This window comes from Schistocerca nitens, chromosome 3, assembly GCF_023898315.1.
Source record: "Schistocerca nitens isolate TAMUIC-IGC-003100 chromosome 3, iqSchNite1.1, whole genome shotgun sequence".
NCBI lineage: Eukaryota > Metazoa > Arthropoda > Insecta > Orthoptera > Acrididae > Schistocerca > Schistocerca nitens.
In genome coordinates this window covers 294,054,734-294,198,912 of record NC_064616.1, presented here as the reverse complement: position 1 = coordinate 294,198,912, position 144,179 = coordinate 294,054,734, and the positions used below count along the sequence as shown (strand labels likewise).

The 144,179-nt window shown below is 42.0% G+C and overlaps 1 long non-coding RNA gene across 1 annotated transcript; it reads right to left on the bottom strand.

Annotated features, from left to right (window-relative positions):
- Positions 1-41,464: 41,464 nt before the first annotated feature.
- LOC126249575 (uncharacterized) lies at positions 41,465-109,960 on the bottom strand. The gene is made up of 3 exons (XR_007545615.1): positions 109,802-109,960; positions 41,717-41,819; positions 41,465-41,617 (listed from the first exon to the last, which is right to left on the bottom strand). It is a non-coding gene; the product is annotated as an uncharacterized LOC126249575 (long non-coding RNA).
- Positions 109,961-144,179: the final 34,219 nt, after the last annotated feature.

Below are 144,179 nucleotides of genomic sequence, written 5' to 3'. Positions count from 1 at the left end.
ATCGTTCAACGTGACAGAAGTGCAAAGCTTCCGCAAATTGCTGCAGATTTCAGTGCTGGTCCTTCAGTAAGTGTCAGTGTGATAACCATTCAACGGAACATGATCGATATGGGCTTTCGGAGCCGAAGGCCCACTCGTGTGTCCTTGATGACTGCATTACAAAAAGCTTTACGCCTCGTCTGGGCCGGTCAACACCGACATTGGACTTTTGATGATTGGAAACATGCTATCTGGTCGGACGAGTCTCGTTCCAAATTGTATCGAGCGGATGGACGTGTACGGGTTTGGGGTCAACTTCATGAATCCATGGATCTTGGCCGCATGTGTGACCGACCGGTTCTAGGCGCTTCAGTCCGGAACCGCGCTGCTGCTACGGTCGCAGGTTCGAATCGTGCCTCAGGCATGGATGTGTGTCATGTCCTTAGGTTAGTTAGGTTTAAGTAGTTCTAAGTCTAGGGGACTGATTACCTCAGATGTTAAGTCCCATAGTGCTTAGAGCCATTGAGCCATGGATCTTGCCGGCCCGGGTGGCCAAGAGGTTAAAAGCGCTACAGTCTGGAACCGCGTGACCGCTACGGTCGCAGGTTCGAATCCTGCCTCAGGCATGGATGTGTGTGATGTCCTTAAGTTAGTTAGGTTTAAGTAGTTCTAAGTTCTAGGGGACTGATGACCTTAGAATTTAAGTCCCATAGTGCTCAGAGCCATTGGAACCATGGATCTTGAATGTCAGCAGGGGACTGTTCAAGCTGGTCGAGACTCTGTAATGGTGCGGGGCGTGTGCCGTTGGATTGGTATGGAACCCCTGATACGTCTAGATACGACTCTGGCCGGTGACACGTACATAAGCATGCATCCATTCATGTCCATTGTATGTTCCAACGGGTTTGGGCAATTCCGACAGGACAACGTGTTATTTAGAAGAGATCTCCACCCCCTCGTACTCTTACGGATTTATGGACAGCCGTGCAGGATTCATGGTATCAGTTCCCTCCAGCACTACTTCAGACATTAGTCGAGTCCATGTCACGGCGTGTTGCTGCATTTCTGCGTGCTCACTGAAGCCCTACACGGTATTAAGCAGGTGTACCAGTTTCTTTGGCTCCTCAGTGTATATCGGGATGCAAGTGTACATCACTCCGAGGAGTTTGCAAGGGTAGCCGAAGTGGTCAAGGTGACCGCTCGCAGTAAGTGGAAACGTGGTATCGAATCCCAGTCCGGTAGAAAGTTTAATATTGGGTGGTAAATCTACATCTAATACAGCTGATGTCAAGGATATCGAGTTCAGCGAATTAATTTAGAAGTACTTCGTACAACTGTGGGTTGTCAACAGTGTAAGTTCCTTCAGACACATATGTAAGTAAAAAGAAGTTGACTCAAATGAAGAGTCGGCCGAGGTGACCGAGCGGTTCTAGGCGCTACAGTCTGGACCCGCGCGACCGCTACGGTCGCAGGTTCGAATCCTGCCTCGGGCATAGATGTGTGTGATGTCGTTAGGTTAGTTAGGTTTAAGTAGTTCTAAGCTCTAGGGGACTGATGACTTCAGAAGTTAAGTCCCATAGCGCTCAGAGCCATTTGAACCATTTTGAACTGAAATGAAGATAGTTACAAGAAAGGCAACCATGTTGGTTCTATCTCCCTGGTAGCTAAACATTTGCTACGTGTAGTTTGAAAGTACTGCAGTGCTGTAATACATGTACTCACATCGTAAACTAGAAAACATACTACAATTAGTGTTCTGCTAATTTACGTTCTCCATGGAGCAGTAGAATTTCTACCATCTCTTCCCTACAAGGGGCATTCAAATGAAACCCGGTCACTTGTGTAAAGTAACGGTAGCGATTTTATTAACTCATAAATGTAGTTATAGACAGTACACATACTCAAAAATAGTCGCCAGAACTATTGGCACATTTATTCCATTGCGACATTAGCCGGCCGATTCCATCCTCTAAGAAGCTTGTAGGCTGCTGTTGGATCCAGGCCAGGACACAGTCATACACTTCGTCGTCCGTTGCGAATCGGTGTCCGCGAATAGCTTGTTTTAGGAGGTGATTCTGTGGTTGTCCAAGACTAAAGCATTCACTTCCGCAACCATTACCGGTGTGACAACACAATGAGCCTGTCCAGGACGAGCATCGTCTTTCAGTGACTAGTGCCCCTCAAGGAATCGTTTGCGCCATTCTGCAACACTTAGACGATTTAGACTGTACACACCCCGTACACAGCCTTCATCCGTCGATTCATTTCACGGCCTCCAACTTCCTCGACCGCCAAAACTCGAATCACTCTTCGTTGTTCCTGCTTACTCGCCTGCGTGTTCGGTAGTGGGCGACAACTTGTGTGGCCACCTTCTCTTCGGCGTGAAACCACACTGGCGCTTTGCAACATCAAACGGTGTGCGCGCGTCAGCCTCTCTACCAATAGATGGCGCCACCGTATCCGCAGTTACGTGGTGCCACCTTACGTGTAAGGCAAAGATGGACGCACTGACCAGGTTTCACTTGAGTGAACCTCATACATTGCACACATACAAACTTTCAACTGAGGACGGTTGACCGAATGACCAATATGCGTTTTCTTTGTGTTTGCGTCTGGTTACTGTCAACTGCAGCAAGTGGACGACATACGGTACCAAGGAATTTGCATTGTGTTCTCGTACGGGAGTCACAGTTTTGTATTATGGTTTTAAAAACGTCATATTTAGGTCAGTGGTAAACTATGATACGTTTCTGAACGGGGCTTGAAGTGAGGAAGTTGATTACCGAATAAAAGTATAGGTCTCTATTTAAAAAAAGGCGTATTGCTGTTTACATGTTGGAACACGTGAGGCAATACTGACCTTACGACTTATCTTAGAAGAAAGATTAAGGAAAGGCAAACCTACGTTTTCTAGCATTTGTAGACTTAGAGAAAGCTTTTGACAATGTTGACTAGAATACTCTCTTTCAAATTCTGAAGGTGGCAGGGGTAAAATACAGGGAGCGAAAGGCTATTTACAATTTGTACAGAAACCAGATGGCAGTTATAAGAGTGGAGGGCCATGAAAGGGAAGCAGTGGTTGGGAAAGGAGTGAGACAGGGTTGTAGCCTCTCCCCGATGTTATTCAATCTGTATATTGAGCAAGCAGTAAAGGAAACAAAAGAAAAATTCGGAGTAGGTATTAAAATTCATGGAGAAGAAGTAAAAACCTTGAGGTTCGCCGATGACATTGTAATTCTGTCAGAGACAGCAAAGGACTTGGAAGAGCAGTTGAACGGAATGGACAGTGTCTTGAAAGAAGGGTATAAGATGAACATCAACAAAATCAAAACGAGGATAATGGAATGTAGTCCAATTAAGTCGGGTGATGCTGAGGGAATTAGTTTAGGAAATGAGACACTTAAAGTAGTAAAGGAGTTTTGCTATTTAGGGAGTAAAATAACTGATGATGGTCGAAGTAGAGAGGATATAAAATGTAGACTGGCAATGGCAAGGATATCGTTTCTGAAGAAGAGAAATTTGTTAACATCGAGTATAGATTTAAGTGTCAGGAAGTCGTTTCTGAAAGTATTTGTATGGAGTGTAGCCATGTATGGAAGTGAAACATGGACGATAACCAGTTTGGACAAGAAGAGAATAGAAGCTTTCGAAATGTGGTGCTACAGAAGAATGCTGAAGATAAGGTGGGTAGATCACGTAACTAATGAGGAGGTATTGAATAGGATTGGGGAGAAGAGAAGTTTGTGGCACAACTTGACTAGAAGAAGGGATCGGTTGGTAGGACATGTTTTGAGGCATCAAGGGATCACAAATTTAGCATTGGAGGGCAGCGTGGAGGGTAAAAATCGTAGAGGGAGACCAAGAGATGAATACACTAAGCAGATTCAGAAGGATGTAGGTTGCAGTAGGTACTGGGAGATGAAGAAGCTTGCACAGGAAAGAGTAGCATGGGGAGGTGCATCAAACCAGTCTCGGGACTGAAGACCACAACAACAACATGTCCGAAGGTGTAAAAATTCTCACTCGCACTCATTTGGTGTATATGATTTTGAGCATCGCTGAGAGGCGTGTCAGATGTTTCTCTAATTACTTTTTTAAAAATTTCGTGCTTTTAGGAAAATCACTTCACGAAAATCTCACCGTTTTTCAATTTTTTATATTCATATCTTGCTTCGAAAGAAATGAAGGAAAATGTAAACTTGTATTCCTAATGTCTGCTGTTGTCGAAATGTTCTAAATTTAGTACCTGATTCAAAGGAGGCCATTTTAAAAATCAAGTATCACACCAACGCAACTTTTTGTGTGCAAAATAGTTACGTTTTACAGAGATGAACTTTCTGACACTTCATTTACATAGCTAGCACCAGCTGTTCGTGACATGTTTCAATTCCTCCCCTCCCTCCCCCCCCCCCCCCAAATCACCAAACATATGACCAATGAAAGAGAAATGGTGAAAAGATGGAAGAATACTGTAAGAAAAGAGAAGCCAGTGGGAAGGAACTGATACTGCCACGTGCTGCCTTGTTGATCGTAACCAGAAAAAGCCAAATCATATCTATGTGTGTACTGCGCTAGTCACTGTATGGTGTGAGGCGGAGCGTACTTCGTTCCCGGGTTCGATTCCCGGCGGGGTCAGGGATTTTCTCTGCCTCGTGATGGCTGGGTGTTGTGTGCTGTCCTTAGGTTAGTTAGGTTTAAGTAGTTCTAAGTTCTAGGGGACTTATGACCACAGCAGTTGAGTCCCATAGTGCTCAGAGCCATTTGAACCATTTTTTTGAGCGTACTTCCCCTTCCCTTCCCAGTCCCATTCACGAATGGCGTGTGGGAAGAACGATTGTTATTAGATTTCCATACGAGCTCTACTTTATCTGATTTTGTTCTGTAGTAATATTTGGAGCGATTGTGAGGCCCCTGCGATATTTGGCATTGTGGCTTATCAATGCGCGCTGACCTAGATTTCAATGCCGGCAGTGCGAGGGTGTCCGCTCATGCGCGCCCACGCCTCACCTTCGCAGCGACGCGATGCAATGCGATGCTGCTGCTGCTGACGTGGGAGTGACTTCCTCACACACAAAGCGTCTGCCGACCCCGCTAAACATTAACATTTATCGCGTTGTGAGTGACCGAAAACAGCGCCGACTCAATAGGAAAAATTCAAGCTCGTGCTGTTTCGTATTGTGTTAAAATATATTACACGTGCCCTATACTAATACCGTAGTGGCACTGAACATTAACATGCACCTTCTATACATCCGAGATACACCAAATTTTAGATGTCAGTTTAGTAGCAAGGCAATCCAGACAGATTTACACAGTTGGGTCTAAACAAAAAGTCCGAGCTGGAAGTGCATTGTAGATCGTAAGACTATTCCAAGGTGCACATTCAGGCTGCCAGAAGTAGCGTCTATATTCAATGGAGAACTTACTGTGACTTTAGAGCGACTTGAATATGAAAAAAAAAGTTCAGGAACAAACAATCATTATTTTATCAGACTCACGCGAAGCACTGCTGCTGTTAGAATGCTGCGATGTCAAGAACACAAAAGGTTATCCCGTACACAACATTACAGAAACATTTCAAGAGAGTTCTCGCCTAAATAAGAATACCATTATGTTCTGGGAGAAGGTACACAGAGGAATGAAGAGAAATAAAGAACTAGACACTCTGGCCAAGAAATCTGTGTACATTGGTGTAGTGAAATACGATAAAGTTCCGCCTGGCGGTCTCCTACATACTATAAAAACTAGAACCAGGTCACAATGGCACTATAACCTGAACTGGTATTATGAAATTAAAGGGAGACATTATGCTACAGTGGTGCCTAATCTCCCATCAAGTCCTTGATGCCAAAATTTCAAATAAAGTAAACATTTTGTAGTGACAATGGTAAGCCTTCGATTTAATCACAGGAGATTCCGGCAGTAACTCTACCACCTCACCATGATCCCATCTTCTTCGTCTGAATACGGCGGTGAGGAAAATGCTAATCACACTTTCTCCGGACGCGACAGAAGAAACAGGAGAATGTCAATTTCCTTCAGAAATGCATTACTAACGAACATTCAGACTGATTTAGCGACAGAAGATCAAAAATTGAATAAAATCCTATAAGTTTTTATAGCGGAAGTACAAATAATGTTATAGAAAACGCGTTTTTTACATTTTAATGAGTAAGTATGCTTTTTGCTAATAACCATCTTTTTATATTAATGAATTTATTTTAAAATTCTTCGATGATGGACCTAATTTCAGGTAAAATGCAAGTAGTTGTTAATTGTCCTATGTTTCATTTCAAGGGTTTCAGGCTGTTACACAGTTAAATCATTCATAGGCTGGCTTCATGGCTAATGTCCAAAAGCCATTAATAAATAAACAATAAAATAAATTGTGGTAAGGAGACTCCATCATAAAGTCACAAGAAGCTACAGAAACACTCCAAAGAATATCTAATATGGATGACATAATCTAGTTGTAGCATGTAGCTCTATTTTTTATTTAGTCTCATTATTTTGTATACGGGTCGGGGTGATGTCTAAATACTTATATTACCTTTATATCTGTATTATGTTTGAAAATGTTATGGAATGAAAGCCTTACATACATACGTACATACATTAATACTTGTTCTATAGATCATGAATACGACATTTCACAATGATGTGGAACGTGTCACTGTAACGTAAGTTTTCTTTACACAAAATAATTAATTAATAATTTTTTTTGCAGTTACTATTTCATATCTAAAAATTCACCTATTGAGTAGAAGGAATTGTCATTCAGAAATTCTTTTAGTTTGCTTTTAAATGTTGATTGGCAATCTGTCAGACTTTTAATGCTATTTGACAAATGACCAAAGATTTTTGGGGCAATATTATTCTTAAAAATAAGAGTTTTTTCACCTTAAGAGGCAACAGTGATTGAATATGTATGTAGACAGCCATGGAGTAAATAGAGAAAAGACGTGTAGTTGACGACTGAGCGGACAAACAGCATCATACGTGTCGGTACTTCAGACATCATGAGCTATTAAAAAACGATCAACCGTATTTTTGGGTAAGGAGATTAACATTGGACAAAAGCATGGAAAATCCGTGGGAAACGTATACGCTATATGAAAGTACTAGCTACTAATTATTCTGCGACAACCTGTTTGAAATAATCAATGTAGTCACTTATACGAGGGGTAGTTTCAATTATAACCTCGAAAAAATTAACCTGCAGGCTGAAACATGGTGTTGGTGGTAGTCCTTCTCTACATATTCATCCTTCAATGCGACATATTTTTTCAGAGATGGATGGTCCAGACGGAAACCTTGGTCTAAAAACCTGAATTTTATCTGATCAGGTAACGTTACACCTCGAAAATCATTTCGTTGTAATTCCGGAAATGTCTGCCGTGGAATAGTTTCGTTATCCGAGGAAAGAGGAAGAATACACAGGGTGCCAAGTCAGAACATGGACGCTCTGATAGGCCAAAGAAGCAGCGTGTGTGAATGCACCTGGGCAGAATGAGCTGGGGCATTGTTGTGGAGGAAAAAACTTTCCTTAGACTTCCTGCAACATATCGTCTTGGTAGCCTGTCGTTATCTCGACTGGAGATTCAGGTTATAAACTCCTGTAATGGTCTGCCTATAAAGAGTGTAATCTGTTAGCGCATCACCATGGCAGTTCCAAAATATTCAGTTTTAGCTCGCTCAATAATGGTTGGATCATCGCCTTTCTCCAGCGGTGATGAAACCACATGTTTCTGCTCCTTGCTTTGTTTCTTTGCCGTAAGGTGATAGTGATACAAGCAGCTCTCGTCGATGCCAGTTAAGTGGCTATATAAGGCATTTTGATTTGCTTGGCACAGCTGCAACATTTCCGCTACTACCTGGGGCTTTTTGAATGGGTGTGAGCAGTCGTGGAACACAAAATGTTATGCAACATGTGGAAACGTGTTCAATGGCAGATTTTCACTTTTCCACTATAGCCTAAATTTTGATAGGCCGGTTTTCGGTTTCTAGGGGTCCACTTCACCTGCGATTCCCGGTTCCTCAACATCCTGACTTCTTTGACTACAGCAGAAGAGTCTGCGCCACCTAACCACTATGTCATATGGTAGTGCACAGTTGGTGTTATTTTCTGCCAACACAGTGAAGTGTTGCAGTGATGTTCCCCTTCAAATGCAGACACCGAGATACCGCGCGACACTCCATCAGTGGGAGGCGCCTTTTTGTTTTGCGCCCTCTAGTGGCATGCTAAGGTAGTGTTACTCGGAGTTTTCAATGTCTTCCTCTACATACATGTATACCTGTATGCACGTGCCTACAAAAAGTTAATTACGTAACTTTATTTTGAAGATGACAGTGAAAACTCTGACTACCTCTCGCGTGCACGTAGAACTTAGATTTCAGCATGCAAACAGTTAATTGCTTCTTTTATCCCATCTTTTGTTGCGTGGTGATCAGAGTTTGGCATACGCCACATTTTAGCCGTCTACGTTCACAGTCAAATAAAATTTTTCTCCATTGTAATTTTATACAATGGCGCTAACTTTCCCTTTCAGATTAATAATAACAACAAAGTAACAGTATTTGATGAAATAAAGAAAAAGTGTGAACACACACACCCACACACCCACACACCCACCCACACACACACGCACACACACACACACACACACACACACACACACACACACACACACACACACACAACAGTGCAAATGGGCTATGAGTTGGTTAAGTTCTTGGATTTTATTAACATCTATTACATACATTTTGGATCTTTGGAGCCGAAACAAAGCTCTGATACTAGCAGTTCCTCATTATTCTGTGTTATCAACATACAAAAAAGTAAAAAAATGAGTGTCACCTCTGTCATATGGTCATGGAGCGAAATTTTGTGGGAAATCAGTAATCATAAAGTTGTATTTAAGATAGCTTAAGTCGATACTTTAGTCTACGATAAGTTAACATTGTGATGAACTAAACCTCCACTTGAGTCCATGTGTTTTAGTGTACATCCGGGCTGGACGTTGGCAGTTAGCACTGTTTGTTTACAGACTTTTTCTGGGTTGACATTTTGGAGGTAGAAGAAGAAGCAGTCTTGCAAGCACTTCGTGGACAATCTGCCTGTGTGGAGGAACCTGAGTCACTGCTGGATCCTAAACAAACCAAGCCACCCTAGGTAGAATAATGAACAAGAACACAATTATTTCATTACTGCATATACTTTTCCGCAAGCAAAATATGGAAAAAATGTCGATAAAAATTGGGAATACAAGATATCTGCATTTACAGTAAAAACTAATGAAATGTGGTTATATATCAGTGTACTTCTGGAACAATAATGGGTTCAAACGTGCATACTATATCAAACTGTAATCAAATAAAATCTGTTTATAAACTTCCATTCCTATCTGAACATGTTTAAGAAAACAGTGATTATATTGTATCAGTGTGTGGTACATTTTACGTTAAGTGTCTTGTTATTCCAGAAGTCTTAAGGGGAGTCGGATGTTTGTGTCGTTCAAAATTTTTTATTTTTATTTTTTGCACCTTTTTTGTTACGCATATATTTGGGTTTAAATTGATACCAAATTTATTAATTTATGTTGAGTGGTTTCCGTTTTACAAGCGTATTAGTAAAACCCTGCAACGCACACTTTTCATGAACTCAACCTTCTTTTTACTCGCTAGTGACTACTTGTTATAGTACAGCTGTTTGAAAGCTTAGTTGGTAACACTGATGAAATACTGTTGGCAACAATGATGAAAATAACTGCTAGTTTACTTTGTTGTTTTCAGTTCTTTGTTTGTGGTAATTGAAAGTGAAATTTGTTTACGATATTCGTATTTCAGTGTTTAGATCTCAGCAAATAAGTTTATGTTATGTAAAAAAGCCTCGAATAGAAAACAAGAAAAGAAAACATGAGTTCAGTGGGGGGAGATATAACCAAAAACAGTTTTTGTATCGTGGTGAATCTGAAGTGGAAGTTCATTGTGAAGGTGAGCCTAGGCCTAGTACTAGTACTGAAGCTGCTTGTGTTTCTAAAACAAGCTCTTCTTCTAAGAAGCTTACCCGTAACTTGGCTAAATATGAGATATATGGAAAAGAAGAAGGTTGCTATGATATTGTTAATATCAACAGTTTAGGTAGCCTAGTTAGCCAAATTGCGGTGTGCGTAAAATGTAAAGGATCCCTTACCGTCTCTACTGGAACCAGGCTAGGCTTAAAAGTACCGATAGTAATAAAGTGCAGTGACTGTTCTTTTGAAGTGTCCACTACAAATTCTCCATGCTCACCCGACTCTAAACAATCAGAAGTGAATGTTCGATTAGCCTACGCATTCCGATGTATTGGAAAAGGTGAAGAAGCGGCGAAAACTTTCTGCGGTGTAATGAACTTGCCGACTCCGCCAGCTTTCAAATATTACAATAAGATGCTTCGAGACGCTGCAAAAGAGGTCTGTGAAGAGAGTATGAAGGCTGCTGTTGCAGAAAGTGTCGGTGAAAATGATGGTAATAGAGATTTGACACCAATATTTGACGGATCGTGGCAACGTAGGGGCCACACTTCACTCAATGGAATTGTAACTGCAATAGCAGAAAACACAGGCAAGGTAATTGATGTTAAAATTTTATCCAAGTATTGCAGATGCGAAAATAGAATGACCAACAATCATGATGCTGATTGCCTAGCTAACTACTCTGGAGTAAGTGGAGGAAAGGAGGTAAAAGGAGTTGTGGCGCTGCCGAAATACGGAGTGCGGTACAAGTATTATTTAGGAGACGGGGACAGTGCTTCTTACCCTAAGGTTTGTGAGGCCAAACCTTATGGTCCCGACTTCTCAATTGAGAAATTGGAATGTTGCGGTCACGTCCAGAAGCGGATGGGTAGTCGCCTCAGGAAATTGAAACAGAAACTTGGGAAAACAAAACTTCCCGACAGCAAAACGATCGGGGGTCGTGGCCGCCTTACTGGTGGGGCTATAAATCAAATACAACTATATTATGGCCTAGCTATAAGAAGGAAAGCTACAAAAACTCTAAAGGACATGAAGGCACCGATCTGGGCAGAATTTTTTAATTTGACGGCTACCAACGAAGACACATCTGGACACGGACTATGCCCCAAAGGTGAGATAATCTGGAGCAAATTCCGAAAAGCCCAAGAGAAAAATGAGCCTTATGACCAGAATGACCACACTCATCTTACTTTCGCTGTCACAGAACAAATGAAACCCATATTTGGAGACTTGGCCCATGCTGACCTCTTGCGTAAGTGCCTACATGGTGGTACGCAAAAACCGTCAGATCGTTCAACAATGTTGTATGGTCGCGGCTACCAAAAGCAACTTTTACTTTGATGACTACATTTCAGTTGGGAGTGTACGAAGCTATTACAAGCTTCAATGAAGGAAATTTAGCAAAGTGTAAAATTTTGAATCATCCAGGAATATCTCCAGGCAAGAACTGCGTCAAGTTTTTGAAAAATGACGACGAATTTCGGATTAAAAAAGCGACAAAGCTGTCCCAGAAATTGAGAAAAAGTGTCGCCAGGCAACACAGCAAGCAAAAATGGTTCAAATGGCTCTGAGCACTATGGGACTCAACTGCTGTGGTCATCAGTCCCCTAGAACTTAGAACTACTTAAATCTAACTAACCTAAGGACATCACACACATCCATGCCCGAGGCAGGATTCGAACCTGCGACCGTAGCAGTCGCACGGTTCCTGACTGCGCGCCTAGAACCGCGAGACCACCGCGGCCGGCAACACAGCAAGCAAGAGGAAAGATTGAGGACCAGTTTGAAGAACTAGAAGATCCAGATAGACCTTCATATGAAGCTGGAATGTACTAAAGTAAGAATAAAATCATTGTTTAATAGTCTTATATTTATTTGCGCTTCCCCGACAACTGTGTTTTTCAATAGTTAGGAACATTTTTCTTGGCTACTATTAATGTTATCAACATTATTTTTTAAAAATTGTTCCTTATTGGTTAGTTGTTGATTTAAACTGAGGAAATATGAATATCTTTTAAAGATCTGTGGTATAAATTTAATTAAAGTAAGAAAATTGCAGTTTTTATGGCTACTTTAAAAAATACTTTTTAAATATAAGTTTTTATTATTTTTAAGACTTATCAGTTGAAAATGAAGGTAAAGATATAAGGGACACAACAAAAAATAATCATGATAATATGCCAATTGGTTAAAAACGTTTCCTAAAGTCATATAATTTAACATGACCGAGATAGAACCATCCGACTCCCCTTAAGAAAAAAGTAGCATAAACTGTTACTGTTCTCACAAATAACGTTATTTCAAAAGTCTTAGGAAAAAGAAGCAATGTATCAATCCCTATTAAAGGAATTACTCGTTGTAGCTGTTTCCTGTTGATGTGAGTCATTGCATATGAACCGACTATATTGGGATAGATAGTACCTATACAAGTCAACCGTTAATAATATTACCTCGTGATCTTTACACTTCCTTAAAAAAACTGGCCAACATAAAAGAACCATGATTTTAGCGCCAAAATGTAGAATTGTCAGACAAGAGTCTGCACAGTACCACCATTTGTTGATGTAGATAGCCTTCCACAGTGTTAGGAAGTATTATTTTGCTCACTGAGGAATGCTGTTGTTAAACATATCAGAAAGAGCCAATCCAGTAATGACTCAAGGTATTAGTGGGATGTATAGCTTTGAGAACATCTGATTCAGATATCACGCAAACGCTCCATAACATAACAATTGCAAATTTGTTGTCCATATGTCAGAATACTTTACAATTCAGTAATATTACATTGATTTATAGATACTTGTAGAAAAATCAGCAGAAGTAATCAGATTTTGCAACAGAAACAATAGATATAGGAGTGAGATAACCCATATGCGTTTAGCATCATACATGTTACATTCAAAGTTCTACATAAAATTACATAGTACATGGTACAGATGAACGATGTAAGCACAAGATGTCAAATATGATTGCACTAAAATATAAGAGGAAGATGACTTCGCATATCTATACTTTAATAGAGGAAGCATTCTAAGTTACACATAAAGTTACATACTGCATGGGGCGAATAAAATGACCTAAGGACAAGTTGTTCAATAGGGTTATGGTATAATATAACTTGGAGGTGACAGCACATATGTGTACTTTAATACTGAAAACCTTCTAGAGATACAGTGTAAAGACGAAACTACCATTTCTCCTACATGGGAATGAGAGTGTGATAGCAAGAAGAATACTGGAAAAAATCGGTAAAGAAACATTGCAAACCATTTCGAGGAAATAAGAAAAACCCTGTGGGTATACCATACAAAGTGAAATTGGCATATGTTTAAATCGATGTTCTAATAAACAAACTGCCTTGGCTAGAGAAAAGCTTCATTTAGACGACTGTTACCTTATGGACATGGATATAACAGAAGATTCTGCTTGGATTTTCTATTAAAGTTGAGATTTGTGACTACCTAACATCAAACTACAACTTCTATATGCAAGACGAAGATTGCCAAAGAAACAGTAATGTTACTGTTAGCAATGATAAGTCATTAAACACACATTTTCCTGTAGTTGCAGAGGCGGAATTAAAATATTCTCAAGAACGATACGTGTTTAACATAGACGAGCTCCTGTTGTAGAAAAAAGATATAAAATAAATTTGTGTGTTACGTCACAAGCTAAGGAGTGAGTAGAGTTATCGGTATCCATTTATCGATGTTACGAAGTACCCTCACATGAGACTACAAGAAACGTTTACGTCTTCCTCGGATAAAGAACACGGTAGTACCAGACTAGAAGCTACGATTTGTACGAGGGTCATTCAATAATTAAAGAGAAAAATTGGTCTGGTTAAAAAAGCGTTTATTTTTACAAAACAATACTTTTAACAATACTTTTTCTACCTTTCAACACAATCCCCTTAAACACTTATGAACTTGTTCCAACGGGCTACAAGCTTTTTTATTTGGACTGAAAAGAACTCTTTATCTTGATGTTTGAACCAATTTCACACAAACTTTTTCACGTCCTCTTTGTCCTGGAACCTCTTCCCACAGGATGCCTCCTTCAATGCACCAAACAAATGGAAATCATTAGGTGCTAAATCAGGGCTGTCAGGGGAATGAGACAGTACTTCCCAGCCCATTTTGTCGATGGCTTCACGGGTTAGTTGAGCAATATGAGGACGTGCGTGGTCTTGCTGGAGAATCACACCTCTCCTCTGAGATCCATGAAGTCGCTTTCCCATGGCTGGCTTCACCTTGTTTAAAAGCAAATCCGAGTAGTATTGGGAGTTTATTGCACGCTGCTCTTCGAGATAATCACACAAAACTGGGCCTTCAGCATCTCAAAACACCGCCAACGTGACTTTTCCTGTGGTGCTTGGGTTTTGAATTTTTTATTGACAAGTGATTTGGTGTGCTTCCACTCCATGCTTTGTCTTTTTGATTCTGGCTCATAATAGTGAACCCAAGTTTCATCACAAGCTAAAATTTTGTTGAGGAAGTGCTCACCTTCTCTTTCATAACGTTCCTATAGCTTTGTGCACACTCTCAATCTTGTTTCCTTGTGTCGCTGCGTCAACTCCTTTGGGACCCATCTTGCACATCTTTTACGTTACGTCAGCTTGTTACAGATAATATTATGAACTGTATCAGTACTAACTTGAACCTTATCTGCTATCACCTCCACAGTCACACGGCGGTCGGCATGAATAACGTCACCAATGCGACTTTCAAGTGAGGGAGTTGAAACTGCAACTGGTCGGCCAGAACGATGTTCGTCAGTCACTGAGTCGCGACCATTTTTGAACTGCTCTCCCCACTTGTAAAAATTTGCACAATTCATACAACCTTCAACATAAACTTTAGACATTCTAAGGTATATATTCACTTGTTTCTCGCCTTCAGCAAGTAAAAAACGAATAACAGAACGTTGTTCAACTAATACGGACGATTCCCGTCGGGGTCAGGGATTTTCTCTGCCTCGTGATGGCTGGGTGTTGTGTGCTGTCCTTAGGTTACTTAGGTTTAAGTAGTTCTAAGTTCTAGGGGACTGATGACCATAGATGTTAAGTCCCATAGTGCTCAGAGCCATTTTTTTTTTAATACGGACGTTTCAAGCGGACTCGCCATCTTGAAATGTATTTTTGAGGTTATAAACAAAACAATGTTGATACATCAGCTGATCAGTGTTCACTTCAGTGATGTCAACTTAAAGCCATAAAAGTACCAAACTTGCTCTACAAACAGTTTTTTCCCCAGACCAATTTGTCTCTTTAATTACTGAATGACCCTCGTAACTATGCAATGGATGATGTGGGTGAGCCTGTGAAAGATTGTTTAATTGTATTAAATGCAAACAAACAGTAAACAATACTCTCCTCTATGCAAATCACTTACATGTCGTCTAAATTATCAGATAGCTTACTAAACAGCTGCCGTGTTGTACACTCTAAGAGAAAAAAACGATGCTCCATGAAGGAGTTATGAAAATTATTCACAAACTGATAGACATACAGGTATCGACAGAAATTGCAAAATTGTAAACTTTGGCAGCCAATGCATGGCTTTGTGACACTGTAGCGCAACTTCACAGCACAGCTTGCAAGGATGATAAAGGGGGACATATCGATACCAGAGCTTCGTGAATTTCATTCCATGTACTCAGTCGGACAGTAACGATGCCACTATTCGACAATGTTGGCAGGAATGGGTGAACCATGGTCGAATACAGCATCAAGAACGAAACGGTCGAGCTAGAGGGACAACAGAAATTGAGCATCGACCAATCGTCAAAGAGGCAGTGAGAGCACCAGATTCGTCATTATTATCGATCTCATGTGTAGCTGGTGCTTCAGTGATCACACGGACCGTTAGTAGGCGGCTCACAGAAACGGGGTTGACTCACAGCGTCCCTTGTGCCGACGACCATTGATCTCTGTACACTAACGATCCCGTTTGTAGTGGCGTTGGGCGCATTTGACCTGGAACTCATTAACTGGGAAAAATTGTGTTCAGTGATGAGTTCCGCTTCGGACTGAGAGCCAATGACCAGCGAAGACGTACCTGGAGATGCTCTGGAGAGCGGTGGGATACCAACCTGACTGTCACCTGCCATACAGCTCAACAACCAGGAGTGATGGTGTGGGGTGCCATTTCATTTCATGGCAGGACCCCTTTGGCTGTCATCCACGACATCCTTACAGCAACAATGGTACGTCGACGATATTCTACATCCCGTTTTGTTGCCCTTCTGGGCTTACAATTCACGAAGTTAATGCCCACATGCACACGGTGCGAATTTTTGCTACTTATCTTCATGCTTACTAGACCCTACCTTGGCCAGCAAGGTCGCTGTATCTCTCCTCAATTGAGAACGTTTGGAGCAATATGGGCAGGATCTTCCGACGAGCTCGGGGTTTGATGATCTAACGGGCCGATTGGACAGAATTTGGAACAGTATGCCTCAGGAGGACATCCAGCAACTCTAGCAATCAATTCTAAGCCAAATAACGGCTTGCATAAGCGCCAAAGGTGTAACAATGCGCCGGCCGAGGTGGCCGAGCGGTTCTAGGCGCTACAGTCTGGGACCGCGCGACCGCTACGGTCGCAGGTTCGAATCCTGCCTCGGGCATGGATGTGTGTGATGTCCTTAGGTTAGTTAGGTTTAAGTGGTTCTAAGTTATAGGGGACTGATGACCTCAGAAGTTAAGTCCCATGGTGCTCAAAGCCATTTGAACCATTTTTTGTACCAATGCGTTAGTGACTTGCTCAATTTCTGTAGCTTCTTCTCTTTAATAAGTCATACAATTTTTCTGAAACTAATCATTTGTTTGTCTCTACACGTTCGTCACATCTACCGATTTCCATCCCATACGGATAATTTTTTATTGCTGCGTCGTTTTTTGTGTTGGAATATATTTAACAATGTTCTGCAGTTTGTCTACTGGGGTAATAAGAATACGCATATGTTGACTGCTGTACAAATAAAACGTCCAGACAGTTAAGAAAGAGAAGCGATTATGAAGTATGTTCTGTCTGCCTATAGTTTCAATTATCTGTCTATAAACTACACGGAAATCATGTAAATTGAAGGTGGAGGGGGAAGAATGGAAAGGGAAGGGAAGGAAGTATTGACGTCAGCTGCATCAAGACTTTATGCAGAATCAGCGGCGATGGGTGAAAATGTGTGCCGGACCAGGATCTGAACCCGGGCTTTCCCACTCACTAGGCAGTTGTGTTAACCACTGCACCATCGAGACACAGTGTTTATCACAGTTATGAGGACTAGCTCGGTACACCTCTCGGACGAACCACACTCCCACCTAGTGCTACCTATTCGCAGTCTCGTCCATGTCCTCCATGCTCGCTACTTTGAGGGTCCCACAAAAGATCGAACATAATTGTTCATCCATAGCGACGGTGGGTGATTCATTGTCCCTCTAGGCAAATCAGTTATATGAATGCGTTGTGTCTTTCTTTCGGGTCCGCAGCTCGCGGTGTACTGGTTAGCGTTGCTGCCTCTGGATCTGGGGTCCCGGATTCGATTCCCGGCCGGGTCGGAGATTTTCTCTGTCTGGTTGAGGGTGTTTGTGTTGTCCTCATCCTTTCATCATCATCATTCGGGAACAGTGGGGTGAATGGACTGTGAAAAGATTGGGAATTTGTATAGGCACGCAGTTGAGCGCCCCATAAACCAAATACCACCGTCATCATCATCATCATCATGTCAAAAGACCAGACACCACGCGAAATCTGTAGCTGTGAAACATATTACATAAATTGAAGGTGGAACGGAGAGAAAGAAAAGGAAAGGTAATGAACTATTGATGTCAGCTGCATCAGGACTTTATGCGGAATCAGCAGTGATGAGAGAATATGTGTGCTGCACCAGGATCCAATCTCGGGATCTCCCGCTTACTAGGCAATTGCATTAACTACTGCGGTATCCAGACAGAATTTATTGCAATTTCACGGAATACCTTGGCATGCCTCTCAGCCGAACCACTTTGTTTGTTCTTTCAGACATGTCCAAAAGAACAGGTACCACAACACATTCATATACACAGAAATTGTTAATACAGATTACAACAATGTATTGTATAGAAGTGTTAAGTTAAGGCAGAAGCATATTTTTTTCCTCAATAAAGGATATTATTCTCCACAATACCATAAAATATAGCAATTACCGAATTAGGATTTGTTCCCAAAAGTAATGTTATTCCACAAGTCTTAACAAAAAGAGCCTATGTGTCAATGGACTTAATCAATTCCCTATAAAAGAAATTACTTCTTTAAGTGCAGTAAATGTGTTATGACTAAGCAAAAAAAACTTTAATTGGAACAGAGCAAAGTCAGAACACGAAAACTGGTGCATATGGCGAAAACACTGCGGCGATGGAGGGATACAAACTGCTACTGGGAAAATATCAGGCCATTACGGATGTGCAAGCAAGGTTTACAAAATTACTTTAAACACAATAATATACGGAAAAATCTGGATACACGAGGGGAACACAAAATATGAGCATTTACTGTAAATAGCAACGGAAAGTGATACTATTCTGGAGTTTCTTCAGTAAGCAGGTGTTTTGGTGTATAGGCTATCACTATCAATACAGAAAAAAGATCCATGGTGTTTGTCATAATACGCCTCTATGCTTATAGAACTGTGATCATGAACGATCCAAAAATTAAAACTATACGTGTTAATTATCAAAATACATAATATTTCGAGTATAATACACACAAGTAGCACTCCTGTTGTGATTTAATTGTTGTATAGCAGTAAGAAATTATACTTAGCTCACATATTGGCAGTACTGGGGCAACAGGTGACAGTATGCATTCAATAGTAAGCATGGAGCTTTTAATTTTATTTATTTATACGTGTCCAGAACACAACATATATTAAATATATTGTTAAAAATATATATAACGGTTACAAAATATATATATCTGATTATATTCCACGTGGTGCCCGGAATTCTCCTGTACGAACTGCCTTATCATTGGGACAAGCAGATCGTACATCGAGACAGGTTCTGCCAGTTAGCTGCAGTTGAGTAGGTGCTGGCGGTGTTCAGGTTTACCCCACTCAGATAGCTCGGCCTCTGAGATGTATCCCCATGTCTTCATTTTTACTTTACACCGAGACACTCCAGTTCTCATTCTATTGAGGACCTTCCATGTCTCGTATGGGAAGTGGTGACCTCCAGCAAGTTCTTCTGTGGGATCATCAAAATATTCATCCGATGATGAACTACGCCAGAGTTGTATTCTATGCATTGAAGGTGGTGTCGGAATTGGTTGTGTTGTCTACAGGAAACTTTTCCTCGATTTCAGTCTTGGTGACTGATGTTCATGTCCAAACACCACCAGAACATAAAATCTGATTATAAATAAAAAAGGCGTTTTTCAGAAGCAGTTCTTACAGTAATTTCCAGAGCTTTTAATGTAAATACTGGATATAAGAGGCAGGTTACACCAAGTGTCTACGCTTTAATAATATACAACACTTTCTTCATACTCTGTAAAAGTTTGGGGTAGGACTTGACATATCCAGACTATAAAGCTGATCCAGAAGTGCCATTTGAACATTAAAAAAGACTAGAAATTTTTTCATTTGTATTTTATCACAGAAAAATCTACACACCTTAAACTGCTTTCCGACTTTTTTATCATGCAAATTAAGATACGTCTCCATATTGGCACTTCATAGCATTGGGTCATTTGTAATGAGAACCTGCTTAAGAGTTTACCTTGATCTAATCATCTCTTGCCAAGTGCTGGCCAGCAAGAAAATTGTTGATCAAGAAACAAATGCAAATGGGATAGAGCTAGGTCCGGACAGTAGGACGGTGAGAGAATTGTTCCCAGTGAAATGAATCAAGTAGTGTTGTTATGCATGCAGTATGTAGTTGCGGGTTGTCACGCTTGAATATAATACTGCAAGTCATTAGCCCAGGCGTTTTCTTTTGTATCACACGTCGTAACTTCTTTAGTGTCTCACAGTAAGCTGTAGCGTTCCATCGTATCCAATAACAAAATTCCGTGACAATCCCATAAAACCTTGCTCATGATTTTTCTTAAAGAAAGAAAGGCTTTGCTTTCTTGGCTTTGAGGGAACCAGTATGCCGCAATTCCAGTGACAGTCGTTTCGTTTCACATGTCTTGCAACAAATCCATGTATCATCGACTGTGATAGTCTTTTTCAAAAAAATCATTATCTTCTGTCACATTACACTGCAAAGAAACCAAGGCTGATCCCATGTATGGTTTCGAATGTCAGTCAGTGTTTCCGGTACCCATCACACACACATATTTTTGTGGTGCAAATGCTCAGTCACGATTTCGTGTAATAAAGATCGCGAAGTGTTTTGAAAATGCGCTGAAAAATAAATCGTTACTCGCCTTTGGGAATGAACTTGCATGGCAAAGCAACATACCGGTTCTTTAGTGATTAACAACGGGCGCCCAATGTGCTCCTCGTCGTGGACATTTCGCCATACTTTATAAAACATCCTAATCCAGTTTTGCACCATATCTTCTGTAATATCCACGACACTATGTTCTAGCCACAAGATGTTAAAATCAACTAAGTGTACAAACTACAACAAATATTATCGATACTACGTATAAAAAGGCTGTATCGTGCAAAAATGACGATAATTATTTCATTATGACTGTAATAATTTAATTTCTGTGTGAATTAAAACTATTATCAGACAACTACATTCATAGACAACTACAATTATTTATATATTTGTTATCTGTGATAATTGTGGTTCAGTTGTTATTCCTGTGCTAACCGATGAAGTGTTCGGACGTGAGACGTGTGGGGTCGGTAAACAGAAAACCTGTAACTATATGTAACTACACTCCTGGAAATGGAAAAAAGAACACATTGACACCGGTGTGTCAGACCCACCATACTTGCTCCGGACACTGCGAGAGGGCTGTACAAGCAATGATCACACGCACGGCACAGCGGACACACCAGGAACCGCGGTGTTGGCCGTCGAATGGCGCTAGCTGCGCAGCATTTGTGCACCACCGCCGTCAGTGTCAGCCAGTTTGCCGTGGCATACGGAGCTCCATCGCAGTCTTTAACACTGGTAGCATGCCGCGACAGCGTGGACGTGAACCGTATGTGCAGTTGACGGACTTTGAGCGAGGGCGTATAGTGGGCATGCAGGAGGCCGGGTGGACGTACCGCCGAGTTGCTCAACACGTGGGGCGTGAGGTCTCCACAGTACATCGATGTTGTCGCCAGTGGTCGGCGGAAGGTGCACGTGCCCGTCGACCTGGGACCGGACCGCAGCGACGCACGGATGCACGCCAAGACCGTAGGATCCTACGCAGTGCCGTAGGGGACCGCACCGCCACTTCCCAGCAAATTAGGGACACTGTTGCTCCTGGGGTATCGGCGAGGACCATTCGCAACCGTCTCCATGAAGCTGGGCTACGGTCCCGCACACCGTTAGGCCGTCTTCCGCTCACGCCCCAACATCGCGCAGCCCGCCTCCAGTGGTGTCGCGACAGGCGTGAATGGAGGGACGAATGGAGACGTGTCGTCTTCATCGATGAGAGTCGCTTCTGCCTTGGTGCCAATGATGGTCGTATGCGTGTTTGGCGCCGTGCAGGTGAGCGCCACAATCAGGACTGCATACGACCGAGGCACACAGGGCCAACACCCGGCATCATGGTGTGGGGAGCGATCTCCTACACTGGCCGTACACCACTGGTGATCGTCGAGGGGACACTGAATAGTGCACGGTACATCCAAACCGTCATCTAACCCATCGTTCTACCATTCCTAGACCGGCAAGGGAACTTGCTGTTCCAACAGGACAATGCACGTCCGCATGTATCCCGTGCCACCCAACGTGCTCTAGAAGGTGTAAGTCAACTACCCTGGCCAGCAAGATCTCCGGATCTGTCCCCCATTGAGCATGTTTGGGACTGGATGAAGCGTCGTCTCACGCGGTCTGCACGTCCAGCACGAACGCTGGTCCAACTGAGGCGCCAGGTGGAAATGACATGGCAAGCCGTTCCACAGGACTACATCCAGCATCTCTACGATCGTCTCCATGGGAGAATAGCAGCCTGCATTGCTGCGAAAGGTGGATATACACTGTACTAGTGCCGACATTGTGCATGCTCTGTTGCCTGTGTCTATGTGCCTGTGGTTCTGTCAGTGTGATCATGTGATGTATCTGACCACAGGAATGTGTCAATAAAGTTTCCCCTTCCTGGGACAATGAATTCACGGTGTTCTTATTTCAATTTCCAGGAGTGTATATTCTTAATTATTATTTGAAATATAGAGTCGCTATTGTCTACACGTCGATTGGAATTTATTTCAATTGTATCCCAATCTAATTAATGTTTTTAAGTGTTAATTTTTCAGCTCTGCAATTAGGAGCGCAGCCATTGGCGCTAGTAACTTACAGCGGAGTTTACTAGTAGCTGGGCCGGCCGCGGTGGTCTAGCGGTTCTGGCGCTGCAGTCCGGAACCGCGGGACTGCTACGGTCGCAGGTTCGAATCCTGCCTCGGGCATGGGTGTGTGTGATGTCCTTAGGTTAGTTAGGTTTAAGTAGTTCTAAGTTCTAGGGGACTTATGACCTAAGATGTTGAGTCCCATAGTGCTCAGAGCCATTTGAACCATTTTTTTACTAGTAGCTGGTATAAAAAATATGAAAAATTTTTCATTGGGAATAATTTTAAATGCTAAAGAATAGAGAACAAAAGGCTTAAATACTTTTAGCTGAATGTATTAACTTGATATAAAAGGAATCGAGAATAACAATCGACAAATTGACTATCGTCTTTCTGCCGCCATCTTAGCAAAAATATCTCCGCAGCAGTTCTTAATCGAGAATTTTAACAAACATAAATGTTGTTAGATATAAATGAATGCAAATAAATGTGCACCGGTGGTCCCGAATCTACTTTAAAAGTGTAAGTAGGCTGTTTAGGTTTTTTTATTGGTAACGCCACCTCTGTATGAAAATCACTGGCTGTGCTGTGTGCAGTCTGTGGCTGCTTTGCATTGTTGTCTGCCATTGTAGTGTTGGGCAGCGGCAGCTGGATGTGAACAGCGTGTAGCGTTGCGCAGTTGGAGGTGAGCCGCCAGCAGTGGTGGATGTGGGGAGAGAGATGGCGGAGTTTTGAAACTTTTAAAATTGGATGTCATGAAGTGATATGTATATTGTGAGTTTTCAGCATTATTAAGGTAAATACATTGTTTGTTCTCTATTAATATCTTTCATTTGCTAACTATCCCTATCAGTAATTACTGCCTTCCATAGTTTGAATCTTTTATTTAGCTGGCAGTAGTGGCGCTTGCTGTATTGCAGTAGCTTGAGTAGCGAAGATTTTTGTGAGGTAAGTGATTTGTGAAAGGTATAGTTTAATGTTAGTCAGGGCCCATTCTTTTGTAGGGATTATTGAAAGTCAGATTGCGTTGCGCTAACAAAATATTGTGTGTCAGTTTAAGCACAGTCGTGTATAATTGTTCAAAAGGGGACGTTTCATATGTCGACCCTTAGCCTAGGATACCTCACTGGAATCTTCAGATTTTTTTCTTGTAGTTTGTGTAATTAGTGTAGCTATTGTTTATTGCTAGCGCATAATTGTAGAGAGAATCTCCTTTGTAGTTGCAGTCTTTCATTGTTGTACAGTAAAACAGTTGTGACATGCATGTAGATTTGCACCAAGTATTTAAGTAGACATTATTTCCATTTCTATGTTAATGTGTTATCTTATTTTGCTCTTCAAATTGTGCTTTTCTGTGTTATCGTGTGAGATATTGTGACAATAATGGCGTGTGAAAAACGTAACACTAGGCTCCAAAGTAAACTGAGAAATAATAGTGACGACGAGCGTAGCTTATCAGCGCCGCCGAGTAATGAATTTACTAATGTTCAAAGTAGTAATTTGGTAACTGTGCATAGGGAAATGGAGCGGGCGTCAAATAATGGTGTAGACAGTGAAACAGGTAGTGAACAGGGAAGCATTATCGATCGATCGGTCGGCAACAGCTCGCCTCAGGAATCGGGAATGACAGAACACAATATTGCAAATACTGTAGACTCGGGTTTTGGGTTCTCACCGTTTTCTCAAATGAGTCAAGACACATTTTCCGCTTGTCAAAATGTGAATGTTGCCGGTGCAAATTCACTGCCGAAAAGCACTGAGGAACATGTTTCAGACACCAATGCATTGTTATTACAATTAATACAACAAATGGGACAAACACAGCAAAAGCTTCAAAAGTTAGACACGATGGAACAAAATCAGAGACAAACACAGCAACAGCTTCAAAAGTTAGACACCACGCTTGAACAAACACGTGAAGATTTAACTACTGAATTACATAACATCGAATCGAAATGTCAAAAAGTCTGTAATGACGTAAAAACACAAATTTGTGAGCATTTCCAACCTATTTTTTCGCGTCATGAAAATGCATTACAGAATCACGAAGCAGCCATAAAAGAACTGCAGACTATTGTTCATGAAAATCACGACACCTTGCAAGCTAAAATTGACTCAGTTGCATCTACCGATTCGGTTACGCAACTTGCAAAAACTCAAGAAAACTTAAAGGACACAGTAGATACGATTTCAACACAAATGGACACTCTGAAACTTGGTTCAGAAAAACACACAGAGGAAATAATTTCACTATCGGATAAAGTAGCCGAACTTTCAGATCAGTTCACTAACTTATCTACAAAGGTAGATGATGATCTGAATGACACAAGACCTGTAGCCATCACTGACACAGAAGAGTATGAACAAATTAAGAAATTCAAACAAAATCAGAATCAAATCAATACGCAATACAAAAGAGAAATCCGGGAAATACAAGATCAGTTGGCACAAGTAATACAAAAATTTCATATTTCAGAGGACACTCGCGCTCCAACACGGGAAGAGGAACTTAGAAATACGGAAAAGCCACAAAATAATAACACAGGGCATTTCGGAAATTATGAAAGAAATTGGCAAGGAGCACCGAATTTTGAGATGGAACCGCCGACACGACGTAACAATGACCGATATGCGACTCGCCGACACGATGATTTTGACTATAAGCTGTTCATTACTACACGTAAATTCAAAACATTTAAGAATTCTGGCAACGACATTCATCCACAAGCATGGCTCCATCAATTCTCTCATTGTTTTCCTCCCAACTGGTCATTGCAGCACAGATTAGAATTTATGTGTGGCTATTTGGAGAATGAACCAGCTGTAAGAATGCGATCGGTCATTCACGATTGTCACAGTGAAGGAGAATTTTACCATGCCTTCCTCTCAGCATATTGGTCTCAAGCTACACAAGACCGAGTAAAACATAGCATCATAATGATGAAACATTTCGAACAATCTGAATTCTCCAGTCTTGTGAAATATTTTGAAGACATGTTGCACAAGAATCAGTATCTTTCAAACCCATACAGCCCCTCAGAACTCATCCGCATTTGCTTACTCAAATTGCCTGAACATTTACGACATATTATTTTAGCAGGACGTTGCAAGGACGACATTGAAGCTTTTCAGGGACTCCTACAAGAATTAGAAATTGACACAGACAGTCGCCGGATGCGAAAACAGGAAAACAATCACTACAGGTCACATACGTCACAATTCCGTGACGACAGAAACAATAACTGGACACGACAAGGCTATTCTTACAACGCAAATCGTGACCAAAACAGACACCACCCATATGACAACCACTGGCAGAGTAATAATAGTTACAGAGAAAGATCGCATTTCCGTAGTAATGAATATGACATAAATAACCACAGAAACAGACAATATGGGAACCAAAATAATTATTATCAAGGGAGACAGAATAACTTTAGATGCAATGGTCCAGCGCGCAGTTATGATTCAGGGAGAAATTCTCCACCACATGACCGACAAGAAAGAAACTACAGGAACTACCGACATGACGACAGACGATATAATCATAACGACAGACGTGAATTTCATCAGAACTGGCGGGATTCTAACAGAGCTGGGCCCTCTCGGCAAGGCGAATTTGTAGAAGTTCGGTCTCCTAATTCCAATAACGACGCGCGCCAACAAAGAGACAGACAATGACTCGCACCGCAGGCAGCTGCGTGCGCCGGCTGGCTCAGAGAAAAATAACATAGACGCTAACCTTGAGAAAAATTCCAGTATTCTTTAACGACGTATACCACATGATAACTGCATTCAAGTTCAAACTCTGCGTACTAGGAAGAGCAAAGGGTTACACCATATTTCACATGTAAAACCATTTATTGAAAAATAACCTGTTTTTTAACTTTGTCTTTGCCAGAAAACTTTTCACTTCACATTTCTAGTATGCTTTGTCAGACTTAAGAAACTGTTAACATGCAACAATGTTTGAAGTTAAATATCCAGTCAAGAACCAAGAGAACATATTTAAACAGAAATTACGAATGCATTGTTATGGTGAACAGACGACACAGTGTTATTGTGTGTGTACATTCTTGCTTGTTAGTTGCACGATTACGTAACGTCTATAAGGCTCACATACTTAGAACATTTACCAGTACTGTTAATGAGATTTTAATGCAACATTTTGGTTTATTTGAAAATACATTCTGAAATTAAAGTGCTTTCTGAGAGATACCAGATGACACAGAGGTTAGTTTATGTGACAGCTACACGATTTTATCACGATGCTACTAATGAGTGACAATTTACAATGTTGCTTTTGCTGTGTATCTGTTTTATATCTGCACAGTTTTCTGTTTTATTCTGGAAAGTAAAACATGTTTTAGTAGTAACTTTTGTGGTATAGCTACAATGAGACAGCCTTTTCCGTAGCACAACAATACGTTACAGCACAGTACTTTCCTCATCATGGCAATAAGCGTAATAACTAAGATATCTATACGCAAAGCATATCACTTTTGTTTATCATGAGGTAAGTACATTGACTTCTGCAGAACTTAGCTTTCGGATGACGATAACTACGAGACTTCCACAGAGATTATCTTACAGCATGACGCACAGTTTAGCGCTACAGTACACGTATTTGAGTGATTGATTTCGCACTTAAAACATTTATTTTTTTTAAGATATTTGAAGTGCAATGATACAAGGGTTTTCCGTGATGCATTTCATTCCATTGCTGTAGTCTGTAACACCTGAGGTTATAATTGCATTGATCCTCAGGGGGGTACACACTTACTTTGTGTACCATGTGTTTGGTAAGCACAAGGAGCCCTAGCTAATATGGTATTTGCTTATACAACTTTACACATCGGTACCATATTTCTCTAACACATAAATTACACAGCTACCTGATCATTTAACAGAGAAAGAAACATTTTTTTTACTACGTCAGTGACAGATGTTTACGTAATTACACAGTTGGATAACTTCACACTTACGAAATTGTATGTTGTTTGTACTTTGTGAACTGTTCATATTTTTTTGGAACCATTGTGATACTATGAGAGCTTTGAATGATATATTTGGTATGGGATCACGATTTTTAAAGTACGATTGAGGCAGATGACACTTTTGACATGAGCAGAGAATTTTTTTTAGGTTTTGAAATTATTGGAGGAAGCTACGACGATTTTGAGAGTTGACTGAGGTGTTATGATATTATTACGATGACTATGTGTATTATGCTGTTGCGGTATGTTTATGATCAATAAGCTGATGCTATATGAGTTATTTGAGTATGCTACGTATCTGTTATCATAAAATATTGAAGAAGTGTCGACGAATAAGGTAAGGAATAATGAGTAGTGGTTAGGGACTCACTCTGGTTTGTGAAACAGGTTGTTGGAAACCAAGAATCGTACTTTAAGAGTTATGAAATGTATGTAAATGCGTGAATGTATTACAATGCCGACGAAAACTTTTTGGACACTGTTATATCAATAGGATTTTGTTTCTACAGATTTGTAACGCAAATTCTTGAGCTGTGAAATATTTTTATACGAGACTGCCACTGTAGCGGAAACTGTTGTCGTAAATATTTCGGTAAGAAAGGTAAGTGACCTTGACGTAATGCGTCTTGAGCGGCCACCTGTGCCAGCCACCTGGAGAAACAGCCATTAGGTGACAAAAAAAAAGAGGCCATTAACCTCGCTATTGACATTCCTTTGTAGAAAGCATCGCAAAAACGACACGGTCGAACTTGAAAACATATGATTATACTGTGGAGCTCTTAATTTATGATATTTACTAAAATGCCTAATGAAACGATGAGAAACATTTCACGGCTATTGTCGTGCTAGTTGAGAGAAATGCCATATGGCTTGCTTTATGTATTTATTAACTCATTTTGTTTAATATCTAGTTTCTAGCTGCACTTCAGCGTTGGTTAAAATAAAATTTTACAGATGTACTAATACAAATATTTTCTGTCTACAGATCGAGTAAATAATAATTTTTTTCAAAAAATGAGGGAGCACAAAAAGACATTTACCTTCACAGGAACTGCATACATAATTTTCTTTTCAACTTCTTGGTAATTTTTTGGTAGAGTAAGTTATCGTGATGCATCACTCTAGTGTTAAGATGTGACATAGGTATTCGACATGGCCATTTTTAGTGTAATATTTTTTCTGCTTGAGCTTTGTCATGTTTAGATATAAGCTGCTGTTTGCCAGGCATAGTGTTACTGAATTTGACTTTGTGTTACTCTGCTAAGCCAGTTTACTACTGATTTATTTTTCTTGTTTGCTGCTCATTGCCTTATATTATTCGTAATATTGCAATTGATTTGCCAATGTCCATTTTTTTGTCATTGCTGTTTGTGTTAATTGTTTTGTGCTGCTGCATTGCCTCGTCCCTTACTTTAGGATGTGAGCTCAGTTGATTTAAGTTAGCTTAAGAGGGGCTAGACTATATAAGAAACTAACTATGATGAATTGGAAGAAATGCATTGAGAAGATATAAGAAAATGGTTTGGCCAAAAAAAAAAAAACTATTTTGAAAGAGGATGTGAACAGAATACAGAAAGCCGGCTTAGATAGTACTTTTGGGAATAATGATGAACAAAGGGAGATCTCCATGCAAAATACTGCAGTAAAACAAACCCTGTCCTTTCCTTTTGTGTTATCCCACTATGTGTTTATGTACCCTTGTGTATTTGTCTTTTTCCTGTCTTTATGTGTTTAGCTAATAAGAGTTATGTTGTAGAATTTTTCTGATAATATGTTATTTTCTTTGTAAAGATGTTTAGACATTATTTATTCTGTTTTTTTTTTAATGCTCATGTGTGAAGTTGATGTTTCGAAAGTTATTCTGATCTTTTATGTATGTACTCATGTCATAATTCCTGTAACACTGACGTATATGTTAATTCGATTCTTTTGTAAAGCCTGTACTACAAATGTTATCAGTATTGTTATGTTCTTTAATGATGTTTTCTGTATCTTTGTAATTGTATTCTCATGTTATAAAATTGTAATTGACACCAGTTCATCATATTATTAACTTGAAAGTTACATTTCACTGCACACGTTTATGTTGGTCATAGTATATGGACAATATGTGAGAAGTAGGGACTGTTAGTGTTTGCACATGTGTCAATAATTCAGCAAGGGACTGGATAACAGCATTGCAGGTTCTAAGGACAATTCCAAAAACTTTGTGAGTGCACAAGTGGTGGTTATGGACTTGCTATATTATCCGCAAGACTCTTCAATGGTGATTGTGCACCTGCACATTCACAACAGATGGCTGCTGGCCATCTCTACAAGGACTGCAGTGGGTCTGCACCTCTGGTGGCCCACCAGTACCGTAATCTCTACAAGGATTACAGTGGGTCTGCGTCTTTGATGACCCACCAGTACCATTATCTCTACAACTCTACAAGGACTACAGTGGGTCTGCGTCTTTGCTGACTCACCAGTACCATTATTTCTACAAGGACTGCAGTGGGTCTGCGCCTCTGGTGGCCCACCAGTACTGTAATCTCTACAAGGACTACAGTGGGTCTGCATCTTTGATGACCCACCATTACCATTATCTCTACAAGGACTACAGTGGGTCTGCGTCTTTGCTGACTCACCAGTACCATTATTTCTACAAGGACTGCAGTGGGTCTGCGCCTCTGGTGGCCCACCAATACCGTAATCTCTACCAGGACTACAGTGGGTCTGCTCTGTGATGACATACCAAACGATATTCTTCAAAACTTCGATTGACTCCGCTGTGGGTTTGCTCTGTTGTGGCCCATTACCTGTCAGCATGTCAAGAGTCAGCACTGTCTTTCCGTTGGAAGGACAACACTACTTCTTCAAGACTTCATGGAAATCCACTACTTCCATGTGCAATTTCTTTTACTAATGAGACTTTGTGAAAAAAAACTGTAATTACTATTATGATGAATGATCAGAACTATCTTTATGGACTGTGAGAAAATTTTAGCTTTTGTCCAACATTGTATCAATAACTGTGTGCATTTGATTTCTTTGTTATTGTAATTACGATTATGAAAAATTTTAACAAATATGTATTGCCCAGTGCCCAAAACAATTTGTAAAATTTTTTGTGGGGAGCATGGGTGCTATGTAAGTAGGCTGTTTAGGTTTTTTTATTGGTAACGCCACCTCTGTATGAAAATCACTGGCTGTGCTGTGTGCAGTCTGTGGCTGCTTTGCATTGTTGTCTGCCATTGTAGTGTTGGGCAGCGGCAGCTGGATGTGAACAGCGTGTAGCGTTGCGCAGTTGGAGGTGAGCCGCCAGCAGTGGTGGATGTGGGGAGAGAGATGGCGGAGTTTTGAAACTTTTAAAATTGGATGTCATGAACGGATATGTATATTGTGAGTTTTCAACATTATTAAGGTAAATACATTGTTTGTTCTCTATTAATATCTTTCATTTGCTAACTATCCCTATCAGTAGTTAGTGCCTTCCATAGTTTGAATCTTTTATTTAGCTGGCAGTAGTGGCGCTTGCTGTATTGCAGTAGCTTGAGTAGCGAAGATTTTTGTGAGGTAAGTGATTTGTGAAAGGTATAGTTTAATGTTAGTCAGGGCCCATTCTTTTGTAGGGATTATTGAAAGTCAGATTGCGTTGCGCTAACAAAATATTGTGTGTCAGTTTAAGCACAGTCGTGTATAATTGTTCAAAAGGGGACGTTTCAAAAGGTAGAATTCAACTCAGATTGAATCTTTAAAAATAGTGCTCACAGCACGTTACGTAATATCAATTTCTTATTTGCTGATGTATGAAGCCTAATTATTTCGGACGATTTACATGAAACATTTTAATAGGAGACATACGTTAGTGTTGTGCGCGGGTAGTACTTCGTGACTAAATGTTCCTTTTGCTAGAGAAAAGTGCTTCCATCTTAAGTAACAGTTGTGTAAAATCTGATAAATGATATGCAATTTAGTGCCACTCACACGACTTTACAGACAACGTTTTTACAGAACGTCAAGTGGAAATTTCTTGACCAGAATGACAAATATTAGCCGGGATAATCATTTTTGAAATCAAACGAATTGTTACGCTGACAATAGGTAACTGGTTTTATATTTTTTTGGATCTACCTGAAATAGATGTAATTAAAGTCACGAGATGGTACACTAATGGCCATTAAAATTTCTACACCAAGAAGAAATGCACATGGTAAACGGGTATTCATTGGACAAATATATTATACTAGAACTGACATATGACTACATTTTCACGCAATTTGGGTGCATAGATCCTGAGAAATCAGTACCCAGAACAACCACCTCTGGCCGTAATAACAGCCTTGATACGCCTGGGCATTGAGTCAAACAGAGCTTGGATGGCGTGTACAGGTACAGCTGCCCATGCAGCTTCAACACGATACCGCAGTTCATCAAGAGTAGTGATTGGCGTATTGTGACGAGCCAGTTGCTCGGCCACCATTGACCGGACGTTTTCAGTTGGTGAGAGATCTGGAGAATGTGCTGGCCAGGGCAGCAGTCGAACATTTTCTATATCCAGAAAGGCCCGCACAGGACCTGCAACAACCGGTCGTGCATTATCCTGCTGAAATATAGGGTTTCGCAGAGATCGAATGAAGGGTAGACCCACGGGAAGTAACACATCTGAAATGTAACGTCCACTGTTCAAAGTGCCGTCAATGCGAACAACAGGTGACCCAGACGTGTAATCAATGGAACCCCATACCATCACGCCGGGTGATACGCCAGTATGGCGATGACGAATACACGCTTCCAATGTACGTTCACAGAGATATCGCCAAAGACGGATGCGACCATCATGATGCTGTAAACAGAACCTGGATTCATCCGACAAAATGACGTTTTGCCATTCGTGCACCCAGGTTCGTCGTTGAGTACACCATCGCACGCGCTCCTGTCTGTGATGCAGCGTCAAGGGTAACCGCAGCCATGGTCTCCGAGCTGATATTCCATGCTGCTGCAAACGTCGTCGTGCAGATGGTTGTTGTCTTGAAAACGTCCCCATCTGTTGACTCAGGGATCGAGACGTGGCTGCACGATCCGTTACAGCCATGCGGATAAGATACCTGTCATCTCGACTGCTAGTGATACGAGGCTGTTGGGATCCAGTACGGCGTTCCGTATTACCCTACTGAACCCACCGATTCCATATCCTGCTAACAGGCATTGGATCTCGACCAACGCGAGCAGCAATGTCGCGATACGATAAACCGCAATCGCGATAGGCTACACCCCGACCTTTATCAAAGTCGGAAACGTGATGGTACGCATTTCTCCTCCTTACACGAGGCATCACAACAACATTTCACCAGGCAACGCCGGTCACGTGCTGTTTGTGTATGAGGAATCGGTTGGAAACTTTCGTCATGACAGCACGTTGTAGGTGTCGCCACTGGCGCCACCCTTGTGTGAATGCTCTGAAAAGCTAATCATTTGCATATCACAGCATCTTCTTCCTGTCGGTTAAATTTCGCGTCTGTAGAACGTCATCTTCGTGCTGTAGCAATTTTAATGATCAGTAGTGTAATTTAAACTGGGAGTATTCCTGGTTGTAGCTGCAGTGTATATAGTAGGAGACACTGAATGGTCTATGCAAATGTACACCTGGATGAATAGGAACCAGAGTCTACACTACGACTGCAACCAGCGACTGCTTCCAGTGTGCATTCCCTGTCTACATAAATCACGAAGGTAGTTTTATTTTATTACTAAATTTTGTAAACCACACAAATTCGTTTTTGCCAGTAGGCATTATACTGGTTACTGGTTTAAACTGAACACATTCAACAAAATGTGCATCTAATCCTTCCTGGGAATAAAAATAAAACAGGCATCATTAACATATTACAAAGATGAGAAGGAATAATGCTACATCAAGTAGGCCTTGACAAGTTTTGTATGTAACAGAAATGACATACTTCTGTATAACCAGCGACCAGTAACGTTGACAGATTCACATGTGTCTAAAGATGGTACTCTGTAATATGCAGTTGTACAAGTCTAATTTCCTTGTCACCCCTCTTATCTTTTAAAGTCATCCATTCATAATCCGAATACTGTTTGCCAACGAAGTTGACAGAGGCGTTTTGATTCTGTCTTTCGAAAAGGTGTGCAAGTTAGAGCGCTGTTAGTGAATGGTGTGTTGGTAAAGTTTAATTGGTTTTCATACCACTGATATTTAGTGCCACGTTGTGCATCCTTATTTATTCGATACAATCCTGCTAGAATTGACCGTTTGAAACATACATAATTCTTTGACTCGATGTTTATTACTGCATATTAGTATCTATTACCTTAGGATGCTTCATGTGTACTCTTGCACGGAATCTCTTATTTTCATTAATGTGCAACTGAATTATTTCCTCCAGTGCCAAGCCACAATCGCGAGCTTGGAAAATTTGCAGTCGATGTGTGACATTGCTTGAGTACCATTCACTGATATTAGCAGCAGTCAGCGATAGAGCAACATGCATTGTATTGAAATATATCTGCTCTTTATGAACTGTCTTCGGCAAGAGAAAGTTGCAGACTAGCAAACAATTAATCTTAATTTGTTGGTTAAATTTAGAAACTCGACTCTCGAAAATGGGGAAACAGGCATCCAAGACGTATGTGAGGTCCTTAAAGCCTAGCCTATTATCTGTAACACCTGTAAATATTATTCTTGGAAATGCAGACTCGGCATCATGGCATGGAGATCATCTAATTCAATATGGTTTGCTGCTGGTTCAGCCTTTATAATAACAGTATTATTCGGTTAGTCGATGAAAGGTGAGCGTTACAATGTGATGATCTTTTTCTGCAGGTTCTCTGTTACCGCTGCTTGTTGCTAATTATTTTCTCCTTAGTGGCTCGATGGGACCGCCTCCCAGTCAGGAGGACTGCAAATTCGAACAAGAAGACTGCAGCTTCTGTAACATGAAATGAAGAAAAATACCATATATTCACAGATATTCCAAACAATTTTTGAATGGTAGTGTGCATAAGGAGAAGGTGATACCTACATTTTTTGTTGAATTTCCTATTTCCAACTGCTTTTTTAGTGCAGATAAAACTCTAATGCTTCTTTTTTCAGATAGTTTATTTTGCAGTTGCTTCAGGAGCTCAAAACAGTCGTTTACAGCTTCAAGGACAACGGAGGAATTACTACTGCTAGATGAAGCTGGGCATTTCATTCCGCTCATATTTTTCCGAATACTTCTTGCTTCTAAGACAGCATTCATATCTCAAGTGCTCAGTGAGAATGACTGCAGATTCCATAACATTAAATAAGGAAAAACAAAAGTGTTTTAATGACAGACGGGATAAGCAGAAACATACTTACATTTTTTTCTTGTCTAATTTACCGACTCTGCTCTCTCAATTCGCAACTGATTCCACAGTATTGACTGTCCGGCATTTCAGAATCAACAGATAGCTATTGAACGAGCCTTCCTGGTTTTATACCCAAACCACCCTGCTGAGTCAGGAGAGATGCATTATATCGTTTGTTGATTCAAGGCTTACGTAGCCATATCCCCAGGAAACACAAGTTTCCCACAAACATCAAGCGTGAGGAAGCAGATAGACCTAAGCAACCTGAGCTATTAGTTTTTCCTCTATTCAAGAAACAGGCGAGCTGAGACTTGTTCCCACACGTTTTTATTAGGGTTTCTCTCCCGATTGTAGAAACCTCCAGCCTCCCTCTCTGTCTAGAAGCGGGAGTTGTGTTCTCCATTAAATTAAAAAGAATATTTGCATATAAAAATCACAATGAAATCTAATGCCCACGCAAAAAATTCCAGACGGAGAATGACTGCATCAAGGTGATGTACCAAATGTGTTGCATGACATCACATCACAAAATTTCCTATCTCTTGTTGTTGCTTCCCTAAGATTAAAAAATTCCAATCTTTTAACACGCATTATAATTCAAACAGTAGCGCTTGTCTCTTGTAAGCAATGGTAATGTGAGCCTTCAGCACTGAGTGCAGCTTTTCGAAAAAGAAAAGGTAGCTCGTACTTCACCTTGAAGTCATCTGACCTCTGTCATATGCACACCAGACAAATCATTGCTTTTTGCAAGATGTCTCGCAAACTTTTTAGTCTCTAGATATTATTGCTCATCACTTTCGTTTGGTTCATGTTATAGCGACCTTGTAAAATTACATTGTGCAGAAATTTCTGCTCGACAATTTGCAGGTATGAAAAGTAGAGCTTAATCTGACAAAAAGTCGTTTCTCTTTCAACCTCAGAGCTGTTATTTAACGAAAATACTGTTTTCATTGATCTTAACAGACTAAATGCCGTCTTCTACAATCCAGTAAAGATTGGAATGCTGATTTTTGATATTTCAAATATTGTTCTTTTTTTTCGACTACGTGTTTTAGACCTCCATGAATGAAAGACTTTAATTAGTGAAGAAGATTACAGATTTTCCACTATGTAATAGTTGTACTGATAATAATTCTTGGGGCACTTTAGACTGGACATTACATACCCAAAAGAACTAGATTGTATTGGAAGGGAGAGGGTCTTTTTACCTTCATTCCCATATTGAAGATTCTAACACGCATGAGGTAATACCACCACACTCTGAGGGAGTTGTGGGTTAAAGCACATATGCTCTCCAATACATTAATGATACATACGTCTGGTGCGAGAGTTCCAGCACACATGTCGCGTTTTTCATGCATGATGTCTTGCAAAAAATAATAAGTTGATTCTGTTGCCCTAGTTTTCGTTAAAAAAATTTTGAAGATACGATTTGCCCCAAGATTATTTGAAAGATGAGTGCACATAAATTTCTTTTAGAAAAACTGTAAAATCGTTCTAGTATCACCACGATAGGAGACTGTATCACTTACATTTGCAATCAGTTTCAGGAAACACCTCCCCACCCATTCCCTTTGCGTAGTGCAAAGGGTGTCTGACATGTAATTACGAAGTGGAAGAGAGTAATGCAACAGTCAGTGGTCTCTCTTGCAGTAACAGAATGCGTCGGTGAGTTTTATATGAAGAATGTTTTGGTAAATAACACCTTCATGATGAAAAGCAGTAATTCATTTCTTTGTCCTTGGAGTTAGTTTTTTATGTTACTCCAGATGTACGTATGTGCACACAGTTTTGCATGTATGAAGTTAGGTATCATGCGTTATTCCTTAACGTTACCCATTAAGCATCAGGTGTTTCTGGATCTTTATGTTAAATTGGACTTGTCTGGAGACATAATGCAATATGTGTTACTCATCAAGTATTACTGGGTCTTACATTATATTCTAACACCAGGTGAATGACAGTTGCTGGAGGAATGGGAACTGTAGTCCACCTGTAATACATTATAATGTTGCCTGGAGGCATTATGCATAGCTGTTAGGCTGTAATTAAAATTGTAGGCAGAAAGAGCACAGTTTATAACCTTTCCAGAGACATGATTGGAAGGTACACCAGTCAACATTTGTGTGTTACTACAAAATGACAACAGTGATGATGGGCATATGATGATGGGCATATGATGATGGGGAGGAGGGAGGAGGGGGTGGGGAAAAGGATTTTTAATTGCCCAGACTATTTTCAAATACTACACTCTGAGTCGTTGGAAAGATGACTGGGAGAAGGGTATTAAAATGATTTATGAGAATGGTATCAGATATGTATTAAAATTTTCATAACCTCCACTTAAAAGTCAAAGAGATTCATTAATTCTGTCATAAAAATGGTGTTAAGTTACATTATTTACATGCAGATCAATTGTGTACATTATAACCATACTAACCTCCTGTTTCCAACACTGTATTACAAAATCCAAGTAGATGGAAATAGACCAACTGTGTGTTTTATACTCCACGCCCCCTCTAGCAAATGTTAAGTGATAAACGCTATTGCAGTATACAGATACAAGTACAGATCTGTTCGCGAATTTACAATGCTTAAAATGTGGGCGTCAAGTGAAATTATTTCTGTGAGAGTCATAGATGGTTGGCATAGGCATACCGCCGACATACTACACTCCTGAAAATTGAAATAAGAACACCGTGAATTCATTGTCCCAGGAAGGGGAAACTTTATTGACACATTCCTGGGGTCAGATACATCACATGATCACACTGACAGAACCACAGGCACATAGACACAGGCAACAGAGCATGCACAATGTCGGCACTAGTACAGTGTATATCCACCTTTCGCAGCAATGCAGGCTGCTATTCTCCCATGGAGACGATCGTAGAGATGCTGGATGTAGTCCTGTGGAACGGCTTGCCATGCCATTTCCACCTGGCGCCTCAGTTGGACCAGCGTTCGTGCTGGACGTGCAGACCGCGTGAGACGACGCTTCATCCAGTCCCAAACATGCTCAATGGGGGACAGATCCGGAGATCTTGCTGGCCAGGGTAGTTGACTTACACCTTCTAGAGCACGTTGGGTGGCACGGGATACATGCGGACGTGCATTGTCCTGTTGGAACAGCAAGTTCCCTTGCCGGTCTAGGAATGGTAGAACGATGGTTTCGATGACGGTTTGGATGTACAGTGCACTATTCAGTGTCCCCTCGACGATCACATGTGGTGTACGGCCAGTGTAGGAGATCGCTCCCCACACCATGATGCCGGGTGTTGGCCCTGTGTGCCTCGGTCGTATGCAGTCCTGATTGTGGCGCTCACCTGCACGGCGTCAAACACGCATACGACCATCATTGGCACCAAGGCAGAAGCGACTCTCATCGCTGAAGACGACACGTCTCCATTCGTCCCTCCATTCACGCCTGTCGCGACACCACTGGAGGCGGGCTGCACGATGTTGGGGCGTGAGCGGAAGACGGCCTAACGGTGTGCGGGACCGTAGCCCAGCTTCATGGAGACGGTTGCGAATGGTCCTCGCCGATACCCCAGGAGCAACAGTGTCCCTAATTTGCTGGGAAGTGGCGGTGCGGTCCCCTACGGCACTGCGTAGGATCCTACGGTCTTGGCGTGCATCCGTGCGTCGCTGCGGTCCGGTCCCAAGTCGACGGGCACGTGCACCTTCCGCCGACCACTGGCGACAACATCGATGTACTGTGGAGACCTCACGCCCCACGTGTTGAGCAATTCGGCGGTACGTCCACCCGGCCTCCCGCATGCCCACTATACGCCCTCACTCAAAGTCCGTCAACTGCACATACGGTTCACGTCCACGCTGTCGCGGCATGCTACCAGTGTTAAAGACTGCGATGGAGCTCCGTATGCCACGGCAAACTGGCTGACACTGACGGCGGCGGTGCACAAATGCTGCGCAGCTAGCGCCATTCGACGGCCAACACCGCGTTTCCTGGTGTGTCCGCTGTGCCGTGCGTGTGATCATTGCTTGTACAGCCCTCTCGCAGTGTCCGGAGCAAGTATGGTGGGTCTGACACACCGGTGTCAATGTGTTCTTTTTTCCATTTCCAGGAGTGTATTTAAAAAAATGGTTCTAAGGTCAAAATGTTACACATGTCCTGCACCAAAACTACTTTACACACACCGTTGTTGTCTAATAATTTTTTGTCTCACACACAACTATATCAAAATTAAATTACTATTTTAATATGTTACTAAGTAATAATAGTAAAAACAGTATATAAAAATAATAATTTTATTATAAAAGTTTCACAGGGAACTTTCACAGTTTATACTGTGGATATATACGAATTTAAAGCACATTTACACCGTCCTCTACACTTTTTCCAACATTTTCTATTATAGACAGGTTTTTTTTTCAATTTGAGCAGATATTTGAAACAGCTCCATTAGACAACCATGATTCCAGTGCTGTATCTGCCTTAAGGAAATAGAAACGGCGCTGAATAGCATTTTGCGAGCAAACTGTATACTTTATGAATGAAATGCCTGTAATGTAGCTATCTACGAGCTTTTTATACTGGGACAGTAACAGTTCTGTGTTGTAAATACACTCACAACTATCATATACCAGAATGAGATTTTCACTCTGCAGCCGAGTGTGCGCTGATATGAAACTTCATGGAAGATTAAAACTGTGTGCCGGACCAAGACTCGAACTCGGGCCTTTGCCTTTCGCGATCAAGTGCTCTACCATCTGAGCTACCCAAGCATGACTCACGCCCCGTCCTCACAGCTTTACTTCCGCCAGTACCTCGTCTCCTACTTTCCAAACTTCACAGAAGCTCTCCTGCGAACCTTGCAGAACTAGCACTCCTGGAAGAAAGGATATTGCAGAGACATGGCTTAGCCATAGCCTGGGGCTCCGGCACACAGTTTTAATCTGCCAGGAAGTTTCGTTACCTATCATCATCATCAGTTATCTGCTATATTAGCAGGTCCTTTGCCTCTCCATTTTCTGCGATCCATTGCTTCCTTCTTAAGGCTGCTGTATGTTGTACCGTCCATCATATCCGGTATCTGGAATTTCTTCCTTCCTCGCTTCCTTTTCCCTTCTACATAACCTTCTAAAACTGTTTTTATCAGTCCGTCATTCTTTCTTAATATATGCCCAATCCAATTTCTTTTTCTTCTCTTTATTACATCTAGTAACTGTCTTTTCTCTCCCACTCTTCTCAGTACCTCTTCATTTCTTACTCTGTCCATCCAACTTATTCTTTCCATCTGCCGCCATGTCCAGATCTCAAAAGCCTCCAGCCTTTCTCTGTCTTTTTTCCTCATAGTCCATGTTTTAGCGCCATATAGAAGAACACTCCATACAAGACATTTTATGAGTCTCTTTCTGAGTTCTCTGTCCAGACCGCTGCAGAAGATTCTCCTTTTCTTATAAAACGCATCTTTTGCCATTGCTATCCTTGTTTTAATTTCTGTGGTGCACTTCCAAAAATCGTTCAAATGGCTCTGAGCGCTATGGGACTCAACTGCTGAGGTCATTAGTCCCCTAGAACTTAGAACTAGTTAAACCTAACTAACCTGAGGACATCACACACATCCATGCCCGAGGCAGGATTCGAACCTGCGACCGCAGCGGTCTCGCGGTTCCAGACTGCAGCGCCTAGAACCGCACGCCCACGTCGGCCGGCGGTGCACTTCCAGTCGGTGTCTATTCTGCTTCCAAGATACTTAAAATTTTGCACCTGTTCTAGTGTTTCTCCATTCAGCACAATTTTTATTTCCTTATTTCCTCCTGTTGCCAATATTTTTGTTTTATTTGTGTAAATTACATTCCATATTTTTTTCCGTTAGTTGCAATGGTGTCCACCAAATCCTGTAATTCTTTTTCCCCTGTGGCTAGAAGGACCATGTCATCAGCAAATCTCAAACACCCTACTCTTCTTCCTCCAATTTCTACTCCTTTGTCGTCTAATGAGCATTGGTCAATCATATTTTCCAAGTACAGGTTGAAAAGAGTAGGTGATAAACAGCATCCTTGTCTTACTCCTTTCCCTAGTCTGATCCAGTTTGTACTTTCTCCTCTCACTTTAAATGAAACTTTTTGATTAAGGTATAATGAGTTTATAAGTCTTCTGGTTTTCCAGTCCACTCTCTTTTCCCTCATAATAGTCGCCAGCTTGTCCCAAACCACATTGTCAAATGCCTTTTCTAAATCGATGAAGCACATATATAGGTCTCTTCCTTTTTCAATAAACCTTTCTCCCAAGATTCGTAGGAGCCTTATTGCATCTCTGGTGCCCGTATTCCGTCTAAAGCCAAACTGCTGCTTGCCGAGATTCTCCTCTATTACTTTTTCAAGTCTTTTATTAATTATTCTTAACATCACTTTGGCTGCATGTTACCTATTACGTACTTCAGAACAACATAGTGTTCATAATCAGTAAAGCATTCTCTCTGAAGCGATTGTATTATGCACTCATTGACTTCTGTAAAAGCTTATAGTCACCAGTGACTTTTAACGTGAGAGCTAAACACTCTTGAGTCTTGCAAATAAAACAAGTCTTTTTTATACTTTTAATATTAACATCTATTATTCTTCCACTGCAAGGTATTTTGTGAACAGAAACTAACTTTTTTATATATTCCAACAATTACGTATTAATTTCAAACTTGACTGTCTCTGTATTTTTCTCTCTTCACAATATATTGCACATACGTTAATCTTGCAGTCTTTCAGATGAACCAGCACCGTTGTTCCAAATTTGATGATGACGTGTTATGTGCTTAAATCGGATGACAACGCTCCTTTTTCCAATGCCGACAGGCTTACAGTACGTACTGTGGTCCCCAGGCTCTTCAAATTCTGTAACATGGAATCTCTGCTTTGATTTATTACATACAGCAAGTAACTGATAAGCAAAATGTGTATATTGTTGTTAGTAGTAGTACCCGTTATACTTACATCTTTTGCAAAGACATAGACAGTGACGTTGAGTCTCCGAAGGTTCAGCATCAACTGATAGCTTCCTAACGAGTTTTTTCAGCTCTTATAGTACGCTTCTCTGCTGAAACAGCAGATAAAAATATAATTTGTAGGCGTTAGAAAGTTTATCATTATCTTGTTTACAACACACATTTCCCAAGGAAAGAGGACCCCATCTCGAGATATTCTCGGAAACACAATCTCTCCCTCTTTGCGGATGTGTGTGTGTGTGTGTGTGTGTGTGTGTGTGTGTGTGTGTTGGAGAGGACAACAGATAGACCTCGCTCCTCCACAACACAAGATTGCGTTAAAAAAAGAAATTGTGGTATAAAATACTTTTAACGAGTGTGCCGTGATAATTGTGGCAGTAGTGTGCTTGTGTTAGGCGCAATGGTAATGGAAGCCGTCTCAACATTGGCCGTGGCCTTCCAACACATAAGGCTACAGCGTTATCTCTTGCAGACTATTAACTGTGTTTGCTCGCTCATCTCGTGTTAAGCGCTGTTGATGTAAAATTGGCCCAATTATTTGGGTAATATTTTCAATCCTTTTGTGGAAGCGAAGACAATCCCCTTCCATCTGTTCCCATAACGTAGTGAATGCTGTTCGATCCAAATCAATAAATATATGAACTGTTTCCAAACCTACGAAATTGACTTCTTGCAGACGTCTCTCAGCTGATGGAATGTCTCCACACGCAGTCTCCCAGTTCTTCGCTCTAATATGTTTGACAGCCATCGTCAACATCAGACAATAATCAAAACATGTTAGCATGGTACCTATTTATTTGCACTCCTTAATTTCATTCACAGTGAACTAAAAGATATTTTAAAAAATTCAGCTGTCTTATTTATCGATTAACCTGCAGGAACAACTTTTTTCATCTTTTCCAATTCTTCTACAGCCCATTTTCTACCCATCTGTAACATAATGAAAATGGATAAGATTAGTTTCTACAAGTCGACCAATACGTGGTTTTATTTAATAAGTATGTGGTGCAAAAGTAGAGCTGACCTTCGGATTCGTTTCATTTCCACTCTTAAATCTGTATTTCTGACTGATATGAGGTATTTTAAAAGTTTTAGCTGCCTTTACAATCGATAAACCTGCACAAATTGCTTGTTTTGCCTTTCACAAATCCTTTACAGTCCATCTTCTACATAAAGAAAATGCGACAATTGATTTCAACAACTATATGGTGCAAAAAAGTAATAGTAACTTAGATGTTGTGTATAATCAATAGTAAGAGACAACTGATATGTGCTAGCAATGTTACTCGCTCGACATTCAAACAACAGATAGAGGTAGTTTACGGAATACCTCTTAAATACAGAAGACCACTGCTGTCATCGCTATCATGAATGATATTGTGGACACCATTATTTTCTCAAATGTGGTAGTAGCATACAAAATCGATGCTATTAAGGTCATGATGAGCTGAATGTCATTACCCAGAATGCAAAGTTTCATTCAACAACTATTATTACATGTTGCAAAGAATAGGGCTAACCTTAATACTATGTATAATTAGTAGTATGAGACAATTAACCCTATTACACTCTTACTCGCTCAATATTCTTATAGCTGATAAAGGGAGTTCACACTTTCCTCTTACATATAGTTGCACTGACCATCATGAACAAAAATATTTTTTCGAATACGGTGTTTTTCATGATGGAGTCATTGTCTGACTCGGATTTCGTGAGATGTGCAAATAAAAATTGAAGGTTTGCCACGTTTATTTTTTTAAAGAATGTGCATGTCCAGCCTCTGATTCACAATAAATTTTGGGGAACCCCTCCAGACTTTTCCTTAGAATCCTGGCCTCTGTTTTGCAAGAAATTTCTTGGCGCGAAATCACCTCCACATTTTTGTGTTCTGAGTAAGCATCGCCATGCTCGCATCAATACAGATAAATATTAATTTTTAAAAAACTGTTCAATCGGTAATTTAAAAAAAAATGTGACAAAGCATATCACCTCTGCTTGGAGAGAGAGAGAGAGAGAGAGAGAGAGAGAGAGAAAGAGTGAGAGGTAGAGAGTCAGCAGGTTTCTGCAGGTAGGAGGTCCCCTGTTTCCTGCCTCTCACAAAAACAAATGTCTCAGGTTGTTTAAGTCTATCTGTTTTTTCTCACTAGCAGTAGGGAAAAGCCAGTGTGGCCTCACTCTGCATTATTGCCAAATTTATTCAAGATGGCTGCCACAGATGTGGCACTGACATCATGGGGGAAATTCGAATTTTGGTGGGAAAATAGATCAACTGAGCTACTTCCACTAACATACCTCCACCCCCTTCCCTCCCCCCTACCCCCTCCCTCTCTCTCCCTCTCCACCACTCCCCTCCCATCACCCAGAAGGAAACTGGCAGGAAAAGGACCAGTCTGTGCTAGGGCTGCTGGATAGGATAGATGTAAGTCTTTATTTAGTATGAATGGCGATATATTGTTTACTTAAACAATTTGAGTTGTCATAGACAGTAGCTCCATCTAGTGTGTTCTCCTTGAAGGCCAGAGTCAAAGTGACCTAGTTCACAACACCATCTCCAGAGGGTACTGTTGTCCCTCCCACCTCCATTACCCCTCCCCTCCTGTGATGTAACCCAAGATGACGGTCTGGGGAAAAATGGAGGGAAATTAGCTCAATCTGTGTCTAGCTAATGGACTGGGAGGATCTCACGATGGTAGGCTAATAAAGCGTGCACAAGGCATTGTTTAAATAATTTGCTTAAGAATATTGTCTGTTTATTTCATAAATCGCATTACACCACGTAATTGATGCTGGTGTTTTAAACAATTTAGACCATGTTAAACAATTGCAACGATTTTTTCATTCCCATCGCATAAGGAACCGCGAAGTTTCACTGACACAGATCACTTCAACGTATCTGGAAAACTTTCTTGCATCTCGACACCCCGTATAGGCTGCCCGGAGTTGGGATGCGCCAGAAGGACTTAGAACAGCCGGTGTACATGCCGGCTGCTGGAATAAGCCATGAGGCAGGCTCACAGCACCGGCACGCGGTAGTTGCAGGGTTGCTGCACACTAAGTACTTCCTGTCGCAGTGGAAATACCCGCAGCCTTCTCCTTCTCGTTCCTGGCTCATGGATGCCCCTTGGCGTTGAATAGAAACTGCTTCAGGAGTTATTAAATCTGGTGTTTAAGCAATGTGCAGAACATTATCACATACGTTTCTTGAGAATGTCACAGGAGTTAAATGTACCACTGCACGAAGAGAGAGACTGCTTTGCAGATGACGCAAGAATATTTAAGCAATTTGCAATGTAATTACATGTTTTATTCCGAGGAATACCACCAACACTTGACTCTAGACTCTAAAAACAGATCGCGGCACAGTTGTGAAACCTCCCACTCTTGCCGCGCGAGGTAGCCGCACAGTCTAGGGCGCCTTGTCACAGTTAGAGCGGCTGCCCCCCGTCGGAGGTTTGAGTCCTCCCTCGGGCATGTGTGTGTGTGTGTGTGTGTGTGTGTGTTAGTGTGTGTGTGTGTTCTTAGTGTAGTGTAGTTTAAGTTAGATTAAGTAGTGCGTAAGGTTAGGGACCGATGACCTCAGTGGTTTGGTCCCATAGGAACTTACCACAAATTTCCAATTTTCCACCCAGTCTTGCTCCCTGATTCACTTTGCACGCTTTTGTCGGAAATAGATCCCGAAACCGATATCAGCTGCAATATCCGACGCAATGCGACGATATTTGGCAGTCGAAATAAATATCTCGGTAATTCTAAACAGGGCGCTCTCTACTTTTCGAGTTTTGGCTGGTTGTTTGAAGGCACCACCAAAGGTAGTAAAATTTCTGAGTACTACAGCTGCTGCTTTCATTACTTTTCTGAAAACACTTAGTAGTCTAAGTTTATATTTGCTGCTGGAGTAAGGGATGTTAAGGCTCTTGTTCTCTGTTTTTGTCAGTTCTCGAAGCACACTGGTTTAAGCAAAGATGAGAAAATCAGAACAATTATATATGCAAAAGTTATTGACATATTTCGAATCCCACAAAAATCGTGAAAAAAAAAACAGAAATGAGAAACATGGCTGGAATTTTGGCGAATGTTTGATGTCCTACAACTGCTGGTCTGGAGATACTCCAAACCCACAATGATAGGTGAGGGACAGCATCCCCACTGTCCGAGCCAGAGGAGGCTGGTAGCTTGCACCTGTTTTGCTCGAACCAGACTGTAGAGGCTCCTATGCCTCGCACAAAGGATGTCTTGTGATTCTCTGACATCATGGAACTTCCTGTGAATGGAGCATTCTGATTGGTTACTATTGAGTTTACCCGCCAAACTGCTGCTGCTGCCGGTGTGAGAGCACTGTCTGCCACTTTCTGCAGACAGGCAAAATACTAAAATTTCAGTGGAAAACTATTTCTTACAGATTGAAAAGCGTACAGCAGTCATATTGCACTCACAGTTAGACCCTGCATAAGTGATCTACAGATCATGAAATACGGAAACTATCGACAAAGACACTTCATTAATTACACTGCTCTTCTACCGTCGAGGAAAGCTTGAATTTTCAGCATGAAACCGATCTCCAACGAGGCTATATCACCACACAAACGATTGTAGCACCATACCATATTGATGTAGTAAAACACAGTTCATATACTGTTCCATACAAAACCATCACTTCCGCATCCTGCATATAGCTATCGACCACCAGACACTCGAACATATAGCGCGAAGTCAAAAAAATGTTCAAATATGTGTGAAATCTTATGGGACTTAACTGCCAAGGTCATCAGTCCCTAAGCTTACACACTACGTAACCTAAATTATCCTAAGGACAAACACACACACCCATACCCGAGGGAGGATTCGAACCTCCGCCGGGACCAGCCTCACAGTCCATGACTGCAGCGCCTGAGACCGCTCGGCTAATCCCGCGCGGCAGCGCGAAGTCAGACAGATCTCAAAAACACAAGCACATGCACCGTATATAGTCGCTGCACCAGATATTTCCCGCAAAATCAGTTGGTCATGCACCACTGGCAACGCTCACGAGGCAATTACCTTCGCACATGCTGGTTTTCTGCACGATGAGAGCGCCTTCTTCGGACTGCAGCCACTCTCAGAACTGGTGTGCAAAGGTCGGTCTGGTTCCCATGGCACAAATGCATTACTGTTTCCGATGTGGCCTGCTTGCTTGCTGCCATGGTTTCTACAGGCATTTCCACACTCTGGGATTACAAGAACATTTGTATTTTTACATGACTTCCCAGAACATTACACTATTTATGCGGTAGTTCTCGATATAAAGCAGATAGCAGTATGCTACCGATCGCTTGCACAGTATAATTCTGAAGATAAAGAGTGGAAATTATATATATCTAGAAACCCAAAACTTTAGCGAGATCATTATGTGGGATGTGCTGCGAACCGCTGAGTGACTAGAAACTTATGTCCTCTGTGAAGAGCTTTACGTGAAAATTCGAAAAAATAGAGGAAACTGATAGTTCCACTCGTGAATGCCGACGTCGGTGATATAACTGATTCAAAATCATCCTTCTAATTTACAGAGTCCACTAAGGTGTTTGTCATGTCCAGAGAAGCAGCAAACGTATCTTCCGCCCGTCTTTCACCTGCTAGATGCACACAACACAAACTGCAATCGATGTTCTCTCAACAAAATAAGGACGGGAAATGCGCAGCAGCAGTCAACCGGATTATTTACATGGGAGGGAGTAACTGTCCAGCACAAACACATGTCCATATTGAGTCTTGTCAAATTTCCACAGAGAAAGCATGCTATCACGAAGGCTGCCCAACGCATACTGAGTATAAGTCCGCTATTCAGCCGTCTAAACGGTGACACAATCACATTAGCTACATTCCTGTACCCCAGACGGCCTCTCAATTTGGACGACTCCCGCCGTAACCCAGAAACGTCAATCTTTCCCGCCACAGCCCTCAGCCGCCTTGCTACCCGCCCTCTAGACAGAATCGTCGTAGGAAACGAGCCACATATATCTCATTACAGTACTTACAGTTAAATAATACGATTGCAGCCTCAATCGGACGACATTCGAACATGAGCGAAGTACCAGAAATACCCCATCCTGACAGCTATGGTTCTGGACATATCAAAATCTGTGCCATTCTTATGACTGGACATAATTTTCCACGTAAAAAAATCTTTCATTGCCTTACAGCGATCGATGCCTTGAAATCATAATTCTCCACGTCAAATGTATACCTTATTCATGACAGGACAAAGCCGTTTTCTTTGCACATGTCGTAAAATGACCACAGTAACTTTACACCTCAACACATACTTTATAAGCCGGCTGATCACAGTGGATCTATCACGCATCCCGTACTAAGTGCAATACTTCGCCAGTCACTGAATGCTGGAGATACCAAACAATACTGAGTGAAAATCCGCGATTTGTTTTTCTTGCGAGTGGTACCAGTGTGTCTTACGAAGATAGACATAATCGTTTTATAAGCGACCAGCAATTAAAAACACGATTGAAACGATGTATGTTACTGTCACCCTGCATAAAAGGCCCACACAAGTATCACTAACGATATCCATGTTAAAAACTACATAATCTTTGTAAATTTCTTCCTTCGCTAACGCCATAGTCCCGCAGTGATCGCAGGGTCAGCGTGGTTACAATAGAGTTGGCAGTGTTAGTGTTAGGGATGGCCGGATGCCCTTCCTGCCACCACCCCGTACCCCCCAGGACAGAATCAGTGTACCCCAACTGTCTACATCTAGTGTAACTCGTGAAATGTTGCGGACGTGATTCAAATGTCTGCGCCGCGTGTAACTGAGGTGGAACGTGGGGACCAGCCTGGTATTCACCTAGCGGGATGTGGAAAACCGCCTAAAAAAGAAAAGAAACACATCCAGGCTGGCCGGCACACCGGCCCTCGTCGTTAATCCGCCAGGCGGATTCGATCCGGGGCCGGTGGGCCTACCCGAGTCCAGGAAGCAGCGCGTTAGCGCGCTTTTTTTTTTTTTCTTTTTTTTTTCTTTTTTTTTAAAATCTCATTTTGTTCTCCTTTGTTCGTTGCATCTGCTCGGGGCGGGCGTCGTAAGACATCAGTTTAAGTTCATTGTTGATCGATTAGCTCAGTTTTTTTATTCCAGAGGGCTGGTAACCCTCTGACCGAACACGCTCAGCTACCATGCCGGCATCGCGCTCGGCTACCCTGGCGGGTATGTAAGCTTTGTAAATCGAGATATAATATTGCTTGTGAATGGTCTTCCACACAAATACCGCAACACTGAATATAGACAGTGATCACTGGGGTGTGTACTAACAGACCGAAAGCGCAGGTGCACGTCGCTGGTGGTGTAACCCGTAATAAAATCACCATTCCAACCGAATTTAGAAAGTGATTCCGCTAAGGAACGTAGTATTAAGCTGATATTTGCAACTCCTTCATGGCACCGCTAGGTAATTCTCACGCTAACAAACAATATTTGTAACGTATTCTATCTCAGTGCCATGTCAGAGGTTCTGCGATAATTCTACCAGATTATAGGCGATGGAGAATGATGGTTGATTGAGGATGATCACATACAATAGATGTTGTGCTATGTGAGGAATCACTTTAAAAAATGCAATGCTAGATTGAGGCCATAAGAAATGTACAAAATCCTATGACCACTACACAAGCTGCCGGCCTGAGTGGCGGAGCGGTTCTAGGCGCTACAGTCTGGAACCGCGCGACCGCTACGGTCGCAGGTTCGAATACTGCCTTGGGCATGGATGTGTGTGATGTCCTTAGGTTAGTTAGGTTTAAGTAGTTCTAAGTTCTAGGGGACTGATGACATCAGATGTTAAGTCCCATAGTGCTCAGAGCCATTTGAGCCAACCCGTTATTACTGCCAGAGATGGTTGTTCTGGGTACTGATTTCTCAGGATCTATGCGCCCAAATTGCGTGAAAATGTAATCACATGCCAGTTCTAGTACAATATATTTGTCCAATGAATACCCATTTATCATCTGCATTTCTGCTTGGTGTAGCAATTTTAATGGCCAGTAGTGTATTTTGTACCATCCAACGGTGGAAAACTATGAACTATAAAAACTCCACTAATGTCGCCCAGTAGAGAGCTCTATAAGATATTACCACATCCCTGTCTTCTGATATATCAGTAAATAAAATGATCAAATGTGATGATACCATTAAATATATCATGTTTTGGGCCTTTGGAGCAGATGATCAGTGATCGAAGTCGCTTCCACAAACTAGTGTAAAGTTTAATTACCTGTACAGTAGGAGGTGCATATCCCACAGACGGTCACTAGGAGGGTGCCTGTGTTATTGTTTGATACACTGGTTTTTTTTCTGCTGTAACACATCGAAGCAGTCTATGACTGCAAGCTTTGTACTGCACCACACATTTTGTTTGTCCAACACGACTTCGAGGTCTGTACCTAACCAAACATTAACACATTTTGATCCATTGGCTCTCACAGGAAACTGGACACCACATGATGTTAACTAAGCTGCTGCTCCCACAACACACACAAGATGATTGAAACAGGAGACAGAGGCAGTGTTTCTTTTTGACAAAAATACAGAAGGCCTCACAACATATGGAAACTGGAAGATTCTGCGGCATTTTGGGGCATTGTGAAACAGCTGCCCAAAAGGTGATCACCTCTACATTTAATCTCATTTCTGAAGGGGCAGCACGTGTGGCGGTGTTCTATGTCGATTGACTTCTCAATTTACAGTCATGTATGCGATCGCTATTTTGGTTCTGGCCAGTCCTGGAAGATGTTACTCCCATCAACATTCTCTCTCCAACTCAAACAAGTGATGTCAGTCAGTCATTATAAGGTAATCAACTGATCACCTGCTTACCAGTGGACGGATGGGATGGAAAAGACACTGTCGATGTACTGTGATAAGCACCACAGTTGATAGGATGATCAATTCTTAGAAACTTCCTGGCAGATTAAAACCGTGTGCCCGACCGAGACTCGAACTCGGGACCTTTGCCTTTCGCGGGCAAGTGCTCTACCATCTGAGCTCCCTAAGCACGACTCACACCTGGTACTCACAGCTTTACTTCTGCCAGTATCTCATCTCCTACCTTCCAAACTTTACAGAAGCTCTTCTGCGAGCCTTGCAGAACTAGCACTCCTGAAAGAAAGGATATAGCGGAGACATGGCTTAGCCACAGCCTGGGGGATGTTTCCAGAATGAGATTTTCACTCTGCAGCGGAGTGTGCGCTGATATGAAACTTCCTGGCAGTTTTAATTTGTAATGGTGTAGTATTTCCCACAAAAGCACATGAAGTGTCTCAGTTATGGTTTCACAAGGGTGACACGATCTTTTTTTAGATTCTGTATTGTGGTTGTGGTATTCCTCGGAATAAAACTTGTAATTAGATGACAAGTTGTTTAAGTATTCTTGCATCATATGCAAAGCTCTCTCACTCTCTTTGTGCAGTGGTACTTTTAGTTCCTGTGACATCTTCAAGACATGTATGTGACAATATTCTGCACATTACTTAAACACAACATTTAATAACTCCTGAAGCAGTTTCTGTTCAACAATAAGGGGCATCTGTCCGCCAAGGATGAGAAGGATTGTGCAGGGAGTGCTTAGTGTATGGCTACTCTGTGGCTACCATGTGCTGGCGCTGCAAGCCCAGAGCATGGCTTCTTCCAGTGCCGGTATGGACATTAGCAGTTCGAAGTCCCTCCGGCACACCCTGACTCTGGGCAGCCTGTGGCTGGTGGCGAGGTGTGAGAAGGTTTTGCAAATATGTTTAAGAGATCTGTGACAGCATAACTACATGGTTCCTTACACGATTGGAATGAAAAAGCGCCGCAGTTGTTTAACGTCACCTAAATTATTTAAAACACCAGTATCAATTTCGAGGTGTATTACGATTTCTGAAATAAATAAACAATATTCTTAAACAAATTGTTCAAAAAATGCCTTTTGTACGCTGTATTAGCCTACCGTCGTGTGATCCTCCCAGTCTGGCAGCTAGACACAGAATGAGCAAATTACCTGCCATTTTTCCCCAGACTACCATCTTGGATTACATCACAGGAGGGGAGGGGAAGGGAAGAGGGAGCGCCAACAGCATCCTCTGGTGGTGGTGTTGTGAACTAGATCAGTTGGACTCCAAGCCTGACCGTGAACACACTGGATGTAACTATTGTCTATGCCAATTCAAATTAAGTAAACAATATACTGCAATGAACACTGTTATCCAGCTGCCCAGCACAGACTGAGTCCTTTTCCCACCGATTTCCTCTTTGGCTGGGAAGGGCGGAGAGGGGCTGAGGCGAGGGAGAAGGGGAGGGGGAGTTAGGTTAGTGGAGGTAGCTGAATTGACCTGTTTTCCTGCCGAAATTTGAATTTCCCCATGACGTCAGTGCGACATTGCCACCACTATGGGCGCCATCTTGGATTCGCCACCTTAAATAAATTTGGCAACAATGCAGGGGAGTCTACACTGGCTTTACCCTACTACTCACATTTCGTGTTTGTGGGGAAACCGGCGTTTTCAGGAATGTCACTGTGCAGTCGCTGATTCAGTGCACGATATAATCAGAGTCTGCTGACTCAGTAGTGAAGTTTGAGCATAAAAGCAGGAAGACTCTTTTAGTAGTTGTTAGCTAATGCTGAATGAGGAATAGTGAACACTGTGGCATCAGTTGTGAGTTGAGAGGGCTGAGCTGGAAATTCGACATATAATATAGTCTGAGTATTCTTCTGCTTATCCAGTCTGTCATTCAAACATTTTCTTCGTGATATCTATGAACACTATTTGTTTGTCTAATTCATGAACACATTTTGTTTGGCATATCCATGAATACATGTTTTTTTCTCATTTTTAATGTCGCAGAATCTGTGGTCCAGTAGCAGAAACGTTCTCTCGGCAGTACTCAGAGGTATAAAGAGCAGACATTCCAACTTGCAGAATTCATACCTGTTTTAGGTCCTAAGAAATATGTGCAAAAAAACAAACAGTGGAGTTTTCCTGCACTAAAACAATCGTTAGCAATTGGATATTCGATAAAAATGTAAATATTATTGCTATTGCACGTACTATTATTGAAACATTCTGTTTGCCATATATATGAATACATGTTTCTTTTCTCATTTAATGTTACAGAACCTGCAGTCTGGTACTGAATCTGTGGAGTTTCCACACTACACTCAAGCTCTGATTTGCCAAAGAAATTTCTGGGGGAGTCGCCTTGACAATATTTTGCAGGGTATAGAAAGCCCAGCTTCACCTCACAGAGTCATACATGCTTTATCCTTGGATATGTAAACAGCTGTTGTGAGTTCTGGAGCAGTGGGAAACTAAGAAAATCTGCAAACAGAAGTAGTAATGCTTTTTCTGCACTAAAAAAAGTAGATGGAGTCGGAAATTCAAGAAAAAACGTAAATATTGTTCTTCTTCTTATGCACACTATCATTAAAATATTCTGTTTGTCATATATATTAATAGATATTTTTTTCTTCTTTCATGTTACAGAACCTGTAGTCTTCCTGATCGAACAGCGAAGACAATCTGTGGTCAACCTGATTGGGCAGTAGTCTGATTGAGCAGTTGAGATGAAAATAATCGGCAAGAAGCAGCCGCAACAGATAACCTGCAGAAGATCATCATCATATTGGTATGCAGAACTTCCATCGACTAACCTAATAACACTATTATTAAAAGGCTGAACCAGCAACAAACTGTATTAAATTAGATGTTCTCGAATGGCTTGATGACGAGTCTGCATTTAAAATAAGAATATTTACTTATGTTATAGACAATAGGCTTGGATTTAAGGACCCCACATACTTCTTGGATGCCTGTTTTCCCTTCTTCGAGAGTCGAGTTTCTCAAATTAACCAACCTATTAAGATTAATTGTTCACTAGTCTTCAACGTTTTCTTGCTGAAGACAGATCAGGAAGAGTAGATGAATCTTATTACAATGAATACGTCTCTATTGCTGACTGCTGCTGACATCAACGAATGGTACTCAACCAATGTCACAGACGACTTTTGAAGAACACTGGAAACTTTCCAAGCTCGCGATTGTGGCTATACAATTAAGGAAATAATTCCATTACACGTTCACGTTAATGAAAGCATGGATTCCCAAGCAGGAGTGCACATGAAAACGTGAGAGGTGGCAGAAGCCCCCTCTCATATTTCTATCTTACTCTGAGTAATTCGATTTTCCTCTCTAATTGCATGCGGTGAAAAGTTGCTATTCCTTCACACGCGGACTTCCCACGCAGCGTCTCTCATCACCCGGGTGGTCCGGTGACAGGCGAGTTCCGCTGAGCTTGAAAGGGTTAAGCTGACGGATGTGAGGGAGTTGAGTGGATGCTTTCCAAAAACCGACATTGTCATAAGAGCGGTACGACACTCCCAGATGCGCCGGAAGGGGCGGCTGGGCTAGAGATTCCGTTACTTCGCAGAAACTTAGTGAAAACCGTTTCTGGCGGGCTACCAGCGAGGCGTGGGAATGACTTATGTTCCCAGGCAGTCTTGGCGGGCAAATTCCCACGTTTTCTGCAAAATCGTAACTGTGATTGGCTTGCTCAGGGCATAGCTCCGTGACGTAGCAAAATCGGCGCAGAAATTGGCGCCAAGAATCTCCATTGGTGGAACGGTAGTGCTTCGGCAATAGAGTGGAATTTTCCGCCGGTTTTCGAGTAGCTGACTGGAATGTTTAACCACGTCCACTGTCGTGGGGACGGGAATGCCCTGTGTTCGGCTTGTACAGGTGCTCTTGAGGGAATCGGCTCTCGCCTTTCGGTCGAAGTGGGTTACAAGACTGAGCTCTCGCTGCTCTGGACAGCCTGCCTTCCGTTGGCTGTCTAATATACTTTTATTTGATTGTAACTGTTTGACGAAGTTGCTGAAGTTTCGACTTCAACGTAACTTTCCCAGTACAGTTGGCAATTGAGCATTCTGCGTACAAGCGGCCTATGTTGTCTGTCTTGAGCAGTTTTGGCTAAAGTTGACTGTATCGGAGTTACTGTGTGACTTCGCTTGTTAAAATCAATCACTGTACCGTCAGTGATTGTGTGACAAGCCTTCTTCGTCTCCCTCAGAGGCGCATTTGTATTGATAGGAAGTCTTTAGTCTCGAACAACCAGACCAGGATAATTTGTTTCGGGCTATACTCGCGACATTATCATCACCACGACGGGACATCGAAGCAACCAGCCATCGCTTCCGGTATGGCAGATCGTGTCATTGCAGTTAAGAAGGCAGCTAGGTAATGTATGTCCGCAGCATCAGCAGATTAGGGAATTTGTTCTGTGATAATCAGAGCTCAGCAGAGCGCGCCTGTTCCCGTCTTTTCTTACGTGGTTCTGTCTTGGATGTTCATTGTCTGAGTTCTCACTACTGTAGCAACAATTAATGTAGGGTTGGCTGGGTGTTTCTCTTAAGATTTGAGTTGCAAGGGATTGGCTCCACATACCACTTCGTCATAAATGTCACAATATAGTTTATGGACAACTTCACCTTCACAGCATTTATTTGAGTATCCAATTTGATGTATTGTAAATGTTTCATGTGTTTTGTTTATGATTTTGAGTTTAGTCATAATAAATCAAATTGTTATTTTGGACAGAACTTTCATTCTTTTAATCAGTAGAGCAACCCTTTCATTTCTCACTACGTGACTGAAACTTTCCTTTATTTAATTAATGTCTATCAAATTAAATTATTGCAAGTGCCAAACTCTTTTCTACTCCACTTGCAGGGTCGATTACAGTCAGTTCGCGTTTCTTCTTAATCCATGTGCAACAGCAGAAGTAGGAGTTAGAAAAGGGGGGGCTTAGAGCATCATTTCCATATGAAGGTTCGAGAAGATTTTAGTGTTAAATACACTGCTAGCCCCGGCACCTCGTAAACGTCGAGTCAAAGAATAATGCATATTTTAAATGGTCAATTATAGCAGGACTGTATCCAGTAAATAAGGATGCACAACGTAAGAATAAATATCACTGTTATGAAAACCAATTAAACTTTAGCAACACACCATCCACTACAGAGTTCAAACGTGTACACTTTTCCGAAAAACGGAATCAAAACGCCTCTGTAAACTTTTTTAGCATCCAGTATTCAGTTTATGAATGAATGAATGTAGAAGATAGTGGAAAGACAAAGAGATTAGAGCTGTACCAAGGAATATCACAAAACACCTTCATTACAGACACGTGAAAGTGTTAATGTTTCAGGTTGTTGATAATACAGAAATATGTTAAGGCCTGCATGGTGTAGCATTACTCATTCTCTTCAGTATAGTGTAATATGTTGATGATGCCTGTTTTATTTTTATTCCGAGGAAGGATTAGATGCACATTTTGTTGACTGTGTCTAGTTTAAACCAGTCATCAGTATAACAACTACTGGCAAAATCGAATTTGTGGAATTTACAAAACTTAGTAATAAACTGAAACTACCTTCGTGATTTATGTTGATACAGAATACATATTGGAAGCAGTCGCTGGATGCAGGCGTAGTGCAGACTTCGGTTCCTATTCGTCCGGGTACATTTGCATAGACCATTCAGTGTTGCCTACTATATATACTGCAGCTGTAACAAGGAATACTCCCTGTTTAAATTATATAGAGGCAGAGATTGAATGGAATGCTTTACACAACAATTCTAAGCAATCATCGAGACTGTGAATGGCATTTTATTATAAAATAAGCCGATAACAGTTAGCGCTACTCTGAAAATGTCTGTCATATTTATGAGAAACCCTTTGAGGAATACGATGTGAACCACTTGGACCACTGTCATTTCACAGGTGCGTACCAAGGTGCAGCACATCCTGGCTGCAGTGTGATTCACAGGCATCACTATGCTGTGCCCGTCGTTTTTCATAATATGAGCAATTACGACCGCCGTTTCTTGATCACGAACCTATGTAAAAAAAGACAATAGCTGGAGATGAAGGAATTACGTTAAATCCAGGTCGTGTTTCTACTACACCATCGAATATTGAAAAGCACAAATCTTTCACAAAGCGTATTCCAGTAATACATCAGGAATGGGAGGCGATGTAACATAAATTTTCGATTAATTGAGTCATTAAATTTTCTGACATGTTCCCTAAAAAGTGTGCATCTTACCTGAAACAAGTTAGAGCTCAAAATAATGAGAACATATTTTCCCGATGATCATGAGTTTAATTTAATTAACCACAAGGAAATCTTACCATATGATTACGTCACCAATAAATCGATTCTTCTGGATAATAGCCTGCTCTCAGTCGAAAAGTTTAATAAGAGCTTGCTGAAACAATAACTGAGGCTGAGTACCAAAGAGCGTGCAGCGTATGGAACGTATTCAGTTGTAAGACACTGGGAGGATACACTGATTTCTATTCGGAATTTGATGTGTTGCTCCTTGCTGATGTGTTTAAAAACTTTTGTGGTCTTTGCCTTAAGACATATGACCTGGACCCTGGACATCACATTACTGCACTTTGCCGTGGCACACTCTACTGAAAATTACCTAAGAGGAGTTGCAGCTAATAAGCAATATCGAACAATTACAGTCCTTAGAACGAGGCATCAGAGGTGGAACTGTTCATTGTTCTTGCAGACATGCAGTTTCCAACATCAGATTCATGTCCAATTACAATGAAAAAATCGTTAAAATCGTTGTCCGAATACGGCGACAAACATATTGGGAGATGTTGCAACATCTTCCTGTATATACGTATTTCCTTCAGAAGGCATAAAAAATTTTGATTTGGAAAAGATACCAGACAGATCGAACACAGAGTACATAACTGAAGTAGAACTTGGATACCCCAAAAGTATTCATAATTTACATTTAGATTTACCCTTGTGTCCGGAAAAAATGGCACCACGGTCAGACAGCAGAAAACCAAATAAGCTTTTCGACCTTGAATGATAAGAAAATTTATGTCATTCATTGTGTAAATTTGAAACAATGCGTGAAAAAGATTCATCGAATCTTATCATTTAGGCAAGCTCCCTGGATGAAGCCATACAATGCACAAAACCGCAGGAGTGAACAGAATGAGTTTGGGAAGAATTTCTTCTAACTCATGAATAATGCCGTATTCGGCAAAACCATGCAAAATGTGCGGAAAATACGGGACACTACACTTGCAATATCTTGGGAGAGGTCTGGAGCAGCTGCAATAATCGCAGAAACTTAATTTTGAAAGGTGCGTCATTTTTAATGTAAATCTTGTCGCCAATGAACTTCGCCCTTTAAATGTCGTATTCGAAAAACCAGTCGCCGCTGGAATGGCGATTTTAGATATTTCTAAAAGTCTCCTTTTTGATTTCCGTTACTGATATGAACTGAAATAATTCCCGCCAGATTGTGTAACACTGTAGCCTCACATGACACATCAAGACGACCAGTGTCTATGATCATCTAAGGAGTGATGTGCATACAAGGTTCGATACTTCGGGATTCACAGAGAATAGCCAATACACTATTCAGTGGCGAATAAAAATCTGGTTGGTTTGATAAAACACAAAGTGAATGGTGAGCCTGCACACAAAAATGAATGCACTTGAGACCGAGTCGGTGCGCATAATGAATGCACAGAGCAAAAGGTGTAAATCACTCGCTGGCCGTTGTGACAGAGCGGTTCTAGGCGCTTCAGTCCGGAACCGCGCTGCTGCTACGGTCGCAGGTTCGAAACCTCCCTCGGGCATGGATGTGTGTGATGGCCTTAGGTTAGTTAGGTTTAAGTAGTTCTAAGTCTAGGGGACTGATGACTTCAGATGTCAAGTCCCATAGTGCTCAGAGACATTTGAACCATTTGTAAATCAGTCGTCTGCAAATAGGCTCCTTCTTGAGGATTACAAACAGTGCATCCTGGATACGGAAGTGGAAACAACGGAGCAGTTCGGTATTCACCCGAAATATGTTGTTTCGACTACTAAACGACTGAGACGGACTTTATCTACCGAGGATCACAAACGATGTATACTTCCTGATGAGATAAATATACTGTCCTTGTGAAATACACTGGCCTGGGGACTTCACTGCATCAAAAATTAGATGATTATTGTAAGTAATTAACTGATGATTATTATTAAACTGTAAGTACTTGGCATGAATGGTGATTGTATATAATGTAAAGTATCTAATTTCTTTGTACAGAATTTAAATACTTGAAATAATGACGCTTCTATAGAATGATTGATTTTTATTGTAATAATGTAAATACTTGAAAAATATACAAATAATTCAAATACTAAAAAAATCATCAGTATCTTACTGGTTTTTATTATGGAAATGCAAATACTACAAGTAATTCCAATATTATAATAATGTAAATAATAAAGTATGTGGAAGACATTGTATGAAAAAACAATTAGCTTTATAACAAATTTTATATGTACTTTTTTTTGTTTGAGTTTTCTCCCTCCAAAGTTTGTTTCCACACAGAATTATATATATATATATATATATATATATATATATATATATATATATATATATATATATATACTCCTGGAAATGGAAAAAAGAACACATTGACACCGGTGTGTCAGACCCACCATACTTGCTCCGGACTCTGCGAGAGGGCTGTACAAGCAATGATCACACGCACGGCACAGCGAACACACCAGGAACCGCGGTGTTGGCCGTCGAATGGCGCTAGCTGCGCAGCATTTGTGCACCGCCGCCGTCAGTGTCAGCCAGTTTGCCGTGGCATACGGAGCTCCATCGCAGTCTTTAACACTGGTAGCATGCCGCGACAGCGTGGACGTGAACCGTATGTGCAGTTGACGGACTTTGAGTGAGGGCGTATAGTGGGCATGCGGGAGGCCGGGTGGACGTACCGCCGAATTGCTCAACACGTGGGGCGTGAGGTCTCCACAGTACATCGATGTTGTCGCCAGTGGTCGGCAGAAGGTGCACGTGCCCGTCGACCTGGGACCGGACCGCAGCGACGCACGGATGCACGGCAAGACCGTAGGATCCTACGCAGTGCCGTAGGGGACCGCACCGCCACTTCCCAGCAAATTAGGGACACTGTTGCTCCTGGGGTATCGGCGAGGACCATTCGCAACCGTCTCCATGAAGCTGGGCTACGGTCCCGCACACCGTTAGGCCGTCTTCCGCTCACGCCCCAACATCGTGCAGCCCGCCTCCAATGGTGTCGCGACAGGCGTGAATGGAGGGACGAATGGAGACGTGTCGTCTTCAGCGATGAGAGTCGCTTCTGCCTTGGTGCCAATGATGGTCGTATGCGTGTTTGGCGCCGTGCAGGTGGGCGCCACAATCAGGACTGCATACGACCGAGGCACACAGGGCCAACACCCGGCATCATGGTGTGGGGAGCGATCTCCTACACTGGCCGTACACCACTGGTGATCGTCGAGGGGACACTGAATAGTGCACTGTACATCCAAACCGTCATCGAACCCATCGTTCTACCATTCCTAGACCGGCAAGGGAACTTGCTGTTCCAACAGGACAATGCACGTCTGCATGTATCCCGTGCCACCCAACGTGCTCTAGAAGGTGTAAGTCAACTACCCTGGCCAGCAAGATCTCCGGATCTGTCCCCCATTGAGCATGTTTGGGACTGGATGAAGCGTCGTCTCACGCGGTCTGCTCGCCCAGCACGAACGCTGGTCCAACTGAGGCGCCAGGTGGAAATGGCATGGCAAGCCGTTCCACAGGACTACATCCAGCATCTCTACGATCGTCTCCATGGGAGAATAGCAGCCTGCATTGCTGCGAAAGGTGGATATACACTCTACTAGTGCCGACATTGTGCATGCTCTGTTGCCTGTGTCTATGTGCCTGTGGTTCTGTCAGTGTGATCATGTGATGTATCTGACCCCAGGAATGTGTCAATAAAGTTTCCCCTTCCTGGGACAATGAATTCACGGTGTTCTTATTTCAATTTCCAGGAGTATATATATATATATATATATATATATATATATATATATATATATATATATATCCACTGGATTTATTCACTGTATCGGTGACTGACGAAAAAAGCTTGAGAGTTCCGGATATTTATACATTTATGTAAAAAGTTATTGAGGATGACATTTAATAATGAGACATAGGTGGACAGATTTGCGCAAATACATATGTGAAATGAGATTAAACGAGGAATTTAAGTGACGAGGCGGTCCAGAGTGAGTGAAGAGGATTGAGGGAGGAAGGGAGGGAGAGGTATAGAGAAAAATAGAGAGAGAGAAGTTCTAAAAAACTATATAGTATTGGCTGTAAGAAATGCAGAAGAATCTCAAATTCATCGGGAGCACAGAAATTGACAAAGAGAGATGACATTTTGCTTACATAATGCACACCTTCGAATTTAATGTAAATGTATGTAGCAATATGTACATAATCATCTTCGACTTCCATAGAAAATATTGTACATTGACATCATTTTTTATTATTCATGATAATATTATTACGCCAGAGGTATGTAAATATCTTCTGGAAATAATGATTACCTTTCAAGGTATCTAACGCAATACTCTGACTTTAAAGTTGAGGTTGTGGGATTTTTTACGGCACCTAGCACATCATTTTAATGTTGTGCTCTTACTGGATCGCAAATGAAGTAAGTAGACACCACATTTACACTATGTCCTGACTAGCTGGAGACAGGGAAGAGGCGACGTGGGGTATCAAACACAATACGTTTGTTTCTATCACCTTGGCTCTTTCTAATACTGCACTGGAAAGAGGAGGGGTATTATAAAGCACAAATGGGTCTATACATAAATAATATCACTGGACACCATTTTTCCACTACGCTCAGGTTGGCTGGAAAGAGGCGTGGGACTGGTGTATGAAGCACACACAATTGGTTTGTTTTCATGATCCTGATTGGGTGGAGATAAAGAAGGGAAGGGGTGTAACTTGACATGTACATAAAAAATAATATAATTTGACATCATTTTAATATTAGGCTATAACTGGTCTGAAAGAGGAGGAGGAGAGGGGGAAATAATGCACTTTGACAACATTTTTAGACTACAAAAGATTGCTTGGAGATAGGGAGCAGAGTGAGCGTGAGGTACATAGGATAGTTGGTTTGTTCTCATCATCTTTGATGTTTGATACCGCGCTTTGACTGACTGGAGATAGTGAAGTAGTTTGTCATTAATGCAGTAGGACTATTTTCTAATACTACACACTTATTGGTTGGAAAAAGGAAGGAAGGGGTGGGGGGTATAAAGCACACAATTGGTCTGCTTCTGTCACCTTGGCTATTTAATACTGCACTGTGACTGGCTGGAGACAAGTAGTGCTGCAATGTTTGATTGGCTGGAGATAGACGGGTGGGGACACTATTTCTGTCACCTCGGATTTTTAATACTGCACTGCGACTGGCGGGAGACGTAGTACTGCAATTGTTTGATTGGCTGGAGAAGGGGGGGGAGGGGTTTTAATTTTTCCAATTGGAATATTTCCGCAATCTTGGATGTTTTCAATACTGTGCTGTGATTAGTTCGATAGAAGGAGGGGGCATGGCGTATCACTCATAACGATGTCACTGATGATGTCATCAGTCAAGGTCATCGATGACGTCATGCATGACCTTGAGAAAAGGCAATGACAGAGTTCAATATCAGTTAGTGTATCTGTAAGGATTCTAGCTCCGCTAAAGAGTTTATAGGCATACTACTCATGCGCTGTTACATTCACTATCAAGGAAAGAGGTGGAGCATTCATTGGTATTCAGTTTATCCGACGAACGTTTTTAAAAATGGGTCACAAGAATTATTACTTACAAAGGGATGGCAAGGCTGGTAAGTACAAAAGAGATATGGTGTGTGGGGTATTTTAATACTACACTCTCCAGCGGTGGAAAATTATCATTTCACAGCTGGATTAACGTGATTACAGCTTAACATGTCTTTGAGGCTATCGATAAACTCTAATCTACTTGTGGTTTTATGTATCTTGCGAGGACAGACAAGAGATGCTAAATAGACAGTGATGATGCCACGTTATAGAAGTACTGTTCATAAATTTTGCAGAAAGCGATTGCTATTAATTCAAAAGCTTGTAATTTTCGCCAAGATGGCGTTTTCCCCTGTAAGGGAGCCCTTCGCGCTAAGTTTGAAAGATCCTTTGCGCATGGATACACCAGAGAGGCGCCAGATAAACGATCCTGACCGTTAAGCGACGGGAGTGCTTGCCAACCTAATTTAACTCTGTAGCGTGACCCAAACTGTGCAAATGAGCACAGTTACGATGGCTATGAAAAGTAGAGCCCTGCACGCAGTCGGAAGTTTTCCCCGAAACTCGAGGTGTTAAATAGCCCCTACAGCAAGAGCTCTGCCTCTCTCGGATCAGATTTCCTTTGCAGTCAAGACGTGTTTCGTGGCTGGTACAGACAGTTTGCAGACCACCGTTTAAGTGGCATGTGAAAATAGCGATACTGAGGCTTAAAGGTACTAGGAGGTCGATCCGATACTGACGTTTACTCGGAGAATCCGTACATGGTTTAGTTGCCCGCTAGTTGTCACACGGGACCATCCGAAATTGTGACGGTTATTCTTAATTACGGCCGCAAGCGGCCTCCGCGTCACCTCTAGTGTAATCTGCTTCGTATATTGCTGTTTGCCACCATTATCATTAGACCATATCTCTGCCCATCCCCCTCAGCTAAGTGTTTTTTCTCCTTTTGCACGTATTCTCTAATACATTTGTTTTTAGAGATGGCCCGCCTTGAGCAAAACACGATTTTTACTTTTCTTTTTATTTCCCAGACACGTTTCGCTGAAGTTTCAGCATCATCAGTGGGTTCTTTGTTATTTTCTATAAAACAGGGAAAATGCTATTTACTACTTGTACATATATAAATTTCAGGTTTTAAGACAGTATTTACATACGTAAATAACGGACAAAATTGTGTATATGTACAGTCGTGGACAAAACGAGCGAGACCCCTCGCCTTTTGCTGATCCGTACAGCTTTAAAGTCTGCTACACAGCATAACAGGCAAGGCGACGAAGTGCTACCAACATACTACGCAAAGGCATGAAATTGAAAATCATCCGAACTTTGTCAGACTGTTTTCAATCATGTGTAAGACTATATTAATGCTGATTAGTGTTTTAAACACAACACGTAAATATAAAAGATAAATGAAAGAAGAAACACTAATTAGTATGAACCGTACTAATAAAAATGAATTTCAGCTTGTCGAGATAACATAACTGTTTTAGTAAGACAAAGTACCCCAGATCATAAGGAAATAGTAAAATATTATGCGCATTCGGCCGCGAAACGGGCTGTGTAAACGCTCAGACCAGTGATCCTGGATTACCGTTGCTGACCTACCATGTAAGTGTGCAAATGTAGCAACGCGTGAAGATTCAAAACGAAATTCAGTTAAAAATCATTCAGTGCCACACTTAAGTCAATTCAATTATTGACAGATCGGAAAAAGTAGGCAGTTCAAATGGTTCAAATGGCTCTGAGCACTATGTGACTTAACTTCTGAGGTCATCAGTCCCCTCAGTCCCCTAGAACTTAGAACTACTTAAACCTAACTACCCTAAGGACATCACACACATCCATCCCCGAGGCAGGATTCGAACCTGCGACAGTAGCGGTAGTGCGGTTCCAGACTGTAGCGCCTAGAACCGCTCGGCTACTCCGGCAGGCTAAAGTTGGCAGTAACAAGTATGAACTTCTACAAGAGTTTCATCTTGACATCCACAGAGCGCCGTTTCAGAATAAAGGTACCAACAAAACGTATTGGGGGCGCGAGAATATCTTAAAATTGCATTACTGATAGTGTATCTGCCTCCATCGAGATTAGAACCGAAAACAAACCAGACCCCCCTTGCAGTTGCAAATACCTTTCACTACGCTAACAGACAACCCAGGCGAACAGCCCTCTATTATTACCTCAGACATGAATAAGCCGGCAATTTCGCTATGAAAATGGCAAAATTATCTGCAGTTTTTGTTGCATAGAGCTTTCTATCTCAAAACCATGAATTTTCTACCTTTATGTCACCGCTTATGTGACAGTCATTCGGGATGTTTATCGAAATAACAAAATACTGTTATTAGCAAGTAGGATAATTCTGCACCGCCCGAGGAAATAAACGGCGACATAACTGCCAAACGTATTCTACAATGTTTCGAATTCTCCATTAGACTCGCCACAGCCAGAAAACGTTCATTATCCGAAGTGTTTCTTAAGCTAGCTAGCAATGGGAATGCTCGCACTTCTAAAACGCGTTGGCATTAATACTAGGATCTGAATTTCCACGTGATAAACTGTATTCGCCAGCAACTCATATCGTTTGATCACGGAACTTTTACGAAGATACATTCAAATTTTGTTCGAAGTCGTATGCGATATCCACTTCTGAGGACGCTGGCAGGTACTGCAGTATCATAATAAGTAGTTAAGAATTTATTGTTATTGGGCCATGCTTGACACTTTATTTCCGTATCAATTTAACGCACCTAGGTGTTTGCCTATGGCTGAAAATATTGAACAAAAAATAAATAAACAGCAAGCAACTTCGATGTTCAAATCAAGTGTAACTCACATGTCGCAATTACAAAATAATTTTGTTGTTACATATACATGACTACATCTACGGGATTTCTTTGCAATTCAGACTTACGTGCCTGGCAGAGGGTCATCGAACCACCTTCGAACTACTTCTCTACCGTCCCATTCCTTAACAGCGTGCGGGAAAAGGGACCACTTAAATCTTTCCTTACGAGCACTGTATTACATTATCACTATGGTCATTTCTTCCTGTATAAGAATTCAAGAATTCGTAACGATCTGGGGTATATTGTCTTACTCAAACACTTATGTTATCTCGATAAGCTGAAATTCATTTTTATTAGTACAGTTCATACTAATTAGCGCTTCTTCTTTCAGTTATATCTTATATTTACGTGTTGTGTTTAACACATTAATCAGCATTAATATAGTCTTACACATGACTGAAAACAGTCTAACAAAGTTCGGATGGTTTTCAGTTTCACACCTGTGCATATTATGTTGGTAGCACTTCGTCGCCTTGACTGTTATGCTGTGTAGCAGACTTTAAAGCTGTGCGGATCAGCTTAACGAAAAGGCGAGGGGTCTCGCTCGTTTTGTCCACGACTGTACTTTGTGACCACATGCTGTAGATTTCGTGGATTTATGTAATTTAATGCAGTTCTTTTGTTTCACAGTTTTTCATCTGCTACCATATAGGACTTACTGTAGAAGAGTTACATACTATACAGTTCCACTCTTTCACAATCTTCTCTAGATCATAATAGGTTTTCAAACCTTGGCGAGGCCCGAACTGAATTTCGACTGCCTGACGGGAAGTAAATTAATGAGATTTCCTGCTAAACTGACGGCTTTTTTCACTGCTCCTTCGCTTAGGAAGGAACAGGAAACAAGTTACTGTCCATTGGTCCATCCTTCTGAGCAGCTACTATAAAACTGAAATTGTGGCGGCAATCGTTATTCTTGCAAACTTCCAAAATCACTCGTAGGATGTATCTTTATTTACTGTCAATGTCGAACAAGAGATGACTGGTGAGGATGCTGTCGGCAGAACATCAAGAGATGGTGCTGAATGCTGTAGCCCATCTCAGGTTGTTAGGACCTTACACGGGAACTCGAGGGATGACGAGACGATGGTCAACCGATTGAGACCCGCATGGCCCACTGGAACCGTTGAGGATTGCTACATCGCGGATCCATCTGTTTGTCGGATAGAGCGGGCACCGCACCAGCAGACACTTGGCACTCAGGAGCGAGTGAACGCCACGGGAAGAGATACTGCACAGCCCTCCTGCCCCTGTCCAACGCATATCACCCCACCGCGCCGGCGCTGAATCTGGATCTCTCCACGGGAGCTAACCACTGAACTACCACGGAGCATTCTATGACCCACCAAATGCAGTTGACTGGTCCCAAGTAGGGAAAGAGTCACATTGCAGATTTACTGTCGGTGTTAATGGGGATAAACGTTGTTGTTGTTGTGGTCTTCAGTCCTGAGACTGGTTTGATACAGCTCTCCATGCTACTCTATCCTGTGCAAGCTTCATCTCCCAGTACCTACTGCAACCTACATCCTCCTGAATCTGCTTAGTGTATTCATCTCTTGGTCTCCCTCTACGACTTTTACCCTCCACGCTGCCCTACAGTACTAAATTGGTGATCTCTTGGTGCCTCAGAACATGTCCTACCAACTGATTCCTTCTTCTAGTCACGTTGTGCCACAAACTCCTCTTCTCCCCAATCCTATTCAATACCTCCTCATTAGCTATCTGATCTACCCATCTAATCTTCAGCATTCTTCTGTAGCAGCACATTTCGAAAGCTTCTATTCTCGTCTTGTCTAAACTATTTATCGTCCATGTTTCACTTCCATACATGGCCACACTCCATACAAATACTTTAAAGCCGGCCGAAGTGGCCGCGCGGTTCTGGCGCTGCAGTCTGGAACCGCGAGACCACTACGGTCGCAGGTTCGAATCCTGCCTCGGGCATGGATGTGTGTGATGTCCTTAGGTTAGTTAGGTTTAACTAGTTCTAAGTTCTAGGGGACTAATGACCTCAGCAGTTGAGTCCCATAGTGCTCAGAGCCATTTGAACCAAATACTTTAAGAAACGACTTCCTGACGCTTAAATTAATACCCGATGTTAACAAATTTCTCTTCTTCAGAAACGCTTTCCTTGCCATTGTCAGTCTACATTTTATATCCTCTCTACTTCGACAATCATCAGTTATTTTGCTCCCCAAATAGCAAAACTCCTTTACTACTTTAAGTGTCTCATTTCCTAATCTAATTCCCTCAGCATCACCCGACTTAATTCAACTACATTCCATTATCCTCGTTTTGCTTTTGTTGATGTTCATATTATACCCTCCTTTCAAGACACTGTCCATTCCGTTCAACTGCTCTTCCAAGTACTTTGCTGTCTCTTACAGAATTACAATGTCATCGGCGAACCTCAAAGTTTTAATTTCTTCTTCATGGATTTTAATGCCTACTCCGAACTTTTCTTTTGTTTCCTTTACTGCTTGCTCAATATACAGATTGAATAACATCGGCGAGGGGCTATAACCCTGTCTCACTCCCTTCCCAACCATTGCTTCCCTTTCATGTCCCTGGACTCTTATAACTGACATCTGCTTTCTGTACAAATTGTAAATAGCCTTTCGATCCCTGTATTTTACCCCTGCCACCTTCAGAATTTGAAAGAGAGTATTCCAGTCAACATTGTCAAAAGCTTTCTCTAAGTCTACAAATTGGACAAATAGGCTGAAGAAAGCCTGCGAGGTGCCGGGGCTATCAGTGTATTTATCACTAAATTCTACTAGAATCCACATATGTAAATCATGCTCTAAGCCCCCCCCTATTCTAACTCCGACTTTTGCTGTTGCACAAGGATAAAAAAATACGCGAACTGACTCTAATCAACCCTGCCAGTGGAGTAGAAGAGAGTTTGGCACCTGCAATAATTTAATTTTATAAATAAGTTAAATAAACAAAGGTTTCATTTGCATAGTGAGGAATGATAGGGTTGCTCTATCGATTAACAGAATGAAAGTTCTGTCCAAAATAACAATATGATTTATTAAGACTAAACACTGAATAGTAAAAGAAACACAGGAAATATAATACATCAAATTGGCTCAAATTTGGAGATTCATACAAACACTGTAAAGGTGAAGTTGTCCCTAAACTAGATCGTGAGGTTTAAGACGAGGTGGTATGTGGAGCCAATTCCTTTCCACTCAAATCTCAAGAGAGACACACAGCTAACCCAACAGTAATTGCTGCTACTCGAAACAGAACAAAGTTAGAAAAGGATGAACAGGCGCGCTCTGCTGAGCTCTGATTGTCACCTAGGAAAATCCCTATCTGCCGGTGCTGCGGACGTACATTACCAAACGGTCTTCTTATCTCCCAGAACACGATCTGGCGTACCGCAGGCGAGGGCTGGTTGCTTCGACGTCCTCGACCGAAAGGCGACTGCCGACCCCCACAAGAGCACCCGTACAGGCCGAACACAGAACATTTCCGCCCCCACGACAGTGGCCGAGGTTAAACGTTCCAATCAGCAACTCGAAAACCGGCGGAAATTCCACTCCATTGCCGGAGCACTACCATTCCACCAATGGAGATTCTTGGCGCCAATTTCTGTGCTGATTTTGCTACGTCACGGCGCTATGCCCTGAGCAAACCAATCACCGTTACTATTTTGCAGAAAGTGCGGGAATTTTCCCGCCACAACTGCCAGGGTACACAAGTCATTCCCACGCCTCGCTGGTAGCCCGCCAGAAAGTGTTTTCGCTAAGTTTCTCCGAAGTAACGGAACCTCTAGCCCAGCCGCTACTTCACACCCCAGCGGGCGTGTCTCTTGACAATGTCGGCGTCTGCAAAGCATTCACTCGACTGCCTCACACACGTCGGCTTAACCCGCCTGTCACCGGAACACCCGGGTGACGAGAGACGCTGCGTGGGAAGTCCGCGTGTGAAGGAATAGCAGCCCTCCACCGCATGCAAATAGAGAGGAGAGTCGTAAGATAGAAATATGAGAGGGGGCTCATGCCACCTCTCATAGCCCCTACGCCATTTTAGATTGTAATTGGTGAGCGGTTGGCTCACTTAGGAGCAAGGTAGTGAGTCAATCGCCCAAGAACAATCTCGCAACTGGCTCCACATGCCGCACTCTATAAAGAAAATCACTGCAACTGAAAAATGCAGCTCATAGAGGGAGGATTATTTATGATGTAGCCAACTTCACCTTCTTAATATGGAACACTAACACTCACATCACACATCCATACCCAGGGAGCCCCTTCCAAACACCGATTCACGCAGACATTCACGCTCTAAATATGGCCCGGGCATCTGAGCCAAATATGGAGCAGTTTATTCTTTACAATCAGAGTTGGAGTGCTCCGCAATTAAATGCCCAAGATGTTACAACAATTTTAATCATTAAACTAACCTGAACTCACTCACACATGATACTATTTAAGTTAACAATCTCTTTGTGAGCTTTCAGAATCTAATTACAACCTCCGATTCATTCTGTCTCCCTGCAGCAAGAATAACTTTTACAAAATGTTCCCTGAACTGATGGTCCATTCACAATGACAGTGGTGGTATCTGCTTCAGTTTATGGGGACTTCAGGCACACTGTTCGCATACACACAACAATAAATACAAAATACAAAAAAAAACATGGTGTGGAGAACAATACAGTAATTTGTAATAAGAATTACAGTGTAAAACACAAACACATACAAGGTATAACATACATTACAAAACCAACACTAGAGAAAGAAATTTAAGAAAGAAAAAAAAAAAAGGTTCATGGGGCATCAAATTGTGCATGCACATTGCACAAAGTTCACGACTGTGCTGAGAATGAGGCACTAAATCACATTGTTAGAAATATCCGTAGCACTTCACTAATTACACAGTACTGACATCACATAAGGCTAAACGTCGGGTGTTGTTGCTACGTTGTGGCAACAGCAATAGGGAGTTCTGGAGTGTCTGCAGTACACTGTTGAGATTGTAGTCAGACCCACGCATATGATCACGGCAGTACGGTAGGAAGACACAGTGATAGGCTCTCCTCACGTCGATTAATTGTCTCTGAGGTCTACTCGTTGGGATACATCACTAGTCTAGGTCTCTTCTCTCGCTGGACAGAACTTTACGTTTCCCAATATTGCAGTTCGACGAGGGATGATGGCACGTGGAGTGACTCCACAAGTGTGTGAGGTCATCCATACAGGATCGAACTAGGAGCGACTATTGTTAAAACTGCTCTCTAATAGAGAGGAGGAGTAAGAAATGAGACCATACATTTGTTAGTGTGGCACGATACTGCTTTGTGTATGCAGATCGGCCAATGCTAGTGAGTTGTAAAAACCCAAACAGGTGAGTATAGAGCGTCCCTTTCTGTCCTGAGGCACATGAGGCGCAGGTTCTGACACGATATGTGATCTTCTTCGTGTACTCACGACAACGTGGTCTGCCGCAGGGAATCCCTCCAAACGGCTGCCGCGTCTGGAGAGCTAGCAGGCCGTCACGTGTGGGTCGCGTGTCAGTGTCAACGGCCAGCCTCACTTTCGCTTGTGGCCTGGCGAGGGTCCCGCGTAATCCCTCAGGTATGCGGCCGGGTGACTGTCAGCCTGTGGACCGGATGTTCTCGCCCTTCACGTCAGGTGGGGTGCAGACGCTCTTTTCTTGCAGGTAGCCGTAGACCTCTTGTTCCCGCTCCGGCCGGCCTCCGCATTGCCACGATCCTCGTCATCTGCACAATTCTTACAAAAATCTTATGCCTAACTTTTTTTTTTCATGACCTTCTATGTTATAATAAATTTACATAATGAAACATTGATGGTCTGTCATTTCAGACACTCTTATTTTACTTTTATAGTTATTAATCTATGGCAATCATTATAACATCTAATCTAGACATGGAAATAATTTATTTTGATATATGTGTAGAGACCGATCTCAGTATTGTACATGGTGTGTGATAACTGATGCTTTGTAATGGATGAACAACTAAATGTGCGGGCCCGCACTAATATTACTATTAATTATATAGATCGACAGTAGACATGCTCAAGAATTAACTACCATATGCCAACGACCTACATTCTATGTCTTCTAAATAAATTATATTATTATGCAGGCTGAAGTTTTACTGAGGTATAAAGAACATGCAACTATTGTACGTTCGAACATGCAACTATTGTACGTTCGCTCGCCGGTCATCCCTCCATCTCGGGTCTGTGGTTTCATGATCTGAAAAATAACATCCCAACAGTCGCGCGCCAAACACAACACTTGTGGTAGAAAACCCCCACAATATTAATCTAGTTATTGTAAAAATCCTAAAGTTTAATTTATCCTAGAATATGGTACTCTATTATTATTATTATTACCTTTTTTTTTTTTTTTTTTTTTTTTTTTTTTACAATACTCTCACATAATTCCTGTTACGTTGAGATGTCTCGCTGCTCGCCGCTATTGACGACAGTGATGTGCGCGCCGTACGACATGGCCTCCGAGTTCTCACTACGCCTCACTGAAACTCCAGAGACTGGGTTAGCCATGGCTATACACGACAATAAATTTATAGTTGCAACTTCCTTCTCTATCTGATGCGTTTTTCGGGATCAAAGCACACCTTTCCAGAAGCAATGTAATATGACCAAGCCAGGGGTGGTTCCTGTTGAGGATTCAGTCGCCCAACACACGCCAGCTACACAGTATGTCACGAATATCCAAGTATAAGTCCCTGGTTATTCATCTGTGACAGTCACGAGCAGCACGCTAAATCCCCAACCAGCACATTGGCATGGTAGGCTTTATGCTCGCATTTCTCTCGTCTAGGGCACCATTGGAGTCAAACGCTCACAGGATCACCCCGACTTGCAAGACAACGATGCTGGCGCAGCTCTGCAAAAAAAACTATACTGCCCATATTCATCCTCGAAATCACGCAATATACCACAATCTTGCAGTGCACTGACGCGTGCCTGCAAGCATTGGTATGAACGACTCACGAACTGGTTGTGGCCGCTATGGAGCGTATCACGACTTCTCAGAACGCTTCTAAGAGCACGTTCTTGTATGCGCCCGTTTGTGCGACGTCTCGTCACTCATCTTTATCCCTTACCATGGACACCAGATAGGAAAGGACAAAAACATTGCTCATGGAAAGGTAGTGTCTCTTATCGCAACGACAGAGGAGATCCCGAACATAGACGAAAAAAGTTAACAGCAGAAAATTCTTATGCGAGAAAACGCAGCGTGTTAATACTTTAACAATCTTACTCTATTAATGCAACGATTATTGTTCCCCGAAGAAAGGTTCATATATTTGCCTATTCTACTATGTACACCACTTAAACTACTATTATTCCACGAACTTCTTTGTGTGAGAGATGTGGTGGAGTCCTATGGACTAGCGCCAATCCCTTGTCAGACTCCCCCTCCTCTGACGTGCCTTAGGATTTGCAGGTCTAATTTCAATCTCCTGGTTCTCCTGTGGTCCTTGATTTCGCTCTCTCCAGTTACGGTCGCTTCGCCGTTCGTTATTCCTCCTGTCCCAGATTCCTTGTCTAGATTGACCCTGTTCCCTGACGTTCTGGTTTCCGTGTCTCTGGTTTCCATAATCTTGAATTGCGTAACCTTGATTTCCGTAACCCTGGTTTCCTAACTGACGAGCGCGATTATGCGATCTGTTGTCGTCTGCCCTTGCTGGCCCGTGGTATTTGTTATTTTGCGCCTTCTTCCTGTCCTTTGCGTCTTGTTTATCGAAGACTACTTCGAGTTCGCGCAATAGACTCTTGAATGCTTCGATGTCAGATCCACACTTGCCGACAAGTGTCTGTTGATACCTAACAGGCAATTTGGAAAAACAAAATTTGATGATTTCTCCCTTGCTATATGAACTATCTAAAAACTGATTCTTCTTGAGTAAATCATCAAAAAATTTGGTTGCGCTCTTATGCCCGGACACTTCCAGTTCAGGACAAAATATTATTTCGTCTTTAATCCTGTCTTGCGTTTCCTTTGACCAGTAGATCCCCAGGAACGCATCAACAAATTCCTGATAAGTCTGACACGTCGCTGCCACACCCCGCATCTTTTCCGCGGCTTGGCCTTCGATGTGTCCACACATGAATTCTAATTTTGCCAGGGTTGGCCATGATGACGGTAATGAATTTGAAAACTGCATCACCCAGCTCTTGGGATGCATCGACCCTCCATTATCTCTGAACTTTTGGAATTTTAGTATCGACAGTAAGTGATTGTGATCAAAATCCTGTCCGATCCTCGCACTGGTGTTGTCACTCGTTTCCGATACTTGCACGTCTGCTGAGTGTCCTGATCTATCTTGCTGATAACTGTGATGTGCTACCTCCGTATCACAGTGGCAGTGGCACTCAGAATTCACTTTCCTAAGTGGGCTACAATTATTGGAGCTATTACTAGGTGTTTCTGCGTGTGCATTGTTCGTTCCGCACGCTGTCACTGGGCTAGAGCACGGCGGGCTTTTCCTCGGAGACACAATCCTGTGTACTCCATCATTGGTATCCGAACGCGCAGTGCTCGTGTGCCCGTTTCGCTCTAGTTTCGCTATCCGACTCTCTACTTCTTTCATTCGTTTCGTGATGTTCGTAACCGCAATATTACCTTGAGTCTTTAAGGCCGCTAGGGATTTTGAGTGGACTTGTGTCGCACGTCGGAAGCGCTCTGCGAGTTGAGAAGTTACTCTTGCGATTTTCATTGCCCCTGTTGCTGCAGTTTTGGCTAGGCCTGCTACTTTTTGTGCTACCATTGACATTTGTTTTGCTTCTCCACATTCTTTCTTTATTGTTAATAATTCCCCACGAATTTCCCCTATATGCGAAATTATTGCCTCCGTGTCCTTCTTACGCTGTTCGTCAGCTTCTTTTTTCTCCTTCTTACGTTGTTTCTCAGCTTCTTCCTTCTCCTTCTTACGTTGTTTCTCATCTTCTTCCTTCTCCTTCTTACGTTGTTTCTCATCTTCTTCCTTCTCCTTCTTACGTTGTTTCTCATCTTCTTCCTTCTCCTTCTTACGTTGTTCGTCAGCTTCTTCTTTCTCCTTCTTGCATTGTTCGTCAGCTTCTTCTTTCTCCTTCTTACGCTGTTCGTCAGCTTCTTCTTTCATTGATCGTAGGAAGCTCAGTATTGGGTTAATGTCATCAATTTGATCCTCGTCACACATGGGTGATGTAACTCTGGACACCTGGGCGCTAGAGCTCTGACGTGGCCGAGCTGGCCCCTGTCTGCTCTTATTCGTTTGATTATAAACTTCTGCTACCGTCTCGACCTGTGTGACTGTCTCTGTTTCATCCTCTACCTCACTATCATAATCACGGCCGCAACGCTGCTCTAAGATCGCGTCCAAATCACCTTCCTCATCAATGACCCTGGCGTCCTGTCTTGCTAAAAATGTGCCCATCTCATCTCCGAACCTATTCCCGTCAGTAAACTGCCCCTTATCCATTATTCTATCCTCTTTTGTTTTAGCTTCGATCGATAATAGTCGTGCCTTACTCCTCGTTATCATTCATGAAAAACAAATTTATCTAGAATGCACAATTAAATTGATCTACTCCATATATTTTTACACATAGACATAAAATTTCAACAACGCTGTTCCAACGCTGTAATCACAAACACAATTTGATGTGGTACAGAAACCGCACACAAATCCGACAAAGTGCGATGTGGTACGGACACCACATCAACGAAACACAAAAAACAATGAACAAAAAAAAATATATACACTGAAAACAAAAACTGTAATCATGCGCCGCTACTTAAAACTAAACGCGGAACTACCAGAAAAAAACTTGGGTATTAATCAATAAAAAAAATTAGAGAAAAAAAATTTGAATGTTCGTACTAAGAATACTGTTTGTTAATCAGTGATTCTCAGGAAAGATCCGAGGCTAAGGGTCGCCATATTATGCGAGGTGCCGGGGCTATCAGTGTATTTATCACTAAATTCTACTAGAATCCACATATGTAAATCATGCTCTAAGCCCCCCCTATTCTAACTCCGACTTTTGCTGTTGCACAAGGATAAAAAAATACGCGAACTGACTCTAATCAACCCTGCCAGTGGAGTAGAAGAGAGTTTGGCACCTGCAATAATTTAATTTTATAAATAAGTTAAATAAACAAAGGTTTCATTTGCATAGTGAGGAATGATAGGGTTGCTCTATCGATTAACAGAATGAAAGTTCTGTCCAAAATAACAATATGATTTATTAAGACTAAACACTGAATAGTAAAAGAAACACAGGAAATATAGTACATCAAATTGGCTCAAATTTGGAGATTCATACAAACACTGTAAAGGTGAAGTTGTCCCTAAACTAGATCGTGAGGTTTAAGACGAGGTGGTATGTGGAGCCAATTCCTTTCCACTCAAATCTCAAGAGAGACACACAGCTAACCCAACAGTAATTGCTGCTACTCGAAACAGAACAAAGTTAGAAAAGGATGAACAGGCGCGCTCTGCTGAGCTCTGATTGTCACCTAGGAAAATCCCTATCTGCCGGTGCTGCGGACGTACATTACCAAACGGTCTTCTTATCTCCCAGAACACGATCTGGCGTACCGCAGGCGAGGGCTGGTTGCTTCGACGTCCTCGACCGAAAGGCGACTGCCGACCCCCACAAGAGCACCCGTACAGGCCGAACACAGAACATTTCCGCCCCCACGACAGTGGCCGAGGTTAAACGTTCCAATCAGCAACTCGAAAACCGGCGGAAATTCCACTCCATTGCCGGAGCACTACCATTCCACCAATGGAGATTCTTGGCGCCAATTTCTGTGCTGATTTTGCTACGTCACGGCGCTATGCCCTGAGCAAACCAATCACCGTTACTATTTTGCAGAAAGTGCGGGAATTTTCCCGCCACAACTGCCAGGGTACACAAGTCATTCCCACGCCTCGCTGGTAGCCCGCCAGAAAGTGTTTTCGCTAAGTTTCTCCGAAGTAACAGAACCTCTAGCCCAGCCGCTACTTCACACCCCAGCGGGCGTGTCTCTTGACAATGTCGGCGTCTGCAAAGCATTCACTCGACTGCCTCACACACGTCGGCTTAACCCGCCTGTCACCGGACCACCCGGGTGACGAGAGACGCTGCGTGGGAAGTCCGCGTGTGAAGGAATAGCAGCCCTCCACCGCATGCAAATAGAGAGGAGAGTCGTAAGATAGAAATATGAGAGGGGGCTCATGCCACCTCTCAAGCCAACAAACAGAGTGGGGAAATTAGAAATCGTTTTAAGGGACAATCTTATGGTTTCAACAAACAATTTCATATGGCAGACAGTATATTAGATCAACAGCCCAGAAAAAAATGCTAGCTTTAACACGCGGATTGATCAGCTGCAGGATGTCTTTACTTTGCTGGCCAAACGATTGGGCGATGTCCATCGCCAAGTTATTGAACAAGAAGAAAAACTGAAGTCATTCGGAACTGAATTAGCTTTTCTAATCAGTAACGTCGGTAGGGAACTCGCCTCATAGGAAGTAGACACTAAGAAGCCTATTAACCCTTTAATTGCTCTGGACATGTTAACGTGTGCGCCTTTGTACCTGCCCCTGTATGCTCTGGACCCTTTTACGCGCGCCACCAGTCCTTCTACCTAGTACTCTGAACGTGTCTCATTAATTTACTTCCGCCTCCTTAGACAGTCGGATTTCTGCGTTTGGTGTTGATCTCAGAGGAGAAGTTATTGTGTCACGTTTGCAAAGGCTGGAGGACACTTCAAGCAGCATCACTGGTTCAAGTTTTAGTATTTCATACATCTTCTAGAAATTATCCCTAGCTTTGTTAACTTGTACTGGACGTCAGACCTACATCTTATTCGTGGTGACATAAAAATTTTGTGAGGGGTAGCTTCCATGAACTAATCCTGCAAAGCCTGATATGAGAGCACCGCTCAGCTTAATTTAACTTCTTTAGAATAAGATTTTGAAGCAATTAAGATATTTCAGTTGAACCCGATGCCAAAACGCCTCGATTCCGATATCTAAATTTACTTAAAGGACAACATTTTAAAAGCTATTAATTAATAAAACATCGTTAAAGGTATATCTGCAAATTTTGTAATTCTTTGCCTAGACAAAATCCGGCTTAATTTTTGTAATCCTCTTATTAACAGATGGTTTGATATAATGGGTGATTATACTCGTAATGGAAGTGCAGCGACTCACGGAGGTTGTAACGTTTACAAAAATAGAACAATGGCGACGGTTTATTATTATTATGTTCACCTGCCTATCCATTAAACGGTGGGTTTTTAAAATGCCCTACCCACCTTCGAGAAATACCAGTTTCTATCAATACTACAGTTCATGAAGGTTCTCTAATGCTCTTTTCAACTTGAACACCATACTGCTTTAATTCCTGGTTATTCGCATGAATTTTTTTACTTACAGATTCTTCAATTTCTTCTATCTCTTCAATAACTTCGTCTACTATAAAACTGAGAGCTGACATTACTTATTTCACAGCTATTGTTATCTACTTTATTTTAATTTATTTGGGTAATTCCAGTACTGAAATGTGTTGTGTTGTTACGACAATACTGAGCAGTATTATCTGATTTTTTCTCACTTGATCAACAGCAGGTGTTAGTTCACTAATTAGATGATTATGTTCCTTGATTTTATTTTATTGGGGCTAATCCTTTTTGATAATTCCCCATCTGTTTTCTCCAGTGAACTAATCAGCTGATCAATTCTAGTGTTTGTCCTTTGATTTCCAGCGCTAAACATTTCACTTTATTTCAGCCTTAAATTTAGACAATTGAACCATAACTTCCTTTTGTAATTCCTCACAAGATTTGGTCAGCTGATCAGTTCTCTTATTAATATTCTTTGTTAGATCCTTTCTACTTTGCCTTAACTCATTATTAGTTTGTCTAATTTCCTTGCTCAAATCCTCATTAGCTTCTTTTAATTCATGGTTAGTTTGGTCAATTTTCCTATCCAAAATCTTATTACACTCATTAATTTTATTAACACTCCTAGTCAATCTCTTATTATTCCTACGATTTGCTTTCGACATATGCCTTAGTGTATACATAATATTCTGAAGACTACACTCTTCTGGTGTTCCAACACTAACTTCATCATCACTGTTTGGTAAAACTTTAGTAAGCCTTACACTATCATCAATTTCTTGTTCCCCATTATCTCCAACAGTATCATGGGATGCTACATCATGAGATTTACTCAATGCTAGTAAATTACTATTATCATTATTGATTAACTCATAAGTACTGTTTTCAGCGCTATAAACACCGCCCTGGATAGCGATCCTGTTAGTCACATTAACATTAACATTAGCTAATTTATTATTATTATCTCTATTACTCTCAACATTCACTTGAGTGATGGCTTCATTATCTACATTTACACTAGCAGAAGCAATATTACTCCATTAGTGACTCACAAAGTAAAACAATTTTAAATTATAAAATTCCCAAATTAATATTTCTTAAAATTATAATAGAAGTTCCTTTCTCTAATGATAATGTAAGCACAACTTACATTAACAACTGCGAGGTGAAGCGTCACATCGTTAAGCCAGTGCGTGCTGAAAACCGCGTCTCCGGCGAGATCCCTGTCAGACGCAGGTAGCCCCTGCTGCCAATACTCGGACGTGCTTTCTCGGCCGCGCTCCGCACGCCGCTAAAGTTACGATGAGAATGACGCCGCCGTCGTTATGCGCTGTCAGCCGCCGGTATCACGCCTCCGTCGTCGCCCTACTCCAAAACGCGCGCGCCGTCCTATTTCCATGTCTTCATTATCGAGTTTCGTTTGTAGTGGAGACTGCTCCATCATAACAGTTCTAGCACTGTAGCACTGTATTGCTAAACATCAACTAACGCTACCTCATTTCATCAAACAGTTTTTGAACTATTTATCCGCTCATTTGTAATCAAAACGCAACGTTCAAAATAACTACTAATCATCAACAGTTAAAAAAATGTTTCCTGCTCAAAGTTTTGCCAACTCTAAAAATTCAGTGCTCTTCAAAATTTTACCAATATCAAAAATCACTGTTCTTTTTATGCACTGATATAAAATCTCTCCCACTTTGATCACTGTTTTGCAAAGTTAAAAACTGATTTTAAATTCCACAATGCTCACTGTCCATTAACACTTCCTGCAGCACCGATGAACCACAGTCCACTGGTCGTTTCCCCAGTTAGAGAAGCCAAGTGTAACGTTTTTCTAAAAAAATAAAAGAATGACGACGGTCGATTATTGGCTGGCTCTGAGCACTATGGGACTTAACATCTATGGTCATCAGTCCCCTAGAACTTAGAACTACTTAAACCTAACTAACCTAAGGACAGCACACGACACCCAGTCATCACGAGGCAGAGAAAATCCCTGACCCCGCCGGGAATCGAACCCGGGAACCCGGGCGGGTCGATTATTATTATAATGTTCCCCTACGTATTCGTTACACGGTGTGGTTTCATAAAATGCCCTACCCACCTTGCAGAAATACCAAGTTCTATCAGTACTACCGTTTATGAGGGTATGTCTTTTCACTTTCCTAGCATCACTTATTTTGGTTTGCTTACCTCGCATCTTCTAAAACTGTCTTATAGGTGTTGTCCAGATTGTTATCTTCTCCACATAGGCGCAGGAATCGACGTACGAACAACAAACTGAGCTAAACTGAATTGGCTGTGTGGAAGAAATTTCAATGCTATGAAGTAAAGTTATCAAAACACAGGATGTCACTTGATTTTTATCCATTAATGATTAGCGATAGTCAAGAACCGCAAGGAAGACCATAATTATGTTCATTCATTACATCAAATTACTTGGAAGCTAATTATGTCTTTAGTATCACAACAGGGCACGCTAATGATTCACAGTATTACATGATGTTTAAAACTTCACACGACCGTTCACCAAGGCACTTTCAACGCCAAAAATGATTTTAGGTAACTCGTCACACTATACCCTTCAAAGCGCGTGTTGCACTTGTTCGTTCCTGTTATATCGTCATACAAACAGCATACAGCTCCAGATTAGACCTATGGTCAAAACTGGAACTAATTTTTTTCCGGCGGAAATCCGTTCTGCATTGATCCGATAATTGCAGCCCACACTGGACTTCCATGAGTAGCTGCACTTTAATTGTAACCACCCAACCACCCAGTACAGCATGATAACATATTGTTTGATTTTTAATTTTGGCATTTTTCTACGAATTTTTGTTTTTGTGTTTTTTTCATTTCTTCCATCTCCCTTTAAACCCGATTCAGTCAATATACAGGGTGATTCAAAAAGAATACCACAACTTTAAAAATGTGTATTTAATGAAAGAAACATAATATAACCTTCTGTTATACATCATTACAAAGAGTATTTAAAAAGGTTTTTTTTCACTCAAAAACAAGTTCCGAGATGTTCAATATGGCCCCCTCCAGACACTCGAGCAATATCAACCCGATACTCCAACTCGTTCCACACTCTCTGTAGCATATCAGGCGTAACAGTTTGGATAGCTGCTCTTATTTCTTGTTTCAAATCATCAATGGTGGCTGGGAGAGGTGGCCGAAACACCATATCCTTAACATACCCCCATAAGAAAAAATCGCAGGGGGTACGATCAGGGCTTCTTGGAGGCCAGTGATGAAGTGCTCTGTCACGGGCTGCCTGGCGGCCGATCCATCGCCTCGGGTAGTTGACGTTCAGGTAGTTACAGACAGGTAAGTGCCAATGTGGTGGCGCTCCATCCTGCTGAAATATGAATTGTTGTGCTTCTTGTTCGAGCTGAGGGAACAGCCAATTCTCTAACATCTCCAGATACTGTAGTCCAGTTACAGTAGCACCTTCGAAGAAAATGGGACCAAAAACTTTATTGGCTGAAATGGCACAGAAAACGTTCACCTTAGGCGAGTCACGTTCATACTGAGTTGTTTCCCGCGGATTCTCAGTGCCCCATATACAGACATTGTGACGGTTGACTTTCCCGTTAGTGTGGAAAGCTGCTTCATCACTAAACACAATCTTTGAAATGAAAGATTCATCTGTTTCCATTTGAGCAAGGATAAAATCACAGAAATCGATTCTTTTAATCTTATCAGCTGCAGACAGTGCTTGAACCAATTTCAGACGATAAGGTTTCATAACTAACCATTTTCGTAGGACTCTCCATACAGTTGATTGTGGAATTTGCAGCTCTCTGCTAGCTCTGCGAGTCGACTTTCCTGGGCTGCGAACAAATGCTTGCTGGATGCGTGCTACATTTTCATCACTCGTTCTCGGCCGTCCAGAACTTTTCCCTTTGCACAAACACCCATTCTCTGTAAACTGTTTATACCAACGTTTAATACACCACCTATCAGGAGGTTTAACACCATACTTCGTTCGAAATGCACGCTGAACAACTGTCGTCGATTCACTTCTGCCGTACTCAATAACACAAGAAGCTTTCTGTTGAGCGGTCGCCATCTTAGCATCAACTGACGCTGACGCCTAGTCAACAGCGCCTCAAGCGAACAAATGTACAACTAAATGAAACTTTATAGCTCCCTTAATTCGCCGACAGATAGTACTTAGCTCTGCCTTTTGTCGTTGCAGAGTTTTAAATTCCTAAAGTTGTGGTATTCTTTTTGAATCACCCTGTATTATAAACAATATTTGGATATGATCAGGACCAGCAGTTTGTGAGGGACTCCAAACGTCATTTCAATACACTTTGTAACTGGCCATCAGCGTAGCTTAAAATTGCATGAAATTTAATATGATTCGTAAAGCACTTCGTAATTCTGATGAAGGGCTTATTTGATATCACGGGTGTGGTATCGATGGCGTGTTCGTCGGCCGCACCTGGGAAGCTGCGAGTCGCTCACAGCTACGCAGGAGACGGCACATTAACACCTCCCGCTATCACATCATAGACGAGCTCGCTCTTTCATCACTCGCTGTCTCCGATGGAGGTGCCACTCATACACGCCAACAGAGGACGTCGAATTCACTCGAAATCGCTACCTATAGTGGTTAGCACACTGGATTCGCATTCGGGAGGACGACGGATCAATCCCGTCTCCAGCCATCCTGATTTAGGTTTTCCGTGATTTCCCTAAATCGTTTCAGGCAAATGCCGGGATGGTTCCTTTGAAAGGGCACGGCCGATTTCCTTCCCAATCCTTCCCTAACCCGAGCTTGCGCTCCGTCTCTAATGACCTCGTTGTCGACGGGACGTTAAACAACACTAACCTAGCCGCTACCTATAACTCTGACTGGCCAGAGCGTCTTTTTAAGCAGTCACATTCAGAGCTTCATTCCAGATTCAATGCATCTTCATACTTGCATCGGCCTTAGTACAGAGGAGTGCAGTGAGAAAGTACATTGATGTAGCACTGCACTACTAAGCATTACTACCTGATAGTGACTCGTCCGAATGTATCAGCAGTCAAGACTCTTTGCCTTGCTGAGAACGTTACCCTCAGCATCACAGCAGAATGCACAACTACGCAGAACAATTGAAAGTTGTGCGTATCTCAACTAATAAGTGTATGTATTGCAAATGAACTTATTAATGTGCTATCTTTTTGTTGTCTCATTGTCTTTCTTGACCACATCAGTTACTGATACATCAAATGGAGTGACGTCACAAGCTACTGCAATAAAAGAGATGGCGTCAGCTGAAGGTGAGCAGTCGTAGCAACTGTCGGGAAATTCTCAATGCAATATCAATGGGTGCAGCTAGCAGATGCTTAGGCAGCTTGTAGTATGCACGGGAAACGGCCAAGTCTTGTTAGTTACAAACATAACTAAGGGAAAATTATGAGACAAGAAGTGGCAAAAAGTGGGTAAGAGGAAAAATTGTTAATGTGGGTTGCCTACATCAGGGGCAAGTATACATTCAGAGGCAAACCTCTCATTTGACTGACAGATCCTTTACCTGTTGTTCTGCTAAGAGGATTATGAACCTGGGGATAATCCATCCTTTTGATTGTCAGGTCCTTTACCCATTGTTTGGTTAAGTGGTTTTCCAAGGAACCCCCACCCCTCCCCCTTCACCAGTCTTGGTATCCAAGCGGTTCTAGGCACTTCAGTCCGGAACTGTGCGACTGCTACGGTTGCAGGTTCGAATCCTGCCTCGGGCACGGATGTGTGTGATGTACTTAGGTTAATTAGGTTTAAGTAGTTCTAAGTTCTAGGGTACTGATGACCTCAGATGTCAAGTCCCATAGTGCACAGAGCCATTTGAACCATTTGAACCACACCTCCCCCCTCCTCCCCTCCCTCTCACCCTCCCTTTTTCCTGCCCCACCTCTCTTGAAACTCCCCTCGCCGATACAAGCACACTTTTGATATCAATTAGATTGACTAATTAATTAAATCGATCAATTAATTAATCCACCATCTGGGAAGACACACAGCCCTACCATCTTCTCCTCCACATGGAAATTGGTGGGAAAAGACTCTGTTGATTGGCCATTTGGTGGGAAATCGATTGCAGTGTATGGAATGTTGTTTAAACAATGTGTTGTGTAAACAATGTGTGTAACATTGTTTATTTAAACAATTTGTGTGATACAAGGTGGCGTTTAGAATATAGTTCATTTATTTAATTAAAGAATTGGTCGGGAAATTGACTGCAGTATATGGATTACTTTTTATTTAAACGATTTACACAATACAAGATGGTGTATGGAATATAGTTTATTTAAAGAATTTGTCAGGAAATCGATTGCAGTATTGAATATTTAAACAACTGCAGCGCTTTCTTTATGCTGATCGAGCATGGAAACGCTGAGTAGGTTTAGTTTATATTTGCTGTCGGAGTCAGGGACATTATTTTACTCACTTTTCGAAACACACAATGGTATCTAACCACAGACGGGAAAATCAGAACAATTACATATCTAAAACTTCATGACATATTTGGAAACCAACTGCCACTTTCTGCAGACAGAAAAATCATTAGAATCTCAGCAGCAAACTATTTTGTACAGATCGAGGAACATACAGCAGTCCTATTGCACTGACAGTTAAACCCTGCTAATTGGGTCTACGGTTCATCAATGGAATGAAGTGCGATATAGTAGCCATTGTTTGGGTTCTCCCGTGCATGTATCTATTGTCAGGGCACCGCCACGAAGGTCAAAACCGCCCATTGTTCTAATTAAAGATTACGTTGCTAAGTACCATCGACCATGGACCACGCATTGGCCCCCTTTGATCTTGCAGCCCCCAAACAAACCTTCAAGTGGCGACATTCTGTTGATTGGGAAATCCCAGACTAGCTGCCTGTCTCTGTCTTTCTCAAGAGACCACTCCCTGATTGTCTGTGTGAACCAACGTCCCAGAACATGCAGATGGAGGTTTTTATTTCTCCTCAGAATACAGTATTCCTATTGGCTAATGTTGTAGGCAGCCGTAGCAGCAGCGCGGTTCGGGACTGAAGCGCCTAGAACCGCTCGGACACAGCGGTCGGCTGGACGGGGACTACCTTGCAATCGGCGAATGTAGCGTGTCACGGGATCGCTAGTCTGTGTGATCGGTACGATTTTTTTTTTTTTTTTTCCACCAGATACGTTTAGTGGAACGATGTGGTGGAGGAGAGTCTTTGTGTTCTCAAACATTGGTGTGTACAAGACCTTGAATATATTTAGCACTACGATCTATTTGTGGTGGAAATTTCATTGCTTGATTTGCATATTGTTTGTATGTGATACTCAAACATTGAAAATATGTTTTGTTACGAAGCAGGATCATCATAAGGTGGAGGTGAGTGTTTTAAGTGTACTATTTGAATCCCATAAATTGTTAAACAATTAATTTGATAGAGTAGTGCAAATAGCTTATTTCACTCTATTTTTGTAATTGAAGTTTCGTCAGCTTTCCCTTTGTCTCCAACGTTAGCCAATAGGAATACTGTATTCTGAGGAGAAATAAAAACCTCCATCTACATGTTCCGGGACGTTGGTTCACACAGACAAGCAGGCAGTGGTCTCTTGAGAAAGACAGACACAGGCAACGAGTCTGGGATTTCCCGCCGGCCGCTGTGGCCGAGCGGTTATAGGCGCTTAAGTCTGGAACCGCGAGACCGCTACGGTCGCAGGTTCGAATCCTGCCTCGGGCATGGATGTGTGTGATGTCCTTAAGTTCGTTAGGTTTAAGTCGTTCTAAGTCTAGGGGACTGATGACCTCAGCTGTTAAGTCCCATAGTGCTCAGAGCCATTTGAACCATTTTTGGGATTTCCCGATCAAAAGAATGTCGCCACTTGATGCTTTGTTTGGTGTCCGATGCGTGGTCCATGGTCGATGGTACTTAGCTACGTCATCTGTAATTAGAACAATGAGCGGTTTTGACCTTCGTGGCGGTGCCCTGACGATAGATACACGCATGGGAGAACCCAAACAGTGGCTACTATACCACACTTCATTCCACTGATGATCCGTAAACCTCTTTTGCAGGGTTTAACAGTCAGTGCAATAGGACTGTTCTATGTTTCTCGATCTGTACAAAATAGTTTGCTACGGAGATTCTAGTAATTTGTCTGTCTGCAGAAAGTGGCGGTGGGTTTCTAAATATGTCATGAACTTTTAGATATGTAATTGTTCTGATTTTCCTGTCTGTGGTTAGATACGAACGTGTGTTTCGAAAAGTGAGTAAAATAACGTCCCTGACTCCGACAACAAATGTAAACAAAGCCTACTCAGCGTTTCCATGCGTGATCAGAATAAAAAAGCACCGCAGTTGTTTAAATATTCAGTACTGCAATCGATTTCTTGACAAATTCTTTAAATATATTCCACACACCACCTTGTATTGTGTAAATTGTTTAAATAAAAAGTAATCCATATACTGCAGTCAATTTCTAGACAAATTCTTTAATTAAATAAATGAACTACATCCGAAACAGCACCTTGTATCACATAAATTGTTTAAATAAACACTGTTGCATACATTGCCTTAATTGTTTAAACAACATCGCAATCGATTTCTCACCAAATGGCCAATCAACAGTCTTTTCCCACCAATTTCCAGGTGGAGGAGGGGAGGTTTCCCAGATGGTAGGTTAATTAATTGATCGATTTAATTAATTAGTCAATCAAATTGATATAAAAAATGTGCTTGTATCAGCAACGGGAATTCCCAGAGAGATGGGGCAGGAGGGCAGGAGTGGGTGTGTGAGGGATGGAGGTTCCTTGGAAACCCACTTAACAAAACAATGGGTAAAGTAGCTGTCAATGAAAAGGATTGATTATTCCCAGGGCTTTCATAATCCTCTTAGCAGAACAAAGGTAAAGGACCTGTCAATCAAAAAGAGAACAATAGGTTTGCCCCTGAATGTATACTTGCCCCTTGTATATGTAGCATACATTAACAAATTGTCCTCTTGCCCACTTTGTCCCATTACTAAGAGATACTGGTCAGCGGTGCATAGAAACAGCCAAAGCTTGGAGGCGAGCTACATGAAATGTCAGAGGTTCCTAAACGCATTGTGGAAAAATAGTTATGAAAGGCGTCTGGGTAGCGATGGTCGCTTTTAGCGATAGCAGTATAACTTTTAAAAACAAGAGTGATGTTATTGCAGACAAACAGTAAGGGTAAGACAGATATAATTGGACCAAGTCTTTGGAAGAGGCATCTGTATGTCATGAAAGGCCTATAGCAGACCTAAGACATCATTTAGTGAGAAATGCCTCCCTCCCTCCAAACAGCCTCCGAAGAATAGTGGATAATTAGAGCCAATGAGATCATGAGTGCTCGTCGATAACAGGCTTTGCCAGGGACTGGCGTGGGTAAAGGGGAAAACTGAATAAAGCTCGCAATCACGACGCACCGAGAGGTCTGTTATAGAGTCAGAGGGGGAGCCGAAAAGAGTAGCCAGGCAGGGCTAAGCAGAGTTATCTGCAATAGCTCCAGCGCAGCTGATGAAATCCTTCTCGCTTAGCTAGGGACCTCTGCATGTCGTATCTTAGATGCGTGCCCAGTTATTGCTGACAATTCCATTTTAAGAAGACGCAACGGCGTTAGTTAGTCACCATCTCTGTGTAGAGACTTGGTCTTTTCGTGGGTATATTTCCTTGGAACAAGTATATCAGGAGTTGATACTGTTTTCTAAATAAAGCAAGAAGTTGTAATCAGTTGTAATAAGGGAATTTTAACCACATACTCAGTTCAAAGATCCCCTCTCACTTAGACTGACCGACTACTTCCATTCTTCCCGAACCCTGTCGGCGAATTCACAAGCTATACTCACGTCTGGGACGCGACAAGCTACAGATGGGCGTATATTTCAAGGTAGTTTCTACCTAGCGTGAAGGTGGCGACACTGGAACAGAGAGATATTGCATTTCACTGCACTTGTGCTTTTTTTTGTTTGGAAAAATAATAAGAATATATTACTCAGTTTTCTTATTTGTAAGATAAAAATCACGTTAAGTATATAATGGAACTGTGGAACAGCAACCCTGGAAAAGCAACGACCACAAGATAATTATCTCCACAGGAAGTCAAGCATGAGTTCTTCGGTTTCCTTCAGTCGAGCTATCCATGAAAGCAAAAAAGTTAGTGGCTTCACTACGCATGTGAACAAATTTTTGTACTATTATGTAAACTGATTATAAAACAAAGTATTTATTGAACTTCACGTCCTGCGAGCGTATCCATAAATGGTCACACACTAGCGACAATGTTCGCATGTAACACATAAGTAGCCAAATCGTAGAAAATTCAAAAATATTAAGATAGTTGAGACTGACATGTAACTACTTACTGCTCTACACACTTTGCGTTGCTCATTGCTTCACTAATTACTAACACACAAAGATTAGGGGAGAGTGGGGGAATTTGGCGCAGCGTGTAGAATGAGGCACGTCAATATGTCTTTAACTGTGAGAGCTAGAATTATCTGATCGGTGCCTCCTCATGCTGCTTAATTACAAATAAGTATACAGAACGTGGGAACCGTTACTTGCCAGTTATCGGCGCTAGAAACAAGAGTGTGTTTTGTCTTTCTTTCTTCTAATATTTGATCTCTAGTTTCTAAGACTTGAGCCATTTCCTGTTATGATAAAATACAAGTTTTTGTTGTTATTCTTGTCTTTGCACATTAACCGCGAGCGTGGAACTGTAGTTTTATATAAGCCATGCTTGGTGGGGTAATTTGACGCACAGAGGCCGAGTGGGTCATTTTATCCCACTTCAGTTTCACGCTAATGAATGTTGGTAGCTAAATGACATATATTAGTGTATGTTTAATGAAAGTCAAAACGACATAGTGCATCATTTTTGTAGGAACGGGTTCCTCTGACCAGATGCCGAGGACGTACACCTGTAAAACAGAGAGAGAGCTTCTTGGACAAATTAAGAAATACTGTCAGTGCTGTTCATAATGGGACTTCTATTAGACAGAGAGCCATCCAGCACAACATACCAGAGACCTATGCATAGTGTGTGGTGAATTCGGGAAAGATGGTGAGAAACGGTGCCGGTGTATTTCTTGTGCTTTATAGTGTCATTCTCAATGCAGTGGGTGGGACAGTCCTGAAAACTGTAACTGTGACTGCTGTCTGAAGAAGCGTTAGTGGTTTTGTAGGAAGCAAGACACCAGTTACTAAATACACTTATGCTTGAGTCTTATTCTTCATTTTGTCGTTATTTTATAAGAAAACTATTATCATTGTTTTGTGTCTGTTCTACAGTTAATTAAGCTGATATTTTCGCTATTTTCCTTTTGTAAACTATGTTGTTGAGCGTTTTGTTTAATAAACATAATATTCAATACGTATATTTTGTATTATAAGATGTGTGGAATTCCTTGCGCCAGTTTACCTCACTTATTGCATCATTTTACCCGGCAGGTCCTCTAAAATGACGCAATGCAAAGATGTCATAATTGGCAGTTTCTTTTTAAAACGTGTAACCGTACATTTATGGTTTTAAGATATGTTACAATAAAAACATGCGGCTAATGCTATACGAAAATTAGAGCCTCTAGGTATTATAGAATAAAGGTTACAGTCAAAATGGCTTAGGGTGCCGAATTCTCCAATTTCCCCTGACCTAACACACACCAGACATTGAATAATAGTTCATGCATATTCGTGTACATTTTGGAATGATGGTTCCATATTACAGATGTCTATTGTTTTTGGTGCTACTGCCAAAATAATATTTACATATTACTGCGGCACAGGCAATAAATAGTTTCCCTCATATTTCTATCTTTAATAGTTATTGGCTCGAGTTAACAATTGGCAATAGGTTTGGCGTCTATAGCGGTAGCCTTTTCTGACGAAACAAAATCAACGTTCACTGTCTTTTTTTCAACAATGCCGTATTCTCACCTCAGCTTGGGCTAACCACACATCGCTGAATTCAGGCATATTTTCTTCTCACACTTCTAAAAAGCACTCCCACTTACGTTCTTCTACATCTACATCTACATTTATACTCCGCAAGCCACCCAACGGTGTGTGGCGGAGGGCACTTTACGTGCCACTGTCATTACCTCCCTTTCCTGTTCCAGTCGCGTATGGTTCGCGGGAAGAACGACTGTCTGAAAGCCTCCGTGCGCGCTCTAATCTCTCTAATTTTACATTCGTGATCTCCTCGGGAGGTGTAAGTAGGGGGAAGCAATATATTCGATACCTCATCCAGAAACGCACCCTCCCGAAACCTGGCGAGCAAGCTACACCGCGATGCAGAGCGCCTCTCTTGCAGAGTCTGCCACTTGAGTTTATTAAACATCTCCGTAACGCTATCACGTTTACCAAATAACCCTGTGACGAAACGCGCCGCTCTTCTTTGGATCTTCTCTATCTCCTCCGTCAACCCGATCTGGTACGGATCCCACACTGATGAGCAATACTCAAGTATAGGTCGAACGAGTGTTTTGTAAGCCACCTCCTTTGTTGATGCACTACATTTTCTAAGCACTCTCCCAATGAATCTCAACCTGGTACCCGCCTTACCAACAATTAATTTTATATGATCATTCCACTTCAAATCGTTCCGCAGGCATACTCCCAGATATTTTACAGAAGTAACTGCTACCAGTGTTTGTTCCGCTATCATATAATCATACAATAAAGGATCCTTCTTTCTATGTATTCGCAATACGTTACATTTGTCTATGTTAAGTGACAGTTGCCACTCCCTGCACCAAGTGCCTATCCACTGCAGATCTTCCTGCATTTCGCTACAATTTTCTAATGCTGCAACTTCTCTGTATACTACAGCATCATCCGCGAAAAGCCGCATGGAACTTCCGACAATATCTACTAGGTCATTTATATATATTGTGAAAAGCAATGGTCCCATAACACTCCCCTGTGGCACGCCAGAGGTTACTTTAACGTCTGTAGACGTCTCTCCATTGATAACAAAATGCTGTGTTCTGTTTGCTAAAAACTCTTCAATCTAGCCACACAGCTGGTCTGATATTCCGTAGGCTCTTACTTTGTTTATCAGGCGACAGTGCGGAACTGTATCGAAGTCAAGAAAAATAGCATTTACCTGGGAGCCTGTATCTAATATTTTCTGGGTCTCATGAACAAATAAAGCGAGTTGGGTCTCACAAGATCGCTGTTTCCGGAATCCATGTTGATTCCTGCATAGTAGATTCTGGGTTTCCAAAAACGACATGATACTCGAGCAAAAAACATGTTCTAAAATTCTACAACAGATCGACGTCAGAGATATAGGTCTATAGTTTTGCGCATCTGCTGGACGACCCTTCTTGAAGACTGGGACTACCTGTGCTCTTTTCCAATCATTTGGAACCCTCCGTTCCTCTAGAGACTTGCGGTACACGGCTGTTAGAAGGGGGGCAAGTTCTTTCGCGTACTCTGTGTAGAATCGAATTGGTATCCCGTCAGGTTCAGTGGACTTTCCTCTGTTGAGTGATTCCAGTTGCTTTTCTATTCCTTGGACACTTATTTCGATGTCAGCCATTTTTTCGTTTGTGCGAGGATTTAGAGAAGGAACTGCAGTGCGGTCTTCCTCTGTGAAACAGCTTTGGAAAAAGGTGTTTAGTATTTCAGCTTTACGCGTGTCATCCTCTGTTTCAATGCCATCATCATCCCGGAGTGTCTGGATATGCTGTTTCGAACAACTTACTGCTTTAACGTAAGACCAGAACTTCCTAGGATTTTCTGTCAAGTCGGTACATAGAATTTTACTTTCGAATTCACTGAACGCTTCACGCATAGCCCTCCTTACGCTAACTTTGACATCGTTTAGCTTCTGTTTGTCTGAGAGGTTTTGGCTGCGTTTAAACTTGGAGTGAAGCTCTCTTTGCTTTCGCAGTAGTTTCCTAACTTTGTTGTTGTACCACGGTGGGTTTTTCCCGTCCCTCACAGTTTTACTCGGCACGTACCTGTCTAAAACGCATTTTACGATTGCCTTCAACTTTTTCCATAAACACTCAACATTGTCAGTGTCGGAACATAAATTTTCGTTTTGATCTGTTAGGTAGTCTGAAATCTGCCTTCTATTACTCTTGCTAAACAGATAAACCTTCCTCCCTTTTTTTATATTCCTATTAACTTCCATATTCAGGGATGCTGCAACGGCCTTATGATCACTGATTCCCTGTTCTGTACATACAGAGTCGAAAAGTTCGGGTCTGTTTGTTATCAGTACGTCCAAGATGTTATCTCCACGAGTCGGTTCTCTGTTTAATTGCTCGAGGTAATTTTCGGATAGTCTTCAGTAACACTGCATTTAGTCTGCATCAGGAGTCTTCTTATGAGCTCTAAAAAATGGACTAAATAACAAAACGTAATGAATAACTGCTAGCTCTATAAAGGAGCTGTCATGGGCACACTGCTAGCCAGCACAATTGCAACATTACGAAGGCAGTAAGCAACAAACGTCAAACTGACATGAAGTTTTGGTTACTACTCGTAAATGCTTGGATATGCCAATGATTGGCTTTTCAGCGCGACCACACGAAGTACGTAGATGTAAAGCCGTCTACATTCTGTATACAAGAAGAATATACGCAACGGGTTTCTCGTCAGTTCGATAGATTGTCTACGACGTTTGCTAAAGATGATTAAATCGTTCCTGGAGGAGAGGAGACTTTTCGTCAGGGCTGACAATCATTGCAGCAGTACAAAGCCCTTAATGGCTGGGGTGTTGCAGGACTCGATTCTGGGACCCGTGCTGTGTTCTGCCTACACAAACAGCATACCTACCTAAACAGACAGGAGGGAACTCGATCTGTACGCTGATAACAGTGTCCTGTTCAAGCGTTGCCACAACCGAAACTTTATTGTTAGGCACCTCCAGAGAAATCTAAACAAAAGCACACAGTGGTGCACTATCTAGAAGGTGAAAATCAATCCTAACAATAGCCAAGCAATTCTTTTCGCTATAAAGCTTAAGCTCCCCAACCGCCAACTCGCAACTGGAGGCACGGGCTTGACTTGGTACAACTCAGACAAATACCTTTGGTCTTACCATAGAAAAGATACGAACTGAGAGGTCTATTGACCTGTGCTTTCAATTAGGATTGTGGCTTGCTATATCAACTGTAACTGCGCTTCAGCAATGAGATTACCAGAACAAGCAAAGCTGACAATTCGGCGCGTCATCGCACTTCTGACTCTTGTAATTTTGTGAAATGTGGTCAATGGGCGCTGACAAACACTTAGACACTCTCAAAACATAAGTATACTAACATTCAGGCCAACTGTTCATCGAACAAGTCATCAAAAGGAAACGTACTCGTTTCTACAGAAAAACGACTTTTTCTTCCCATATTATAATAAATACACTACTCCAAGAACACCCAAATTCGCTTCTTAAAAGACTAAAGATGACCCTTATACGATGGTTAGAGACTGACGCATATTTACGGACTAAATATCCAGCAACACTATACACGGATGATATCGCCTCACTTTTCTACTCATGTGTACCAGTCGGAAGGCACACTAGCACAATAACCTGTGAAGATTCTGTTGTTTATACAGGGTGATTCCGTGATGATACAAACTTTCAGGGATGCTGGAGGATGGTAAATGTATCGATTTGATGCAAAGGACCCAGGCCCGGAAATGACAGAGTCGAAAGTCGGAAAAGGAAAATCATTCTGATACCTAAGACAGTGGAATACATATACCGAAGCTGTTGTTAAGATTGTAGGGTAGGCAACTGTCAGAGGTGATAAAATGGACAAAAACAAGAAAAAAGTTCGTAGTAAACATGGGTTCTAAAATGCATTCCTTAATAGCTGTGGATACTTGTCATCTTCGATACTGCAGACAAGATAACGCAACACTTCCAAGTTGCCTGTGTTTCCTGACCTACTTCGATAAAGAATATGTTGGACTGTTTCCCTGGCCAACAAGTTCTCTTGTCCTCTCACCCACTGTAAAGATCTGGTGAGTGGTTGCCGAGGGACTGTCGCGCCACCAGCTCCCCTAGGAATACGACTCATCAACTCTGTCAGAGAGATGAAGCAGCATGGAATAACGTGCCCGTATGTCATACAGACTCAGTCCAACTCTACGCTCAGTTGGGTGAGAACTATTGTCAGAAGTAACAGTTCCGTGTACTAATTTTGCCCCCCTTTATGCCCTGAAATTATCTACAAATTTAATAATGTATTCTTCGTACTATGGTGTATATGCACGCTAAGTAAAACTTCGCTATTTGTTATCCTTGCTGGTACTGCAACCTAATGGTCAGCAGTGTAATTACTAGATTCGGATTTCAATCCGGAGAGTAATTTTAAGAGGTTGAGATGGGTGTGTTAGCGAGATTTCCCCAAAATTCGAGCGCATTATAGGACTCGGGAATGCTCGACGGATTTAGAGGGTATCTGATGCCGACGCTGGAAATTTTTTGGCCGTTATTCTGCCAAATATGATCATGAGTGTGCCTTTGCTAGGCTACAGCATCGAGTAGACAGTTGTAATTAGCTGTAGAGGGCCAATAAGGAAGTATACAGGGTGGTCCATTGATAGTGACGGGGCCAAATATCTCACGAAATAAGCATCAAACGAAAAAACTACAAAGAACGAAACTCGTCTAGCTTGAAGGGGGAAACCAGATGGCGCTATGGTTGGCCCACCAGATGGCGCTGCCATAGGTCAAACGGATATCAACTGCGTTTTTTTAAATTGGGACCCCCATTTTTTTATTACACATTCGTGTAGTACGTAAAAAAAATGAATGTTTTAGTTGGACCACATTTTTCGCTTTGTGGTAGATGGCGCTGTAATAGTCACAAACGTATAAGTACGTGGTATCACGTAACATTCCGGGTTATCGCCCAGCACAGTCGAGTTCGCGATGCCGACGAGCGAGGACGATGCGTGCGCGGCCGGGGCAGCCGCCTCGGACGCGCCGGAGTCGTCCGCTGGTCGGTCGGTCGGTCGGTTGGGCCTGGCCCGCCGGACGCTCCAGCGGCCGCTCCACACAGGACGGATCACAGGTTGACGACCCAGGCTACGGCACCGGTTCATGACAGGATAGAACGACGATCGACAGGCGCTATTCGACCGCAGAAGACTACACACCACACGACGAAACCGTATTCGGACGTCGGCCAAACATCACATCACGACGGACGCAGCAATGAAGACGGCCGCCAGGACTACGCCAGAAGACTCGATATATGTCGGGAGGAGGACAAAGAAACGCTGAAGGACATACAACGCCTTATCCGCTATTCACGGGACACGCAAGAGCAGGATAACGACACCTGTCTGGCATCTCCATCTGTGGACTCAGATGAATCACAGCACTCCCACCAAACGGTCGACGACGCGGAGATGGCAGCGGCCTTTCCAGCGGAAAACGACAACGACTCCCCACACGCAGAGGGGGACTTTACGCTCGTACACAACAAACGGCGCAGAAGCAACGCATTAACCAAGGACTTAGCCAACCCGGCTAAGAGACGAACGGAGACCATCCCCACAACGAACCGATTCGCCCCACTGACACCTAAAGCTGCGCCTCCATCAACCACCAACAAGCCGCAGGCACAAACTTCTAATGCCGCAGAAGCAGTGGACAGAGACAAGAATGTGCTTCGCAAAGTGCCCCCAGTCACAATTTATTACACAAAGGATTACGTTCACCTCAATGAAACGCTCAACGGACTTCTAGAGGGCAACCTTAAAGCTATATACCAAAAGGACCGCATCAAATACCACTTTGAGTCCTTCGAAGACCAAAGGCGTGCAATAAAATTCTTCACGAACCACAGCTTCTCCTATTTTACGCATCAAGCACCAGACGACAGGGAACTGAAAGTAGTTGTCAAACGCCTTCCGGCAGAAGTTACCGAAGAACAACTTTACTATGCCCTCAAGGAAAAAGGCTTCAAAGTGCTACAAGTCTACCAATTTAAGGAACGCGACGAGAAGACGAAACAATTGATACCACAACCTGTGTACCGAGTCACCCTCCCATCCGGAAAAGACAGTGACAAGATCTATGATGTCAAATACCTGCTCTACACACGAGTGATAATAGAAACCTATAATAGTAAAGAAGGACCAGTCCAGTGCCGACATTGCCAACGTTTCGAGCATACAGCGAACTACTGCAGCATGCCAGAACGCTGCGTCCGCTGCGGTGGATCCCATAAATCATCGAATTGTACCCATCCTAAGACGGCGCCCCAAAGTGCGCCAATTGTGAACAAAAACATCCAGCGACCTTCCGTGGCTGCCCCAAATTTCAAGAAATCCTACGGAAATATACTAGAAGGGCACCAAAGAAGTCGACCCCACAACGGCCTATAATTGTTAAGAACTCGGCCATGGCAGCGATTCCGGCCACCCAACAACAAGCGGCACCTCTCCCTGTGGAAACAATCGCCTCTCGACCACAACCGGCACCCAGAGTGACTCTACGACAGACAAGACAACAGCGCTCGTACTCCGAAGCAATACATGCCCATCCACCGACGCCAACACCAGCGGAGACATCATCTGCCTGGTCGACCACCTTTACACCAGCGTCAACAGATATTCTTCAACTACTCACCGCCCTCCAGCAGAAGCTGACGTCTATCCTCTCGCTTGTAGAAAGCGTACTGACAGCTTTTCAAACACCCTAAATGGATAGACGGCATCACACGAGGAATCTTAACTTCTGCATTTGGAATGCCAACGGCCTGAAACTGAAGAAAATAGAATTCACGGACTTCTTACATCGCCACAAGATAGACGTAGCATTTGTCTCCGAAACACATCTCCGCGAGTCAACCGACCTCCGCTTGAGGAACATGCACGTCTACCGGACGGACAGACGGGACCAACGGGGTGGGGAGACCGCAGTTCAGATCAAAAAATGTATTCGTCACCACCAAGAACGTTTACCCCAACTCCAGACTTTAGAGGCCACGGCAGTAACAATCCACACGACGCTCGGAAACATTACCTGTATTGCGACTTACCTTAGCCCAAAGAAGCCTCTCCACCCAGAAGATCTTTACGCCGTTACAGAGGGTTACGACAAGATCCTCCTTGGAGGGGATCTTAATAGTAAATATGTTGCCTGGAATTCCCGTAAGACTAACCCAAAAGGACATATGTTGTTTGCACTGGCTGAGAATTTACATGTTTCCGTCCATGGACCACGGAAACCGACGAGGATACCTTACGTCCAGACACAAGACCCTGATGTTCTAGACATCGCCATAATCAAGAACATCAACCCGAATCTCCATCTGCGGACGCTGGATGATCTTTCGTCGGACCACAGACCGGTGTTAGGACTCATAGAGAGGGCTACTTTGCAACTCCCACTGCCGACGACAAGAACTTACGACTGGCAGCAGTTTCAAGCGTACCTCAACAACAATGTGCGACCAACCCAGGTTGTTACTACCAGAGAAGCGATTGATGCGGCAGTCGCAGTACTCACGAAGAAGATTAACAATGCGAAACAACGAGCAGTCACGCAGCGCCTGCAACCAGAAGTCAATTATGACGAGTTTCCACCACCACTGCAGGAACTTAAGGCAAGGCGCAATCGATTTCGGAAACGATGGGTCCGTTACCGCCATCCGGACGATAGACGGGAGACTCACAGACTAACCCGAGAACTCCGGCGGAAGGTTCAGGACTGGAAGCAACACACGTGGGAACTCAAAATGGACAACTTTCTATTACGCACCAAAGATGAATGGCGAATAGTTAAAAGTCTCAGACAGCAACAGCCCCCCAAAAGGGCAATTCGACGACCCCATGGCCTCTTGTACGACTCACTGGCGCAGGCAGAGCTGTATGCGGATACATACCAACAACAGATGACTACGCCCCCCACGGAGGATGGAGATGATGCACTCCACCGTGCAGAGGAGGACACAGCGGCGGAATGGGAAGCTATTCGGGACGCCCCGACTAACGCTATGCCCCGGCTGACAACGCCGGAGGAAATTTGGAGGATTATCAAGTATAGCATGTACACCTTACCTGGAGCAGATAGAATCAGCAATACGGAATTGAAACACCTCCCGAGAAAGCCTGTTGTGCTTCTCACCCGGATAGTGAACAGCTGCCTCAGGACTGGATACTTCCCAGAGGCATGGAAGATTGCCAGAATAGTGCCAATACCAAAACCTGGCAAGGATGTCTCACACCCTGACAGCTACAGACCCATAAGTTTACTGCCGACGCTGGGAAAGGTCCTGGAACGTGTCCTACTGAAACGCATGCTGGACATCCTTGTGGCACACAACATCATCCGACCGGAGCAGTTTGGCTTCCAGGCGAAGCTATCGGCTGAGTTACAACTACTGCGCATCACGGAATCTATCCAAGACAATTTCAACAAGAAACGACATACTATTGGATTATTTCTCGATATAGAGAAGGCTTACGATAAAGTATGGCGACGCAACTTGATCGTCAAGCTCCGACGTACCACTCCCCTACCAGACTGCTATTTAAAACTTCTCGACAATTTTCTTCAGGATCGCAGATTATATGTTCGCATTGATGACAAGAATTCAACAACACGGCCTGTCCTTGAAGGACTTCCACAAGGATCGGTCATATCTCCACTGCTGTTTAATTTATATATTAACGACCTCCCGACGGTGCCACATGTTACTGCCAGTTTCTATGCCGACGACACAGCGCTCCTGACTGCAGGCACCAGAATGGACCACCTCGTCACAAGGATGCAGCGCCAACTAGATTTAGTGGACCACTGGACCCACATGAACAAAATAACGGTCAATGCAGAGAAAACCAAAGTTATTGTCTTCACACGTCGGAGACCCATCGTCAATGAACGCCTACGGATATCAGACCAGCCACTTCCCTGGGCAACAACTGTAAAATACCTGGGAGTGCATCTGGACGCCAAACTGTTGTATAGTCATCACATTATGGAGAAGAAGACGTCTGGCCTCAAAATGCTGGGAGCTCTCCTCCCATTTTTGAAGAGCTCATACCTCAGCCAACTCACGAAACTCCAGTTGTACCATGCCACAGTCGAACCATCTATTTTGTATGGATCGACCTCTTGGGGTACTACGTGTGCCACTAACTACAAGAAGTTACAGGTTGTACAAAGCAGATGCCAACGATGGATCACAGGAGCCCAATGGTGGATCCGAAATCATGACATTCATCGAGCCTTAAGCGAATCTTACCTCTCAGACAAGGTCAAGGAGAATGCACGAACCTTATTTCGGAAGTTGGACATTATACGTGACAGTACACCACAACTCACCACAGTAGGTGCGGTAGAACCCTTACGCAACCACAAATATAAAGTACCGAAGGCGATAGTATTTGAGCCTCCGTAAATGATATTCCTACGTAATTCTCCATAATTTAAGGACATATCGTCCTTTAGCAATTCTACACACATGTTTTCAAACACACACCAAAAGCAGCGAGTTAAAGGACCCTTCTGTGTGCCCAAACTAAAGCTGAAAGAAGAATAAATAAATAAAGAGAAAATTTTTACCCCTTCCAATCCCTACAGAAGTAAAAATCAACGAAGTTGATCAGACTTCAGCATCACCACAAAAAAAAAAAAAAAAAAAAAAACGCGTTACATTCCGCCAGTGCGGACGGTATTTGCTTCGTGATACATTACCCGTGTTAAAATGGACTGTTTACCAGTTGCGGAAAAGGTCGATATCGAGTTGATGTATGGCTGCTGTGATCAAAATGCCCAACGGGCGTGTGCTATGTATGCTGCTCGGTATCCTGGACGACATCATCCAAGTGTCTAGACCGTTCGCCGGATAGTTACGTTATTTAAGGAAAGGGGAAGTGTTCAGCCACATGTGAAACGTCAACCACGACCTGCAACTAATGATGATGCCCAAGTAGGTGTTTTAGCTGCTGTCGCGGCTAATCCGCACATCAGTAGCAGACAAATTGCGCGAGAATCGGGAATCTCAAAAACGTCGGTGTTGAGAATGCTACATCAACATCGATTGCACTCGTACCATATTTCTATGCACCAGGAATTGCATGCCGACGACTTTGAACGTCGTGTACAGTTCTGCCACTGGGCACAAGAGAAATTACGGGACGATGACAGATTTTTTGCACGAGTTCTATTTAGCGACGAAGCGTCATTCACTAACAGCGGTAACGTAAACCGGCACAATATGCACTATTGGGCAACGGAAAATCCACGATGGCTGCGACAAGAGGAACATCAGCGACCTTGGCGGGTTAATGTATGGTGCGGCATTGTAGGAGGAAGGATAATTCGCTCCCATTTTCTCGATGACAATCTAAATGGAGAAGTGTATGGTGATTTCCTACGTAATGTTCTACCGATGTTACTACAAGATGTTTCATTGCATGATAGAATGGCGACGTACTTCCAACATGATGGATGTCCGGCACATAGCTCGCGTGCGGTTGAAGCGGTATTGAATAGCATATTTCATGACAGGTAGATTGGTCGTCGAAGCACCATACCATGGCCCGCACGTTCACCGGATCTGACGTCCCCGGATTTCTTTCTGTGGGGAAAGTTGAATGATATTTGCTACCGTGATCCACCGACAACGCCTGACAACATGCGTCAGCGCATTGGGTTCAAAAATGGCTCTGAGCACTATGGGACTCAACTGCTGTGGTCATCAGTCCCCTAGAACTTAGAACTACTTAAACCTAACTAACCTAAGGACATCACACACATCCATGCCCGAGGCAGGATTCGAACCTGCGACCGTAGCAGTCGCACGGTTCCGGACTGCGCGCCTAGAACCGCGAGACCACCGCGGCCGGCTCAGAGCATTGGCAATGCATGTGCGAACATTACGGAAGGCGAACAACTCGCCGTTGAGAGGAATGTCGTTACACGTATTACCAAATGCATTGAGGTTGACGGACATCATTTTGAGCATTTATTGCATTAATGTGGTATTTACAGGTAATCACGCTGTAACAGCATGCATTCTCAGAAATGATAAGTTCACAAAGGTACATGTAACACATTGGGACAACCAAAATAAAATGTTCAAGCGTACCTCCGTTCTGTATTTTAATTTAAAAAATCTACCTGTTACCAACTGTTCGTCTAAAATTGAGCCATATGCTTGGGACTATTACAGCGCCATCGATCACGAAGCGAAAAAGTGGTCCAACTAAAACATTCATATTTCTTTACGTACTACACGAATATGTAATATTAATGAGGGTTCCTATTTAAAAAAACGCAGTTGATATCCGTTTGACTTATGGCAGCGCCATCTAGCGGGCCAACCATAGCGCCATCTGGTTTGCCCCTTCAAGCTAGACAAGTTTGGTTCTTTGTAGTCTTTTCGTTTGACGTTTATTTCGTGAGATATTTGGCCCGGTCACGATCAATGGACCACTCTGTATAGGCTAGAAAAAAAAACTAAACCGTCAATAGTACTAGCGCTGATGCTCTACGGTTTGAAAAATTGTGAGAGTATCTAAGGATGAAAGCAAATTCAGCGGAATATTGACGCAGAAAGTAACCGGCATTTCTAAACTTCATTGAGAACTGTAATGTTTTAATACAGAAGCACACCAATTACTGACTGTAGCTTTGCTTTGGTGGTAATGAATCTTCAGTTGTGACTTTCAAAGTCGAAACTATGGTGACATAGTCCAAATTAGCGTATTATTCAGGGAAATTTTGTGTTAGGTGAGGGAACAATGGTTAGTTGAAAGAGATGCTGGTCATAAAACGGAAACACTAAAGTTCTTAAAACGGGGATAAACAGAGTTCTTTCCACGAAAATGTTGTGTTTTACTTCGGACTGCTGTTCTGACCCTTAAAGCTCGATTACATACAGAGCGGGTTCCACGCCACGGTCGGTCGTGTTTAATGGGCGTGCAGCGATCCAGTTGAATGGCGCTCGTTATGTGTGAGCTAGTTGCTGTGCAGCAAACATGAATACTACTTCCGATGACGACCAACCGTTGCTTTATGTGTACTCTTTTCGAGGAAGCAATGAAAGCCGTCATATCATATGAATAGCAAACTACACGTCTATGGCGTGTTTCTCCGACCTCGCGAGGAACTGTGGTCTTTTGAATAGCGTTTCTTTAGTTACTTTCGTGTGTTTTGTCAACAATTCGGATCGTTACATGCTTTTCATTGAAGCGAAAATCTTGACTAATTCCAGTTGTGTATCGTTAATCGACTATTCAAGGAATACAAAAGGAAAATAATTCGACATTCGAGAATGTTCTTCAGTGTTTCTTCAGAAATATATTATTACCACGTGCAGGTCCAGTCCCTGCATATGATTAATTATGGTATAGAATTGCTCCCTCTGAGTTCAAGGAAGCATATTATTATATCAACTGAACTACGTTTTACACAGAAATACTTATGTGGTACTATATACCATTAAACTAAACTCCTGAGTCATCAAAGATTCGAACTCCCATGTATAAAAGTATGTCAAACGCCTGATTACTTTACAAATGAGTTAATGTGTTAAATATTTGATGTTAGGCATGTAAGCGAGAAAAAGTTTGGAAAAGATTTGAAATTATCCTTAATATTTGTTGGACGTCGCTAAGTGTTCTCATTATGAAACACTGGATGAATATAGTCTGGGTAATTTGCGCTCCATTTTACGCAAAAACTAGTTTTTCAAGCATCTATTTATTTATGACGTCGGATTTCCTGAACTACAACAAAGAGTCAAAGAAACTGGTACACTTGCCTAATATCGTGTAGAGCCCCCACGAACACGCAGAAGTGCCGCAGCACCATGTGGCATGGACTTGTCTAATGTCTGAAGTGCTGGAGGGAAATTACACCATGAATCCTGCAGAACTGTCCATAAATCCGTAAGAGTACGAGAGGGTGGAGATCTCTTCTGAACAGCACATTGCAAGGCATCCCATATATGCTCAATAACGTTCATGTCTGGGGAGTCTGGTGCCCAGCGGAAGTGTTTAAACTCAGAGGTGTGTTCCTGGAGTCACTCTGTAGCAATTCTGGACGTGTAGGGTGTCGCATTGTCCTGCTGGAATTACCCAAGTCCGTCAGAATGCACAATGGACATGAATGGATGCACGTGATCAGACAAGATGCTTACGTACGTGTCACCCGCTAGAGTCGTATCTAGACGTATCAGCGGTCCCGTGTCACTTCATCTACACACGCCCCACACCATTACAAAGCCTCCACCAGCTTGAACAGTCCCCTGCTGACATGCAGGCTCTATGGATTGATGAGGTTGACTCCGTATTCATACACGTGCATCCGCTGGATACAATTTGAAACGAGACTCGTCCGTCCGGGCAACATGTTTCCAGTCATCAAAAGTCCAACGTCGGTGTTGACGGGCCCAGGCGAGGCGTAAAGCTTTGTGTCGTGCAGTCATCAAGGCTACATGAGTGGACCTTCGGTTCCGAAAGCCCATATCGATGATGTTTCGTTGAATGGTTCGGATACTGACACTTATTGATAGCCCAGTATTGAAACTGCAGCAATTTGCGGAAGGGTTGCACTTATTTCCCGTTGAACGATTCTCTTCAGTCTTCGTTAGTCCCATTCTTGCATGACCTTTTTCCGGCCGCAGCGATGTCGAAGATTTGATGTTTTACTGGATTCCTGATGTTCACGGTACACTCGTGAAATGGTTGTACGAGAAAATCCCCACTTCATCACTACCTCGGAGATGATGTATCCCGTCGCTCGTGCGCCGACTATAACAGCACTCACTGAAATCTTGATAATGTGTTATATAAGCGTTGCCGACCGCAGCGTCGTATTCTGCCTGTTTGCGTATTTGAATACACATGCCTATACCAGTTTCTTTGGCGCTTCAGTGTACGTGTAGTACAATGATATAATTTTGCTGGGATATTCATTGGTAAATGTGGATCTTGTCTGAAAACGTTGTTGAGAGTAGATTCGCTGTTAAAGAGCAATAATTTAAAACATCAAGTGTGATGCTAAAGTTTTACTGCATGCTCAGCGAAAATGTAATAAGTGATAAACTTTTTTCCTTTCATCATTTTGTGGGGGTGTGGGGATATGTGAGAGAGAAAAAATTTCGTAAGGGTTTGAAATTCAGTGTAAAGTTTGTTGTAATTCCCTATTCTGAAGTACTACGTGAATAAAGTACGTGTATTTGCGCACTATCAGTTACATTACCTCAAGACAAAAACAAATTTTCTGGCTGTGATACTTTTCTTCCTGTGTTAAACTTAATGATTTCATTATGACAGTAACGCGAATTATTGGAAACCAAATTTTTGTTCCCCTGACAGCCGTTAGATAGGCAACCTGCAATTGGATTTGTTTGCGGGATATTCGCTTAGTAATACAGATGATACAAGTATGCATTCATTTATGAATATAAGGAGTAAATGATTACCCGTTTCATTCAGATTTGCACTTATTTTCTTTCGCGTTGCCGCCTTTTTCGTCACTTTTTGCATTCCGTACGGCAAGTCTTAGGAAAAATACGTTTGTAAGCTTCAGATCAATCAATCTTCTAGTTTATTTCGCCGTTTCGCACGCGCGACCGCCTTCTGTTTGACCGAGACGATGCCCCAGTGTGCAACACAGCACCTTGTCTCACAAAACCTTCACATCTTCAAAACTGCTCTCTCGAAACTCTCACTGCCGTGACTGTAGACATGGTTACAAAGAGCTATTATAGGTTAAATGGAGGTTATTAATGTCGTGTGTTTTCTTCAATCTGAGTTACTGAGGTCCTCAGCCATCCATCTGGTATGTAAGATATACGAGACATTCGAAATATTCTCAGACGTCAAGCAGAAAGTGATATCCCAATTCCAAAAAAGGCAGATGTTGACAGTCTGAATTTTACCGAACCATCAGTTTAATAAGTCATTGTTGCAAAGTCCGAACACGAATTATTAACAATGTAATGGAAAAACTGGTAGAAGTTGAACTCGGGAAAGATCAGTTTGGGTTCTGGAGAATTGTAGGAACACGCCTTGTAATACTAATCCTGCGACTTATCTTCGAGGGTAGGTTAAAGAAAGGCAAGCCTTCGTTTATAACATTTGAAGAAAGTTCTCCAAAATGTTGATTGGAATGAACTTTTTTGAAACTCTGAAGGTATCAGGGATAAAATACGGGGAGGGAAATGCTGTTTACAACTTGTACAGAAACCAGACTGCAGTTATAAGAGTCGAAGGAATGAAGGGGAAAGGTTGTAGCCTATCCAAGATGTATTTCAGTCTGTACACTGAGCAATCAGAAAAAAAGGAGAAATTAGAAAAGTAAATTTAAGTTCAGGAATAAGAAATAAATACTTCGAGGTTCTGCGGTGGCATTGTAATTCTGTGGGAGACATCGAAGAGTAATAAACGAAGTGGACAGTGTACTGAAAAGAGTTTATAAGATGAAATTCAACGAAAGTAAAACAAGGCTACTGGGATGCAATCGAATTAAATCAGGCGATGCTGAGGGAATTAAATGAGGAGATGAGGCATTAAAAGTAGTATATGAATTTTCTGTTTAGCCAGCAATATAACTGACGACAGCGAATGTAGAGAGGATACAAAATACAGCGTGGCTACAGGAAGAAAAGCATTTCTGTAAAAGACGAATTTGTTAACTTTTAGTATATAATATTTAATTGTCCAATTGTTGTTGGAAACCAAACGCAGCACACACTTGCATGTGGCTTGTGGTTTGTTCTTGTCCACAATCACAGGACGTATCTTCTGTTATGAAGCCCCATCTCTTCACGTTGTCTCTGGATCGGCCAACTCCTGATCGTAATCTGTTTAAAGATTTCCACACCAGCCAGCTCTCGTTGTGTCCAGGTGGTAGGTCTTCAGCTTCTGGCGTCTGCAGGTGAGGCGTCGACTTCTTCCATAACTCCAGCCTTGCCTTCTCTGGTGAAATGGTGAGCTTCTCGGATGTTCTCAGGAAGCTCTTTCGCGATCTCAGCCGTTGCTGTGGTGGATTATGTCCGTGCAGTAGATGGGCACTGTCCTGTTCCACTTTCAGTCTCTCCTTGTTGGCAGCCACTCTTCTGCGTACCCATGGCGGCGCTATTCCAGCCAGGCAGTAGAGCTTATCAGTTGGGGTAGGTCTTAAGCATCCTGTGATCAACCTGCAGGTTTCGTTGAGAGCAATGTCTACTTGTCTGGCGTGAGAAGACCTGTACCAGACTGGAGAAGCATATTCAGCAGTGGGAAAGTACAGTGCCATTGCAGAACAGCGAATAGTTTGCGGATGTGATCCCCACTGTGTCCCCGCTAGTTTGCGAATTAGGTTGTTTCGAGCGGAGATTTTCATTTTCGTGTTCTTGCAGTGAGTTTCGAATGTCAGAGTTCTATCGAGAGTGACTCCCAAGTATTTAGGTGCGTGATGATATTGCCTGAACATGCAATATGTAGCTCACGATTAGCTTCGCTGTTCCTTAAATGAAAGGCACACACTTGTGTCTTCGAAGGGTTTGGTCTGAGTTGGTTCCGATTGTAGTAGCTTGACAGTGTTCTAAGTGCTGTCGTCAGGTTTCTTTCCACTCTTTCAAAGCATGAGCTCTGCGTAGCAAGGGCTAGGTCATCTGCATATAAGAATCTCCTTGTGCCTGGGGTCAATGGCTGGTTGTTGGTATAAATGTTGAAGAGAAGTGGAGCCAAGGCGCTTCCCTGAGGTAGACCATTTTTCTGCGCTCTCCAGCGACTGTGTTGTCCTTGAAATTCAACAAAGAACCTGCCTGATTGGCTAACTGCAATTCTAATTAACTAATTAACGTATCGATTTTTTGTTAACAGTTGCGCAGTATGTGTGATTATAGTGGCGCTGCAAGCAGGGTGGCGCTCGGGGAATCAAACATGTTTGTTTCTGAGAGAGGCGACCAGAGCATACAGTGATTCCGACTACGTTTGGGCAACGCCGGCAGTGTTCCACTGTTGTTGCGGGTAGTATCGTCAGTACTATTGCTGGCGCTTGTGTTTCTTTTGTTGCACTGTTGGGAAAATGGCACGAGCGGAAGCCATGATAGCAACTGTTTTTACTCGGCGTCCTTTCTGGCACCAGAGAAACAACTGTCAACACAACTGATTCATTTTGGACAAGTTACCTGAAGAGGTGGCAGCAGAATTACAAACTGGCCGATGTGCACGAGTGGGACAGAACATGCTGCGGTGCGTCGCGCATGCGTTGAGGCACATGGAAACCATTTTCAGCCCATGCTGTAACTGTGGCCGCATGGCACAGCGCGTATTAGACCCCAGTCTCTGTAACAAAATGTTGTTGTTGTTGTTGTTGTGGTTTGATGCAGCTCTCCATGCTACTCTATCCTGTGCAAGCTTCTTCATCTCCCAGTACCTACTGCAACCTACATCCTTCTGAATCTGCTTAGTGTATTCATCTCTTGGTCTCCCTCAACGATTTTTACCCTCCACGCTGCCCTCCAATACTAAATTGGTGATCCCTTGATGCCTCAGAACATGTCCTACCAACCGAGCCCTTCTTCTAGTCAAGTTGTGCCGCAAACTCCTCTTCTCTCCAATCCTATTCAATACCTCATCATTAGTTATGTGATCTACCCATATAATCTTCAGCATTCTTCTGTGGCACCACATTTCGAAAGCTTCTATTCGCTTCTTGTCCAAACTATTTATCGTCCACGTTTCACTTCCATACATGGCTACACTCCATACAAATACTTTCAGAAACGACTTCCTGAGAAATCTATACTCGATGTTAACAAATTCCTATTCTTTAGAAACGTTTTCCTTGCCATTGCCAGTCTACATTTTATGTCCTCTCTACTTCGACCACCATTAGTTATTTTGCTCCCCAAATAGCAAAACTCCTTTACTACTTTAAGTGTCTCATTTCCTAATCTAATTCCCTCAGCATCACTAGACTTAATTCGACTACATTCCATTATCCTCGTTTTGCTTTTGTTGATGTTCATCTTATATCCTCCTTTCAAGACCATGTCCATTCCGTTCAGTTGCTCTTCCAGGTCCTGTTACGATTGAATATATGGTCTCTAGCATGGAAATTGTGCATTTCAGGACATAAGTTCATTAGACCTTTTTTGTTCCGTATCCTCTCATCGATCAATCCCTAGAGATTGTACACGGTGGAAAAAATTACCCTGCAGAAATGGTGTATCAGAATACTGCATCACCAAACGTGTTCTGTAACATCATGCCGCCAGGAAAGCGTTATTCGCTCTGGCGTACAGCATGCAACAGCGTACAAGAAAAAAAATATAATAAATTACTCAGAGAAAGTACTTAACCATTAACTCACGAGGTGTGGTCTCTCAGACCGGGTGAAAATGTTCGAACTCGCTCTCCAAGACCAGTTGTGGTGGAATGCTTCTATACTCCCCCTACCCTCCTTAACTTGCCAAGTCTGCGATGTTTTGGTGTCGCTTGCGTTATCGCCTTCTGTGTTTATTGTTGACACGTGTTATTGATAGGTGTTGGAGACTCCTAGACCGCGCCTCGTGAACTGTGTACCTGTTTTCTTCAGTATGGTACCGTAAAGCTCAAATTGTGTTGGCACGAATGTGTCATTATTTTTAACTTTCCCGAGTTTGATGAAATTGTTAGTCGGTCTATGGAGGAAGGTGTCAGTGATATAGATCAAGAAATAAACGAAAAAGACGACCGTTTTACATTAGCCAGTGATCACAGTTCTGCTATCGAACAAGAGTATCATTCAGAGGAAGAACTTCAGGAAAGTTGTGATGGGGACCTGTCTGTTACTTCAATGAAATACTTGTTAGTGTCCGTTAAAATCGAATGTGTTCTGAGAGGTGATAAAAATGTAATTCCCAGCAAGGAATGTCAATTTGACAGACTTTCTTTTTGTACCTATCGGGTGGAATTTTTATGCGCAAATTTAACCCCTGGAATTTAGTTTTATTTGGAAATTTATTTGCTACAGAAATTGTAGAATTTTTCAGAATGTAAAATTCAGTCTACTTATGTGTACTATTTAAAAGAACCACACAAAATTATGTGCTTTTGTGTGATAAATAGTAAAATTCTGCAGGCTTTGTTTAGTGCAATAAAGTACACTAGAAGCACTTAGACAATACTTAAATTATTGTAAAAATAAATGTTATATAGCATAAATTAAAAATTTCAAATGATTTTTGCCATAAATCTCGCTTTAAACATCAGGATCCCAGATACCCCACCTCGCGGTACATGTTACAGGGAAGTCACCTTGCGAGTTAAGGGATAACACTAAACTGAAGACGTTCCTAGCGTTATTTCTTGTATGTACCAGGGGACTCGTAGGAAACTTTTGCACTTTTATAGTTGTAAATAATGACAGTATTTGGAATAAGTGTAGTCGTTGGGATATGGGTAGTTGTGGTGATGAAGAGAAAATACCTTTACAAATGAACCGAACGAAGTGTAATAATAATCATGAATTGATGATACATCCTTATACATACATTTCCATGCTCATAATTCTGAACATAATTATTTTCAGAACATTACAGTACCTCAGTTTAAACAGTATTTGACGTAAGAATTTAATCTTAGTCTACTTTTTGTTTTTCATTTTCTTTAAGGCTTAAGATCAAAGAGAATGGACAACTGCAGTGGTCACGGATATCATATGTGACAATGCTGTATACGAATTATTCGGTAAAGAAGTGCTTTAAAACAAATAGAATGGTATCTGTAATCAGATAATATGAAAAGGGGGTCTCTTATTAGTGATTAAGTTAGCTTCGTAAAACATAGGTATGAAGCTGGTCATCCATGATACCCTTTTATCTGCTGATAGTTAAAAAGTTCCTTTTATGTTAAAATTTTGCTCAAATTGTAAATTTCAGCGCAAAATCGGTATGCAATGTCAGAAGCCAGTTATAAAATAATTTTAACGATACCTCATTCAGCCCTGTGTTAAGAAAAAGGGATGTTGACTTGAGAAATAATATACATGACAAGAATTATTGATTCTCTGTATCAGCAATCGTTTTTAGTTGCAGATTCGTAGATAAGACTCACATCATATGAGACTGTGAGTCATATTACGTTCATTTAATCTGTTCCATATAATCTATACAATCTGTGTTGGATGATAAAGCTGGACCAATAAATACATACTACATATGCAGAGTACTTCCTTTCTCGTTGCGTGATGTTCTCAGCAACACGTCATGTGTGAGGCGGATGTAGTCCACAAGACGTGCCGTTTCCGACGGCATTAAATGGACACGCACATAATGCCAAGCTATTTCTCAGAACTGCTGCCAGTGAAGCATTCGTGTCACGCGCACGAAATACGCCGCTTCCGCGCGGTGCTGCACGTGCTGGAGCTTCCATCGTACGCGGATAGATGGCGACGATGCGCACACGGCGACCCCAGCCTGGAACTCCGTGCTGCTGCTACGTGCGCATGATTCTTATGCTACTTGATGCAACGGGATGTCACACTGTCTCTGAGTCCGCTCACGTAAGCGAAGAACTTACGTAAACAGCAGTTTAACGGAGATCCGAACCAAAAATGAAAAACTACTTGTGCTTACACGTAAGCAATTATCAGGTAGGCGCACCGTAATTCCGCAAAGGAAGCTCCCCCACAGTGTTGCATACGTCGGTAGCCCAAAAGTAGAAATTGTTCGAAAATTTGAGGTTATTTCAGTAGATTCGTTTCACAGTCATAAAACAAAGATGACCGCTTGGCTTTGTTGGCAGAGCACTTTTCTGCTGTCTCAGAGGTTTCAAATTCGTGTTCCGGAAAGTTAATTTGCATCGGCATCTAATTTATACTCCGCAAGCCATCTAACGGTGAGTGGCAGAGGGTACTTCTGGTACCACTAACTGATCTCCGCTTCCCTGTTCCACTCGCGAATGGAGCGTGGGTAAGCGTCGGTATACCTCTGTATTGGCTCTTAACTTCTCGAGTTCTCTCGTCGTGGTCATGTCGTGAGATGTGTGTGGGAGGAAGTAATATGACTCTCCCCGGAAGGCACTCACTCGAAATTTCAGTAGTACGTGTAATGCCTTCGCGCTGGCTAAACTGACCCGTGACGAAATGCATCGCTCTTCGTTGGATCTTCTCCATTTCTTCTATCAGTCCTGCCTGGTAAGGATCCCAGACTGACGAACAATACTCGAGAATCGGTCGAACAAGCTCCTTGTAAGCCACTTCTTTCGTGAATAAATTACACTTCCTTAAGATTGTTCTTACGAATCTCAGTGTGGCATTTGCTCTTCCTGCTATTTGTTTTACGTAGTCATTCCGCTTAAGATCACTCTGGAGATAATTTACGGTAGAGACTGTGTCCAGCAATTTGTGGTCACTAGTGTAATAGTACAGTAGCGGATTTCTTTTCCTATTTATGCGCAATATGTTGCATTTATTTACGTTCATGGTCAACTGCCAGAACCTGCATCATTCATCAATCCCCTGCAGGTCATTCTGCAAATCGATACTGTCTTCCAGTGCTGCTACTTTCTTACAGACAACCGTACCATCTGTGAACAATCTTAAAGAGATTTCGACGCTTTCTACTAGAGCATTTATGTACTTTGTAAACAGTAACGGTACTATCACATTCCCTAGGGGGACTCTGGAAATTGCCTTTACATTTGTCGATTTCGTTCCGTTAAGAGCGACGTGTTGAGTTCTGTCTGCAACAAAGTCTGGATCGATACTCGATAAGCTCGTACTCTTTTCCACTAAACGACAGTGCGGGCGGTGTCAAAAAATGCTTTCGTGAAGTCAAGGGACACGGCACCGATCTGAAAGCTGTTGTCTACTGCGCTATGAATCTCTTGGAAGAACAGAGCAAGGTGAGTTCCTCAAGGTCTCTTTGTTCGCGGAATCCGTGTTGATTTTAGTGATGAGATTTTTGTTCCGCAAAAAGTCATGATTCTTGAGCATAAAATAGGTTTCATAATTCTACAACAGATTGACTTCAGAGATACAGGCCGCGCGGTTTGAGGCCCATGTCACGGATTGCGCCCGCCCCCCCCCCCCCCCTCTCTTCCCCCTCAGGAGGTTCGAGTCCTCCCTCGGGCATTGGTGTGTATGTTGTTCTTAGCATAAGTTAGTTGAAGTTAGCTAGACCGATGACCTCAGCAGTTTGGTCCCTTAGAAATTCACACACATTTGAACATTCAGCGATATATGTCTATAACTGTGTGCATCTGTCCTACAGCCCTTCTTGAAAACAGGAATGGCCTTCGCTTTTCTCCAGTCGCTAGGTAACCTTTGTTGCTCCAGCGATCTACGATAAACTGCTGTTAAAAGGGGAGCGAGTTTTTTCGCATAATAAATGATTAAAAGAAGAGACTATGCTACCATCCTTCGCGGTGAAACAATTCTGTAAGACCGCATGCAGTTCCAGGGTCGTACTGCGGCAATGACGACATAGGCCTATAAAGGCACATTTGCATGCCGAGCGTGAGTTTCCGCGGAAACGCGAAATATTAATTAAATAAATAATCAGTGACAAATAAATAAAGCCTATGGCACACAACTGCAGCGCTGTGTCGCTGATAAAACAAAAGCATAATTACGTTACCCTTATGTTTGATTAAGAGGGGAGAGCTCTGGTAGAAGTGGTGCGAGAAGCACGTATTTTATTTTATTGTCTGGCACACCGCCATATTTTCATGCTATAGAAGAATACTGCGAGTTGCAACCACACTAGGCACTCGATTCTGAAAAGAATTTGTATTTGTAAAAGTAAGTAGGATTATGAACTGTAGGCAATTTCATTGAATATATCTGATTTAACTAACTATGTAACTTTTTTATGTTCAGTAGACAATCACCTCTGTACGACGTATTGGCATGGCTGGCAAATCATTGTAATATTGAGATTAGATTATGAGTCCGTACCTACCGCAGCAGTCTTTGGAAACGATTTAATTACGAAGTCCGATTATTTCAGTTTTATTTCACGGTCAACTACGAGTAACATTGCCTTTACCAAATAGCCATTGTCAAGCGTCTGATTCCGAATAATTAAACGTCCACGTTCCAGATAAGGAAATATCAATTACAACCAATCACTATCATACAGATAGAATAATTAATATTTTATTCTATTTTATTTTATTTATTTTATATTGGCGACTGCGTGTCGGACTTGTTATTTTGTCATTTGTTACATTGTTCTTTTTGTTTCATGTCAAAAATCAACTTTCTGGACCTGGACGTGAATGTATGAGAGATAACAAAAATCTGAAGATATTTTCCAATTCTAAAGTTTTGCCGGAAGACGCAATGAAACTTCCAGCAAAATAAGGTAAGACGCAGCATCTTTGCATTAGCAGGCTTGACCAGACATATAAATTCAGTGTATTAGCTTTTCAGTAAATTCTGTAGTGTTTCTTTCGCGCATAACAGTTTTCAGTAATAAATTCCATTCTCAGTACTTTTCCCTAAACAATAACGTATGCAACAATACCAATACACGAGTGTACAATATGGCCGACTTCTGTACGATATGATGTAACATGGCCAGCAGCCATTACCAATAATCTCAAATTCAGTTTATATTTTTAAATTAACGGACAGCCATTGTTGCTACGAGCGATTCATGCTCAACTGCATCTTATTTTAAAATCAGTGTCAAATATTTTCTTGAAACATATATCACGTGTGGCATGGTAATAACTAGAAATCAATACGCAAAAATGGAACAGCAAAGACGTACTATTCAGACACAATCCGACTCGGACGAGAGACAAATGTTAGAAAATGACTTTACGACAGCAACCGGTAGTGACGATTTATCAAACACTGACGCAAGTGTTGACGGAAATTTTGACAATAGCCCGTCCACCAGAAAAATTTCAAAGTCTCAGTCAGAGCCCATGTTAATGCATGACGTCACGTCTAATGACGCGGCGGGGGCACAGACCTTGCAAACGGTAAACATTGCCGACATGTTACAAATGTTAATGAAACAGAACGCGGAGAACATGGCAACCTTAAAGACACAAAATGACGAAATTAAATCTGACCTCATAGCACTCAAGACAGGTAATGACACTTTATGTAAACGTGTGGAACTTATAGACGCCACACTGACCAAACAGATGAATGAACTCAGTACTAAATTTTCCCAGCTTAATACGAGACAAGAAAAGACTACAACTGACGTAGCACTTTTACAGACACAAGTAAAAAACCTTAATGTCACGTGTGAAGTTCTTACTGAACAAATTCAAACATATCCTTTAGTGCACGACAACCTTGAAAGACGAATTACTGACGTGCAGAATAAATTTGACAATGTTGAACAACACCTGACTGACATCTTACAATCTGATGCCACAGCTCATTTTCAAAACATTAATAAAGAATTTCATGATTGGGTAGTGAACAAAGACAAACATTTTGATAGATGCTTACGTGAAAATTTACCAACAATTGTGCACGACTCCGTAGCGGAATACATGACTAATAACAAACAGCTGATCAGTGATGCAGTACAATCCGTCACTGCACCCATGAGAGAATTCACCGATCGACCACAGACTGAATGTAACGAAAATATCAGTCAAAATGCACAGTTCAGGAACCAATATACATTCGAGTATGACACACACATACCGCACACGACAAACACACAAGAACAAAACACACCACGACTACAATACATACCACGATGTGCAAACACAAACACAAGCTATTATCATGGTAAACCACAGCAACATTATCGTAATTACTCGCCAGCTGAACATAGCAGTAATTACAGTGGAATAAATCCATATCACAATGCGAAGGAAGAAGAAAGCTTAATGAAACACAGGCAATTTCAGATTTTTATCCCAGAAAAACGAACCATTCATCCGGTGATTTTTCTTAAATCTTTTAGTAACGCATTTCCACGCACTTGGAGTGACCGGAAAAAGATTTCATATATTGTCGGTTACATCCAAGGCGATGCAGCTGTCTGGGCATACAGTCAAGCTGACGTATGTACCACGTACAGTGAGTTTGAGCGTGCTTTTCTGAACAAATTCTGGTCGCAATCCGTCCAGGAGCGACTCAGAAGACAAATTCTAGAACCTGAAATTTTTAACAGTAAAAATGGCAACTTACGCAGATATTTTGAAAAATACTTGAACATGGGACACTTTTTAGACGAACCAGTCGCAACACGCGATATACTCCGTGCGTTGAAGGCCAAATTGCCTTTCAACATTAAAGAAAAACTCCTACATATCCCGGATGACGATTCAGATTATTTCTTAACAGCTTTAGATTCGGTTGACATGTTACTTGAAGATCAGCGCTTCGCGCAGCAAAACAGCAGCCACAATGTTTACACTAGTGGAATGCAAAACATGCAGGCTTGCCAACTCAATTCTGGCGCGCCCACAGTTGGATACGCGGTACAGCAAAAACAGCAAACTCACATGCCGTCTCAATACGGAAATCAAAATCAACACGCGTATTCCAATACAAACAATAGTTACAACAGTAATAACACTTCATGCGGCAATCCATACAAAAGGCACCGCGGTAATAACTACAACGGTAACAACGGATACAAAGGGAACGACAAAAGCACAAATAGAAATAATAATAACTACGAGCCAAGACAGCGTCAAGGCTGGACTCGTAACGATCAGTACTTTCATTCAAACACTGCTTTACCACAGCAGCCACCAGGACAAAATTGGAGCATACCTTACGACCGACAGGTAAGTTATAATGCGCAACAGCAACAACAACCGCAAAAGTTTGGAGATCACAATAGGCAATATCCGAATGTGAATATAATAGAAATGACACCTGATACACAACCTCAATCTGTGTCAGTACCTAGTACAAATGCTAATCCGACAAACTAGAAACAGTCACTTCTATGCCCCAGGTCGTGGCTGCAGAATTCTTGGGGGGCGACTTCAATGTTAATCAGTTATTTGACACCACACTTGAACAACAGAATAATGATATGCCGAATAACTCTAAACAAAAATTACCTGTTTTATTTATAAGATACAACCACAATAACAATATATCAGATGAACTTTTGCAAGACAGTACACAATGTCGTTCAAACACAAATGAAATTGTTTTAGCATCTACTACTGGTGTAGTAGGTGGGATTCCAACTACTATTATCCTAGATACAGGTGCAGCTGTGAGCGTTTTGTCTTTTAATTTCTATAAAAAGATGTGTGAATTGGAACCCGTGCCTGAGTTTCCTGCCCAAAACTGTAAAATAACTACTGCACTAGGTAATAAGTCATGTAGGGTTACGAAGCAAGTTTTTGTAAACATTAAAATAGGTAATGGAACCGTACAATGGCCATTCCTGGTTGTACAAAACCTTGTGACAAATTGCATATTAGGAATAGATATTATGAGCGAGAAGGACTGCATTATAGACTTCTCCAAAGGTAAATGTATTTTAAAGGATAAAGGCAGTGTAATTATTATTGATTTGGACAGGAGAACTCTAAAGCATGACAAACACTGTACAGGGTACAAGGTTCAGTTAGTACTTGACAATGACATTCAAGACACGCACACACACTCATCTGACACAGAGCTAATGGACTTGAAAACATTGCTTGATCATAAGATAAATGAAGCTACAGCTCTCAGTGCACATGAACGTATAAAACTACAGGAAGTGTTATCCAAATATTTACAAGTTTTTACCAAACGAATAGGTGTTATCAACACGTATGTGTACAAGATTGAAGTTAAGCCTCACAAGATCTTCTACCACAAGACATATAACGTACCGTTATCTCAACGACCTGCTGTGTGGCAAGAATTAAAACAAATGTTAGACTGGAAGGTCATTGAACCATCCACCTCACCTTACTGTAGTCCTCTACTTGTTGTCAAAAAATCAAATGGAAGCATTAGGTTAGTGTTAGACGCACGAGCAATTAATGAAATAATTTTACCAGTTCACACAAAACCCGAAAATTTAGAAGAGCAATTACAGAAATTTCTAGATGCAAAATATTTTTCCACAATAGATCTCGCTAATTCATTTTGGCAGGTGGGTATCACTCCTGATTCTCGGAAATATACTGCATTTATGTTCGGGGGGCGAACCTATCAGTTTTGTGTTCTACCTTTCGGACTGAATGTCAGTTCTGGGGTATTCATTACAGCCCTGGATACCGTGCTTGGCGACGATTTAGTTGAGACAGTCACACACTATGTAGATGATATACTGATAGCTACACAGTCTTGGAATGAACACGTTGACACACTTCAAGGAATTTAAAAAAAATTTGCACAAGCTGGAGTCACAGCCAATCTTAGAAAATCAAAGTTTGGTTGCAGTGAGATAAAATATTTAGGACATATCATTAATTCACAGGGCATACGTCCTGATCCCAGTAAATTAGATGCTATCAGAAACTTTCCTAGCCCTCGAACTAAAAAGCAGTTAAAATCATTCCTTGGGCTATGTTCATTTTTCAGACGTTTTTTGCCACAACCACTTTTGAACAGTAAACATCTGCTAAATCTACTCAGAAAGAATCAAGTTTGGATCTGGTCAGAACAGTGCCAGAATGACTTTAATACAATTAAACATGCCTTAGTGAATGCAAACTTATTGAGCCATCCAGATTTCAATTTAGATTTTTGTATGACTTGTGACGCTTCACGTACTGGCTTGGGATGTTGCTTATTTCAAGTTGTAAAGAATAAAGAAAAGGAACAGATAAGAATTATTGGGTTTGCGAGTCGTACTTTATCTGAATGTGAGCGTACATACTCCACTACTGAGTTAGAAACACTTTCCATAGTATGGGCATTCAAGAAATTCAATTATTATTTATTTAGAAAACATACAGTAATTTACACTGACCACCAGGCCCTGACATTTTTGTTAACTTGTAAACTTGTACATCCTAGACTATCACGATGGGCAGTTACACTTCAGAACTACTCTTTTGAAATTAAATACATAAGAGGTAAGGACAACACCATTGCAGACGCTTTGTCTAGACTTCCACAAGGTATGAATGATACCAACAGTGACTTGGAAAATGTAAATGACTACAGGATTCTCTTAATGCAAGATAAGCAGTATCACCAATATTATATTGATATGTGCAGAAACATGGCTGAATTACAAAAATCTGATCCTCACTGGTATAAGATAATAACATTACTGGTAGAAAAACACAATCATCCTTTGACTAAGTATTACAAGTTACACAATGATGTGTTATTTTATCGCCGACATCCAAATGCTACTAACTGGTGTGTATGCATTCCCAAAGAGTCTGAACGTAATCTGATTTGGCACACACACTTAGTTTGGGGTCATTATGGGACGAAAAAGTGTTTAGCAAAGATCAGCACATACTGTTATTTTAGCAATATGAGAAGAAAAATTTACAGGGAACTGAAAACATGTGTCATATGTCAAAAATCAAAACCTCAGAATTTATCCACAAAAACAGATTTACATTCTATTTTACCCAGTAAACCCCTGGAAATTCTGTGTACTGACATCAGTGGACCGCATCCAGCAAGCTCTGGAGGCGTCAAATATATCTTAGCTTTTTACGATATATTTTCTAAACATGTAAAACTTTATGCTTTAAAATCCGCCACTGCAAGTGCTATAATACGAAGATTCTCAAGTGATTACCTGACGCACGTGGGAAAACCTAAAGCAATTCTGTCAGATAATGCAGCATACTACTCTGGGTACAAATGGAGAAATTTCTTGAAGGACAATAACATTAAAAGTATATTTATTTCGAGGTTTAGTCCACAATGTAACGCGACTGAGAGACTTTTCCGAGAATTAAACCGATTCATGAGGACCTATATTTCATCAAAACATACTAATTGGGTGTCCTACCTAAGTCTTTTCGAAGACGTACACAATAACTTAAATATTTACGATACAAATTACACACCTAACGAGATCATGTTCAATTGCAAACAGAACGATCAGTGGATAGAACCATTACCTAAGTTGTCAGACAAGGAAATCACACCAGAACAGAAAATAAAAGAAGTTTTGACTACGCTGACACATCACGCACAGATACGAAACAAACATCACAGAAACACAATAAAAAGAAAACAAAAATTCGAGGTAGGAATGCTTGTACTACTTCGTACTCATCATAAATCTGTAGCACTAAAACGACGCAACGCTAAGTGGCGTCTCCTATATGAAGGACCTTATATAATTATTAACATACCGCATCCTGGTGCGTATCTGTTACAACATCGTAGAACTAACAAAATTATTGGGCTATACGCACACCGAGATCTTAGAGCATTTCATGCGGAATAATGTCAAAGTCATACCCATCAAAACATTGCTAAGCAACTCGAAAAACTCTGTTGCTACAACACAGATAATAAGTAGTATAGAAATTTTAATTTCAGTGGTTCCAGTGACGCAGTTGAAGGCAGAAGAACTCTTCTTTCAGCGCGCGCCACCACCTGGAAGACGGAATATTAAAATAAAATTTATGTTTACGTAGCAGTGAATGATATATTAATTTTTCACGAAACATTTGTTACTGTAGGTACCACTGACTTGGTATGACACCTGACGAACCGACAGACGTCATCTGTGAAGCGATCTTTTACTTCGAAAAATAGATTAGACGCACATCTCTCAACACGAAAAGCATCTATCAGTAGTCAAGGCCACACAGACACTATACACACACGCACAAAACGCGAGGAATCGAACAGTTTTCCGTCTCTTATTATTTTGAATATTTATTGAGTAGTGAAAATGCCTGGTCCTGCCTACTGATGTAATGAATGTTGTGTCTAACCAATCTTAATTTCAGATGACATCATAAAATAAACATCGATAAAATTCCAGCAAAACCGATAAAGAGGACGTCAATATCTGCAATTCATGTAATCAAATGTGACACAATGTAATAACCCATAGCTATGTAATGATGATGTAAACATGTTTATGTGCAACTGAATTATGTTTATGCTAAGAAAATATGTGACGTGTATATGTACGATTACTCATGTTTATTTTTCTTTCAATGATGTATAATGTAACTGTTACTATGTAAACAATTGGAACAAAACGAGTGCCAAAAAGACATTGCATAGTGAACCACTGTTCACGGACATTAACGAACATTACTAACTCTGCAACCACGCAGAAACCTATATGAAAGAAACGGTTAATGCCATTCATTATGCATCGTACCTATGTAAACGCGATGAACCATTTCTTTGATTAATAACTACGAACATTTAGGTGAGCTATATTCAGCAAAAAAAAACTGAAAATGTGAAGTGCATAATTCGTGCATCGTCTAGTGACATTACTACAGTACCTAACTTCAAGATGTTAACTGGATTAAATGGACACAAAGTGCCTGTCCAGAAAACAACACGACGGGTGGAAGAATTTTGGTTGGAACTTCAGGGAATGAAATGTTCTCGAAATGTGACGGACACTCTTACCTGGACTGTCCAAGGATCGACGCCAGCTATGTGCCGTCCGAGGTTCTGCAACCAAGCTTCCACGGAATGTAAAAAACGAACTGCACGTGGACCAATTACTCGACGGGTCACGTCAGATCTGTAATAAACAATGCTTTTTGTCACAACGAACTGTAGCACAACGACTATAATGGAAATGGGAAATGGACACGCTTATGTATTAATCACGTTGTTATACAACGATGTTACTGTGATCAAAAAACTTTACCACGACGACACTAACCTGTAAAAAAATTATTGTGCAGCAGGTGAATATGAACTGAAATAACGTCACGATGTGTATAGGTCAACGCACCTGAAACATACGGACATTTTTCTTTGAAGTATTTCAAAACAATACTATGTAACTAAGAAACATTCAACAATCTAAGTTGTATTGTGTTATAACAAATATTGTAAATTTAAAACTAAGTTACCTGTCATAGAATGTAGTCTTCATATGAAATCTTGCTTGAATATTTTCTTTGTGCAACGATTTAGAAACGCGCGCACACGAACAATATGAACTGCAATACTGTGCCGCGTGATCTAACTGTACAATATAACGGCAGTGCCGGAGTCACACAGACGCTTCTGCGCATGCGCGCACTCTATCTGCCAACATAAGAACTTTTACGGCGCACCCGCGTCATTCAAATTTTGTACATAATGTGTATAATGTGTGTAATGTAAGTCATGTAAATAATTGTAGATAACTTAGATTTTCTTGTGCCTTTAGGTGTATTGCTCGCCTGCAGGTGTGTCCTTTCGCCTCGCAATTCAGGGGGCAATATAAAGGCACATTTGCATGCCGAGCGTGAGTTTCCGCGGAAACGCGAAATATTAATTAAATAAATAATCAGTGACAAATAAATAAAGCCTATGGCACACAACTGCAGCGCTGTGTCGCTGATAAAACAAAAGCATAATTACGTTACCCTTATGTTTGATTAAGAGGGGAGAGCTCTGGTAGAAGTGGTGCGAGAAGCACGTATTTTATTTTATTGTCTGGCACACCGCCATATATTCATGCTATAGAAGAATACTGCGAGTTGCAACCACACTAGGCACTCGATTCTGAAAAGAATTTGTATTTGTAAAAGTAAGTAGGATTATGAACTGTAGGCAATTTCATTGAATATATCTGATTTAACTAACTATGTAACTTTTTTATGTTCAGTAGACAATCACCTCTGTACGACGTATTGGCATGGCTGGCAAATCATTGTAATATTGAGATTAGATTATGAGTCCGTACCTACCGCAGCAGTCTTTGGAAACGATTTAATTACGAAGTCCGATTATTTCAGTTTTATTTCACGGTCAACTACGAGTAACATTGCCTTTACCAAATAGCCATTGTCAAGCGTCTGATTCCGAATAATTAAACGCCCACGTTCCAGATAAGGAAATATCAATTACAACCAATCACAATCATATACATCACAAATAGTGAATAATTGAAATATTTTATTTATTATATTTTATTTTATTTATTTTATAGGCCCTCGCCAAGGCAGCAACCACATAGGGGGCGAAAAAACTGAATCCCCCCACCCCCCGCCACACACACACACACACACAATATTTGAAAGTAACCGGAAGCGGTGCGTGAGTTGACCTTCCCTGTCCCTGAGCCCGGGACTGTAAACGTACGCTGTTGTCATTATTTTCAAGTAGCATCATAAAGGAATTATTACTATTGAACAAGTGTCACATGAGTTATGTGTCAACAGTACCGACAACGCAGATAGCTCATGTTCAGTAATGGAGGTTTTGCTGCAACTTCGCTAAATATGCAATTTTGTCATATGATGACATGTTGGAGACCGTGGCTGTTTTTGAAGACAAATGTTGATGTTTTTAGGGCAGCAACCAGCCACAAATTTACTTTGAGTTCCTTTATTCAAAGGAAACCGTTACCGGTTCTACATTTGGTGTGTTTTTATAGATAAATTGTCCTAAAATATAAATAAAACATAATTACAAACTTTATAATTAAATTAGCAATAACAGATTAAAAAAATATATTTCAATCTCTGTGTACTAATGTAAAAGACATTACAGTTTTGTAAAAGAATATATGATCCTTTCCAAACATAGGACATCATCGTCAAATGTTACGATATATCATAGCATCTGTGACACCCATATGTTTGTAAGCTCTTTGTATGTACCAAAACATGTGGTGCGTGGTTGAAATGATCTCAGCGACAAATCTAAAGTGTACAGTGAGAACTATTACGTGTGCAACAACGAAGATGCAGGTGAAATGCATTTACATCGATTGGATGAACGTTATAGAAACAATCACTCGAAGCCGACGTTTCACCTAAGTCACATGCAACGAAAATCTGCAACGTAACCATCTGTGTGTGGCGTGTTTGTAATTATGTTTTATTTATATTTTAGGACAATTTATCTATAAAAACACACCAAATGTAGAAAGAAAGCGTGTAAATCCGTCTGATGATGAATCGCAACGATTCGAAACCGGTAACGGTTTCCTTTGAATAAAGGAACTCAAAGTAAATTTGTGGCTGGTTGCTGCCCTAAAAACATCAACATTTTTCGCTAAATGTTGTAGCACCTCAAAGGTTGCCGTGTGGGTGCTGAAGCAAAAATATTATTTGACCGTGGGTGTCCGATTAATACCGATTTCTGCCAAATGAGGACTGGAGTGAAACTGTCTAAGCTACAGCACTTCAAATTAATTGATAGAATAATAAGTGAAATGGGAAATAGGTCTCACACATAACTTAACATTTCATCTCACTTTAATTTCCTGTTAACATCTTAATCGAGAGACTGTATCTTACTTTGAAAATACCGATTTTGGTGTCAAACGTAACATAAATATTGAAAGAGCCGAGCTAGTTAACGAAATAGCGGCTTAAAAAATCCAGTAGTAAGAGATGATGAAGAGCATTGTCACAGCTTGCTATTTCTGCATGAAGTAGTTTGTATTTTCGAAGTGTGGGTCAGAAGTTGCTTATCCAAACGTCGGAATAGCTTTCAGGATATTTATGACAATTCCAGTGAGTACAGCATCTTATCAAAATAGTTTCAGAAAACTAAAGATGAAGAAACCTCTTAGTTTTGTTTTTCCTGACGTCGACATTCTCCTGAGTAGTCCCCGTCCATACGGAGGACTACTTTTCCACTAGGATACTTTACCTGAAAGGGTTCCGTCATCATTTAATCATACAGTATGACAGCATGCCCCCGGGAGAGAAAATGCACGGCTATAGTTTCCCTTTGCTTCCGGCCATTCGTAGTATTAGTACAAGAAGATCATGTTGGCTAATGTTGCACGACCAGATCAGTCAACTACGCTCCTGCAACTTCTGAAAAGGCTGCTGCTCCTCTTCAGGAATTACAGGTTAGTCTGACTCTTCACAGATACTCCTCCGTACTGGTTGCACCTGCGTTGCAGCTAGCTGACTTGTTTCATTACACAGCTCATTCATAAATAAACCGCCTTCAGTCACAAGTTGCGTTTATTTACTGTACTATGCATTTCGAGCCCTGGAGGCTCATCTTCAGGTGCTTTTTAGTGATTTACATCAGGTTCTTTTAGTTGTTTGCCTGTTGATATTACATTTTTGTGTTACAACATGGTATATTGTAGATATAAGTTTAACAGCGTTAATAATATGAAACTAACTTACAGTTCAACCATGTATGATGTCTCCTTCTGTTGTGTAGTTGGTATGCACAATACACATCTTTAATTTTGCAGTACATACTGAGATATATACATAGTCACACACTTTTTCGCACATTGTAGTAGCAGAACGTAAACATGCCAAAGATTCTCATTCATACAGATGTTCTACTTCTAAATACAATCGATTTTCTTGTGTCACAGAAGATAGTATGATATAGTATTACTAATACACATGTATTTTTAAAATAATTATTTGGCACCATGTTGTAGGTTGTCAGCTGTTTGTACTATTATAGATTTGATTTCTCAGGAAAAACTAACTTTTAAAGGTGTAGAAAAAATTGTGGCTGTTAAACTCTGTTTGTTCAATCAACAAGTTTTCGGAATATTTTTCTTTGTGTAGCATTATTTCTAACTGTTCTAGTAGATTAAGTTTTTTACTGTTGAGTTCTGTGTGAAGCACAGTTAGGCTGTTGTGGATGTCGTCAAGTCTGAGTTTATTTATATACATGTGGTTAGCTATTGTAGATTTTTCAAAATGGTTTAGTCGAAAGGCGTCGGTGTGTTCTTTATACCGTGTGTGGAAGGTTCTTCCAGTTTTTCCTATGTAAAATGCAGGGCAACTGTTACATTGTAATTTATATATTCCACTGTGTTGTGTTATTGGCTTGCTTGTGTTCACTGTGTGAGGTAAGTGGTATCCAAGTTTGCTGTTTGTGGAGAAAGATATTTTAATATTGGTTTTTCTGAATAAGTTAGCTATTTTCTGTGATACTGTGCCTAAGTATGGAATGCTTGTGAAGATTTGTTTTGTGTCGGTAGTTTTCTTTTCAGTGTTTTTGTGAGTGATGTTGGTCTGAATTTTTCTAGATAGTTTATCAATTGATTTTAGAGAGTAACCATTATTTACTGCAATTGTTTTGATAGTATCTTTTTGTTGTGTTAGTGCTTTGGGTTTTGAAGGCAATGTTCTTGCTGTTCATTCACAATTGTGAGGTCTAAGAAATTTATGGATTGATTTGTTTCATGTTCTATTGTGAACTTTATGATGTGAGGAGTTCTTCAAGTTCATCTTTAGTGCCATCAAATAAGAGTAGTGTGTCATCTACATATCTCTTGTAATACACAATTTTTTGAACAAGTTTATTTTCTCCTTTGAAGAACTTATTTTCTAAGTGGTTGATGAAAATATCAGCTAGGAAACTTGACATGCAGTTACCTATAGCTAAGCCTTCTTTCTGTTGATAGATTTTATTATAAAATAAAAAGTAGTTGTGGGACAGTACTAGTTCAAGTAGATCTACCAACTCTATAATCTCTGGTATGGTTAGTTTTTTGTGTGTGATGAGGTTTCTTCTAATAATATCAATTGTCTCTTTAACAGGTATATTTGTGAACAGGATGATAATGTCAAATGGGGAAAATCTAGCTTCTCCGGGGATTTTTACATCTTTGATGAGTGTTGTTAACTCATGTGCATTTTTTATTGTGTATGTGGTTTCAAAAGTGTAAAATTCTGTTGACATATAGAGAGCACAGATTAAAAAAATATCATTGTTGCGAAACGAAATTGACTATTTATTCACACGAAGCAATGAGTGCTACCGCCAGGGGACTTCAAGTTGATTTAATATATCTAGATTTCCAGAAGTCTTTTGACATCATTCCTCGCAAGTGGCTTCTAATCGAATTGTACGCCTATGGAATATAGTGGCAGTTGTGCGAGTGGATTCGTAATTTTCTGTTGCAAACGAGATGTCATAGGGAAAAACAGAAGTGATAGCTGTTGTTCCCCAGGGAAGAATTATGTTCCCTCTTCTGCGTATAATCTGTATCAACGATTTGGGAGACAATCTGGATAGCCCTCTTACACTGTTTGCAGATGACTCAAATGGCTCTGAGCACTATGGGACTTAACATCTGTGGTCATCAGTCCCCTAGAACTTAGAACTACTTAAACCTACCTAACCTAAGGACTTCACACACATCCATGCCCGAGGCAGGATTCGAACCTGCGACCGTAGCGGTCACGCGGTTCCAGACTGAAGCGCCTAGAACCGCTCGGCCACAACGGCCGGCCATTTGCAGATGATACTGTGGTTTACCATCTAGTACAGTCATCAGAAGATCAAAACCTATTGCAAAATCATTTAGAAAAGACATCAGTATGGTGCGAAAAGTGGCAAATTATTCTAAACAATAAAAAGTGTGTGGTCATCCACGCCAGTACTACAAGGAATCGGCATGTCTCAATGTCGCGCCCACAATTGATCACACCATAGGAGGACACGAAACAAGAGGGTTAAAAAAGCATTAACACGCTTTGCTGCAAAAATGTTCAAATATCGTCGAATGTTTTTTCAACGTCCCTAGTGGATCCAGCCTGAATACCAGCGCAAAAACTGCGGTCGCGCAACACACCGAAAGCATTAGATCACTTACAATGGTGTTACAGCTCCGCGAAGCCCTTCGAGACATAACGTCCTTGGGGTGCCAGCAGTGTCAGATGTTGTCAAGAACGTCGTCCTGTTGCTCAACGCACTGAGAACAGTCGATTTCGACCGCGGAAGGCGTGGGAATCAACGCCCCAAGGGAAGGGATGGTTTCACTGACGCCCTTTATGCCGCCCGCTGCGGCCTTTTCGTGTCAATTCTGAGCGGCGGTGTGGCTCAACTGGTTTCCTTGGCCACTCATAAGCAAATCGCGCCATTCCAACACTGAGCGTCGCAGTTCTAACCTCCATTGCAGAGGCGTCAAGAGAAGGGGTAAAATGTGGGTAAGAGTAGGTGTGAGAACCTTCCCCTCGAGTGACACGTCGACTGTAGCGTTGGGCAGAATTGTGGCGAAATTTGGTGCCAATGCAACATCATTAACTCACCACGTACCTCAAACGAAATTCTGAGTTCTGGCCGTTTTCTTGCACGTGTCGACACCTTATTGTTTGAACGGTCGACGAGCCCGAGGGTGACGTAGCAGGGCGCAAGCATTTGCACCTCTACATAGGAGGGATGTAGACATCTTACAGCGGAATTTCAGACTTCTGCGTAACAGTGGGAGATAATTGCTGGGTTTCAAAGAAGTGTGACCCTTTAATGTGTTGCACACTGTACATGACATAGCCAATTTACGGAGAATGCAATTTGAATGTGCAATATACATTTTATTCGAGTGTTGATAGCTCTGTCCCGTGCTCTTCCTGACAGATGATGCTGCGCTCTCTGATTTGACCAAAAGCGTTTGTTTAGGTGGTGCAGATGTTTTCACTCTCAGGAGTTTTCAGCAACTGACCTACCGGCAATAGTTTACGTTTTATGCAGATATATTAGACTCATCTACATATAGATACATACATATTTTCACCACTACAGAGGAAGGATGTAGACACCTTATATCAAAAATTTCAAACTTCTGTGCAGAAGTGGAAGATAATTGCGAGGTTTAAAAAAGTGATCCTTTAATGTGTTACACACTGTCCACGATATAGTCAAGTTAGGGAGAGTGCGTTTCGAACGTGCAATATACATTTTATTCGAGTGTGGGTAGCTCTGTCCCGTTTTCTTCCTGACAGACAAGGTTATTTTCATCGTACCCCACCACCACGGACCGCTCCTGCTGCACTATCTGCTTTAACCAAAAGCGTTCCCATTCTCAGGAGTTTTCAGAAATTGACCTACCGGTAGTAGCTTACGTTTTATGCAGATGTATTTGACTCATCTACGTCTACAATATAATGCAACGAAATTTCCCATTACTGAACTTTATTACAGCTTATCTTTGTAATTACGGATAATTTTCAAGTATGAAAAGATGTTGCCAAAGAAGAAGAGAGATGCAAAGGCACAGAAAATTTCTTTACCGTTGTCAGCATGGGTGAATCAGTCAACAGAGAAAGAAGACTTAAGGTTTAACATTATCGCGTCCATGTTAACACTATGCAGAGAAGAAAACAATGGTCTGCTGTTTTTAACAGAGCTAACGGATGTCGTTCACATTCCGTATACTTTAATTAGCTAATCCGAGGTTTAGCTGACTTCTTCTAATGACCGGAACCGCATCTCTGGACCTCTCTGGCATATTCCTGCACGAAGGGCTGTACAAGCTTAGCACAAGGGACTCCCTTACATCGGAAAACACTTGGCGAAAATTGCTGACTTCTAAGTTCCTTGCAATTACGACGATCGGAAATTGTGAACAATACTCTTATATTGGGGAATCATTACCGTCTGTTTGGGATTTCTCGTGCGCCCTCACAACATGCGTAAAACCTCTCATCAAATTTTACTCATATTTGATATTATTGCTAGCCTCAAGAGCTTGTTACTCTCTAACGAACCTACATCAGACGTGGCGATAATACTCATAGTTCACCACAGCAGGAGAGTATGGCATCACATATTAGTTTAGCGAGACAGTCGATATGCCAAACGATGCCTGAGTGAATGTTGAAATACGTATCCTGATTCATGAAACTTCCAGTCAGATTAAAACCGTGCGCCAGACTGGACCTCGAATCTGGGACCTTTGCCTTTCCCAGGCAAGTGCACTTCCCCCAATACCTCATCTCCCACGTTTCAAATTTCACAGCTCACCTGCATATGTTGCGGGCTGTGGTTAAGCTAAACCTTCACAGTATCCTTTCTTCCAGGAGCGCTAGTCCCGCAAAGTATGCAGGGGAACTTTTGTGAAGTTCGGGTAATAGGAGATGAGGTACTGGCGCAAGTACTCTGCGAGGACGGGTCGTGAGTTGCGCTTGGATAGCTCAGTCGGCAGAGCGCTCGAAAGGCAAAGATGCCACAGGAGACAGCAAGTAGCTATGGATCTTATGGTCAGCTTTGACATAAAATCTTTGTTTACCAACGTGCCTCTAGTCGAAACCATCAACATCCTACAGGAGCAAATACTGCCGGACATCTGCGATCCAGTGCAATTGTGCTTGTCGTCGACATACTTTAGTTGTCAGGGAAAATTTTATCAGCAAAGAGATGGAATGGTTATGGGCTCACCCCTCTCACCTGTAGCAGCTGTTATATATTCATGGAAGACTTCGAAATTCTACGCCATCGTGCGCACACTGCTGGCTGAGGTACGTGGACGACACGTTCGTCGTATGGCCGCATGGGGAAGCAGAGCTACACATATTTCATGAACACCTCAGCAGCGTACACAATAACATACAGTCCACGCTAGAAATGGAAAACAACGGAGATACTTCTTTTCTGCATATGGAAGTCCACAGAACATCTAGCGGCAGACTAGGCCATGAAGTCTTCAGGACGCTGAAGCACAACCAGCAGATACCCACACGCGAATTCACACCACCATCCAGCACAAAAGAACACTGTGCTACGTGTGCTGATAGCCCAAGTTCACTGGATTAGTGACGCCAACTACATACAATAGGAACTGGACGAGCTCAAGACAACATTCTGTGAGAGTGGATACAACAGTGATATGCCAGGGTTGCCCAAAAAGAAATGCACCGCATTTTTCTTCAACAATTCTTTATTGAACATAATGGGAATTTCACACACGAAAGAATAGTGTTTTATCTACACACCCTATTTTTCCACGTAATCTATGGCCTTCCTCCAGGGTGAAACAAGGGCGTGTATGACCTGTCGGTACCAATCCTTGTCCTGGTGGCGGAGCCAGTGGTTCACTGTGTGAACTTCCTTTCCTGATTGACAGATTAAGCGCCAGCTGCCGAGTCGTAATGCGTCAGTCCTCGCGAATGACATCAGCTCGCTGCAACATCTCAGGTGTGACAGCCGTGGATGGTCTCCCCGACCGCTGCAAATCGTGGAGCTCCGCCGAAACGCCTTCTGATGGCCTCATCCTCCGTGCCCAGCGACTAACTGTACTCCTGTCGACAGCAAATACTCCATAGACTTTGCACAAGCGGTTGTGAATATTCCCCACAGTTTCTCTCTCTGCAGTGAGAAATTCAACAACGGCACGTTGCTTGTAACGTACATCATCTGCAGCCATTTTGAAACTGTCCTACAGCTACGCCATCTGTCGGAAGTGACGGAAACTTGGCGCGTTCACTCAGGAGCCTTCAAATAATACATATGTAACGTTTCGCATTCGTAGAATTGTATACAACTGAGAAAGAAAAATGCGGTGCATTATTTTCTGGGCAACCCTCGTACATCGAGCCATGAGGTACAGCGAAGGCAAAACAGACAAAGGTACAGAAACACTTCCTGTTGCTCGAATACCTTATGTGAGAGGTGTCAGCGACCTTGTAGGCAAGGTTATGAGTCGTACAGGAATCAGACCTATATTTCAGAGTGGCCGCAAGGTCAGATTTGTAGATGCCCACAAGGATCCCGTGAATGCTGTCCACAGTGCAGGTGTGTACGAACTTCAGTGTGAACATGGCAAAATCTATGCTGGTGAAACCGGGAGACCCCTTAGCATTCGCGTTTTGGAGCATGAACGTTACGTACGACTGGGACAGAGGAACAAGTCAGCTGTAGCAGAACACCACTAGTTACGTGGCCGTCCTATCAGTTTTCAAGAACCTCGCGTGCTTTCTCGGCAGCCATGGACGCAGCAACGGAAAATAAGAGAGACTATTGAAATAATTAAATGCCCTAAAAACAAGAACAAGGTGGATAACAAGAAGTTACCTGCGGCCTGGCTGCCGGTGATTCGATCGCGACGGACCGTGTGTGTTCGCCGGTCGGCGGCACCACTCGACCCGGGTTTGGCAGTGTAGTTGGTGGCCGCGAGAGAACCACTGTACAGTCTTAACGTCTCGCTGTAGGAAAACACGATCGACTGGATACAAGCTGACGATTTACCATTGCCTTCAAGTCACCGACGAGAATTGCCCACCAGTCACTTACCAGGCAACACACCGCCAATATGTTACTTTCTACCAATCACACGCTAGGGTTTCCTTCCAATCAGCCACCAGGATAGCATAAGCAATAGCGTACCGTACAGCCACCCCTCCATAAAAACCTCCTCAACCGGTTGTGACTGACAGGACGTGACATTCGTCTCCTGCCCCTGTAGGTTAATACCTACACCGTTCATTGTAGACACGTTAACAGTCCAAGTCAATACAATGACAAATCGGAAACCTTTGTACAATTTGGTCTAGGGCACGTCCAAGTTCCAATCTGTCATCTGTTACATCTTGTAACACCCCACCCGTCACTTAGCTGGTTTTGGCGTGTGTTCACCCCAACTAATTGACTAACAGATCAACAGAGAGTGCAAAACTGCCGCAATATCGGATAACGCAAAAAGTAATATGGCCCTGTGACTCCTGATTGAACTGTGGTGGAAGTGTTGACATTCATTTATTCAGAATTGATCACTTTTAATTAAAAAGGGGTGCACATTGATGTTATATTCAGCTATTGAACACCAGATGCAAATGTTGAACATAAAATTAATTAAGAAAGTGACTTGAGATTTCAACTACTTGATTGAAAACAGATGCAGTCGATTAGCACAAATTTACTGTAACTCCCGACCTTCAATCATCACATTACAAGACTCTCCTATCAGGTAGTGGTAATAAATTGCTTTTGCGTGGAGTAAAGCGCGATAACTCAAAAGTAATTCCTATCGACTGACCCAGGCGTAATGCGAAGTGCGAGAAGAATTCTACAATACACGGCCCATGAAACCCTCGTGGAAACTTTGCCGACGTGATCCAACAAATTAATCAGTGGCCGGAGCGGGCGCAATATCACCGAATACAGCGTGGCGGAGCGGCGTCATTGTGTGGACGTCGGCCGACCTCGTGGTGCTGCAAGGCTGCGCTCGTCTATTCACTCCTAGCGATCTTCCTCAGTACATAGCTGAACCAAAACTTTCTATCTCCAAGCTCAATCGTTCCATTTTCTAAGTCCTAAACTGCAGAGATGCTCACTCTTTCTCAGGCAAGCTGAGTAAAGAACGCCACGTCCACACTCTAGGCAAGCTGGGAACGGAAGACCACTATGGGGACTTCTCCCAGTCTGCTCTTTGCCTCGGTTTCCCCTCCAGCAAAATCATTTAGGCCGGTATTACACTATCAAATTTCTTTGTCCAATATCTTTGTCCAATATCTTTATCAAAGATATTTGATAGTGTAATAGGGACTTTGTCAAATGTCGTCCAATATTTGATCAAATCTAGGGCCTCGCTGTATATTTGATCAAAGAAATCGCTTGTCTTCTGTTCACTGCAATGTGACATGTTACCACATGGAGCGCTAGCATCGCTGCAGCGTTCTGTCGTCTGTAGTGTTTTTATAACCATTGCCGGTAAATACAATTGGTGTGTGCCGACAACTACAAAATTAATAGAGATGTCTGAAGCTGATGAGGCGCTTTACAACGTGAGGCACCCTGAATACAAAAGTAGATTAAGAAGATTGGAGACCAGACCTGACCTGACCTGACCTGACCTGACCTGACCTAACCTAACCTAACCCTCTCCTGTGGCAAGGAATCGGAGTGTTACAGTGAGCCTGTTTTCTGAAGATGTAGCAGTTCTTAAGTGAATATTGTGCTTTGTGATATGAGGATACACTTCATTGAACACATACAGAGATGTATGCTCATCCATTCTTAAGTAATTGATGTACGACTTGACGTCTTCCACTGTAAGCTCACGTAACAAGTTTTGTTGAATGCTTTTATCGTGTCGTCGTAAAACCCACGGCTTCACCCAGATTAGATTAGTTTTTCGTTCCATAGATCCGTGCTGAGGAGATCCTCGTGGATGTGGAACATGTCGATTTTTTTTTAAGCAGAAATAATACTAATAGTATGAATAAATACAATACATCATTTGTTTCTATTAAAAATTTCGCAAATGGAGTAGGAGTTGTCCACTAGTAAGTCTTTCAGCTTCCTTTTAAACTGATCTTTATTTCTAACTAAATTTTTTATGTTTACTGGCAAATTATTGAAGATGAGTGTTCCTGAGTAGTGGACCCCTTTTTGAACTAAAGTAAGTGCTTTTAAGTCCTTGTGCAGATACTTTTTGTTCCTGGTATTGTATATATGAACTGAGTTGTTTGCTGGAAAAAGAGATATATTATTTAGGACAAATTTCATTAAGGAGTAAATATACTGAGAGGCAGTAGTTAGTATACCCAGTTCTTTGAAGAGGTTTCTGGAGGACGTCCGTGAATTTACTCCACAAATAATACGTATTACACGCTTTTGGACTCTGAAAACTTTTGTTTGACTTTAAGACTTACCCCAAAATATTATCCCATATGACATTATGGAATGAAAGTAGGCAAAGAATGCAAGCTTTTTCATTTTATGTTGCCTATGTCTGCTAACACTCGAATTGCAAATACAGATTTGTTAAGGTGTTTCTGCAGTTCTGTGGTGTGCTCCTCCCTACTGAATTTATTATCAAGTTGTAATCCCAGGAATTTAAGACTGTCAACCTCGTATGTATGGTTCCTTTTTTTCCCCCACTTCTTTTCCGCATGTGCACACAATGCAATTGCGGTATGTGCAACTGCTGCTGTTAATAACAAGTTGTTGTCAGCCATCTTGAACTTTGACGAAAAATTTGATGACAGTGTAATACCCATTCTAGCGCTACGTCAAAGATCTTTGTCAAATATATTTGATGGAATATTTGATCACATCTTTGATCAAATCTTTGACAAAGAAATTTGATAGTGTAATACCGGCCTTACGCCAATTGCAGCGCAAGTCGCGTTAATTATGTGTCGCTTCCCAGCGCCGACCAATGCCTGCTCTGGGAAGTGAACAAATTCCCACAAAATTTCCCTTCCTCTCAACTTCTGCTATAGCTCCTCCCAGACCACGCATCAAGGTTAGCGTCTGCACAAAACACCAATTTTTTTCCGGAATTCTGACTCCCAGGAGAGTACTTCAAATTCCTTGGTCCTACATTCCCATCGGAGGCCGGCGTATTTCATTCTGTCATTCTTCACCTGATTTACTTCAGACTCTGGGGACCGTGAATTCAGCGTGAAGTTGCTAAGTCACAAACACGCATATTTTGACCTCTGTTGACCGCTCCACTATAGCTTTGTGTGGCTTTCTCGCATGTTTCACAGAAAACAGGACGCCAGACATTTATCAACAGGCGTACAAGTTCTCTGTCTGTTTCCCGGTACACCAGCATGGAGTCGGGGTCAACCACGCACTCACTGTCACTCATCTTAAGGTGGCTGGAGGCCGCGCCGCGTTACCGCTTTCTCAGAGCTTGAGCCTCCCTAAGCTGCCTGTTGCCGCATCCCTTAGCCTCTCCCCCAGCGGCCACGGTCAATTCTGAGTACTTCCTTGGGGTAAACTAGCCTCCAGTAAATCGACGCGTTTCCACAAAGTTTTCATGCCGTGTTAATTACTTTAAAACTATCACCCAACATTAATTATTCCAATACGTCCATACTATACCCTCTACAAGATGCATTGTGCCTTGTCAGTCATTTTTGTTCACCCCTACTGTTCGCTCAACATGAGTTAGGTGATCTTTAATGACTTCATGTAAGGGGCATAGTTCTTGCCATCTTACAATCTACACGGCGACCCATTTTACTGCTCTTATTCCATAAAACCTACTGCCACATACGCACCACTTCATTGCCATAACTTATATTCACAGTGGGTGTCCGCATGTCTGCCCGATACCAGTTTTATACCATGTTTATCACTCCGAAGCGATCAGCGCGCTCTTTTAATCTTTTTGACTAATAATTTGTCCAGTGAGTCTGTCTCTTTAAGTTAAAAAATTGTGTTAATATTGTTTCCGAAAGGTTGTCAGCAACGTCCTGAGATTCCCTGGTTACTTCTTTGACGGCGCCGTCTTGTCTTTACAGCGCCTATACACAGTGGTGATTTATGGAAACCAGCGTCGAGAGTTGGGAACGCCGCTGATGCACGCAGCGCGGTACAAGTGCAAGGTCGGTAAAGCGCAGTAAGGTTCAGCACGACTTACTGCATGACGCCATCCTCGTTACTTGGTGACCACAGCCGTACAAGGACACTTTTTTGTTTGACGCGCGTCCCTCACCTTTAGTGTACACTCTTTGCCATAAAACACGGCCCGCGGGCCGGCCGCCGTAGAGCCTAAGTCCGCGCCGATCGCGAGTCGGGACAAATAACCTGGTCACACTGATAAATCCTGTTAAGTACAACCATCTGCACGATCTGGCAACACTGTATGCAGCTGCACTTCCTGGACTCAAAACGTGTGTCGTTTGAATGTGAGGTCTCGCGATCGGGACGACCTTTCGTCGGCTACATTTTTATAGCGCGATTCGTCTGAATGTCGAAGTTAAAAGTGAAATGACAGCACAGTTACATTTTATTTCACTTTATAACGCAACGGTAATAACAGTTTCATCCAATAAGAGTAATCGATTGCTTAGCGGATTGTCTACCTCTGGACGCCCCACAGGACACATTATCCGGGGCCCATTTGCTAGTTAGCGGCAGCGGCTGCAGCGGCGACGCTGCCTCCCTCTGCCCTTGTCAAAGGCGCCTGCTACCGCTAATCGCTTTGGGTGGCGTAAATTGCTTAAATGTTGCCGAGTGATGCTCCAGCAAAAATATCCACAACTTGCATTTCACACTCGACAACAACGGAGGCATACCACCGCTTTCAAAATGATGATTTTTCTGTAACACTCATATGGCACAAAACTATTTCTATAGTTTGTGATCCAATTAAAATACCCAACTGAGTTGTATAACGTTATTATTACTGTTTTATATCTCACTTCTTTTCCTGCTAGCGGCTGTTGTTCATGCAATTACTTCGTCAGGAATTCATGTGTTTCTGTCAGTAAGTAACGGTGGTGCAATGCGTTTCGCTGTCGTCGTTTGATTCCGTACAATAAACGTATGCGCTAAACTGTCTGACTATTTTGCTGCGCATAATCTACAACAAGGAGGCACACTGCACATTTTGAGGACCACATATGGATTCATGGAGAACTTAACGCTAATAGAAAGTGATTTTTGAGGTATTCAATTACATTTAAACCAACAAAACTCACCATGTTCGAAGCTACCCCGAGGAGAAGAAAGTTGCTAAGGTCGATGTCAGCGAACGTCTACAGGCGGTGTGTAATTGCCGTTACAGAAATTTACCTCAGAGGAAGTACATTAATCAATATGTTTTCCCCTGACATGTGGGTCCTACGCGACGAACAGACCTCAATTTCGTATCGTTGACTGTCGATTCGATTCTCTTCAGAGACGTTTGTATAATGCTGCAAATGGTTCAAATGGCTCTGAGCACTATGGGACTTAACTGCTGAGGTCATCAGTCCCCTAGAACTTAGAACTACTTAAACCTAACTAACCTAAGGACATCACACACATCCATACCTGAGGCAAGATTGGCACCTGCGACCGCAGCGGTCGCTCGGTTCCAGACTGTAGCGCCTAGAACCGCTCGGCGACTCCGGCTGGCTTATAATGCTGCAACTTGGTATTCGTCAGACATCTACGGTCATTAAAACAGATTACTGAGTCGAGATGGCGAGAAGACTTAATGTGCGAAGGTTTTCTCCAGATTTCTATCAATTTTTAGCTCCATGAAATAAAACGTAAAAAGAACTTTTAGTGCTTTGGTACCCACCGCGATTAGAACTGGCAAACCACGCCGTCGCATCGTAATCCATGTGCAAAACCACGCAGCTCACGGAACGTTGCTAGCAGCAGCCCTCTCATATCGCGACATTGGTCGCTGACCTTGATAACGCACCGATAAACGTAAGAACAGTTGTTACTTATGTAAAGTACTGAATACCTGGAGTCGAAAAATCTCATTGCCTCATTTTACATGAAGATTATACAGAATAAGTCATCGAGGGGGCTGGTGCATATCAAATGAATTTAGCGGGTCTACTCAGTGACCTACGCGAACTATGAGCACCCTCACAGGTTGCCAAATATTTGTGGGGATGTTGCCAATTCTTAACTGTGCTAGAAGCAGCTATGTAGCGAAATGCTTGACGTGGGCTAGGCGCAAACTAAAGACGCGTATAGCACGTGTGGCGCGACGCAGCGCAGCGCGCATTTTTGTAACATCACAGGTTCAAATGGGACCGCGCAAATGGCGACGCGACGCGACTGGGACGCGACACGCGCCTGCGCCAGGTCGCGCGGCGTTGTGATTGAGGCACAGTTTCTCGCACCGCGCGTCGCGCGTGCCTCGCTAGCACCGAGGGAAATTTGAGGCGGGGAGCGGAAAAGTAGCCCGGCCATATGCTCACATCGCAACGGAGCATATGAGCAGTGGTAGTACTGCCCATACTATAAATTTTCCCTTACTGTATACTAAATTTTATTGTCTCTGGGTAGTGTTTCGTTTTTCGCCATTTAAACGCTCCAGCTTTCTTCGTTAGTACGTTATCCTTTTCCGTTATTTATATCTGTATAGTTTTGTTTTGTTTTGTTTTTCTTCTGTCATAAAAAATGCATGCTTCAGTAACTGGTGAGCCATTGGCCGCTGGAATTGTTTCATATGCCTCTGCGATGTTTTCAGATCGCAAGAAGGGACAGAGGGCAGTGAATAAGGAAGCAAGGAATATTATAAAATCATGTGATTAAGAAGCAAGGCAGGAAAGTAAAACAAGGTTTTCTTCTCGCTGCCCGGTATGCTGGCGTATCTGTACGATCTGTTACAAAAATTTAGAAAGGGATAATCTCCACAGGTGTGATCCCTTTGTGCTCCTGATAAAAAGGGTCCAAGATCTGAAGTATAGAAGTCTCACTGTGATTACTTGGATATGGATGTAATAATGTAATACGACACACTGTACTACATGCATGTCAACATCACATTTCCACTGCAAACTAGAAACAGTCGAAAAGCAGTCGCAAATAACAATGTTTTAATTGGTTCGCCGTGATGAGAAAAAGCATTTCAATTGTTGCATGCACATTATGAGCCGATCAACAAAAGGAATTGAATGTCATCAAAGCGATTGCGGCTAATAATGGGTACAATCAGAATATGATTGATTACTTGTACAGTAAGAAAACTTCCCAAAACTGTTCGACTTTGAGCAACAACCTCCCCACTGATAGCAAAGAAGCTAAAAAATTTATTTCCATTCCTTTCTTGGGTAATATATCGTATAGGATTAAACGTCTTCTAAGGAAAAAATATAACTGTAACGTCTCCTTCTCTACAGATAACAGTTTAAAAAGAAATCTTGTACATTCAGTAGAGATTGCCAGCGATTGGTTTTCCAATTCAGGTGTTTACAAACTAACCTGTAATAACTGTCCTTCATATTATATTGGTCAAACAGGCAGAGCTGTGAAAACAAGATATAAAGAACACCTATTAGGTAAAAAAGGAGCGAATATACACAGCTCTACTTTTGCTGAACACCTCTTGATAGCCGGTCATACGCCTAAATAGTTAGAAGACACTGTTATCCTACACAGAGAAGTCAAAGGGTGTAGATTAGATCTGTGGGAAGAGTTACAAATTTTTAAACATCTAGAGCTCAAGGACGGTAATATACTGAACGACCAGTTGAACCTTGCTTGCAGACAATTTTTCGAAGGCTTTAAACCTGTACTATTTATGGTATAACTTTAATGCTGGTAACCTTAGTGGTCTATTTTCTCAGGAAGCTATGATGCACTTTCAATGCTTTAAGCTCACTACCCTTTATGCAATGTGGTTTTCTCACGATGTATGGCTGCCACTACATCGGCCCTTATGTGATTTTGTCTGGCTCTAAAACGTTGGTTCCCTGCGAATGTGTATTAACTGGATTGTGGACCAGGGTTCGTAATTCTGTCTTAAGAGCCATTATTGTCAATTTTAAAGTTCTGACATATATACCGTTTGTGGGCTTCACTAATATGGTAATGTAATTTTTATATTTTGGCTGTATATGCCACTGTGCGTAACTCTCTCGGCGTAAGCGCCACCTGCCTTTTTGATGTATAACTACATTAACTGCACCAAGGCTCCCATACTGTTACAATGGGAGTGTTAAACGATTTCCTTCTTCGTATTGTTACTTTATCTAAGGACGTTATTAATACTGATAATTTACACGTTGCTTTTGTACGCCAATTGGCACATGGTTCGCGCCATGAGCGCCACCTGCTCTGGTCGCTGAGTAACTACGCTGGCCGATTACACTCAGTCGGTTGTGAGCTCTGCAATATCCATGTACTAATTTATATTTAAGTGACAAACCCTATTTCTAGGGCTATATTTTAATTTTGACAAATGGATCTACGCCGACATTTGTAAAAACGGCGATGGTACATTAGTCCTTACTAATGTAAAATTGTAAGTACCAGTCGTCGTTCTCATATTTCTGTAATGCAAGAGCTCTCTAATTTATGTTAAAATCTATTCTTGACTTCAGTTTCATACTTTTCTAATGTGAGGTATGATGTTCATTGTCCTCAGGCCACCTTCTGAAGAAGACAAATTTAAATTTGTTGAAACCTAAGTAAAGAATTCTTTATCCGTTGCAACTGGTCGGCTGTTTATAATTTCATTAAGAAACTAATTATACAACAGGCTACACAAACGAAGGAAATGGTCGGTGTTATTACGAAAGTAGGAATATCCTAAAAGAGTGTCATGATTAGATATATTTAATTTGTTGAAATGTACTGCTGACAAAGGCAGACCTAATTTCATGACAATGTTTTTCGAACTCCAGCTCACAAGGCACACATGGCTAGCTTGTGCATTCCTGTCGCGCGCATTATCCTCCGCTGCTGACAATACACTGACCATTGTGTTGTGCGACAGATCAATTGTTTATTTTTCTCAGTAACAACTATTTTATTCGCGATCACACATTGTCAGTTTGGCAAGCCTAGGTGAGTAACCAGTATCTGGCATGCGCCTATCATTCCGCCTGAAGAAACGCTCGCCATTATTTTAATACTGCTCAGATCAAGAGAAGGAATAAAATCCTTTGGTAAGTTTCCATTCCAGTCACTCAATGTTAAAAATACGATGGGTTACGGAGATTCCACCAAAATTCCATATGGGCTTTCAGAGAGGAAGCGCGAGCGCACGCCTTTCAATTTATGCTGCGTTGTCTCCTGATACTTTCCAAAATCAACTTTTAGGATGTATTTATTTAAGTCAAAAAATTACATTTAATCAGAATTCCTCATTTTATAACCTTTCCGGCGTGACATCACACTGTTAAGTGTGGTGTTACACACACTGGTGTGCAAAACTAAAGCAACAAGCGGAAATGTTGCAAGTCTGCGTGTATTTTGCCACAAAACCATATCAGTAGGTGATAGCAAGGTACAAAAGATGTAAAGAATACAGAACTTAAACAACTGCAACACGCAAAATGGTAGACAAAAAAGGTTCTTCGTTTTTTTCCAACTTAAAGATTTGCACACACATTCCGACGACTGGTTAATGTGTTCAGTAAGAGGTGTGACCATCTCTGGCAGCAATACACGCCTGACAACGACGGGGTGTGCTGTGAATGATGTCATCAATCTCATGTTGAGGCAATAGCTCCTATTCTTCCTGCAGAGTTGCTCACTAGTCTGGGAGAGTGGTAGGTGGATGCTCACGTGATGCCACCAGTCTCCCTGGTTCAAAAATGGCTCTGAGCACTATGGGACTCAACTGCTGAGGTCATTAGTCCCCTAGAACTTAGAACTAGTTAAACCTAACTAACCTAAGGACATCACAAACATCCATGCCCGAGGCAGGATTCGAACCTGCGACCGTAGCGGTCTTGCGGTTCCAGACTGCAGCGCCTTTAACCGCACGGCCACTTCGGCCGGCAGTCTCCCTGGTGCACCCCACACATACACTACGTGATTCAAATCGGAAGACCAAACAGGCCACGACATGTGCGCAATATCTTCCGTTTCCCGGGAAACGTCCACCACATATGCTCAATGAGGTCGAGCATTATCGTCTATCATTACGAAGTCTGTGCCAACAACACCTCACAACGACTGCTCATGAGGTCTAAAGATCTCGTCACGTTACCTGATAGCAGTTAAACCTTGCCGGTTCATCCGTAATGTTTCTTCAAAGGGTGTTTGACTGGTCAACACAATCCTTGCCCGCACCATTAGGAATTCTCCTCGATATCGGTCTCTTTCCACAATGTTTGGGTCCCGAAATCGTGTTACATGTTCCCTCCAAATACGAATCCGTCGAGAATCACTCTCCAGACCAAATCGAGACTTGATCTGTGAAAAGCACATTGACCCACTGTTCGGCCGTCCAGCTGACATGTTGGCGACTCCACTCCAGACGTTCCATTCTGTGAAGACGCCTCTGAGGTACACATACAGCAGGTCTTTGATAGTAAAGGCCACTCTGCCGAAGCCTTCTGCACACCTTTTGCCTCCATGCAACAGGTCCACTAGGTGCTGCGAGGTAAGGCGGTACCGTCGTGTCCCTACAGCCAAATAACGTTTCTCTTTTCTGATGTCACACGTTTGCGGCCCTACCCTGGTATTCAGGATACAGTTTCTGTCTCTCTGAATTATCGCCACATTCGAGATACAACGAAACGACTTATATTAAGCCATCAGGCCACATCAGTTCTGCTTCCATTCTTCCTATGACCCTCCATCACAGAGTGTGGTAGGCGCATTGGCTCAAAAATGGTTCAAATGGCTCTGAGCACTATGGGACTTAACAGCTATGGTCATCAGTCCCCTAGAACTTAGAACTACTTAAACCTAACTAAGCTAAGGACAGCACACAACACCCAGCCATCACGAGGCAGAGAAAATCCCTGACCCCGCCGGGAATCGAACCCGGGAACCCGGGCGTGGGAAGCGAGAACGCTACCGCACGACCACGAGATGCGGTGTAGGCGCATTCTCTGTGCCACACTGCAGCGTCTGTGACTCTGTATACAGCGATTATGGATGTGGGACTACCCGGCAAACACTACCCGTTTTATAGGTGCCCTGGCGTCATCTTTGGCGTGGTTTTCCCTTGACCGGAATGCCGTGCAGAACACGATCGTACGGACATCTGTTGACAATTTGTACGATTATATCATGAATTAGACACACGAGAGCGAAATAGCGGTTTGTTGCTGTAATTTTGGACAACTGTAGTAACAACGTAGGGATATCAAAGCCAGAGATATTAGTTTAGCTCATGCAAAATACGGCATGCGAAGTATTGAGGTATCTAATTTTTCCATTACGAATGCAATTCTCCCAGAATACAAAGGAATGAATCACTTACATTGATAATGTGCAACGAAAACGTATTTCAATGAAATAAAAAGATGTTGGAAATCAATCTTTTCTCACACGTCACCAAAAAAACTGTTATTTATACACTACCACAACTCATTCGAATAGGAGCACAACAGAATTATCAAAGACAGTTTTCCATTTATAGTTATTAGTCTACAACCAACAGCTGAGTCAAGGGTAAACCATGGTTGCGGTCATAAATTCGTAGCTATCTGTAGCAGAGTCCGTCCATACTACATATTCAATTACTGAGTAATACACTGCGATGTGAATTTATCTGTCGTCATGTTGTGAAATCGACAGAAATTGTTCTGCCTCCGTCATCAGTTGCCGTTTACTCTTATTGGGCTATTCCTATTGATCTGAACACAAGTAATTGTTCTGCCTCCGTCATCAGTTGTCGTTTACTCTTATTGGGCTATTCCTATTGACCTGAACACAAGACGCGAAGTTAAATGTGTGTGGTCTGGGTGACGAAACATCCAACATTCTATTCTTCCAGTTTTACTGGTCAAGTGCATTGGCACAAAATAGCGATACGAAATTTCTTGCGGCAGAAGGACTGTCAACAATTATAGTAAGAATAAATAACGAACGAATTTTATTACATTACAGAAGAAGATGTCGATTAAAAATAAAAATAGGCTGATCGTTCAGTTGGAGCGACTCTCAAGACAGGTGGATGGCTTACAAATTTTTTCATGTAGAACGGCTAGAGGAAATACTACACTGTATGTAGTGTTTCAGTGTATGTGTCACATGGTATAAAATAGTCGAGTAACTTAAAACACTGTGCATATGGCGTGTGCAACTGTCCAAAAACGCACAGGCCACTCATCAGGGCACCAATATAGTAAGACAGTCTATCTGAGTTATGAGTACAGTAGGACAGTCGACTCCTGAAAAGAGGCATGTTGTCTCCACAGTATTATTGTTGGCAAATGAAATTAAATGACAATGGTTGATCTACGTCTATTTCACCATTTCTGTTTACGGGGAATAAACAAAAAATACGGTGTTTAGCATTGGATGTCTCGAAAAGGGTCAGTTCCAAAATGTGCCACATCTCGAGCCTGAAATTCTTCACCCGAGTCGCTCAGTATGACAATGGCCGATTGTCTCTTAAGTTGTCCAAGCGCTCCGCTTCTACTCTCACTGCTATCAACAGGACTTTGATAGTTCTCTCTCTCTCTCTCTCTCTCTCTCTCTCTCTCTCTCTCTCGCCGTGAGCGTTGAGGCAGTCATCCCACCTACGCATCAAGTTGAAGGTACCCGTGTGGGAAAACACCGTGTCTTCATGCGTGTAGAAGGCCATAACTGCCTGCTACACATCTTCGTCCTACTGGAATTGTCGACCCTCCGAGGGCTTTTTAAGGGATCGAAGGCGTGATAATCACATGGGAAGAGATCAGGACATTTGCGATAGGGGATGTGCGTTATCATGAAGCAGCAGCACCGTCTATCGCAGCATTCCCAACCGTGGTTTTCGACAGGTGTACTGCTCCATACACACTCTTTATTCTCCGTTAGTCCGCCCCCGGTAGCTCAATGGTCAGCGTGACGGATTGTCAATCCTCTGGGCCTGGGTTCGATTCCCGGGGAATTTTCTCCGCTCAGGGACTGGGTGTTGTGCTGTCCTCATCATCATCCTATCATCCTCATCAACTGCAGGTCGCCGAAGTGGCGTCAAATTGAAAGACCGGCACCCGGCGACCGGTCTGCCGGACGCGGCGCCCTAGCCATAAGATTAAATAAATAATTCTCCTTAGATGTCTACCGGTGTTTGTCCTTCGGCAGCCAAAAAGAATAACAGCACGTTGGTCCTGTGTGGACGGATTTGTAAATAACGTCGCCATAGTTCACGCTGCCGCATTTACGGAACGTTCGTCGGAAAGACACGAATGCCACACTACTCCTTTGCCTACATGTCGGTGCTCATATACCCGCATCGGAGTCACGCAAACAAAATTAAATATCGTGGGCTGAAAGGGTATGTCACTCTATTTCAGTGATTACAACAAAAAAAAGAGTCAAATTCACAAGGGACTTGGCAGTATGATCCCACTTATTAACAACGAAGGTAATCTGATGTTCAGAGACTTTCAAAACATTTATTTCAGTACCAAAGCGATGCGTGTAACATGAAATGCTGTTGTGTGGCGCCTATAGCCA